The 130,129-nt window shown below is 48.0% G+C and overlaps 12 protein-coding genes and 2 long non-coding RNA genes across 21 annotated transcripts; 3 read left to right on the forward strand and 11 right to left on the reverse strand.

Moving 5' to 3' along the window:
• The first annotated feature begins 19,918 nt into the window (after positions 1-19,918).
• SPINK8 (serine peptidase inhibitor Kazal type 8 (putative)) lies at positions 19,919-39,161 on the forward strand. Of its 2 annotated transcripts, none has more exons than XM_070776757.1 (6): positions 19,919-20,033; positions 21,992-22,068; positions 24,746-24,792; positions 25,550-25,671; positions 30,721-30,763; positions 32,047-34,764. In XM_070776757.1, exons 2-6 carry the CDS (start codon positions 22,005-22,007, stop codon positions 32,494-32,496), a joined length of 726 nt encoding a protein of 241 aa, XP_070632858.1. In that variant the 5' UTR covers positions 19,919-20,033; positions 21,992-22,004; the 3' UTR covers positions 32,497-34,764. The 2 variants fall into 2 exon arrangements, with proteins under 2 accessions (XP_070632858.1, XP_070632859.1); XM_070776758.1 differs by lacking the exon at positions 32,047-34,764 and adding an exon at positions 34,771-39,161 and having other exon boundaries at positions 19,932-20,033.
• A 142-nt stretch (positions 39,162-39,303) lies between these two features.
• NME6 (NME/NM23 nucleoside diphosphate kinase 6) lies at positions 39,304-46,016 on the forward strand. Of its 3 annotated transcripts, none has more exons than XM_019985056.2 (6): positions 39,304-39,401; positions 41,873-41,969; positions 43,339-43,441; positions 44,610-44,649; positions 45,053-45,213; positions 45,478-46,016. In XM_019985056.2, the coding sequence occupies exons 2-6, from the start codon at positions 41,880-41,882 to the stop codon at positions 45,642-45,644; spliced, it is 561 nt and encodes a 186-aa protein (XP_019840615.2). In that variant the 5' UTR covers positions 39,304-39,401; positions 41,873-41,879; the 3' UTR covers positions 45,645-46,016. The 3 variants fall into 3 exon arrangements, with proteins under 3 accessions (XP_019840615.2, XP_019840617.2, XP_019840616.2); XM_019985058.2 differs by lacking the exon at positions 39,304-39,401 and adding an exon at positions 39,407-39,522; XM_019985057.2 differs by lacking the exon at positions 39,304-39,401 and adding an exon at positions 39,570-40,075.
• A 10,101-nt stretch (positions 46,017-56,117) lies between these two features.
• On the reverse strand, positions 56,118-58,057 carry LOC109575968 (cathelicidin-7). The gene is made up of 4 exons (XM_019984225.2): positions 57,856-58,057; positions 57,128-57,235; positions 56,904-56,975; positions 56,118-56,302 (listed from the first exon to the last, which is right to left on the reverse strand). The coding sequence occupies exons 1-4, from the start codon at positions 58,054-58,056 to the stop codon at positions 56,186-56,188; spliced, it is 498 nt and encodes a 165-aa protein (XP_019839784.1). The 5' UTR covers position 58,057; the 3' UTR covers positions 56,118-56,185.
• Positions 58,058-60,959: 2,902 nt separating this feature from the next.
• On the reverse strand, positions 60,960-62,811 carry LOC109575954 (cathelicidin-1). Its single transcript, XM_070776768.1, has 4 exons — positions 62,174-62,811; positions 61,953-62,060; positions 61,732-61,803; positions 60,960-61,147 (listed from the first exon to the last, which is right to left on the reverse strand). The coding sequence occupies exons 1-4, from the start codon at positions 62,369-62,371 to the stop codon at positions 61,058-61,060; spliced, it is 468 nt and encodes a 155-aa protein (XP_070632869.1). The 5' UTR covers positions 62,372-62,811; the 3' UTR covers positions 60,960-61,057.
• Positions 62,812-67,491: 4,680 nt separating this feature from the next.
• LOC139178644 (cathelicidin-4) lies at positions 67,492-68,921 on the reverse strand. The gene is made up of 4 exons (XM_070776767.1): positions 68,679-68,921; positions 68,468-68,575; positions 68,260-68,331; positions 67,492-67,653 (listed from the first exon to the last, which is right to left on the reverse strand). The coding sequence occupies exons 1-4, from the start codon at positions 68,874-68,876 to the stop codon at positions 67,597-67,599; spliced, it is 435 nt and encodes a 144-aa protein (XP_070632868.1). The 5' UTR covers positions 68,877-68,921; the 3' UTR covers positions 67,492-67,596.
• A 5,446-nt stretch (positions 68,922-74,367) lies between these two features.
• On the reverse strand, positions 74,368-76,217 carry LOC109575955 (cathelicidin-1). The gene is made up of 4 exons (XM_019984209.2): positions 75,582-76,217; positions 75,361-75,468; positions 75,140-75,211; positions 74,368-74,555 (listed from the first exon to the last, which is right to left on the reverse strand). Exons 1-4 carry the CDS (start codon positions 75,777-75,779, stop codon positions 74,466-74,468), a joined length of 468 nt encoding a protein of 155 aa, XP_019839768.2. The 5' UTR covers positions 75,780-76,217; the 3' UTR covers positions 74,368-74,465.
• A 4,711-nt stretch (positions 76,218-80,928) lies between these two features.
• LOC109575975 (cathelicidin-4) lies at positions 80,929-82,317 on the reverse strand. Its single transcript, XM_019984236.2, has 4 exons — positions 82,092-82,317; positions 81,881-81,988; positions 81,673-81,744; positions 80,929-81,064 (listed from the first exon to the last, which is right to left on the reverse strand). The coding sequence occupies exons 1-4, from the start codon at positions 82,296-82,298 to the stop codon at positions 81,008-81,010; spliced, it is 444 nt and encodes a 147-aa protein (XP_019839795.2). The 5' UTR covers positions 82,299-82,317; the 3' UTR covers positions 80,929-81,007.
• Positions 82,283-107,536, forward strand: LOC139178645 (uncharacterized). Its single transcript, XR_011563053.1, has 3 exons — positions 82,283-85,967; positions 99,284-103,588; positions 103,965-107,536. It is a non-coding gene; the product is annotated as an uncharacterized lncRNA (long non-coding RNA).
• Positions 87,247-88,671, reverse strand: LOC139178642 (cathelicidin-4). The gene is made up of 4 exons (XM_070776765.1): positions 88,435-88,671; positions 88,224-88,331; positions 88,015-88,086; positions 87,247-87,408 (listed from the first exon to the last, which is right to left on the reverse strand). Exons 1-4 carry the CDS (start codon positions 88,630-88,632, stop codon positions 87,352-87,354), a joined length of 435 nt encoding a protein of 144 aa, XP_070632866.1. The 5' UTR covers positions 88,633-88,671; the 3' UTR covers positions 87,247-87,351.
• Positions 94,126-98,547, reverse strand: LOC139176073 (cathelicidin-1-like). Of its 3 annotated transcripts, XM_070776760.1 has the most exons (4): positions 95,338-95,658; positions 95,117-95,224; positions 94,896-94,967; positions 94,126-94,311 (listed from the first exon to the last, which is right to left on the reverse strand). In XM_070776760.1, exons 1-4 carry the CDS (start codon positions 95,533-95,535, stop codon positions 94,222-94,224), a joined length of 468 nt encoding a protein of 155 aa, XP_070632861.1. In that variant the 5' UTR covers positions 95,536-95,658; the 3' UTR covers positions 94,126-94,221. The 3 variants fall into 3 exon arrangements, with proteins under 3 accessions (XP_070632861.1, XP_070632860.1, XP_070632862.1); XM_070776759.1 differs by lacking the exons at positions 94,126-94,311; positions 95,338-95,658 and adding an exon at positions 98,482-98,547 and having other exon boundaries at positions 94,638-94,967; XM_070776761.1 differs by lacking the exon at positions 94,126-94,311 and having other exon boundaries at positions 94,638-94,967; positions 95,338-95,934.
• Positions 100,679-102,074, reverse strand: LOC139178643 (cathelicidin-4). Its single transcript, XM_070776766.1, has 4 exons — positions 101,840-102,074; positions 101,629-101,736; positions 101,421-101,492; positions 100,679-100,813 (listed from the first exon to the last, which is right to left on the reverse strand). Exons 1-4 carry the CDS (start codon positions 102,035-102,037, stop codon positions 100,757-100,759), a joined length of 435 nt encoding a protein of 144 aa, XP_070632867.1. The 5' UTR covers positions 102,038-102,074; the 3' UTR covers positions 100,679-100,756.
• A 42-nt stretch (positions 107,537-107,578) lies between the features above and the next one.
• On the reverse strand, positions 107,579-112,227 carry LOC139178641 (cathelicidin-1). Of its 3 annotated transcripts, XM_070776763.1 has the most exons (4): positions 108,745-109,065; positions 108,524-108,631; positions 108,303-108,374; positions 107,579-107,718 (listed from the first exon to the last, which is right to left on the reverse strand). In XM_070776763.1, exons 1-4 carry the CDS (start codon positions 108,940-108,942, stop codon positions 107,629-107,631), a joined length of 468 nt encoding a protein of 155 aa, XP_070632864.1. In that variant the 5' UTR covers positions 108,943-109,065; the 3' UTR covers positions 107,579-107,628. The 3 variants fall into 3 exon arrangements, with proteins under 3 accessions (XP_070632864.1, XP_070632865.1, XP_070632863.1); XM_070776764.1 differs by lacking the exon at positions 107,579-107,718 and having other exon boundaries at positions 107,930-108,374; positions 108,745-109,384; XM_070776762.1 differs by lacking the exons at positions 107,579-107,718; positions 108,745-109,065 and adding an exon at positions 111,892-112,227 and having other exon boundaries at positions 108,023-108,374.
• Positions 112,228-114,254: 2,027 nt separating this feature from the next.
• On the reverse strand, positions 114,255-115,302 carry LOC109575986 (uncharacterized). Its single transcript, XR_011563054.1, has 2 exons — positions 115,218-115,302; positions 114,255-114,615 (listed from the first exon to the last, which is right to left on the reverse strand). It is a non-coding gene; the product is annotated as an uncharacterized lncRNA (long non-coding RNA).
• Positions 115,303-126,996: 11,694 nt separating this feature from the next.
• On the reverse strand, positions 126,997-128,925 carry LOC109575953 (cathelicidin-3). Its single transcript, XM_019984207.2, has 4 exons — positions 128,703-128,925; positions 127,973-128,080; positions 127,741-127,812; positions 126,997-127,149 (listed from the first exon to the last, which is right to left on the reverse strand). The coding sequence occupies exons 1-4, from the start codon at positions 128,898-128,900 to the stop codon at positions 126,997-126,999; spliced, it is 531 nt and encodes a 176-aa protein (XP_019839766.2). The 5' UTR covers positions 128,901-128,925.
• Between the last annotated feature and the right edge of the window lie 1,204 nt (positions 128,926-130,129).

Consider the following 130,129-nt stretch of genomic DNA (forward strand, 5'->3'; position numbering starts at 1 on the left):
ACCAAATGAAAATGAATATATTTGTGGTAGGCTGATACTCCCCCACCCCCCACAAAGACAGCTGTGTCCTAATCCCTAGAACCTCTAGTGCTGCCTTATTTGGAAAAAAGGATCTTTGTACATGTGATTAATTAAGAATTTTGAGATAAGTATAGTATCCTGGATCATGCACATGGGCCCTTGTATTAGTTTCTTGGGCTGCTGTAACAAATTACCACAAGTTGCATAGCTTACACAACAGAAATTTGCCTCACAGTTCTGGAGACTAGACATCTTAAATCGAGGTGTTGGTTATAAGACCAATAAACAAAAATCAGTTGTGTTTTTTGCACAAATAATGAACAATTTGAAAAGGAAATAAAACAATTCCATTTCATTTCATTTCAGTTCAGTTGCTCAGTTGTGTCCAACTCTTTGCGACCCCATGGACTGCAGCACGCCAGGCCTCCCTGTCCATCACCAACTCCCGGAGTCCACCCAAACCCATGTCCATCGAGTCAGTACTAAAGGCCTATTTATAGCAGTTCCTTCACACAGTATATCATGTCCAGCTATTAAGAACAAAATGACAAGGCATACCAAAATACAAACCCCCACAATTTGAAGAGAGAGAGCAGGCATCAGGACCACTGTCAGATATGGCAGGGGTGTTGGAATTATCAGACCAGGAATTCAATACAACTATGATTAATATGCTAATGTCACCAACAGACAAAGTAGATTACATGCAAGAACATATAGGCAATGTAAGCAAAGAGGTGGATATTCCAAGAAAGAAATGAAGATAAATGTTCGAGATCAAAAATACTGTAACATAAATGAAGACTACCTCAGTAGATTTGATCTGGCTGAGGAAAGACTCTCTGAGCTTGAAGATATCTCAATAGAAACCTCCCAAACTGAAAAGCAAGCAGAAAAGAGATGAGGGGAGGAAAAAAGAAAGAATAGAATATCCAAGAACTGCGGGACAACTACAAAGGGTGTGTTATATGTGCAATGTGAGTAACAAAAGGAGAAAAAAAAAAAAGAAACAGAAGAAATATTTGAAGCAATAATGACTGAGAATGTCTCCCAAGTTAATGTCAGACACCAAATCACAGATCCAGGAAACTCAGAGAACACCAACCAGGATGAATGACAAAAAAAAAAGCTAAATGTAAGCATATCATTTCAAGCTACAGAAAAATCAAAGATTAAAAAAATATCCTTGAAGAAGCAATGAAAAAAGGCTTACCTACTGCAGAGCAATGGTAAGAATTATATCCAGTTTCTCAGAAACCACACAAATAAAAAGAAAATGGAGTGAAATATTTTAAATGCTGAGAGAAAAAAAAAAAACCCACTAACCTGGAATTTTGCATCCTCCAAAATTGTTCTTCAAAAATAAAGGAGAAATACATATTTTTCCTAGACAAAAATGAGGGAATTTGTTGCCAGTAGACTTGTCTTGCCAGAAATGTAAAAATAAGTTCTTCAGAGAGAAGGAAAATGATACAAGTCAGAATCTACATAAAGAAAGGAAGAAATCAGAGAAGGAATAAGTGAAATTTGATTTTCCTTGTTCTTAACTCATGTAACACATAACAGCCTGTCCAAACTAATAATAGCAACAGTGCATCTAATTATTATAACATGTATAAGTGAAACAAATGACAGCAATGATACTAGGGAGGGGGAGGAATTAGGAACATTAGGTTACTACATGTACTTGTAGTACCCATGAAGTAGTATACTGTTATTTGAAAGTAGTTGTAAATGTATATTGCAAACAATAGGATGACCAATAAAAGAAAAAGAAATATAATTGATGGTGGAGAGCTCTGACAAAACGTGGCCCAGTGGAGAAGGGAATGGCAAACCACTTCAGTATTTTTGCCTTGAGAACCCCATGAACAGTATGAAAAGGCAAAAAGATAGGACACTGAAAGATAAACTCCCCAGGTTGGTAGGTGCCCAATATGCTACTGGAGATCAGTGGAGAAATAACTCCAGAAAGAATGAAGAGATGGAGCCAAAGCAAAAACAATACCCAGTTGTGGATGTGACTGGTGATGGAAGTAAAGTCTGATGCTATAAAGAGCAATATTGCATAGGAACCATGAATCAAGGAAAATTGGAAGCAGTCAAACAGGAGATGGCAAGAGTGAACACAGATATTTTAAAAATCAGTGAAATAAAATGGACGGGAATGCATGAATTTAACTCAGATGACCATTATATCTACTACTGTGGGCAAGAATCCCTTGGAATAAATGGAGTAGCCCTCATAGTCAACAAAAGAGTCCAAAATGCAGTACTTGGATGCAATTTCAAAAATGACAGAATGATCTCTGTTCATTTCCAAGGCAAACCATTCAATATCACAGTAATCCAAGTCTATGTCCCAACCAGTAATGTTGAAGAAGCTGAAGTTGAACGGTTCTATGAAGACCTACAAGAACTTCTCGAACTAACACCCCAAAAAGATGCCCTTTTCATTATAGGGACTGGAATGCAAAAGTAGGAAGTCAAGAGATACCTGGAGTAACAGGCCAGTTTGGTCTTGGAGTACAAAATGAAGCAGGGCAAAGGCCAACAGAATTTTGCTAAGAGAACGCACTGGTCATAGCAAACACCCTCTTCCAACAACACAAGAGAAGACTCTACACATGGACCCAGGTGGTCAACACCAAAATTAGATTGATTATATTCTTTGCAGCCAAAGATGGAGAAGCTCTATATAGTCAGCAAAAACAAGAGCTGACTGTGGAGCTGACTGTGGCTCAGATCATAAACTTCTTATTGCCAAAGTCAGACTTAAATTGAAGAAAGTAGGGAAAACTCTAGATCATACAGGTATGACCTAAAGCAAATCCCTTATGATTATACAGCGGAAGTGACAAATACATGCAAGGTATTGGATCTGACAGAGTGCCTGAAGAACTATGGACAGAGATTCGTGACACTGTACAGGAGGCAGTGATCAAGACCATTCCCAAGAAAAAGAAATGCAAAAAGGCAAAATGGTTGTCTGAGGAGGCCCTACAAATAGCTGAGAAAAGAAGAGAAGCTAAAGGCAAGGGAGAAAAGGAACGATATACCCATCTGAATGCAGAGTTCCAAAGAATAGCAAGGAGACCTAAGAAAGTCTTCCTCAGTGATCAATGCAAAGAAATAGGTGAAAATAATAGACTGGGAAAGACTAGGGATCTCTTCAAGAAAATTAGAGATACCAAGGGAACATTTCATGCAAAGATGGGTACAATAAAGGACAGAAATGGTATGGACCTAACAGAAGCAGAAGATATTCAGAAGAGGTGGCAAGAATACACAGAAGAACTATACAAAAAAGATCTTCAAGACCCAGATAACCACAGTGGTGTGATCACTCACTTAGAGCCAGACATCTTAGAATGTGAAGTCAAGAGGGCCTTAGGAAGCATCACTATGAACAAAGCTAGCGGAGGTGATGGAATTCCAGTTGAGCTATCTCAAATCCTAAAAGATGATGTTGTGAAAGTGCTGCACTCAATATACCAGCACATTTGGAAAACTCAGCAGTGGCCACAGGACTGGAAAAGGTCAGTTTTCATTCGAATCCCAAAGAAAGGCAATGCAAAGTATGTTCAAACTACCACACAATTGCATTCATCTCACACACTTCCAAAGTAATGCTCAAAATTCTCCAAGTGAGGTTTCAACAGTATGTGAATCGTGAACTTCCAGATGTTCAAGCTGGTTTTAGAAAAGGCAGAGGAACCAGAGATCAAATTGCCAACATCTGTTGGATCACTGAAAAAGCAGGAGAGTTCCAGAAAAACATCTACTTCTGCTTTATTGATTATGCCAAAGCCTTTGACTGTGTGGATCACAACAAACTGTGGAAAATTCTTAAAGAGATGGGAATACCAGGCCACATTACCTGCCTCCTGAGAAATCTGTATGCAGGTCAAGAACAAACAGTTAGAACTAGACATAGAAAAACAGGTTAATTCCAAATCGGGAAGGGAGTGCATCAAGGCTGTACACTGTTACCCTGCTTCCTTAACTTATATGCAGATTACATTATGCAAAATGCTGGGCTGGATGAAGCACAAGCTGGAATCAAGATTGCTGGGAGAAACATCAATAACTTCAGATATGCAGATGACACCACCCTTATGGCAGAAAGAGACGAAGAACTAAAGAGCTTCTTGATGAAAGTGAAAGAGGAGAGTGAAAAAGTTGGCTTAAAACTCAACACTCAGAAAATTAAGATCATGGCATCCGGTCCCATTCCTTCATTGCAAATAGATGGGGAAACAATGGAAACAGTGAGAGACTTAATTTCTGGGGGCTCCCAAATCACTGCAGATGGTGACTGCAGCCATGAAATTAAAAGATGCTTGCTCCTTGGAAGAAAAACTATGACCAACCTAGAGAGCATATTAAAAAGCAGAGACATTACTTTGCCCACAAAGGTCTGTCTAGTCAAAGCTATGGTTTTTCCAGTAGTCATGTACGGATGTGAGAGTTGGACCATAAAGAAAGCTGAGTGCTGAAGAATTGATGTTTTTGGACTGTGGTGTTGGAGAAGACTCTTGAGAGTCCCTTGGACTGCAACCTGTCCATCCTAAAGGAAATCAGTCCTGAATATTCATTGGAAGGACGGATGTTGAAGCTGAAACTCCAATACTTTGGCCACCAGATGTGAAGAAATGAATCATTTGCAAAGACCCTGATGCTGGGAAAGACTGAAGGCAGGAGGAGATGGGGACAACAGAGGATGAGATGGTTGGATGGCATTACCCATTCGATGGACATGAGTTTGAATAAACTCTGGGAGCTGGTGATGGAGAGGTAAGCCTGGTATGCTGCAGTCCATGGGGTTGCAAAGAGTCAGACACGACTGAGCCACTGAACTGAACTGAACTGAAGGTAAGAAAGAAAACAGAATTATATAAAGTGCCCACTTAAAACCACAAAAAGCCAAAAAATAGTGAAAGATAAAAGTAAGAATAAACAAGAGCAACAAATACTAAGTGGAAAATATGGGAGATATTAATCTAACTATTCCAACAATCACTTTAAACATCAACCATCTATTGTACTTCAGAAAAAAGTATAAGACATTGATAAAAGAAATCAAAGATGACACCAACAGGTGGAAAGCTATACAATGTTCTTGGATTGGAAGAATCAGTATCATCAAAATGACTATGCCATCCAAGGCAATCAACAGATTCAGTGCAATTCCTATAAAATTACCAATGGCATTTTTCACAGAACTAGAATGAAAAATCTTTAAATTTGTGTGGAGACGCAAAAGACCCCATATAGGCAAAACAATCTTGAGGGAAAAAAAAAAGGAGTTGGAGGAATCAGATTCCCTGACTTTAGACTATACTACAAAGGTATAATCATCAAAACAGTATGGTACTGGCACAAAAATAGAAATATAGATAAATGTAACAAGATAGAAAGCCCATAAATAAACCCATGAACCTATGGTCAATTAATCTATGATGAAGGAGGCAAGACTATACAATGGAAGAAAGACAACCTCTTCAGTAAAAAGTGTTGGCAAAAATGGACAGCTACATGTTAAGAAATGATATTAAAACATTTTTAACACCGTACACAAAATAAACTCAAGATAGATTAAAGAAGTAAAAGTAAAACTTGATATTATAAAATTCTTAAGTTTAGAGGAAAACATAAGCAGAACCTTCTCTGACATAAATCACAGCAAGATCTTTTTCAATTCATCTCTCAGAGTAATGGAAATAAAAACAAAGATAAACAAATTGGATCTAAATAAACTCAAAAGCTTTTGCACAAAAAAGGAAACCACAAACAAAACAAAAAGACAACCTGAAGAATCAGAGAAAATATTTGCAAATGATGAGACCAACAAATGGAGACCAAGTCTCCAAAATTTACAAACAGTTCATGTGGACTAATATCTTCATAACAAAAAAACCCAATCAAAAATTGGGCAGAAGACCTAAATAGACATTTCTCACACACACACACACAAAGACATACAAACGGCCAAAAGGCACATGAAAAGATGTCCAATATCACTAATTATTAGAGAAATACAAATCAAAACTACAGTGAGATACCACCTCACTCCAGTCAGACTGGCCATCATCAAAAAATCCACAGACAATAAATGGTGGAAAGGGTGTGGAGAGAAGGGAATCTTCCTACACTATTGGTGGGAATGTAAATTGGTACAGCCACTGTGGAGAACAGTATGGAGGTTCCTTAAACTAAAAATAGAGCTATCATATGATCCTACAATCCCACTCTTGGGCATATATCCAGAGAAAAACATGCTCCAGAAGGATATATGCACTCCAATGTATACAGCAGCTCTGTTTACAGTAGCCATGGCATAGAAGCAACCTAAGTGTCCACTGACAGAGGAATGAATAAAGAAGATGTGGTACATATATATCATGGAATTTTACTCAGTCATTAAAAAGAATGAAATACTTCCATTTGCAGCAACATGGATGGACCTAGAGATTGTCACACTGAGTGAAGTCAGTGAGACAAAGACAAGTATTGTGTGATATCACTTATATGTATAATCTAAAAATGGACACAAATGAACTTATTTACAAAGTAGAAACAGACTTACAGACTTAGAGAATGAATTTATGGTTACCAGGGCAAAGTGTGGGGGGAAGGATAGTTAGGGAGTTTGGGACTGACCTGCTATGTCAATTCCAAACACTGCTCTGTTTAAAATGGATAAACAACAAGGACCTATTGTATAGCACACGGAACTCTACTCAATGTTATGTGTCAGCCTGGATGGGAGAGGGGTTTGGGAGAGAATGGATACATGTGTGTGTATAGCTGAGTCCCTTTGCTGTTCACCTGAAACTACCACAACATTGTTAACCTGCTATACCCCAACACAAAATAAAAAGTTTAAAGTTTGAAAAATAAAATGGATAACCAACAAAGGACCTACTGTATAGCACAGGGAACTCTGTCAATATTATCTAACAATCTAAATAGGAAGAGAATTTTAAAAAGAATGGATACATGTATATGTATAACTGAGTCTCTTTGCTGTATACCTGAAACTAACAAAACATTGTCAATTAACTATAGTCCAATATAAAATAAAAGTTTTAAAAAATCAATCTAAATGTACTAATTAAAGACAGAGATTGTCAGAGTGGGTCAAAAACAAGATCCAACTAAATGTTGTCTATAAGAAATCACTTTAAATATAAAGACACATATAGGTTAAAAATAAATGGATAGAGAAAGATGTGCCATATTAACACTAATCGAAAGACAGCAAGAGGCACTATATTAATTTCAGACAGAGCAGACTTCAGAGCAAGGAAAGTTATCAGGGATAAAGAGGAACATGATGATAAAAAGGGTCAATTCACCAGGAAGACATAATGACCCCTAATGTGTTTGCACTTAACAGAGCCTCACTTTTGCTGAGTGTTCTACAGTGCTCAAATTGCTCTAAAATTAAAATTAAAAATAATAAAGAATCACAATGAGATATCACTATCCACCTACAAAGATGGCTAAAATGAATATGACTGAGAACATCAAATATTGAGGAGCAGTTCCCAGGTGGCGCTAGTGATAAAGAACCCACCTGCCAATGCAGGTGACATAAGAAATGTGGGTTCAATCCCTGGGTTGGGAAGATCCCTTGGAGGAAGGCATAATAACCTACTCCAGAATTCTTAGAACCCCATGGACAGAGGAGCCTGGCAGGTTATAGTCCATAGGGTCTCACAGAGTCAGATACGACTGAAGCAACTTAGCATGCATGAGAACATCAAATATTGAGGTGCAGTTTGAATATCCAGCTATGTAGTACACAGCGGCATTGACAGACAATGTCTTACTTCTAAGGGATCAACTTAGAGTTTTTCCTATGGATTATAACCATGGAGAAGGCAATGGCACCCCACTCCACTACTCTTGCCTGGAAAATCCCATGGATGGAGGAGCCTAGTAGGCTGCAGTCCATGGGGTTGCTAAGAGTCAGACACGACTGAGCGACTTCACTTTCACTTTTCACTTTCATGAATTGGAGAAGGAAATGGCAACCCACTCCAGTGTTCTTGCCTGGAGAATCCCAGGGATTGGGGAGCCTGGTGGGCTGCCGTCTATGGGGTCGCACAGAGTTGGACACGACTGAAGTGACTTAGCATAAGCATTAGCACACGGATGTACAAGAACAGATGTTTCTTAATCGCTTATGTATGTGAGACTCTGAAGTGTGGCCATCACGGCCCTGAGTCCTTACCTGGAAGACCACACCACAGGAAAACAAGTAAATAAGAATATTTACTATGGGGAGAACAAGATGGTGGAGAAGTAGGTGGACGTGGAATACCTCTCTCTACACGGATACATCAGGAATACACCTTCAGACACTGAAGTGCATCAGAACACCAGCTGAGAGCAGACAGGAGTACCTGACCAGTGGAAAAGAATATATAGAACCATGTAAAACTCAAGATCAAGCCCTGAGCCTTTGGAGTGGGAGCACTGACTCTAAGACCCTAGACTACCAGAGAACTAACCCTAGGGAATATCAAATAGTGAGAACTCACACAAACAAAACCATTTGAATACAAGACCCGGCATCACCCAACCACCAGTAGCACTCTGTGCAGGATGCCTCTTGTAAACAACAAACAAAACAAAAATACAAACCCAATCATCAGCAGACAGGATAACCACCTCACTCATCCTTGCCCATCAGAGGAAAAACAAACAGACAAACAAAAACTCAGCACAAATCTCCCCCTATACAAAGCTTACACAAACCACTGGACTAAACTTAGGAGGGCAGAAATTGAAAGGAAGAAAGAATTCAACTTTCTTCAAGGAAAGAATTCAACTTTCCTTGAAGCCTGGGAAAAGGAGATCTCAAACACAATAAGTTCAAAAAAATAATGAAAAGGCAGAGAAATACAACACAAATGAAGGAACAAACTAGAAACACAGAAGTCCAAATAAATGAAGAGGAAATAGGCAAACTATCTGAAAAAGAATTCAGAATAAAGATAGTAAAAATGATCAAAAACCTTGGGAACAAAATGGAGAAAATGCAAGAATCAATTAACAAAGACCTAGAAGAATTAAAAAATAAACATGCAGAGACAAACAACACAATTACTGAAATTAAAAAACTCTAGAAGGAATCAATAGCAGAATATCTGAAGCAGAAGAATGAATCAATGATCTGGAATATAAAATGGTGGAAATAACTTCTGAAGAGCAGAATAAAGTAAAAAGAATGAAAAGAACTGAGGACAGTCTCAGAGACCTCTGGGACAATATCAAATGCACCAACATTCGAATTATAGGGGTCCCAGAAGAAGAGAGAAAAAGAAAGGTATGAGTAAATTTTTGAAGAGATTATAGTTGAAAATTTCCCCAACATGGAAAAGGAAATAGTCAATCAAGTCCAAGAGGCACAAAGAGTCCTATACAGGATAAACCCAAGGAGAAACACACCAAGAAACATACTAATGAAACTAACAAAGACTAAACACAAAGAATATTAAAGGCAGCAAGGGAGAAATAACAACTAACAGACAAGGGAAACCGCATACACTTAACAGCCGATCTTTCAGCAGAAACTCTGCAGGCCAGAAGGGAATGGCAGGACATATTTAAAGTACGGAAAGGGAAGAATCTACAACCAATATTACTGTACCCGGCAAGGATCTCATTCAAAATTGTTGGAGAAATAAAAAGCTTTTCAGACAAGCAAAAGTTAACAGAATTCAGTACCACCAAACCAGCTTTACAACAAATGTTAAAGGGACTTATATAGTCAAGAAATACAAGAGAAGAAAAAAGATCTACAAAATCAACCCCCCAAAATTAAGAAAATGGCAATAGGAACATATATATCAATAATTACTTTAAATGTAAATGGACTGAATGCTCCAACCAAAAGACAGAGACTGGTTGAATGGATAAAAAAACAAGACCCATATATATGCTGTCTACAAGAAACCCACTTCAGACCTAAAGACACATAATAGACTGAAAGTGAGAGGATGGAAAAATATATTCCATGCAAATGGGAAGCAAAAGAAAGCTGGAGTAGCAATCCTCATATCAAACAAAATAGACCCGAAAATAAAGTTTACAAGAGATAAGGACACTATATAATGATCAAGGGATCAATCCAAAAGGAAGACATAACAACTGTAAATACCTATGCACTCAACAGAGGAGCACCTCAATACATAAGACAAGCACTAACAGACATAAAAGGAGAAACTGACAGTAACACAATAATATTAGGAGACTTTAACACCCTACTCACACCAATGGACAGATCATCAAAAGAGAAAATTAATAAAGAAACACAAGTTTTAAATTATACATTAGATGAGATGGATCTCATTGATATCTTCAAGACATTCCATCCAAATGCAGAAGAATACACCTTCTTCCTAAGTGCACATGGAACATTCTCCAGGATAGACCACATCTTGGGTCACAAATCAAGCCTCAGTAAATTTAAGAAGATTGAAATCATATCAAGCATCTTCTCTGACCACAATGCTATGAGACTAGATATCAATTACAAGAAAAAAAAAACTATAAGAAACACAAACTCATGGAGATTAAACAACACATTTCTAAATAATCAACAGGTTACTGAAGAAATCAAAAGGGAAATCAAAAAATTTTTAGAAACAAATGACAATGAAAACATGACAACTCAAAATCTATGGGATGCAGCAAAAGCAGTTCTAAGGGAAGTTTATAGCAATACAATCCTACCTCAAGAAACAAGAAAAACATCGAATAGACAACCTAACTTTACACCTAAAACAATGGGAAAAAGAACAACAACAACAACAACAAAAAACCAAAATTAGTAGAAGGAAAGAAATCATAAAGATCTGAGCAGAAATAAATGAAAAAGAAATGAAAGAAACAATAGTAAAGATTAGTAAAACTAAAAGCTGGTTCTTTGAGAAGATAAACAAAATTGACAAACGTTTAGCCAGACTCATCAAGAAAAAAAGAAGAATCAAATCAACAAAATTAGAAATGAAAAAGGAGAGGTTACAACAGACAATGCAAAAATACAAAGGATCATAAGAGACTATTATGAACAACTATATGGCAATAAAATAGATAACCTGGAAGAAATGGACAGATTCTTAGAAAAATTCAATCTTCCAAGACTGAACCAGGAAGAAATAGAAATTATGAACAACCCAACTATAAGCACTGAAATTGAAGCCGTGATCAAAAATCTCCCACAAAAAACAAAAGCCCAGGACCAAATGGCTTCACAGGAGAATTCTATCAAACATTTAGAGAAGAACTAATGCCTATCCTTCTAAAATTCTTTCCAAAAATTGCAGAGGAAGGAACACTTCCAAACTCATTCTACAAGGCCACCATCACCCTGATACCAAAAACCAGACAGAGTCAACATAAAAAAAGAAAACTACAGGCCAATGTCACTGATGAACATAGATGCAAAAATCCTCAACAAAATTTTAGCAAACAGAATTCAGTAACACATCAAAAAGCTCATACACCATGATCAAGTTGGATTTATTACAGGAATGCAAGGATTCTTCAATATATGCAAATCAATCAATGTGATACATCATATTAACAGATTGAAAGGTAAAAACCATATGATAATCTGAATAGATGCAGAAAAAGCTTTTGACAAAATTCAGCACCTATTTCTGATTCAAAATAATAAAAAAATGGGTATAGAAGGAACCTACTTCAACACAGTAAAGGCCATATATGATAAGCTTACAGCAAACATTATTCTCAATGGTGAAAAACTGAAAGCATTCCCCCTAAGATCAGGAACAAGACAAGGGTGTCCACTTTCACCAATATTATTCAACATAGTTCTGGAAGTCCAAGCTACAGCAATCAGAGAAGAAAAAGAAATATAAGGAATCCAGATCGGAAAAGAAGTAAAGCTCTCACTGTTTGCAGATGACATGATACTGTACATAGAAAAGCCTAAAGATGTATCAGAAAATTACTAGAGCTAATCAGTGAAATAAGCAAAGTTGCAGGATACAAAATAAATACACAGAAATCACTTGCATTTCTATATACTAACAATGAAAAATTAGAAAGAGAAATAAAGGAATCAATCCTATTCACCATTGCAACAAAAAAATTAAATATCTAGGAATAAATTTACCTAAGGAGACAGTTAGAACTGGACATGGAACAAAAGACTGGTTCCAAATAGGAAAAGGAATATGTCAAGGCTGTATATTGTCACCCTGCTTATTTAACTTATATGCAGAGTACATCATGAGAAACACTGGGCTGGAAGAAGCACAAGCTGGAATCAAGATTGCCGGGAGAAATATCAATAACCTCAGATATGCAGATGACACCACCCTTATGGCAGAAAGTGAAGAGGAGCTAAACAGCCTCTTGATGAAAGTGAAAGAGGAGAGTGAAAAGGTTGGCTTAAAGCTCAACATTCAGAAAACTAAGATCATGGCATCCGGTCCCATCATTTCATGGGAAGTAGATAGGGAAACAGTGGAAACAGTGTCAGACTTTATTTTTGGGGGCTCCAAAATCACTGCAGATGGTGAATGCAGCCATGAATTAAAAGATACTCCTTGGAAGAAAAGTTATGACCAACCTAGATAACATACTAAAAAGCAGAGACATTAATTTGCCAACAAAAGTCCATCTAGTCAAGGCTATGGTTTTTCCAGTGGTCATTTATGGATGTGAGAGTTGGACTGTGAAGAAAGCTGAGCGCTGAAGAATTGACGCTTTTGAACTGTGGTGTTGGAGAAGACTCTTGAGAGTCCCTTGGACTGCAAGGAGATCCAACCAGTCCGTTCTAAAGGAGATCAGTCTTGGGTGTTCATTGGAAGGACTGATGCTGAAGCTGAAACTCCAATACTTTGGCCATCTCATGCGAAGAGTTGACTCATTGGAAAAGACTCTGATGCTGGGAGGGATTGGGGGCAGGAGGAGAAGGGGACGACAGAGGATGAGATGGCTGGATGGCATCACTGACTCGAAGGACGTGAGTCTGGGTGAACTCCAGGAGTTGGTGATGGACAGGGAGGCCTGGTGTGCTGTGATTCATGGGGTTGCAAAGAGTTGGACACGACTAAGCGACTGAACTGAACTGAAGGAGAAAAAGAACTGTACACAGAAAATTATAAGACACAAATGAAAGAAATCAAAGATGACATAAACAGATGGAGAGATATTCCATGTTCCAGGGTAGGAAGAATGAATATTGTGAAAACGACTATACTACCAAATGCAAGCTACAGATTCAATGCGATCCCTATCAAATTACCAATGGCATTTTTCACAGAACTAGAATAAAAAATTTCACAATTCATATGGACACACAAAAGACCCCAAATAGCTAGAGAGTCTTGAAAAAGAAGAATGGAGCTGGAGGAATCAACTTTCCTAACTTCAGATTATACTACAAAGCTACAGTCATCAAGACAGTATGGTACTGGCACAAAAACAGAAATATAGACCAATGGAACAAGACAGAAAGCCCAGAAATAAACCCATGAACCTATGGGTACCTTATTTTTGACAAAGGAGGCAAGCATATACAATGAGGCAAAGACAGCCTCTTCAATAAATGGTGCTGGGAAAACTGGACAGCTACATGTAAATGAATGAAGTTAGAACACTTCCTAACACCATACACAAAGATAAACTCAAAGTGGATTAAAGACTTAAATGTAAAACCAGAAACTGTAAAACTCTTAGAGGAAAACATAGGCAGAACACTTGATGACATAAATCAAAGCAAGATCATGTATGACCCATCTCCAAGAGTAACAGGAATAAAAACAAAAATGAACAAGTGGGACATGATTAAACTTAAAAGCTTTTGCACAGCAAAGAAAACTATAAGCAAGCTGAAAAGGCATCCTTCAGAATGGGAGAAAGTAATAGCAAATGAAACAACTGACAAAGGATTAATTTCCAATTTCCAAAATATACAAGCAGCTCATACAACTCAATGCCAGAAAAACAAACAATCCAGTCAAAAAGTGGGAAAAAGACCTAAACAGACATTTCTCCAAAGAAGACATACATATGGCTGACAAACACATGAAAAGATCCTCAGCATCACTCATTCTTAGAGAAGTGCAAATCAAAATCCACAATGAGATATCACCTCACACCATTCAGAATGGTCGTCATCAAAAAGTCTACAAACAATAAATGCTGGAGAGGGTGTGGAGAAAAGGGAATGCTCTTGAATTGTTGGTGGGAATGTAAATTGACACAGCCACTATGGAAGATGGTATGGAGATACATTTAAAAAATAGGAATAAGACCACCATATGACCCAGCAATCCCACTCGTAGGCATATACCCTGAGGAAACCAAAACTGAAAAAGACACATGTATCCCATTGTTCATTGCAGCACTATTTACAATAGCTAGAACATGGAAGCAACCTAGATGTCCATCGACAGATGATTGGATAAAGAAGTTGTGGTACATATACACAATGGAATATTACTCAGCCATACAAAGTAACACATTTGAGTCAGTTCTGATGACGTGGATGAACCTGGAACCTATTATACAGAGTGAAGTGAGTCAGAAAGAGAAAGATAAATATCATATTCTAACACACAGAATCTAGAAAAATGGTACTGAAGAATTTATTTACAGGGCAGCAATGGAGAAACAGACATAAAGAATAGACTTATGGACATGGGGAGAGGGGAGGAGAGGGTGAGATGTACAGAAAGAGTGACATGGAAACCTATATTACCATATGTAAAATAGATAGCCAACGGGAATTTGTCGTATGGCTCAGGAAACTCAAACAGGGGCTCTGTATCTACCTAGAGGGGTGGGATGGGAGGGAGATGGGAGGAAGCTTCAAAAGAGAGGGGATACATGTATACCTATGGCTGGGTCATATTGAGGTTTGACAGAAAACAACAAAATTCTGTAAAGCAATTATCTTTCAATGGGTGATGTTGAGCATCTTTTCATGTGTTTGTTAGCCATTTGTATGTCTTCTTTGGAGAAATGTCTGTTTAGTTCTTTGGCCCATTTTTCGATTGGGTTGCTTATTTTTCTGGAATTGGGCTGCAGGAGCTGCTTGTGTATTTTTGAGATTAATTCTTTGTCAGTTGCTTCATTTGCTATTATTTTTTCCCATTCTGAAGGCTGTCTTTTCACCTTGCTTGTAGTTTCCTTCATTGTGCAAAAGCTTTTAAGTTTAATTAGGTCCCATTTGTTTATTTTTGCTTTTATTTCCATTACTCTGGGAGGTGGGTCATAGAGGATCCTGCTGTGATTGACTTATGTCAGAAAGTGTTTTGCCTATGTTTTCCTCTAGGAGTTTTATAGTTTCTGGTCTTACATTCAGATCTTTAATCCATTTTGAGTTAATTTTTGTGTATGGTATTAGAAAGTGTTCTAGTTTCATTCTTTTGCAAGTGGTTGACCAGTTTTCCCAGCACCACTTGTTAAAAAGATTGTCTTTTCTCCATTGCATATTCTTGTCTCCTTTGTCAAAGATAAGGTGTCCATATGTGTGTGGATTTATCTCTGGGCTTTCTATTTTGTTCCATTGATCTATATTTCTGTCTTTGTGCCAGTACCATACTGTCTTGATAACTGTAGCTTTGTAGAATAGCCTGTAGTCAGGCAGGTTGATTCCTCCAGTTCCATTCTTCTTTCTCAAGATTGCTTTGGTTATTAGAGGTTTTTTGTATTTCCATACAAATTGTGAAATTATTTGTTCCAGTTCTGTGAAAAATACCATTGGTAGCTTGATAGGGATTGCATTGAATCTATAGATTGCTTTGGGTAATATACTCATTTTCACTATATTGATTCTTCTGACCCATGAACATGGTATATTTCTCCATCTATTTGTGTCATCTTTGATTTCTTTCTCCAGTGTTTTATAGTTTTCTATATATAGGTCTTTTGTTCCTTTAGGTAGATTTATTCCTAAGTATTTTATTCTTTTTGTTGCAATGTTGAACGGAATTGTTTCCTTAATTTCTGTTTTCTCATTGTTAGTGTATAGGAATGCAAGGGATTTCTGTGTGTTAATTTTATATCCTGCAACTTTACTATATTCATTGATTAGAAACAACAACAACAAAAGGAATATTTACTATGATTCACTGAAACCTGGACACCTGGGAGGGAAAATGAGTTTTCATATCTCATGACCTGTGTTTTTCTCATTGGAGTCTCAGTTTTTTCGTGTGTCAAATGACTGGCTTGGATTAGGTAACACTTCAGCAGTTCTTAAGGGTCTGACATTCTTGATTCACAGTGATCAATACTATGGAATTTCATATGGCTGTTTAAATAAAACATTAAATTTTGGTAATAATTTCATGCGTCATGTGAAATTTTATTTAAAACAATATTTTGTATTTATATACATACCAGCATTTTTAATAACATGCTCATACTACAGTAAGCATTCAAGAATAAAATGTGTGGGAGGTGGGAGGGAGGCTCAAGAGGGAGAGGATATATATATATCTATGGCCAATACACGGAGAAGGCAATGGCACCCTACTCCAGTACTCTTGCCTGGAAAATCCCATGGATGGAGGAGCCTGGTAGGCTGTAGTCCATGGGGTTGCTAGGAGTCGGACATGACTGAGCGACTTCACTTTCACTTTTCACTGTCACACATTGGAGAAGAAAATGGCAACCCACTCCAGTGTTCTTGCCTGGAGAATCCCAGGGACGGGGGAGCCTGGTGGGCTGCCATCTATGGGGTCACACAGAGTCGGACACGACTGAAGCGACTTAGCAGCAGCAGCAGCAGCATGGCCAATACATGTTGATGTATGGCAGAAACCAACACAATATTGTAAAGCAATTATCCCTCAGTTAAAAATAAATAAAATTTTTAAAAAGTTTCCTTCAGCTCTCTTTACTCTGTCCTTTTTACTGGTTTTTTTTTTTTTTTTTTTTTTTGCAATTTAATAAGCTAAGCAGTTCTTGACTCATCATTCATATGAAAAACCAGCCATGCAACACTGACTAAACTGTCTGAAAACTGAGCCCCAGGCAAGTACTGTCCATCCTTATTGGCTTCTACCTACTTGCTCGCTTAATTGGGTGGGAAATACAGGGAATCTGTGATTAGAACCCATCTTAGAAGCTTGGTTTTGAAGAATGCACAAGTATTCAATTAGCATAAGTAAAATATATGGGCATTAGAGTAAGTCTGGAGGAAAATTTAAACATGTTTCAGAAGGATAAGAACTAGAATATATCTCATCCACTATTATCATGATTTGCCTATAGGTCACTAAAATTCTTGTGTTCCAATTTCAAACCTCAGAAAAGATGCCTAGAATGGTAGTAACAAAATAGTATCAACTCCTTTAAGGAGCTTACCATCTGATCCAGTGGTGGGAATAAACACTAAACAAATCAATGAATGCATTCCCAATCAAATTATCAGGATGTCATTGAAATAAAGATAAATAAAGCAAGACAAGGGATTGAAATAATGGAAGATATCATGTTATGAGGCAGGAAGGGTTGCACCAAAGAGGTTATCTCAGTAGAAGGGACTTCTTATTTCCTAAGGTGATAGTGCTAGATATAGGAGCAAAGAGCTATTGTGAGGACCCTTCTGGCTTTCAAGTCTGACTTTCTCACTGTGCACCTCCTAGACATGAAGAAGCAATCTTTTCTCTTCCCTCCACTTCTTATAGCCTATTGGGAAGTGGACTTTGAATCCAGATTTCTAGCAAGATCTGACTGCCATGCTTCATCCACTTATCTTAGACTCAGAGGGTACTGTAAAATGAAACAAAACAAAACAAAAAATGCTGCCCACTATTGTAGTTTTACAAGGATTAAGTCATTAGCCAGTGCAGTTGCTAACCTATAGTATATCCTGAAAGGAATTCAGAATGAAGCATTCTGTGTTTTAGATATATGAGCCCCTAAATAATTAAGCATATTAAAAAGCAGACATTACTTTTCCAACAAAGGTCCATCTAGTCAAAGCTATGGTTTTTCCAGTAGTCATGTATGGATGTGAGAGTAGGACCATAAAGAAAGGTGAGCACCGAAGAACTGATGCTTTTGAACTGTGATGTTGGAGAAGACTTTTGAGAGTCCCTTGGACAGTAAGGAGATCAAACCAGTCAATCCTAAAGGAAATCAGTCCTGAATACTCATTGGAAGGACTGATGCTGAAGCTGAAACTCCAACACTTTGGCCACCTGATGTGAAGAAATGACTCATTGGAAAAAATCCTGATGCTGGGAAAGACTGAAGGCGGGAGGAAAAGGGGACGACAGAGGATGAGATGGTTGGATGGCATCACTGACTCGATGGACATAGGTTTGAGCAAGCTCCAGAAGTTGGTGATGGAGAGGGAAGCCTGATGTGCTGCAGTCCATGGGGTCGCAAAGAGTCAGACATGACTGAGTGGCTGAGCTGAACTGAAATAGTTAAGATGCATATCTAAGGAAGAATTTCAATGACCCTACATTCCAGAAAAGTGATGAAATCATTAACTTGAGATACATTATGTGATTAGCAGTAAACTTTTTATGACTGACTGCATGCATTTCTGAGCCCCAAAATTCATACATACAACTGGCCCCTCTTCTATCACTTTAGGGGAGTTCTTTTGAGCTATCTGAAAGACTGTCTCCCAGGCTTAGTCCTCAGTAAGCTACCAGCATAAAACTAAAACATTCTAAATGTTTTGATAAAGTGAATACATAGATTTGACTGTTGATAAAATAATTAACAGCACATGCAAATGTAGCAATTTATAGTATTGTGCAAATATCTGAAGCTGTCCTGAATATAACTGCAATACAGATAAAAATGTAAGAATTTAAAAATTGGATTTGACATACCTCTAAAATAGTTTGGCAAGAACAGCTATATTTTAGAGTGAAGTGGATAGTACACATCACCCTCAGGAAACTGAGACAGCAACTCAAGAGATTTAGGTATATAGAATTTGGAGCTGGAAGAAATAGATTTGAATTGTGCCTACACTTCCCAACTTTAAAGTTTTGTCAACCTAAAGAAAAATGCACAACATAAGAGCTGTGAGTTTATATTTTATTCATGGACCTTACTGAGGACTAGAGCCTGGGAGACAGCCTCTCATCAGCTCTGAGGGGACTGCTCTGAAGAAACAGACAAAGAAGTTAACTTTTATATGATTTTTAAGCAATCATTTATTATGTATTTTTTTGTAGTTTTGCTGGGTCTTTATTGTTGCATGGGCTTTCTCTACTCGTGGAGAGCTGCTGTTACTTTCTAGTTGTGGTGCTCAGGCTTCTCATTGTGAAGACTTCTCTTGTTGCAGAGCATGGGCTCTAGGGCATGTGGGCTTCAGTAATTGAGGCAGGTGGGCTCAGTAGTTGTGGCTCCCAGACTCTAGGGCACAGGCTCAATAACTGGTGCACAGAATTAGTTGCTCCACAGCATGTGGGACCTTCCTGGAACAGGGATCAAACCCATGTCCCCTGCATAGGCAGGTGGATTCTTTACCACTGAGCCATGAGGGAAGTCCCTACATATGAAGTTTGGCTAGAAAATATATGCAGTCCAGCATACATCTTGGTTATAGATTACTTCTATTCACAAAGAATAAATAACTCAAGCTAATCATTTTTTTAGTGCTTTTCTATGTATGGAAAGATGCAAGACTGTGGGTTCATTAAAATTCTTCTTAAGATCTATATCTAACTATCTAAGGGTTCTGCTTGTCCAAAGCACAGAGTTCCTCATCCTTTTTCATCCTGAATTCCTCCAAGTGCAACGTTGGTCAGCAACTACAGTGGCTAACTTTATACTTGTAGAACTGGATAGGGAGCAACGTTCTTTGTTTCACAGTTCACTCTGTTCTGCTGCTAGGCACTGCAACCTTAAAAAGACAGTTATACCCCTCCAGCCAACACACACACATGTGTGCACACGCCCCCTTATTTCATTATCAACAGGAGGAAATAAAGAACATTTTGTCCAGCAAGTTTCTATGAGCAACAGTGGAAGTACAGTAGGTAAGGTGGACTTAATAATTTGCAAACTTTTGAGTAGGAAGAGAGTTACATTATTTATTATTTGGTTTTATTCAGGGAAGGTCTTGGGCAGAAGCTACCTAGATATATAATTTCCCTGGAAAATGTATAAAAACCTATAGATGAAGTCAATTGGCTTGTACTGTAGTATTTTCAATAATGCCAGTAAGCTGCTGATAAATATGCTATGGTTTTCACTTCAGTAATGTTATAGGTTAAAGTATTAACACAAAAGTCATCATATAATGGAAGATTAAGGATATGCAAGTGAGTATTCAGTGTTTTGAATGTTACCATTTCTTATTGTCTGTTGACTCACATATGTCACTGCACTTTCTAGTGACTGCTGTTCTTACCTCAGAAATAAATCTCAACTTTAAAACAGGTCATTGAAAAAGTCTTGGTGCTGATGCTTTACCAAAGGATCCCCTGCAGATATTCTTTACTACCTATTTTTCTGGCATCATCTTCTTTTTTTTTTAAGATTTTTTCCCAGGTGTTTTATTTATTTATTTATTTTTTTGGTTGCACTGGATCTTTGTTGCTATGCATGGGCTTTCTCTAGTTGAGACAGCGGGGGCTGCTCTTCATTGCGGTGCACAGGCTTCTCATTGTGGTGGCTTCTCTTGCTGTGAAGCACAGGCTCTATCTAGATGCACAGGCTTCAGTAGTCGCAGCTCACAGGCTCTAGATCTCGGGCTCGGTAGTTGTGGTACATGGGCTTAGTTGCTCTGTGACATGTGCAATCTTCCCAGTTCAGTTCAGTTCAGTTCAGTCGCTCAGTCATGTCCGACTCTTTGCAACCCCATGAATCGCAGCACGCCAGGCCTCCCTGTCCATCACCAACTCCCGGAGTTCACTCAGACTCACGTCCATCGAGTCGGTGATGCCACCCAGCCATCTCATCCTCTGTCCAGACCAGGGATCAAACTAGTGTCGCTAGCATTGAAGGTGGACTCTCATGCACTGTGCCACCAGGGAAATCCTGACATATTCTAAAATTCTATTTTTTTAAGGTAGCCAGGTGACACATTTATTCTGAATCTTTGAATCCAAACCCCTATACAGATAAATCTCATACATTTTGTTTTAGGTAAAACGGTAAAAATAAAGAAGTACAAAGCTGGAGGATTTATATACAAAAGAGTGTTGCCTGCCATCTGCTTGATCTACAAGGATTGACTCATTAGCCACTGCAGTCACTGATCTTCACACACCCCGAAAGAAGTTCAGGGTGAAGATCAGAAATGAGGCACTCTGTGTTCTGGGGAAACTGGCAGAACAGGCTTTCAGATAGGTAGATATTTTCAGGAGAAAATTTTATGAACTCAATGTCTGGCACCTTCCCATACTTAGAGAAGCACTAAAATCATTAACTGAGACATCTCCTCATGGGTAGCGCCAACTTCCACCAAGATGTGTGCTGGATGGCACATACTCCTTTGCCAAAATCACATATATGCTGACTTACCCCTTTACCAGTTCAGAGCAGTTCTTCAGAGCTATCAGAGAGGCTCTCTCCCAGATTATAGTCCTCAGTAAGCCTGCAAATAAAACTGAAACTCACAGCTTTTATGTTGTGTGTTTTTATTTCAGTTGACATTATCATGGAGCCATAATAATTAAAATAGTATGGTTTGAGCTCTTGTATAGAGCTGTTCTATAGATAGAACAGAAAAGAGTCCAGGAATAGACCCACATATACATATATTACCTTCTAAAATTCTATTTTTGAGATTTTTTTTTTCTCATGACCAATTACTCCAGGGAAATGAACTAGGCAATGTAATTGCATCAGACACAATTCATTCCAAATAACCCAAGGAAAGAAAAAACATTAAATATTTAGACTTCATTTCCTGGTTAATGATGGATCTCTATGAGAATTTGTATGTTGTGTGTGTTTCTGTCTTACTGTCAAAATTTCCGTAATTCCACAGTTCTTCTGCCACCATGAAGGGGGTCTTCCCTAGCGCCATTCTTCTGGTCCTCTCCATGTGGGCTGCCTTCGCAGTTGGTGAGTTCCGTGTCCTTACTTTGCCCACATTTTCTGCTGTATATTCAAGATCGTGGAAAAGATAGAAGTACAGTAGAAATGCTTTCCTGTTTTATTTAAGTCTAATTCTTCAGAGTCACGCAGACACTGAACCCCCAGAAAGGAAGGATTCACACAGTGCTACTGGTATCAAAATTGGTGGTTGAAAACAAAGCTGTATTGGTATAAGGAAATGACACTAGACGGTAAATCCACAGGAACAAAGGACGAGAACCAGAAATGGTGAATAAAGCATTAATATTACAAATTCACTAAATATATACTCACTCTCCTTTCTTCTCTAAGCTTCCTTAAAAGACATGGAATTGTATAATAATTATAGCAATTTATTGTTGGGTTTGTGACTAATATAAATGTAATGTGTATAACAACAATGTAATAAAAGGAAGGACAGAGCTATATAGGAGTAACATTTCTATATCTCACTTGAATTAAAATAGTACAAATCTGAAGTATATTCTGATAAGCTAAGATAAAAACAGTAAGCCACAGTGCAACTACTAAAAAAAAAAAAAAGAAAATTCAGGGATTTCCTTGGTGGTCCAGTGGCTAAGACTCCACAGTCCCAATGTAGGGAAACCAGTTTCAATCTTTGGTCAGGGAACTAGATCCCACATATTGCTACACAACTAAAGATTGTACATGCGGCAATAAAGATTGAGAATCCTCCATGCCACAAGTAAGACCCGGTACAGCCAAAAATAAATAAAAATTTGTTAATTAAAAAAAGCCTGCATTATAAATAAAAAGGAACAAAACAATAGATCAGGGGTTTCCGGGGTGGTCCAGTAGTTAAGACTCCACATTCCCAATGCAGGGGGCACAGGTTTAATCCCTGATCAGGGAACTAAGATCCTGCATGCTGCACAGGGTGGCAAAAAATAAAATCAGTTGCATTTCATCAAATTAAACATTTTAGTGATGTAAAGGATACCAACAAAGATGTCAATAAAGTGGAAGACTGCCTAGAGAATGGGAGAAAATATTTGTAAAGCATCTATCAAAAAGAGAGATAATAACAAACATTAACAAAGATGTGAAGAAAATGGAATTCTCATATAATGCTGGTGGGGATGTAAAATGGTGTGGCTACCTTAGAATATAATCCAGAAGTTCCTCCAAAGTTCACCATATAACCCAGAAACTCCACTCTTAGGTATGTATCTAAGGGAAATAAAAACACAAGACCACAATAAAAAGGCACATAGGAATTCCTTGGCAGTCCAGTTGGGTGAGGACTCTGAGCTTCCACTGCCAGGGGCCTGGGTTTGATTCCTAGTCAGGGAACTAAGATCTCATGTGGTGCAGGGGGGGAAAAAAGTATATTCACAGCAGTGTATCAAGTTTCCATACTGTTGTGGTTATCACATTCGCCTCACTGCAGCCTTATTCATAATAGCCAAAGAGTGAAAACAATTAAAATGTCCATTAATTGATTAATGGATAAGCAAAATACAGTATATACATACAACAGAATATTATTTAATTATAAAAAGGAATGAAGTATTGATGCATGCGATAACACGGATACACCTTTACCACACTAAGTGAAAGAGATAGAAAGGAAAGACTACATATTGTGTGATTCCATTTGTCTGAAGTGTCCAGAACAGACAGAAAGTAGATTAGAGTTGTCTGGGTTGGGGGAAGGGAGGAATGAGAAGAGCCTGCTGTTGGGTACAGGGTTTCTTTTGAGGGTGATGAACATGTTCTAAAAGTGACTGATGGTTGCACACCTCTGTGAATATACTAAGGACCACTGAATTGTATACTTTAAATTTTTATTTATTTTTGATTGTGCTGGGTCTTTGTTGCTGCATGCAAGCTTTCTCTAGCTGCAGAGAGCCAGTGTGCAGGCTCCTCAACGTGGTGGCTTCTCTTGTCACTGAGCACAGGCTCTAGGTACGCCGCCTTCAGTAGTCGTGACTCACGGGCTCTGGAGCGTGGGCTCAGTAGTTGTGGCACACAGGCTTTGCTCCTCCGTGGCATGTGGAATCTTCGCAGACCACGGATGGAACCCATGTCCCCTTCTTTGGCATGCAGATTGTTAACCACTGCACCACCAGGGAAGTCCTCAACTATACACTTTAAATAGGTGAATTCTATGGTATATGAATGATATCTGATAAAGATACATATATTATAGAGAGAGTTGACAATATATTATATTTTATATTATCAGATCATTATAATTATATAACTACACAAAATTAATATAATTATATAAAACTATATAAGTATTGTGTGTGTGTGTGTGTGTGTAATTGCAAAGACTGTTTTGGATCAAGAATATGTAACCCAGCATCTTTTAAGGTATCTCAATATAACTACTTCATATAATTTACAGTGTGTTTTCTAAAAAGAACAGAGAATGATTGTAGAAGTTGTTATTTACCTGTGAAGGGGAAGGGTCAGAATTAAGATCTCTTCTTTACAAAGAGGAGGGGACAGAAGTTTCCTGATTCTTTGCTCCTCTGAGTCCCCCTTTGGAGGGCAGCATGCATCAAGAGGAACCTCTGCCTCTCCTGATGGGATCTGATGCTTCCTGGGTGCCAACCAGGTCTCCTTCATCCTCACTTTTACCCTTAAGGGCAGAAGACAGAGAGGCAACTCTTTTGAATATGCTTTTGTTTTCCAGACTTTCCTCTTCCTATGGACAGAGGGACTGACCTAGAAAAGACAAAGGTAAGCTCTGCTTCCTTGCTTCCCAAGCTCAGGAATGGAGAGGAGAAACAGTTTCCCTGATGGTCTCGGCTCATTTTTCTGGGAGGCAAGGGTCAGAGAAAACGTGTGTGGGGATCACCCCACAACAACAGCTGAGTCACTAACTCTATGTAGTGCCTTCTATATGTTCCTGGGTATAAATCCCAATCAGTTCATACAACTCTCTTGTGGGATAGAAGGCAAGTATTTTGTACCATTAAATGAATGAGGAAGTTGTGGCTCAAATTCAGGTCTGTCCTATGCTGAGGTGGACATTCTTTCAACTTAGATATGCTGAGACATACATCTTGCCTCCCACAGATCAAGTGAGGCTCTCATTCTCTCTGTCCCCTACCTTCTAAATTGTAACTCTCCTGTAATAAGTCTGAGCCTACTGTTATCTGAAGCACCATATACAAGTCAACCAGAAATGTTCATAAGCATATTCTAATCTCTGAAACCTAACAATCACATTTTGTAATTAGTGAGGCAGGGAATTTCATCCTAAAAAGGAATTTATAGCCCAGACTGGGGAGTCTACAGATTACATGTGTTATGTTATGTTATATACATACTGTTGGTGGTGAGCACCAGGGGTCAAGTACTGAGATTTCTGAAGCCTGCTCTCCAAGCTCCTGGTCTATTGCTCTGTATTCCATGCTTCTCCCCTGCTCCCAGCAATCAAGGCTAAAGGAGCCAGATAAAGGGCTCTGATGCAGTGTCTGTGTCTCACCTTCAGGCTGAATGCACTAAGAATATGAATAAGTGCTGGATTTTAGCCTACCTCAGGCCAACAGACTCCATATGTGGCAGTGACCACATTACCTACAGTGGGGAATGCCACCTCTGCTACAGAATTCTGTAAGTCTTAATTTTTTTTTTTTACTCTCCTTTCTCTCAAGTCAAGAGGCTAAAAGTGGCCAGGATAGGAATGGCCTCCTTGGAACACTTCCAACTGATTAGATCTTCCTTCCAGAGACTGCTCCACTATTGCTCCTCCATTTCTTCTATCCCTCTCTATGCTCCCCAATGTGATCCCATTCAGACAGAACCAAAAACCCACTGAAGTGACTGTGCTATGTCTGGCCTGGACAAAGATCAAGTGGAACAAACTCAGTAGTGCAAGTAGCCACAGCATTCAGGTCTTGTGACCACAGATGAAGGTTATCCTTAAGCTCCCTCAGGCCAAAGAACAAAAGCCTGATGAAGAAGAGGAGGTAGCTGGGCAAAGTATCTGTCTTCTAAGTCCAACATATGACCTTCCTGAGTCCTTGGCTGCTTTTTAATCCTGTATATGTGCCGTACTTCCTCGGTTCTTTGTGTCATAATTTTGTTGTTGAAAACTGGAGGAGTATAATAATCACAACCCTGGAAATCAGATTCTCTCCGCTCTCCAAGGTTTGTTACTGTTGCTGTTAGTTTAATGACTTCTGGAATAATTCTGTGAAGCTTGCATGTTTTGGTCATGTATAGTCACTACACAGGTCCCATTTAATTGTTTTAGGGGTCTCCTAAAGATTGAACAGAAATTGTCTTAAATGGCTAAAACCGATCAATCTACCAGTCTTCTTTTTAAAAAGTATTTGTTTATTTATTTTTGGCCGTGCTGGGTCTTCGTTGCTGTGCAGGCTTGTCTCCAGTTGGGGCGAGTCGGGGCTACTCTTTAGTTGTGGTGCAGGCTTTTCGTTTTGGTGGCTTCTCTCATTGTAGATCACAGGCTCTCGGGTGCACAGGCTTCAGCACTTGCAGTTCCTGGGCTCTAGGGCACAGGATTTTTAGTTGTGGCACACAGGCTTAGTTGCCCCGTGACATATGAGATCTTCCCCGACCAGGGATCAAAGCTGTGTCTCCTACATTGGCAGGCGGATTCTTTGCCACTGAGCCACCTGGGAAGCCTTCTTCCAGTCTCTGCCAACAAAAACTTTATGTGTGAGATAGGGGTCCACCTCATTCTTTTGTATACAATTATCTAGTTGCCCCAGTGCCACTTTTTGAAGAGACTATTCTTTTCCCATTGAATAGTCTTGGCACTCTCGCTAAAAATCAGTTGGCCTTAGATGTTGGGTTTATTTCTGGATTCTCGTTTCTATTCCATTATTCTCTGTCTAACCTGATGTTGGTACTACAACACTGATTATCTTTGCAGTCAGTTTTGAGATCAGGAATGTGGGGTCCTCCCAACGTTTTTTCCCCCCTCAAAATGGTTCTGCTTACTCAGGTCTTTTGCAACTCCATATAAATTTGAAGGTAGTCTTTTCCACTTCTGAAAAAAAAAAGGCCACTGGGATTTTGATAAGGATTACATTGAATTTGTCAACTGCTTTGAGTAGTATAAGCATTTTAACAATATGAAGTTTTCTAACCCATGAGGATGGAAGAGCTTTCCATTTATTTAGGCCTTCTTTCATTTCTTTTCGGCAATGTTTTGTAGCATCCAGTGCACAGTCTTTAACCTCCTGGGTTAAATTTATTTTCAGGTATCTTAGTTTTTGAATGATATTGTAAATGCAATGTTTAAATTAATTTTGTTTTCAGATTGTTCTTTGTTGGTTTATAGAAACACAGTTGATTTTCCTGTGTTCTTATATTCTGAAATACTGCTGTTTATTACCTTTAATAATTTTTATAGGAATTCTTTGAGATTTTCTATACATAGAACCATGTCATCTTCAAATATAAAGTTTTACTTCTTCCTTACCAGTTTGGATGGCTTTTCCCCCCAGCTTTATTGAAGTATAATTGAAAATAATATAAAATTTTGGACTTCTCTTTTTTTTTTTCTTTCGAATGCTCTGGTTCAAGCTTTCACTATTGAGTGGAATGTTAGATGTGGGATTTTCATAAATGTTCTTTGTTATATTGAGGAGTTTCTCTTCAATTCCTAGTTTTCTGAGTAATTTTATTATGAAAGGGTATTGGATTTTGGGTTGTGGGTTTTTTCAGATTTTTGTTTTTTCAATTAAATATAATTGTCATTGAATGAGTCTTTAAATTCTATACTGCGTAACAGGTTTTAAGTTTCACACACATGGTTTCACATCCTCCCATAATAGTTCTTTCCCCCTTACCCCTACTTTGTCTGTCACCCCTTCCCTCTCCCCACTGATGACCACTAGTCTGTTCTCTGTATCTGTGACAGTTTTTTTTGTTTGTTTGTTTCATTCACTAGTTTGTTGTAATTTTTTAGATTCTACATATAAGTCATATCATACAATATTTGTCTTTCTCTCTCTGACTTATTCCACTTGGCATAATGCTCTCCAAGTCCATCCATGTTGTTGCAAATGGCAAAATTTCATTCTTTTTTTTGTGTGTGGCTGAGTATCATTTCATTGCATATGTATACCACAGCTTCTTTATCCATTCATCTGTTGATAAAATTCTTAGGTGGCTTCCATGTCTTAGCAATTGTATATACTGCTGCTATGAACACTGGGGTACATGTATCCTTTCAAATTATTGTTTTGTTTTTTTTTTTTAATCACACTGAGGAGTGGAAATGCTGGGTCATATGGTCAGATGCTGGGTCATATTTTAAATTTTTTTAAAGAGACTCCCATACTATTTTAAATAGTGGCTGCACCAATTTACATTCCCACCAACAGTGCCCAAATGTTCCCTTTTTACCCCATCTTTGTCAATATCTGTTATTTGGATTCTTTTTGATGACAGCCATTCTGACAGATGTCAGGTAATATCTGACCGTGGTTTTGAACTGCATATCCATGTTAATTACTGATGCTGAAATGATGTTTTTTTTTTTTTAATATGAATGTGATAAGCATGTGACTCTTTTGCTTCATTCTTTTAATATGATGTTAGTACACTGGCTTGGGAGAAGGCAATGGCACCCCACTCCAGGACTTTTGCCTGGAAAATCCCATGGACGGAGGAGCCTGGTGGGCTGCAGTCCATGGGGTCTCTAAGAGTCGGTCACGACTGAGCGACTTCACTTTTACTTTTCACTTTCCTGCATTGGAGAAGGAAATGGCAACCCACTCCAGTGTTCTTGCCTGGAGAATCCCAGGGACAGGGAAGCCTGGTGGGCTGCCGTCTATGGGGTCACACAGAGTCGGACACGACTGAAGCGACTTAGCAGCAGTAGCAGCAGCAGTACACTGGCTTATATTTTTAGGTTGAGCCACCCTGCATTCATGGGATAAACCCACTTGGTGATGATGTATAGACCTTTTAATATGCTATTATATTCAGTTTGTCAGTATTTCAGTTCAGTTCAGTTGCTCGATCATGTCCGACTCTTTGTGACCCCAAGGACTGCAGCACGCCAGACTTCCCTCTCCATCACCAACTTCTGGAGTTTACTCAAACTCATGTCCATCGAATGGGTAATGCCATCCAACCATCTCATCCTCTGACCCCTTCTCCTCTTGCCTTCAGTATTTCCCAGCATCAGGGTCTTTTCTAATGAGTCAGTTCCTCATGTCAGGTGGCCAAAATTTTGGAGTTTCAGCTTCAGTTCTTCCAGTGAATATTCAGGACTGATTTCCTTTAGGATGGACTGGTTGGATCTCCTTGCAATCCAAGGGACTCTCAAGTCTTCTCCAACACCATAGTTCAAATGCATAAATTCTTCGGTGCTCAGCTTTCTTTATAGTCCAACTCTCACATCCATACATAACTACTGGAAAAACCATAGCTTTGACTAGATGGACCTTTGTGGGCAAAGTAATGCCTCTGCTTTTTAGTATGCTGTCTAGGTTGGTCATAGCTTTTCTTCCAAGGAGCAAGCGTTTTTTAATTTCATAGCTGCAGTCACCATCTGCAGAGATTTTGGAGCCCCCCCAAATAAAGTCTGTCACTGTTTTCATTGTTTCCCCATCTATTTGCCATGAAGGGATGGGACCGGATGCCATGATCTTAGTTTTCTGAAAGTTGAGTTTTAAGCCAGCTAAATAATGTTGCCAGTGTTTAGCTGACATTTTCTGCATCTATATTCAGATGGGATATTAGTCTGTAGTTTTCTTTTTTTGTGATGTCTGTCTTTGCTATTAAGGTAATTCTAGCTTCACAAAATCAATCAGTAATCTTCTTCTTCTACTATTTGGAAGAGTTTGAAAAGAAATGGTATCAAATCTTTAAGTATTTGATAGAATTCTCTAAAGAAGCCATTTGGTCCTGAGTTTCTCTTTTTTAGGAGGTTTTCAATAACTGATTCAATCTCTTTACTTGATATATGTCCTGTTGATATTTTCTATTTCTTCTTGAGTCAGTTTAGGTAATGTGTGTTTATAGAAATTTGTTCATTTCATCTAGGTTATCTAACCAGCTGATGTACAACTGTTCATAGCCTTCCCTTGTAACCATTTTTATTCCTGTAAGGTCAGTAGTAATGTCTTTGCTGCTGCTGCTGCTAAGTAGCTTCAGTCATGTCTGACTCTGTGTGACACCATAGGTGGCAGCCCACCAGGCTCCCCCGTCCCTGGGATTCTCCAGGCAAAAACACTGGAGTGGGTTGCCATTTCCTTCTCCAATGCATGAAAGTGAAAAGTCAAAGTGAAGTCGCTCAGTCGTGTCCTACTCTTAGCGACCCCATGGACTGCAGCCTACCAGGCTCCTCCACCCCTGGGATTTTCCAGGCAAGAATGGGTTGCCATTACCTTTCATCAAATGGATAATTTAACTGTATTGCACATTTGCTTCCTGCATTTCTACTTAAATACTCAAGATTACTTTCAATTTTCTATATTTGATTTCAGACTGAATATGTTTTATACACTCACCCTCTTTGACAAATAAACATATAGTAGATATTTTAAAATCACTTATTAAATAAGAAATCACTATTAGCTAAATGTCTCCTCAAACTTAGCTAAAGATTATCATGTCAAATTTAGATATAATTTGTGATATATCATAAAAGTAATCATTTTGAAATATAATTTCTTACAGATATGAAAAACTTAACATAATTAAACTGCATGATGGACCATGTGTAAGTAAAATCACTTTTATTTTTCATTTTGGGGAGTAAACCAGATAGAGTTAGGAGTTCCTTGTTCTAGAGGACTTTAAAGATTTGTTATGAAAAATTTCAAACATACATAAAGTTAGAAATAATGATACCATGAACCTTTCATGCCTATCTTATAGTGCAGTGTTTGTCACATTTCCTTCCTCTATTTTTTTCTGAGAGTAAACAGATCACACTTTGATACTGTGTCTTTGACTCTAGGGTCATAGAGTACAAGCAAGAACTCAGCTAATGCCAAAGAGATTTTTGTAGCTTTATGAGGCATGGAAACGGGACTGGGACCAATTATCTTAGAATAGAACATGAAGACTTCTCTGGTGGTCCAGTAGTTAAGGATCCGCCTACCAATGCAGTGGACACAGGTTTGATCTCTGGTTTGGGAGATTCCACATGCCGTAAGAAAGCCCTTGTGCTACAACTATTGAGCCCATGCACCACAACTACTGAAGCCCGGGAACCCTAGAGCCAATGCTCTGCAGCAAGAGAAGCCATGGCAATGAGAAGACCATACACTGCAACTACAGAGTAGCCCCGACGCGCTACAACTAGAGAAAGACTGTGTGTAGCCGTGAAGACCCAGTGCAGTCAAAATAATAATAATTAATTAATCAATTAATAGAAGAGAAAATGACATGTGTGGAAGGGAACACAGGTTAAAAAGACATAATTTTGTAATACTTTTATGACAGCCTCTTCTGACAATCTCAATTCACAAGGCTCATCTGATTTACAGATCAGCATACATATTATTTGGCAAGGACCTAGCAGAAGAGATTAAGAAGAGATGGCAATAGAATATACAGAACTGTACAAAAAAGGTCTTCATGACCCGGATAACCAGAATGGTGTAGTCACTTACCTAGAGCCAGACATCGTGGAATGTGAAGTCAAGTGGGCCTTAGAAAGCATTACTATGAACAAAGCTAGCAGAGGGATGGAATTCCAGCTGAGCTATTTCAAATCCTAAAAGATGATGCTGTGAAAGGGCTGCACTCAATATGCCAGCAAATTTAGAAAGCTCAGCAATGGCCACAGGACTGGAAAAGATCTGTTTTCATTCCAATCCCAAAGAAAGGCAATGCCAAAGAATGTTCAGACTACCATACAATTGTGCTCATTTCACATGATAGTAAGGTAATACTCAAAACTGAACTGGTTCAAAAAAAAATTGGACTGGTTCAAAATTGGGAAAGGAGTATGTCAAGGCTCTACACTGTCATACTGCTTATTTAACTTATATGCAGAGTACGTCATGCGAAATGCCGGGCTGGAATCAAGACTTCTGGGAGAAATATGCAGAAGATACCACCCTAATAGCAGAAAGCAAAGAGGAACAAAAACGTCTCTTAATGAAGGTGAAAGAGCAGTGTGAAAAAGCTGTCTTAAAACTCAACATTCAAAAAACTAAGATCATGGCATCTGGTCCCATCACTTCATGGCAAATAGAGGAGGAAAAACTGAAAACAGTGACAGACTTCATTTTCTTGGGCTCCAAAATCACTGCGGATGGTGACTGCAGCCATGAAATTAAAAGACGCTTGTTCCTTGGAAGAACAGCTATGACAAACCTAGACAGTGTATTAAAAAGCAGAGACATCACTTTGCCAACAACGGTCTGTATAGTCAAAGCTATGGTTTTTCCAGTAGTCATGTACAGATGTGAGAGTAGGACCACAGCGAAGGCTGAGCACTGAAGAACTAATGCTTTCAAAGAGTGGTGCTGGAGAAGACTCTTGGGAGTCCCTTGGACAGCAAGGAGATCAAACCAGTCAATTAAAGGAAATCAACCCTGAATATTAACTGGAATGACTGATGCTGAAGCAGAAGCTCCAATCCTTCAGTCACCTGATGTGAAGAGCCAACTCACTGAAAAAGACCCTGATGCTGGGAAACACAGGGGGGAGAAGGGGGTGACAGAGGATGGCAGAGGTTGGATGGCATCACTGACTCAATGGACATGAGTTTGAGCTAACTCCAGGAGATAGGGAAGGACAGGGAAGCCTGGCATGCTGCAGTTCAGTTCAGTTCATCACTCAGTCATGTCCAACTCTTTGCAACCCAATGAATCACAGCACGCCAGGCCTCCCTGTCCATCACCAACTCCCGGAGTTCACTCAAACTCACGTCCATCAAGTCGGTGATGCCATCCAGCCATCTCGGGTCACAAAGAGTCAGACACAAGTTAATGATTGAACAATAATAATAATACATATTAAGCACCAGAAAAGGTCTATGGACCTAAATATTCTCTAGTTCCACTAAAGAAAAATCCTAAAGATTCTCAGGCACTTCCATTATTTGGGGTAACTACAAAGAAACGTCACATGATCTCTACTCTGTCAGATTGGTTTTGACCTAGGCCAATTCATAGATCATCCTGCTGAATCCCCTCCTCTTGTATCTGGACCACAGCCCTTGTCAGGGACTTCCCAGGCAGTGCAGTGGTAAGGAATCCACCTGCCAATGCAGGAGCCCCAGTTTTGATCCCTGGGTCAGGAAAATCCCTTGGAGAAGGAAATCACAGCCCACCCTAGGGTTCTTGCCCAGAAAATCCCAGGGACAGAGGAGCCTGGCAGGCTACAGTCCATGGGGTCACACAAGCTGGACATGAGATAGTGACTAAACAACAATACTTGGCAATATGATGGATCTCAAAACACTACAGCAAGAGAAAAAGCAAGGGACAGAAAAATAAAATTAACACATTATGTAAGTTAAAAATAAACAAACACAATTATATATTTTGCACAAAGACATGTAAACAAAATGATACACACTGCACACATTAAAATGGCTTGCTAGGCTATAAGGAGAAAGGGAATGAATGAATGAATAGCGGCCCCTACCCACAGTCTTTCAACAAAGCAGAACAGAAACTGTTTTCTTTTTCCCAGTTTGTCTTTATTTTTAAATCTTTATTGGAGTATAGTTGATTTACAATGCTGTGTTAGTTCCTGTTGTACAGCAAGGTGAATCAATTAAATATAGATATATATCCACTCTTTTTTTTTATTATTCTCCCATATAGGCCATTACAGAGTATTGAGCAGAGTTCCCTGTGCTATAGAGTAGGTCTTTATTAGTTATCAGTTTTATGTACAGTAGTGTTGTATTTCAATCCCAAACTCCCAATTTATCCCTGCTCCCTGCCAAACTCTGTTCTTGACAAGATCATAAAGAATATGGTAGCTGCCAAAGCAAGACTAACAGTTACCACTGTCAACCACGTGTCTTACACTGTCACATGCTTTGCCTATACCCCCTCTCCTGTGCTCCCCACCGCGCCCACCATGAGGAAGATGTTGCTATTGGCTGCATTTCATATTCAAAGATGCATAAGTAGACAGAGGGATGTAACTTACCCAAGGAAACAGAGCTAGGAACTAGCAGGGCTAAGTCTTGAATCCAGAGGGTCAGTTCTAGACTCTATTCTTTCTATGCCTCAAATAACAGTCTATATGTCTCTGACCAGACTCTGATTCACATCAACTCCACTGTATCTACCCTCCACCTTTTCTGCCCCATGGAATTTCCTATAGGCTCTTCTGGGGTCCAAAGACTTAACGTAAGAATTCATAGTCATAGCTCTCCTCTTCTTGGTCCACTTCCACTCTGTACTTTTGTTCTTCCTCAAGGAAATTAGAATGTCTCTGCTGCTGCTGCTGCTTAGTCACTCAGTCGTGTTCAGCTTGACTCCATGGACTGTAGCCCACTAGGCTCCTCTGTCCATGGGGATTCTCCAGGCAAAAATGCTGGATTGTGTTGCCATGCACTCCTCCAGATCTTCCCATCCCAGGTCTCCCGCATTGCGGTCGGATTCTTTACCATCTGAGCCACTTTGGTCTGCCTTAATTCATAGGATAATTGCTCTACATTCCTCTTGCTAGACTATTTATAGTAACCGGTATGGTAGTTTTTCTCTTCATTTTCCCAAATTTGATTTCTCTAAGCATATATTTCTCTTGCAGGAAAACTCCTGAACTTACCATTACAGAACTTACTGAATTCTGTAATTGACTGAGGATCAAGTCAATCACAATGACTGCTTTTATATCTCCTTTAGAGGAATATGCTGGTGCTTGAGGAAACCAATAGCTACAATCAAACTCATTGATCTTCAGTAAATGATTCTTTTTTTCTATGCATTTATTGTGTTTGTTTTTTAGATCTCACATGTGAAATCATACAGTATTTGCCTTTCTCTGACTTATTTCATTTAGTGTAATGTCCTCAAGATCCATCCATGTTGTTGCAAATTGTAGGATTCCCTTCTATTTTTATGGCTGATTTATTCACGTGTGTGTGTATACTCTCAGAACATTTTTATCCATCCATTCATCAATGGACACTCAGGCTGTTTCCATGTCTTGGCTATTGTACATAATGCTCTATGAACATGGGCATGCAGGTATCTCTTCAACATAGTGTTTTTATTTCCTCTGCATATATTCCCAGCAGCAGAATTGCTAGATCATATGATAGTTCTAGTAATTCTGAGGAATCTTCACATTGTTTTCTACAGTGGCTATAACCAATTCACAATCCCACGAACAGTGCACAAGGGTTCCTTTTTCTCTACAACCTTGCCAGTGTTTATCATCTCTTACCTTTTCAATAACAGCTATTCTTAACAGGTATAACACAATATCTTATTGTTTTGGTTTACATTTCCCTATGATTAGTGATGTACCTGTTGACCATTCATACTTTTTCTTTGGGAAAATGTTCGGGTCCTCTGTCCATTTTACAATTGGATTATTTCATTTTCACTAATGAGTTGGGGGAGGAGCTGACGTCATACAGGGTTTTTGTCTTCTGTTCAGCTGGGTTGTTAGCTGGTCTGCTAGGGCTTCTCTCGGAGTCCAGATAATTGTGAAAGGGAGACTATGGTAGCAGTGATGGCTAACTTATTTCCTGGTCATGATGGTTATTGTGTTGCTAAGGTTTCTCTTGCTGTGTCCTTGGGCAAAGGCCACCCATCTCGTGTCTGAGAGTTTTGCAACTAAGGACTATTGTCCTTCACCTTGGGAAGGCTGGGATGATGTGCTGAGTGAGGCTGCTGTGTTGGGACATAGAGGTGTGGTCACAGTGACTGGGACTTTCATTGCCCGTCTTCTGAGACTTGGAGGTTTGTTCAGGTTTGCTGTTATCCATCGTATCCAGTATTTAGGGAAGCTTTCCTGGATTGCTAGGGTTCCTATTGTCTCATGTTCAGTGTCTGGTGGATTAATTTACTGGCATTCACTCACGGTGCCCTCTGACTTGTGCACAGTTTGAGCTGCTCCCACTCTGTCTGTGGCTCATAACTGGGTGAAGTACTGGCTTGTCATTTATGGAGTCAGGGTTGGGAGTTGAGGGTTCCAGAATCAGTGGTTAGAATTTACGGGGTGGTATTTAAGGATTAGAGGTTGGAATTAGGAGATTAGAAGATAAATGTCAGTGGCTCAGAATCTAGAAACGAAGTCTAGGATGAAAGGGTTACGAGTTTATTAGTGACCAGCTTGGGCTGGTGTTGGAAATTAGTATCAGAAATATAAAGGTTAGAGTGGTGGTCAGAGATCAAAACTCAAAATGGATCAAAGACCTAAATGTAAGACCAGAAACTATAAAACTCTTAGAGGAAAACACAGGCAGAACACTTGATGACATAAAGCAAGATTTTCTATGACCCACCTCCTAGACTAATGAAAATAAAAATAAACAAGTGGGACCTAGTTAAACTTAAAAGCTTTTGCATAGCAAAGGAAACTATAAAAAGGTGAAAGGACAACCCTCAGAATGGGAGAAAATAAGAGCAAATAACTGACAATGATTAATTTCCAAAATATACAAGCAGCTCATACAACTGAATACCAGGAAAACAAATGACCCAGTCACAAAGTGAGGAAAAGACCTCAACAGGCAGTTCTCTAAAGGAGACATACAGATGACTAAAAACACATGAAAAGATGCTCAACATCCCTCATTAAAAAAAAAAAAAAAGTGTTCAAGTCAAGGGTAAGGTATTTGCGTGGTGGTTAGGGACTGGGGTGGGGTTAGATGTTAGGGTTGCACCACAGGCCTAAGGTTTAGGACCTGAGTGTAAGGATGAAGGGTGAGAGTTACAAGGTCAGCTTCAGAAGAGGAGTCAGGGTCAGGAGAGCTAGGGTTAGGTCACAAGTCCAAAAGGTTAGATCACTGTCAGTGATAGGGTTAGGGGTTTAGCAAGTAGGATTGAGTTAGGGACTAGGGTTGGGATTTGTTACAGTCAGGGAGGCAGGGTGAGGGTAACTCCCTCTTTTTCCTTGCTGTGGGAAGATTCTCCAAGCAGAGAGACAACATCAGGTTCTCAGTCACATAAGCTCCAAATTCCAGGAGAGAACATGTCAAGGTTTCATGCCAACTCTCTCACTGCACACCCCTTTTGACCAGGGCAACGCCGGGCCCTGAGATTCAATAAACCAGCAAGGGAGGAATATGCCAGTCTCCGTCTCCTGCAGGCACTACCCTGTATCTGCAAGTCCTGCTCTTAGGGTTCCCTTCACTTGGCTTAGAGAAATCACCTTTCCACCTCAGAAGCATTCTGCACTCTTACTAATTTTGTTCAGTAGATTTCTAGTCATACACACACACACACACACACACACACACAAACACACATCCACACATACAGAGAGGAAGGAACTGATATGGCTGCTAGCTAAATTCTGATCTCTTCTTTAGTAAGGCCAGAAGAAAGGGTGGGTTAAAGCAACAAAGATAGGGGCAAATACTCAGAAGAAAAATAGAGAAGGGTAATGGACGAGAATGATGAGAAAGGGTGTTGCTTTAGATAGTAAGTCTGGCCAGGCCTCTCTGAGGAGGTGACACAAGGCCAAGGAATGAGTCAAGTAAATATTGGGGAGAGAAGTTTTCAGGCAGTGAGCGGTAGGAACAGGCAGTGGATGATAGGAGTGAGGGGAGAGTAGTTTGGAAAGGCACGCAGGTCGGCAAAAGCCAAGTCATGCAGTTCTTTAAGGTCCATGGTGAAGAGTTTGGATTTTTTTTCTTAGTAGAGCAGGAAAACACAGCAGTGATTTAGGCAAAGGAGTGATGTGAATATCTTGTGCATTAAAAAGATGATTCCACGTGTCACGGAGCAGCCACAACTACTGAGCCTGTACTCAGCGGCTCAGTGTACTCAGTGGCTCAGGAGACACGGGTTTGATCCCTGGGTCAGGAACACCCACTGAAGAATGAAATGGCAATCCACTCCAGTATTTTTGCCTGGGAAATCCCACAGACATAGAAGCCTGCAGGCTACAGTCCATGCAGTCGCAAGGACTTCGATATGACTTAGTGACTAAACAACAACAACAATTTAAATATGCTGGATGAAAATGAAAAACACCTCAAAAAAGACTTGGCAGGGGCTGTCACTATTACTGTACATTAACACTGCGAGAAGGCAGTATGTTCTTAAATACCTCTATCTAAAGACAAGACTAGACAAAGGTAGATACCTTCTGGATAGAATGAGCATAAGTCATAATTAACCTCTTGGGACTTCCCTGGTGGCGCAGTGGATGGGAGTCTGTCTGCCAATGAAGGAGACATGGGTTCAATCCCTGGCCCAGGAGGATTCCACATGCCAGGAGCAGCCATAACTGAGTTGATGAGCCACAACTACTGAGCCCGCTTGCCTAGAGCCTGTGCTCTGCAACAATAGATGCCAATGCAATGAGAAGTCCGCACACCGAACTTTGCTTGCTACAACTAGAGAAAGCCTGCACAAAGCAAAAATAATAAAGAAGATAAATAAAAAATTAGCCTCATAATGGGTGATTCACCCAACTGAGTTCAGACTCATAACTGGTGTAGAATTACTTCAGTTCCACCAAAACCGAATCAAGACCCAAGTTCTTTGTCCCCTGCGTCCCTCCGAAAGACAAATACTGGGCACCAACGAAGTGCCAGGCCCTAAAGTGAAGTCGCTCAGTCGTGTCCGACTCTTTGAGACCCCATAGACTGTAGCCTTCCAGGCTTCTCCGTCCATGGGATTCTCCAGGCAAGAATACTGGAGTGGGTTACCATTTCCTTCTCCAGGGAATCTTCCCGACCCAGGGATGAAACCCGGGTCTCTAGCATTCCAGGCAGACGCTTTAACCTCTGAGCCACCAAGGAAAGGCACTATCCTAGATCAAATATAAAAGAAAGCTAGTCGGGCAAAGCCCACTCCGGCTGCCCCACTGGAGGCCCCGCTCACTGCCTGGCTGCCACCCTGAAACGCCCATTCTGTCCTCTCCGAGGTCCTCTCTGAGCCACATCCCGTCGCGGTGCCACCGGCCTGGTCCGCTCTCCCACCTGAGGGCGCCCGAGCCCAGCCCATCTCCCGTCCAAGACAGCTACGTCACCTCTTCCCTCCGGAGCAAGCGCTGGAAAGACATCAGGGCCACCGGGAGGCGGGCCCTCCTGCTGCAGGACATTCCGGATTGGCTGGCACAGCACCTCGTCCCCGCCCGGGCCGCACAGCAAGGACCCCGAAGAGGGCTGCCCGGGCGAATGCCTAAAGGACCCCGCTTGGACCTAAGGGCTAGCTATTGCAGTGCCTGGTGGCCGGGTCCCGCGGCGGGAGGACCAGGTGACTCGTATCCGAACTCCACCCGGGGCTCCCAAATAGCCCAGAATCTGGAGTGGGTTTAGGCCTCTGTACAAGGGGCCAAAACCGCAGGGCTGCAGGCCTGGAGAAATGGAAGAGCAGGGTGGGGAAGAGGGTGGTGTCTAGAACTGAGGCTGTGAGCTTGGGGGATTGGAGGGTGGGGCTTCAGGTTTTGGAGGCAGAAAGCCGAGGTGATGATGAGCTTGGGAGGACGGAAAGCGTGGCTGGCACCCTCCAGGAAGCGGAGAAATAGGAGCCTCTGTTGTGAAGGCAAATGCCCAAGGAACTTCTAAAACTTACAAGTCTCTTAAAGGAGCGACTTTTACGTTGAGCAAGTTTGCCGACCTGTTCCTCTTTGTTGTAAACCAGTATCCAAGACAAGCGTGACTTGGCTGGCATTAGAAAAGGAACCATGCCCTCCCCTGGATAGCCTCTAGCATTCTGGCCTTGGAATAGCTGAATCACTCATTCACTGATTGATTCAACAAATACTGTTGAGAGCCATGTGTGTGCTAGGCACTCTGCAGTACAGAGGATACAGAGGCGAGCAAAACAGATCGGTGCTTTCATGGAGCTGACCATCTAGTGGGGAAGAGATAAGTGAAGAAGACGTGTAAGGAGCCATGAGAGTGGGCAGGCGAACTAAGATCTAGTGGGTGAGTAGGAGATAACCAGCGGGAACACATTCTGGACTGTGAAAACTCTGGCTGTCAGGCCAGAAAGTCTTGGAGCTGCAAGGCCCATGAGGCTAGAGCAAAAGCAAGTTAAGGTGTATGGAGTTCTAGATGAGGGATCAGATCACTCAAAGCCTAGTAGGACATGACAAGGCTTTCAGGTTTTATTATAAAAGTACACTTTGTACACTTTGAAGGGTTAAGGAGGGAAATGATCAGATTTGCATTTTTAGTTCAATGGCTATTGTGTGGAGAACAGATTGTAGAGGGAACAGGAGTAGAAACTGGAAGATCATTAAAGAGGCTGTTGCATAAGTCCAGGGAGGGTTGATGATGTTTTGGACTGGGGTGGTGGCAGCTGAGAAGGAGAGAACTGTATGGATTGGAAGCACACTGGTGAGGCAAAATTGCTAGAACTTAGTGATATGGTGGATATGGAGGATGAGGAAGGTGAGGTGGCAAGGATATCTCTCCCTAAAAATATGACAAGATTCTGCTCACTTTTGGGTTACTCACCGCCTGGGATGTTAGGGAAACTAAGTTGGCTGGTCTTGTACCGGTTAGGCTGCGGTTAGCTTTGTGGATCGACTGGAGCATCAGCCTGAATGCTGTAGAAAGGGCATGAGTAGGAAAGACCTTGGTAGTGTTTCTCTGTTTGGGCCAGACCCTAGCACTGCCTTTAATGTGCCACTTTCGGGCTAAGAGAAATAACATGGTTGTCCAGACTGTGTGTGTTCATGGAAGCCTTCTCTATTTACTGGCAAATTTAGAGGTTCCACCCAGATAATCTTTGAGAACTACTCCTCAGACCTGCAGAGATGATCAGTTTCTTACATGTAAATAGAATTTCAAAGTTGGAAGAGATCTCAAGTTTTCTTAGTCCAGTTTAAAATACTTTTATGTTTTTTATAGCATTTCCACAATTATTTATTGAGCTCATACACCATGATTAGACTGTAGATATACAAAGATAAATAGAATAAGACTATATAGGTTCATTTGGTCAATAGAATTGATTAAGCGTCTTTGTGCCAGGCATTTCAGCTACAAAATGAGTACAACTTGTCTTTGACCTTCGAGTTGCATGTCTGCAAGCCTTGCCATGGTGAAGGACAGGGAAGCCTGGCTTGCTGCAGTCCATGGGGTCACAAAGAGTCAGACACAACTTAACAACTGAACAACAAGCCTTGTCATTGAGGACAGCAAGTGTATTAAAGGGTTTGATTTGGCCAGGGTAGATCCTGACTTATCTGTAACATTAGAATAGAAATTGTATGTATCCAGCAGACATAGGCAGTGGCGGGGGCGGGGGAGGTGAGAGGGGGTGGTATCCTGGCAACATCCCAATTCTTGTCCATCCAGTCTTGCAATTCTAGAATTGATGGGAGAGCACTGTGTGACCCTACCCTTGTGGCTAGAGTCTATAGGAATGTAAATTGTAAATCCTCTGTAAAACACAAAAGATAGGAAGTGAAGGGAGTACTGGCAGAGACAGGTAATGTTTAAACTTGAACTTCTCATGAATGGGTCACTCCTTTGCAGGGTTACAGTTGCATTAGCAAGATTATGTCCCCCAGTGGGTAAATTGAAGGCCCCTGTACTATTCCTTTCCCTCAATCCCATGATCCCAATGGGCAGTTAAATACTAAGTAACTGTCATGTGCTTTATTAATGTCAGAAGTGAGAGCCCTAGTTGACTTGTAAGACTGCATGGCTCCAGAGTAAGAAGGGTGGGGACTGCAACACTGATGAGTCTCTAATCTGGCTCTCTGATGGCAGGAGGGAGATGACCTCGATCTTGCGGAGCCCGCAGGCTCTCCAGCTCACTCTGGCCCTAATCAAGCCTGATGCAGTTGCTCACCCCCTGATTCTGGAGGTAAGAACACGTCCTAAGCCTCTACTGTATGCCCTGGGCATTGCTTCTGTTTCAGGTGCCATAGGGCCATTTGTGAAGACTGACAGCACAGTCCTGTGCTAGATGGTGTGGAGGCAAAGCTAGACGTCGTGGACACTGACCCCAAGGAGACGAAAGATCTGTTGGAGAACTGAGGCAGATATAAAATATAAGAGGGACTTCCCTGGTAGTCCAGTGGTTAAGAATCCACCTTGAAATGCAGGGGACATAGGTTTGATTCCTGATCAAAGAACTAAGATCCCACTAAGGTTGGGGAACTAAGATGGGGCAACTCAGCCCATGTGCCACAACTACTGAAGGCCATGGGCCACAACGAATGATTCTGCATGAAGCAGTGAAGATCCTGTGCTTAGTCACTCAGTCATGTCCGCCTCTTTGCAACCCCATGGACTGTAGCCCCCCAGGCTCCTCTGTCCATGGGAATTCTTCAGACAAGAATACTGGAATGGGTTTCTATGCCCTCATCCAGGGGATCTTTCCAACCGAGGAATGGAATCCAGGTCTCCCGCCTTGCAGGCAGATTCTTTAAACCAAATGCAGCCAAAGAAACAAATAAATAAAATATTTTTTGAAATAATTAAAGGCTCTAATACAGTAAGAAGAACCAAACCTCAAGACAGGGTATATATACTAGTTGTCTATTGCATGTGCGCTCAGTCGTGTCTGGCTCTTTGCAACTCCATGGATTATGGTGTGTCAGGCTCCTCTGTCCATGGAATTTTCGAGGCAAGAATACTGGAGTGGGTTGCCATTTTGTCCTCCAGGGGATCTTCCTGACCCAGGGATCAAACCCTAGTCTCCTGTGTCTCCTGCATTGCAGGCAAATTCTGCACCACTGTACCACCTGGGAAGCCCTAGTTCTTTATTGCTGCCTAATAAATTACCACACACTTAGCAGCTTAAAACAGCATTCATTACCTCACAGTTCTAGAATGTAGAGGTCCAGTAGGTTTGGCTAAGGGCTAGGTTCTCTCCTTCGGGTTTCACAAAGCTGAAGTCCAGGTATCAACTGACTGGGCCCTTATCTCCAGGGTGTGGGGAAGAATCCAGTTTGAAGCTCATTCAGAATGGCAGAATTTGATTTCTGTGTCTATAGGACTGAGGTCCCCATGTCCTTGTTGGCCTTCAGGTGGGGACTACCGTTTTTAGCGACTACTCACATTCCTCGTTACATGACTTACTCCCATCTTCAAGATAGCAACAGGGTGTCTCTTTTCTTCAAGTTTTAGGCTCTAAAGGGTCCCCAGGGTTTTTCTGGTTAGCCTGGGTCTCCTGTTCACTCAGATGCTCCCTTTCACTGACTTTTATCTTTGGGGTGGCATTTATCCAGGCTGTTCATCAGCAGATTCTGAGCAACAAGTTCCTTATTGTGCGAATGAGAGAACTTCTGTGGAGAAAGGAAGACTGCCAGAAATTTTACCAAGAGCATGAAGGTAGGAGCCAACAGTCCTCTGAGCAGGAGGCTTCTCTATCCCTAGAAAGATTTCACATGGACACCCAAGTCAGGTTCTCACTGACGTCAGTTTGGTCGCTCAGTGTGTCTGACTCTTTGTGACCCCATGGACTGCAGCACGCCAGGCCTCCCTGTCCATCAGCAACTCCTGGAGTCCACCCAAACTCATGTCCATTGTGTTGGTGATGCCATCCAACCATCTCCTCTGTCGTCCCCTTCTCTTCCTGCCTTCAGTCCTGGCATCAGGGTCTTTTCCAATGAGTCAGTTCTTCGCATCACGTGGCCAAAGTGTTGGAGTTTCAGCATCAGTCCTTCCAATGAATATTCAGGACTGATTTCCTTTAGGATGGATTGGTCTGATCTCCTTGCAGTCCAAGGGACTCTCAGGAGTCTTCTCCCAACACCACAGTTCAAAAGCATCAATTCTTCGGCGTTCAGCTTTCTTTATAGTCCAACTCTCACATCCATACATGACTACTGTACTTACCAACTGTAAAATTCAGCCAGTCTTCTAGAGAGTGGATTGATAACACAAACTTTTCATGATTATCAATGTTTTTAAAATATTTTCTAGGAGGGTCCTACCTCATGGTACCAACAAGAAATTTAGTTTTATATCCTGATAATATCACTGATTGTGAAGTTGCTCAGTCATGTCCGACGCTTTGCGATCCCATGGACTGTAGCCTATCAGGCTCCTCTGTCCATGGGATTTTCCAGGCAAGAGTGCTGGAGTGGATTGCCATTTCCTTCTCCAGGGGATCTTCCCAACCCAGGAATTGAACCCGGGTCTCCCACATTGCAGGCAGACTCTTTACCATCTGAGCCACTAGGGAAAGTAATATCACTAGTTAACAAAAAACTCTGTCAAGTACTGTCCAAAGGCTCATGATTTCATTTAATTTCCCAGAAACCCCATGAGGTAGGTATTATGTCCCCAGCACACAGATTAGGAAACTAAGTTAGGGAAGTTATTGATTTACCTGAAACTACACAGGTGGTAAGTTGGAGAGCCTGGGTTCAGACCCAGGTAAGTCAGACTCCCTGTTCCTTTCTCTAAAACAGTGATTATTCCCTCCTCTAGGGAGGCAGGAGTATAAAAAGTTGTCTTGGCACCGTGTCTTAATGGAGGTCTTCTCTCCTTGCAGGGCGTTTTTTCTATCAGCGGCTGGTGGAGTTCATGGCCAGGTATTTCTCATTTTGGTTCCCACATCTTCATCCACTGAGACTTATTTTCCCTGCCCCCCTAAGTAGATTTGTTAATTTTATTTGCCACTCTTTAAAGTTGTAAGCAGTGTCTAGGGTCTGAAGAAATGTGGGCTCGGGCTGACACTGACCCTGTGGCCACCTGTTCTGAGGTGCTTACTGATCCAGGGGCTGTAGAAGAGTGTTGTTGAATGCTTCCTAACAACTCTGCTGTCTTGGCGGCCTTTCTTCTTCATCAGCAGCCTTCTATCAGCTCTTGGAAGCAGTACTCAGCTAGAAAGGCAAGGAGACTCTCAGGATGTCCAGTGTGCCTTTGGGCCCTGCTCACAGTGTGCCCTCCTGAAGGCAGAGCCAGATTCCTGACATGTGCTCCCTTGGTTCACAGTGGGCCGATCCGAGCCTACATCCTCGCCCACAAGGACGCCATCCAGCTCTGGAGGACCGTGATGGGCCCCACCAGAGTGTTTCGAGCACGCCACGTGGCCCCAGATTCAATTCGTGGGAGTTTCGGCCTCACCGACACCCGTAACACAACCCACGGCTCAGGTGAGGCTGCCTCCTGTGTCCACAGTTTTAATAAGGGAATTTGGTTCAAGGATGGTGGGCAGGCTGGATGGTGGGGTTGAAAGGCAGGTCCCCCAGGGAGCTTTCCTCCCGGTTGGCCCTTTGTGGTGACCTCGCCAGATGTGGCCCAGGACTTAGGAATGGGAGAAGGACAGGCTCTGGTTTCTGAACCCGATTATGACCGCTTCTTGCCTCTGCCCTGCACTCCCTATGAGAATCCCTTCTCTTTTTTTCCTCCCCTTACAGACTCTGTGGTTTCAGCCAGTAGAGAGATTGCAGCCTTCTTCCCGGATTTCAGTGAACAGCGATGGTACGAGGAAGAGGAGCCCCAGTTGCGCTGTGGCCCTGTGCACTACAGTCCCGAGGGTGGCATCCACTTTGCTGCTCCCTCAGGAGGCCTGGGGCCAGCCTGACACAGGCCTGTCAGTTTGTGAAGACTGGTGGCATTGCCCAACCTTCTCTCACAGACCTCTGGTCCCAGAGCATTCTTCTAGGACCAGGGAGGCCTGGGGCTCCTTGTGCCATCTCTGCTGGGCACCACCACCTGCGAGAGGCTCCTCACTGCCACCTCTTCTAGAATCTCACTATCTACCTCTTCTCTGGAATGCTCGTGGGTGGTTCAGAGGAATGATGGCTCCTCTTTTTTCTGAGAACTGTTTATCATTTTCAAGGAGAAGCTTGCCGAGCTGACTTGCCTGAAAAATGCAGTGACTCTGTATTAGCCATGTTTGGTCTGTTTTCCTTAATAAAAGTCAGTATGCTACTGAAAAAGGCTGGGAACACTACTCGAGGTGCTCTCTCTCTCCCCTTAACTGGAGTAATTAAACCTGTCCTAAGTCAAGTTTCTGGTCTATGCTAAGTGAAGAGAGAATTGTGTCAAAATCTCCCAGGAGGGTCACGCAGCGTGCAGCTTACATAGAGCACAAAGGCCCCTGGCATAGGCCTGCATCCTGGAAAAAGGGGCACCTTTGGTTTGAGCAAAAGTATGTCTGCCCAGTAACGGCATATTGTTATGACTCTTCTTTTTTTTTTCTGATTTGCACAGAGCCACTAAAGGTAGCCATGTCTCTGCTGTAGCTGAGGATGACAGTTACCTACTACTATGACAAACCACCTCAAGATTTCATGGCTTAAAACAATAATGACTGAACTTGTATGTCTGTGGATCTGCTGGGTGATTCTGCTGCGCTCACCTGGACGCACATGGCTGCGTTCAGCAGTTGGGTCCAGCGTGGTGTTTCCTTCTGAGCTGCTTCTTTGCATGGTTATTTCAAAGTTGCAGGAAAGCAGGCCTCCATTCATGAACTTATCAAGCTTCCTCTTGAGTCATGTTTGCTGATACCCCACTGACAAAGGCAAGTCACATGGCCAAGCCCAGAGTCCATGTGGGAAGCAACCGCACAGGCACAGATGCAGGGAGGTGTGAATCACGAGGGAGCATTAGCATGACAATCTACAAACTGAAAGTGAGATGGCTTCAATTTATATAGAGAACTTATGAAAACAAATATTCGCACAAGCCAAGAAAAGAGAGAAATAGCCAGAGAAGGAAGGCTGAAGCCTTGTCCACATACTTGTACTCATCAGGCTCCTCTCCCGAGTGTGTCCTCTGGTGTGTGTTGAGGATTGTCTTCACACTAGGACCCCACCCACACTCCCTGTGAACAAAAGGCTTCTCACCTGAATGTGTCCTGAGGTGTGATTTCACCCTAAAGTCTTGGCCACAGTTCCTCCACACGTAAGGTTTATGTCCTCTGTGAATCCTCTGGTGCTTAATGAGGTCTGACTTTTCACTAATACCTCACCCACACAAAAGGCTTCTCCCTTGTGTGTGTCCTCTCATGCAGTGTGACTTGAGGCTAAAAGCACACATAAACTTTATCCCCTGAGTGTGTACTCTGGTGGTTTTAAGGGGAAACATCTAAAAAGCCTGGCCTATGCTCCCTACGGCTTCCCTGGTGGTTCAGATGGTAAAGCATCTGCCGATTCCTGGGTTGGGAAGATCCCCTGAAGAAGGAAATGGCAATCCACTCCAGCACTCTTGCCTGGAAAATCCCATGGACGGAGGAGCCTGATAGGCTACAGTCCATGGGGTCGCAAAGAGTCGGACACAACTGAGCGACTTCACTTTCACGCTCCCTAGTATTTAAGGCTTTTCCCCGTGTGTCTTCCGATGGCTGATGAATATGACTTCCGACTAAAGCTTCACCCACACTCTGCACACGGAAGATGTTCCCTCCCCATGACAGCCTGCATCTGAAGAGGTTTGACTTCTGGCTAAAATCCAGTTCACACTCTACAAACCGGATTGCTCCAGATCCTGAGATTTCTACCCTCTCGGGAACGTTGTCTGTTTCCCCAGAGATTACCCTCTGGGTTAGACTGAGCTGCACCTTCAACACTTAGTTGGCTCCCTGAGAGTTTACTGGTGGTCCCTGGGGTGGGCTGGAGAAAACCACTGAAGTCCTAGTGCCATTGGAACTTGAAAACGAAGGGGTAGAGACCCTCACTCTTTGATGTTCTGCTTTGCCCACCACCACCCCTCCCCCCAGTAGTTTTTATCAGACTGTTGTTGCTGCTACTGCTGCTACTCAACTGGGCAAGGATCTCCTGGTTGGTGTTGATTTCCTGCACATGAATCTGGAAATAGGATGACTGCTGAGAGCATGCTGGCTGAGAATCTGCTGACTGCCAGAGGACAGAGAGGCCAGGGATGGATTTGTGGCTTTGAATCTGAAGAAAGAGTTTTCAGTCAGGGTAATCACAGGAAGGGTTAGCTAGGCTTTTCCTCCTTGTCATAATGTCTTATAGTCCATTCATCATTCACAACCATTAATGTCTGTCTCTCCAAGGCAAGTTTCACCAGACCTGTATTTCCTTCAACCCCTTTTGACTCTTTATTTGGAAATAATTTCAAACATACAGAAAAGTTGCAAGAATAAGGACAGTACACAGAACAGCTCTGTACCCTTTTCCCAAACTACTTATTGCTAAAATTTGTGTTATATATGTGTGTGTACACGTATATGCAGAGAAGGCGATGGCACCCCACTCCAGTACTCTTGCCTGGAAACTCCCATGGATGGAGGAGCCTGGTAGGCTGCAGTCCATGGGGTCGATAAGAGTCGGACACGACTGAGTGACTTCACTTTCACTTTTCGCTTTCATGCATTGGAGAGGGAAATGGCAACCCACTCCAGTGTTCTTGCCTGGAGAATCCCAGGGATTGGGGAGCCTGGTGGGCTGCCGTCTATGGGGTCACACAGAGTCGGACACGACTGAAGCGACTTAGCACACGTGTATGTACATACATTTTTTTCTTTGAATCAGTGCATACAATCATGCTCTTTACCTATAAATACTTCATTGTGTGTCTGACAAAAGTAGGGATATTCTTTTTCATAACCACAATACAGTTATCAACTCTGGTAAATTTAACATTTATATAATATTTTAACAACTATCAGATCCTCCTGCAATGCAGGAGACCCTGGTTCAATTCCTGGTTCAGGAAGATCCCCTGGAGAAGGGATAGGCTACCCACTCCAGTATTCCCTTGTGATTCAGCTGGTAAAGAATCCACCTGCAATGTGGGAGACTTGGGTTCCATCCCTGGTTTGGGAAGATCCCCTGGAGAAGGGAAAGGAAAGGCTACCCACTCCAGGCCACCCATTCTGGCCTAGAGAATTCCATGGACTATATAGTCCATGGGGTTGCAAAGAGTCGGACACGACTGAGCAACTTTCATTTTAACTTAATGACTATCGTATGTATTCCAGTTGTCAGTTGATCCAATAATGACTGAGCGACTTCACTTTCACTTTTTCACTTTCGTGCATTGGAGAAGGAAATGGCAACCCACTCCAGTGTTCTTGCCTGGAGAATTCCAGGGACGGGGGAGCCTGGTGGGCTGCCGTCTATGGGGTTACACAGAGTTGGACACGACTGAAGCGACTTAGCAACAGCAGCAGCAGCAGCAGCATTTTCCCTATAGTACAGGATTGTCTACAATCATATTATAATTAGTTATGTTTCCTTAGTTTCCATTAGTGTCTCTTTCATGAGATTGGCATTTCTGAAGAACAGAGTTCTTTTTTTAGAAAATCTTTCTCATGTTTAGAATATGTATAGAACATTCCTGACATTTTCTTATGATTAGGTTCAGATTATGTACCACAGTCAAATTTTTTTTAAGATTTATTTATTTTATTTTTAGGCTGTGGTGGGTCTTTGTTGCTGCTTTTGTTGCTGCACACGGGCTTTCTCTAGTGGCCGCAAGCAGGGGCTACTCTTCATCGCAGCATGGCGGGCTTCTCATTGTGGCAGCTTCTCTTGTTGCAGAGCATGGCCTCTAGGCATGCGGGCTTCAGCAGTTGCAGTGCATGGGCTCAGCAGCTGCAGCTTGTGGGCTCTAGAACACAGGCTCAGTAGTTGTGACACACAGGCTTAGCTGCTCTGCGACATGTGGGATCTTCCTGGACCCGGGATTGAACCAGTGTCCCTTGCATCACAAGGTGGATTCTTAATCACTGGACCACCCGTTAGTCAATTTTTACTTATTACATATTTTATTTGAATCAAGCAAAGAAAACAAAAAACAAAAACCTCACAGTAGAACCTATTATTCTATATATTATCCCAAAAAGGAATCTTCCAAGTAAACATCAGAGGCATCGTCAGCTCTGTAAGCATCTGCACTTATACTAAAATTATCTTCTAGGCCATAACCAGTTACACGGACACATAAGCTACAATAGTTTGTTTCCAACAAGAGAACAATCTTCGTGACAAATATGGGGACATTCTTTCTGACTTTTTCTATGAAAAGAAAGAGTAGATTGATAGAGGAGTCCCTCAGTCTGGATGTCTCTAATACAGAAGATAGTGGAGAATAATGGCTAACCAGAGCACATGTGAAGCCTCATTTGAATTTCCCCATTCATTATCTGTCCAACTTCACTGACTCTCTTAGGACAGAATGAAGGATGCTAAGACATGTTGCTCTAGAGGGTCTACTGAGCCCAATCAAGTCAGGACCCGCACTGATCCAAAGGAAGTACTCTCTGGAGCCATGAGAGTTCTGTCTGGGATCACAAATAGAAGAATGGGTTGGGAACAGGTGACTAAAGCTAATTCCAATCTCTTCCTTCTTTATTGCACATTTCTAAGCAATAGAACTGTTCACTTTATGAAAGAATGTATATGTATCCAGGACTTCCCTGGTGGTCCAGTGGTAAAGAATCCACTTGACAATGCAGGCGGCACAGGTCTGATCCTTGGTGGGAAGATTCCACATGCTGTGAGGCAATTAAGCCCATGTGCCACAACCACTGAGCCCGTGCTCTAGAGCCTGGGAGCTACAACTACTGAAGCCCTAACCCTAAGCCGTGTGCCTATGCTCCACAATAAGAGAAACCACCTCGATGAGAAGTCCGTGCACCACAACTAGGGAGTAGCCCCAACTCACTGCAACTAGAGAAAGCCCACGCAGCAGTGAAGACCTAGTGCACCCAAAAATAAATGAATATATATATATCCATAATGTTCAGAGTAAAAGCCAAGCCCTGAGAGGGGCCCACTAGGTTCTACATTCTTTCATAACCTATCGGCTTTCTGACTCCATCCATACTCTACCTTTGTTCACTCCAGTCTGAGCTGCACTGACCTCTGTCCTGCTGCTGTGCACTGACAGGTTCCTATGTCTGGAACACCCTTCTCCCAGATATACTACTGGTACATCCCAAGAACACAGAGCTGGACTTAACATTTAATAGTTAATGAATACTTTTGAGTGAACGGGTGACAGGAGCAGAGTTAATTAAGAAAGACCTTGAAAGCTTAGACAGAAGACAGACACATGTTCTGTTCTCAACACTGTTGGGATCAAAGGCTCCTTCTCATAGTCTGTGTTTTGTAACATCTCATTTACTGTCTCGAAATGAGATTCATATTGAATAAAATGTCCCCACACACAGAATTTTTTAAAAATAGTGCCCTAACCCAAAATATAAAAGAGAAATAAAGGAAAGTAATTCACAATAAAATACTATGCTTTTTAATATGAATTTATTGGAAGGACTACATTAGGAGACACAGTGAAATAATCAGACGCTTATCGCTATAGGCACTTCACAGTTACAAATGGAGACAGACATGGATGTGCCTTATTGATGATGCGTACCTTCGTCTGATGACAGACACAGGTGTGCTGTATGGGTAGGAATTCAAATACTACAGCCAGCAATGCCACTGATGATGTAATGTTTTCTTTTTTTTTTTTTTTTTCCAGCTATGCCAAGCAGTGTGCGAGATCTTAGTTCCAAACCAGAGACCGAGTAAAGGCCATGGCAGTAAAAGTGCTGAGCCCTAAGCACTGAACCACCATGGAACTGCCATGCCTTTCATATTGATGAATACTTTGTGATAAAGTTCAAAACAATTTTCCCCTTGATTTACAATCTACTATGTGAAAACTACTTTACAATATTATCTAAAGGAGATTTATATTCTAGATTCAGAGCATTATAAATAGATCCATGGCCTGGAGAGAAAAAAACAAAAGAGGGATGAAGAATTGATACAGGGTTAAGAAACATTTTTTTTTAAAAAGGAATGTGTGGATCTTGTCAAGATCCTGATTCAAATTCACAAAAGACTTTGAGATGATCAGGTAAATTTGAACACAGGCCAACTATTAGAAAATACTAAGACACTACTGATAATGTGGTTATATATATTTTTTAAAAATCCTTATTTGTTATAGCTACATTGTGATATATTTAGGAGTGATATATCACATTATTTGGGATTTGTTTTAAATAATTTAGCAATAAAAGAACAAAGATATACAGAGAAAAGGAAGAATAAATCAAATGTAGCAGAACAGTATAAAGCCTGAAATGGATCCAATATGATCCAAAGTTTCCATGTAAAAGATTAATTTATTAATAACTTGAGGTAATATACTTCTCAGAATCAATGAAATGCATGAGCATAGTGATAAAAACAAGTCCAAACTACACTGGCTAGCTGAATGCAAATTTAAATGGGTGAGTCTTCACTGAGACAGATGGAGAAACTAGGTGAGAAGCTAAATGGAGTGAAGTGGAGCCAATTTAAACTGATGAAAGCAGTTCCAAACAGATACAAGCAGAAAAGAATAGAACAAATCAGAACTATTTAATTCATAGCTATGCCAAATAGAGAAAAACCTTAAAAAAGCTTCTGACAGAAACTGATGTTTAACTCTGAAACTACCAGTCTTAAGAGCTCAGGAATATCCAGAATAACTTTGTATCTACCAATGGAGGCAGTTTCAAGTTTTCAATAAATGAACAAAAATGTGATTTATGATATCAAATAACTTTGCAGTTGTTTAGTCACTAAGCCCGACCCTTTTGTGACCCTGTAGACCGTAGCACTTATAAACCACAAAACTGGTGACTTCCCTGGTGGTCCAGTGGTTAAGAATCCGCCTTGCAATGCAGGTTCAATCCCTGGTCAGGGAACTAAGATCTCACCTGCCCTGGAGCAACTAAGCCTGTGTGCTGCAACAAAAACTCAGCCCAGCTAAAGTAAGATAATAATAGTAAAAAGAATCAGTTAAATACACAGAACTGAAAGATCTAGTTACACTTTTAAGATTTTTTAACTTGCAGGACTCAGAGGGGCCTCTTTTAATATTTTCTTCTCCTCCTTGCTCTCTGTACTCTGATCACGCTGGCCTCCTTACTTTCCTATCTCTGCACTGATTGTTTCCATGCCCAGAAGAGTCTCCCACCACACCCACATATATACCTTCCTTACCTCTTTCAAGCTTCTGCTCACACATAGTTCCTCACAGAAGCCAACCCTGATCGCCCAACTCTGCCTCTACACCCTGGCACTCTGGATCCCCCTTATTCTGCTCTACTTATATATTTGTACATATTATACTTAATATAACGTCCTCCCTCCCTCATGATCCAGGTCAATCATAGGTTGGTCATATCTACACTTTTTATTGCAGAGGAAGAAGGATGAATGGCTGGCTGGATGGGTGGGTGGAATGAAGGACAACCTAATCGTAGTATGTGGAATATATGGCATTTCAAGTCAATGAGAAAACAATGTCTCTTTAATAATTGGTGGGCACAAACTACAAACTACATGGCAGTTCAGCATATATTAAAATTGCAAACGTGGCTTCTAAAACCATTAGAATCTTCTTTACTTTGGTAGAAAAGAAAACGTGAGTACCAGCAGGCATTTGGTCGTGACAGATGCATCCTCCTCCCATCTCACATTCTCAGGTCACCATCGGGTCCTTCGTTTTCTCTCTACAGCACAACCCAACCCAGGAAGGTGCCTGGTGGCTAGGGAAGAGGGGCTGAAAAAGCCATTCTGCAGGAACCTCCAAAAGTAACATTAAATGTGGTAGACCAGACCCCCTTCAGACAAGACAGGGTAAGAACGCCCTCCAGACACAACAGCTCCTCTAGGAAGCATCCCCAAGAGCCCAGGAAGGCTCTGTCAGATGCAGAAATATCCCTTCTCCCAGAGCAGCGCTATCCAAGAGCAATATAGGATTTACGGTGCCAACCACATACGTAATTTTAAATTTCCTGGACTTCCCTGGCGGTCCCAGAGGTAAGACTCTGTGCTTCCACCGCAGGAGACACGGGTTCCATCCCTGGTCTGGGAACTAAGATTCCCGATTCCCGCATACCACACGGCACCACTGGGGAAAAATAATTCCATAGCAGCCATCTCAAATAGTTTTTTAAAAGGTGAAATTAATTTTATGGGCTTCCCTGGTAGCTCAGAGGGTAAAGAATCTGCCTGCAATGTGGGAGACCTGGGTTCTATCCTTGGGTTGGGAAGATCCTGTGAAGAATGTAATGGCAACCCACTCCAGTATTTTTGCCTGGAGAAATCACGTGGACAGAGAAGCCTGGGGGACTAAATAGTCCATGGGGTCCCAAAGAGTCGGACAACACTGAGTGACTAACTTCACTTCTTCAACCCTACATATCTAAGATATTATCATTTCAACACATATGCAATGTTAAATGGTTATCAATAGGTTAGGTTCTCCTCCCCCGACCCCCGTTATCTCTTTGACATTAGATGTGTTTTGCACACCTACAGCACATTTCAAAAGACGTTAAAAAAACGGTTAAAGCGAAATGTAGTCTCAGCAAAATAATAACTGTGTCGGGAGCTTTCCCGGTGGCTCAGCTGTAAAGAACCTGCCTCCAATGCAGGAGTCACAGGTTTGACCCCTGAGTAGGGAAGATTCCCTGGAGAAGGAAATGGTAACCCACTCCAGTACTCTTGCTGGGAGATCTCATGGAGAAAGGAGCGTGATGGGGTATAGTCCATGGGGTCGAAAGAGTCGGACGCGACTTAGCGACTGAACAACCACCTTGTGTCTGATGAAAAACAAGTTCTAGACTTCTTCATTATTCAGTTAGATATTAATTAACAGGACGTAAGACTGTAGTTCTTCAGTAGCACTCGCCACAATTCAAGCGCTCAATTTTCGCCGCCAGCGGATTTGCCGCTGGAGTGGACGGCGCAGACAGGACCCCCGCGGCGGAAGGCGAGGCCAGGGACTCTGGGGAGGTAGCTATAAACCACAAGAACAGGGTACTGGACAACGAGGGAGGGAACGCCGCCCCACCCACAAGGAAGGCAAGCAGTTGGGAGAGGTGGTCGCATCCTCAGCGCGCCTCTCCACAACTCCTTAGGAAATCAGCCCCGCGACACCCAGGCCCACGCCAGGCCTGCGCCTGAGGTCCGAACACCCGGGGAGGTGGTGCGGTGGGGCGGTCGCTCTCTTCCTGCCCTAGTACTTGGCCAGCTGGTCCACCTCACAGTTCACGGGCAAGCCCAGGAACTGCTCCCGCGAGGTCCGCATCTGCTCCCGGCTGGGCTACGCGGCAGCATCAAAGTTACCAGCAACCGCATCCAGCTGCTAAAAGATAGCGGGGGCCCTGCCCTACCAACGAACAACGCAAAGGCAAGGAAGTGAGTCTGCAGAAAGTGCGTCACGGCGCGGCGCGCAGCCTGCCGGGAAGCGTAGTTTGGGGCCAGAATGCGACTCTAGTGGAACGGATGAGGACTGTCCTTGCGCGTTGACCTGCTCAGTTGTGTTCCAGCACGTTTTTTTGTTTTTACCACCAGTACCCACAAGCAAAACATAGTATTGTTTCCACGCTTTTGGACATTATATAGGTAGCCTTATTACATATTTACTAGCTCATTTTGCACAATTTTTTTGTTTTGTTTTGTTTTTCAATGATACACGGTAATCCGTTTATTTGTGTTCACTGCTGTTTGGTATCTATTGAAGAAACAGACCAACACTCCAATTGGATTATCATATATGTCTCCCTGCACACCCATGGAGAGTTTCTCTAAGTAGCGGTTCACAAACTTTTTGCTGTAATAATCCTTTCACACTCTTTAAATGTTTTTTCCAGTTTCATTTGAGATATAATTGACATACAGCACTACAAATTTCAAGTGTACGCATAACGAATTTACTTACCTATATTGTGAAATGAGTACCACAGTAAGTTTCCTTAACATCCGTCATCTCATAGAGATACAAAAAACAAATGAGGTCTTCTCCTTGTGATGAGAACACTTAGGCTCTACTCTCTTAACAACTTTCAAATATACCATACATCCGTGTTAGCTATGGTTGTCATTACATCCCTGTAACCGCATACCCTCCTGAAAGGAGACCTGCCTCACCCATCTGGGAGTTAATAGGAGTGATCTCTGTCTGTCTCTCTCTCTCTCACACACACACATACACTCAAGAGGACTCTCAGAGTTAAGGACCTGGTCCTGGTAAGACTTAGAGGGAAGAGAAGTGAATTTGAATGTTGATGAAGTTGTTTTTAGAAGAATTTATTTTTCAGAGTTCAGAAATCTGAGCCAGGATAACCTGATCCTAAGGACTTTATCCCCTGAAGATATCTTTGATTCTCTCACCAATTCTCCTTGCTTTTTCGAGGATTTTCTGCTGACCTCTCCGGATTGAGTCCCTCAGCCGGCGGAATAGCCCCGCACTCTGAATCTGTGAACCAGGAGGAAATAGTTGCTTTGGGGTATTGGCTCAGCATTAAAACCAGACCCCTTGCCACTTGAACACTCCGATTCCTGGGCCACATCAGGAAGCTTGGAGCCCCAGTTTACCTCCTATATGATGTTTGGAGCCTGTGGTTAAATCAACACACCACAGATAGATAAGCAAACCAAAGTCCCTTAGGTGACAGGGGGCTTCCCAGGGTCACAAGCCCATCCCAACAAAGCTGGAAGGGAACCAGGAGTTGAGAGCTCATGATTTGAGTCAATGAGTTTCAAACTTCAGCATCGAAAGAAGCCCCTGGAGGCTTTGTGAAAATACAAAGGCTGCCCCCCATCCAGGAGTCTGATTCAGGAGATCTGAGTGGGGCTGAGAATCTGCCTCTATGTCAGTTCCCAGTTGGGGACCCCAGTAGGGAACCACTGCTCTAAGGAACACAGAGCCAGGACTGGAGACCTGGGGCTCGGGGGAGGGAGAGGCCAGGGTAGGAGAACCTTTCTCTGCCCTGGATGGGGCAGTGGGTCATTGGGCCAAAGGAAATTCCACAACCCACCCCTCTAGCAGTCCTCACAGTACAAAAGGGGCCACTTACATTATTACAAGTGATGTCGAAATCACCCCTGATCCAGTACCGGGTGACTGTCCCCACACACTGTTTCACCAGCTGGAAAAGAAGGCTTGAAGTCAAACTAGAAACTCCAGGCAATATCTCCCAGCCACACCCCACCTCACTCCAGGGACTGCAATTCTTTCCCAGAAGCCCCCTGTTCAGCTCCCTGAGAAGCATTTTCCTGCTCCTTCAGCCCCCAGGCTCACCCCATTCTCCTTGAAGTCACACTGCTCTGGGGGCTGCGGGGTTGTCCTGGGGCACACGGTCTCCTTCACTGTGAAGCTCACAGGCTTTCGAGCTCCCGGGTGCTCCACCTGGTCAAGGATCAAAGTGGGGGGACTGGGCTCGGCTTATGTTTCCTTCTCTGATCTGTCTCCCTGCCCCCAACCCGGACGGCAGCCTCTCCAGCCCCCTGTGTGTCCGGCCCTGGGTTTGGTGCTGGGAGCACAGGGGAGGGGACAGAGCCCGTGCCCGGCCTCATGGACACACAGAGAGCAGGAGCGGCCCTCACAGCAGCGCTGATGGCAGCGCCTCCCCTCAGAGGGGCTGAGGGAGGTCAGGGCCGCCTGAAGGGAGAGCCCTTGTCACTGGAACTTCCAGGCTGACGGAGCTCCCCCTGGCAGAGAGACACCGAGGTTCAGGGGGGACTTTAGCAGAGAAGTCACCTCAGTGACCCCCTCCATCCCTGGAGCTCCCAGAAGTCCAGGGAGCCTGAGCCAGGTGTGCAGGGTGCCTGTTCCCACAGCAGAGATGCTAAGACAGGAAGCCTGGTGCTGGGAGATGACCCAGGTCTGGGAGGGTTTCCTAGAAGAGGTGGGAACCCACGTAGTGGGAAAAGTGCCTTCCTGACAAGAGAACCAGCCTTAATGAAGAGGGCAACAGTGCCGAGGATGTCAGGAGACAGATCCCCTTCCCAGCCCCCTCCCCAACTCACATCCTGCTCGGGAGGCGGGTCTAGCTCCAGGAGGCGGTAGAGATTAGCTTCTGAGGACCTCTCATTGAACTGATCCACAGCACGAAGCACGGCTTCCCTGTAGCTGAGGTCCTGGGCGCTGGCCGAGGGCACCACTAGTCCCAGCAGCAGTAGCCACAGTGACGACCGTCCCAGGGAGAAGCTGGCCCTCTGGGTCTCCATGGTCCCTAAACTGCCTCCTCTCAGACTGAAGGGCCCTCCTTTTATGCTCAGCCTGGGCCCTGATGCAAAGGCTCAACCAGGACTCTTCCTGACCCGCCCCATCCCTGCCTTCCTCCCAGGGTGTGAAGTGGACTTGCCTCAGCCCCTGCTGTTGCTTCATGGGATTGCTGGGTAGTAGGCAGGGAGGCCCCTGTGCAAGGTGAAGAAATGGTTTCTCCATCTCCCTGACAATGTCTTGGGCCCTGCTGTGGTCCATGGGAAGTGTCACAGGCAGGCTTGCCCAAGAGGATTGAGTATTCCAGGAGACGGAAGGGCCAGGCACTGTCTACATCTCCTCGGCTTCCCCTCTATGGTCTCTCAGGATTCAGGATAAAGAAGTGTATTGTGCACTCAACCTTCAGCTCTCAGTACTGCCTAGAACCCAATAGGGAGTCATTTAATGATGCTTGACAGTACTACTCACAACTTAAGACTTACACACACAGCTAGTCCCTAGGCAGACACAAAGCCCATACTATCTATTACTCTGTGCCCAGGCCTCAGAGAGTGAGTCCCATTTCTCCCCTCTCCTGGACTCCTCTTCATTCATTTTCTCAGTTTAATACCGTCTTGTCCTCAGACCCCACAAAACATGGTGTGTTGTCCTGGCCCCTCCCCAACAGAGCCTGAGGAAGTGTTACCTACACCATTTCCAGCAATTCTTTGCTGGCTTACATTCAAGCCCATCACAGGCTGAGCAGCCCTCCCTAGATCCAGAGGCCACACTCAAGCCTTGTCTTATCTCCACAGGTTCTGGGGACCCTCTGTCTTCCTGAACTTGCCCCTGACCAATTCTCCCTTGCTGTGCCCTCCTGGGTCCCCTCCTCCCTGGGGGCTTCTGCTGACTCTTCTCCAAGGACTCTCCTCTTAAGTCCTCCTCTTAGGAGGCAGGGCTGGCTGAGGATCATCCGGGCTGCTTCTCCTCCCACTCCTCACACATTCCTGGGGACAGCCCTTCTCAAGACACCAGTGCCCATCACACACATACGGTCTTTGCCTCTGGTTTCAAGACTCCCATAAAGAGCCTGGTTGTCCGCACTGGGCTGTTGGCTGGGTACTGCCACAGGAGCCCTGAGCTGGAAGCATGGGAGCCCCACCTGCTCCTTCTTCCTCCTGAGGACACTCCCCTGACCTCCCAGCACACCTGCCCTGGGCCTACCCTGTCTTCTCTCCTCTCAGGGAAGCCGCAACCTCCAGACTCCACCTTCCTCGAATACCAGCTTCTCCCTGACCACTGTCCACCCTCCATGCTATTTTTCTAAGGCTCCAACACACTGCCCATTTGACCATTTCACCTCCTGCCTCCCCAGCCTACAACCCCCCGCCCTGGCATCAGGGCCTAGACAGTTGCTATTCTTAGTTTTTCTTACCCCAGACTTGCGGGCCTTGGGTGTCAGGCTGTCCCATCACCCAAATCCCTCAGGCCACTCAGAGCCTCCTGCTCCTCCCCACATCTCTGCCCCTGATATCTCTCTGCTTGCACTGCTTTACCTCCTTGGGAAGCCTGCAGGGATCTGCAGGCAAAGAAGGCACCTCCTCCTCTTTTCTGACATAGGACATCAATGTTCCGGACATCCCTTCTAATTTGACCCCCAAGTGACTCCATGTCCAGTCATCTGGACAAGTCACCAAGCAGAGTGGCCAGCGCTGCGGTGTGGAGGGAGTGCAACTGGGACAGATAATAAGCCAAAATATTAAAGGGGCCCAGAGGCCGTGAAGCAAATTCTAATCCAGTTTCCCTTGGGATGGCCACGTGACTGCCGTCCAGGGGTAGTTCATGGCCTCTGTGGGCCTCTGGGACTCGGGACAATTGTCTCGGACACCACGGAAGATGGCAGCTTGGATGGATGGTGGTGGTTACACACTCAGCCTTGGAGAGGAACGAGAGGTGGGCTTCTGGGCACCCTGGTTTCCTTGTCCAGGTTTGACCCTGCACTGTGGTCAAGTTGTATCCTTTTCCCAAATCAAAGGCTGAAAGCGACTTGATTACAATAGAGCATAATCAGCAATACACGTAGTGACAGGTTCTGGTAACCCTGAAATCCTCTCTTTGCTTTCCTGCCTCTGGGCCTTTCACTCTTACACACTTCAGACTGAAGCCCTCTTCCCCCGTCCTTCCCTGATCCTTAGGAGGGTCCACTTCCGGGTCCTCAGGATGTACTTCCTGTGATGCGAAAGGTGAAAGCTTCCGGCTTTCCTGGTTTAGTCCTCACTGCCTGTCGGAACTGAGGTCTGCTCAGAAAAGACATCACAGTCCTCATCTTAGAGTGGTTGCCCCCGCCTCCACACCTGGTCTTTCAGAAATCCGCATGCACCTTTTCCCCAGCAAACTCAGGTATGAGCCCCCATCCTGCATCGCCCCCTCCTCTGCTCCTCCCAGCCAGCGTCATGTCCATGAGACTCATGGGCATTGCACCTGCAGGCTGAGCCCTGAGACTCAACTGCGTCTCTCTGAGTGCTTCACAAGGTGACAAGCATGGGCCCTCGTGGACTGTCAGCTCCATGCAAGCAGGAGCAGCATTCCCACCAGCACTGCACACACAGCAGGTCTCCTTAGGTCCTACTGGGTGTTGGAGGAGGAGGGCAGAGTGGGGCGGGTGAAGTGTTCGGGAGGCGCCCAAGGATGGAGACGCTGTCCTGGAGCTCCTGAGGCTACTGCCTCCCGCGTGGAAGGAACAGGGCCCTCACCCTTCTCTGTGTTCACAGGAGTGATCTCACACACACATACACTCATGGACACACACACAGACACATAGACACACACACACACGGGTACACACACACGAGACATGAAATAGTTCAAGATTCTTTCTTGATAACTGTGAGGAGAGGAGACAATGAAATTGAGACCTGGAGGATATCATGTCACAAGAATTTATTTTTCAGATCCAGTAGCTTGAGGCAGAGTAAGAAAACCCTTAGGACTCTTTGCTGGCTTATGACAGAAATCTACAAGAGCTGATTATCTGCAAACCCTTATCACTACAATGCGACATAATCGGGCTGCCTGTGGTGGTGCCCATGGCTGCTTTGTAATCCTGATGCTCCGGTGCTGTGAAACAAGAAAAACACAGGTTGCTTGTTGGTACGGCATCACCATCAACCCAAGATCCCTCCCCACCTGGCCCTTCCTGTTTCAGGGTCACACCAGGATCCTCAGGCACAAGTTCACCTCTGGCTGTGATATTTGGAGCATGAGGTGGAATCCCCACACTCAGAAATAGATGAAGAGACTAAAGGAAGACAAGGGCTTCCCAGAGTCACAAGCCCATCCCAGCAAAGCTGGAAGAGAGCAGAGGTTGAGGGCTCGTGACTCTCAAAACTTTAGCACAGTCAGAATCCCTGGAAGTCCTGGGAAAAGACAAATGGTCAGACCCCACCCCAGAGTCCAACTCAGGTGGCCTGAGTGGGGCTGAGAATCTGCCTTTCTGACAAGTTCTCTGGGTGGGGACCCCAGGAGAGAACCACTGCTCTAAGGGACACACAGCCAGGACGGGAGATCTGGGGCTCGGGGAGGGAGGGGGCAGGGTAGGAGAGTCTTTCTCTGCCCTGGATGGGGCAGTGGGTCATTGGTCCAAAGGGAGTTCCACAACCCACCGGCACAGCAGTTCCCACAGTACAGAAGGGGCCACTTACATTATTACAGGTGATGTCGAAGTTACCCCTGACCTGGTCCAGGGTGACTGTCCCCTCACAGCGTTTCAGCAGCTGGAAGGGGAGGCTCAAGGTCAAAGTGGAACCACCCACCCCCAGGCCATAAGCTCCCAGCCTCACACCAGGGGCTGGGAACCTTGCTCGAAGCCCCCTGTTCAGCAATCTGGGAAGCAGCCTCCTGTGCCCCCAGCCCCCAGGCTCACCCCATTCTCCTTGAAGTCACACTGCTCGGGGGGCTGCTGGGTGGTCCTGGAGCACACGGTCTCCTTCACCCTGAAGCTCACCCGCTTCGGGCTGTCTGGGTCTTCATCCTGCTCGAGGATCAGAGTGGGGAGACTGGGCTTGGGCTCAGGCTTCCTTCTCTGCTCTGTGTCTCTGCTCCTCCACCCAGAGGGTCCCTTCCCCAGCCCCCTCCCTGACTTACATCCTGAGGAGGCTGGTCCAGCTCGAGAAGACGGTAAATGTTAGGTTCTGAGGATTGCTCATTGAGCTGATCCACAGCACGAAGCACGGCCTCCCTGTAGCTGAGGGCCTGGGCGCTGGCCGAGGGCAGCGCTAGTCCCAGCAGCAGCAGCCACAGTGACCACCGTCCCAGGGAGAGGCTGGCCCTCGGGGTCTCCATGGTGCCCAGTCTGCCTCCTCCCACCTGAGGGACCCTCCTTTTATGCTCAGCCTGGGCCTGATGCAAAGACTCAACCTGACCCGCCCCATCCCTGGCCTCCTCCCAGGTGCGAGGTGGACTTGACTCAGGCTTTGCTGTTGCTTCATTGGATTTCTGGGCAGTGGTCAGGGAGGCCCCTGTGCAAGGTGACGAAAGGGTTTCTCCATCTCCCTGACAATATCTCGGCCTCTCCTGGGGTCCGTGGGAAGTGTCACAGGCACGGTTGCTCAAAGGGGTTGAGTCCTTGAGGAGAGGGAGGGACCAGGCACTGTCTACATCCCCTCTGAGTCCACACCATGGGCTCCTGAGGATCCGGGGTAAAGGAGTGTATTCAGCAGTCAGCCTCCACCTCTTGGCACTGCCTGGAACCCAGTAGAGGGTCACTTGACATTTGGTGAGTGGATGACAGTACTACATCTCAAGATGTACACACCAGCCAGTCCCTAGGTAGACACAGGGCCACACCATCGTCTCTGTGTCCAGCCCTCATACAGTGAGCTCCATTTGTCTCCTCTCCTGGATTCCTCTGCATTGCTCTTCTCAGTCTAAAAATGTCCTGGCCCCAGAACCTACCAAACCTGGCCTATTGCTTTGGCTGCCTCTCATCTGCCCTGAGAAATGGTCATCTGCACGCTTCTTTGCTCTATTTCACCCTCAGGCCATCGCAGGCTGGACAGCCCTCCCTAAGTACAGGGGCCGCACTAAAGCCTTATCTTTATCTTCACAGGCTGCAGAGTCCATCTGTCCTCCAAACACTGATTCTCCCCTGTCGCTTCTCTCCTGGGTCCCCTCCTCTGTGGGTTCTGCTGAGTCTCCTCCAGGGAGTCTCCTCTTAGGAGGCAGGGCTGGCTCGGGTGCATCCGGGCTGCTTCTCCTCTCAGTTCTCACATGTTCCAGGGGCTGTCCCTTCCCTTTTCAAGACACGAGTTCTCGTGCACACATGGCTCTGGGTTCAAGACTCCCATGAACACCCTGGTTGTCCGCACTGAGCTGTTGGCTGGGTGCTGCCGCAGGACCCTGAGCTGGAAGCCTGGGAGCCCTACCTGCTCCTTCTGCCTGAGGACACTCCTAGACCTCGTACCACTCCTTCCCTGGTCCTACCCCGTCTTCTCTCCTCCAACGGGGAGCCAGAATGCCCAAAGTCCTCCTCTGTGTTCCTGGCTCTTCCCTGACCACTGTCCACCCTCCATACCATTGTCTAGGGGGCTTCTGCAAATCACTGATTTGGGTATTTCACCCACCTCCTTGAGCCAGGGGCATTAGGGTCTGGATGCTTGGGTCTCTTTACTGTCCTCACTCCCCACCCTACAGGCCTCAGGTATTGGGTCCCAGGCCACCCCGATCACTCGGGCCCGTCGGAGCCTCCAGCTCACCTCCCAACTGTGCCTCTGGTCCCTCTGCTTGCCCTGGCCTTCCTCCTTGGAAAGGCATCCCTGATCTCTAAGAACACTCAGAATCTCCTCCTCTTGGCTCTCACAGCCCTGAGAAAGTTTCTTCTCATTTGACTCCATGTCCAGTCGTGTGGGTGAGACACCAGGCTTGAGGGCTGGTGCTGGGTGGTAGAGAGAGCACAGATGGGAGCTATAAGCAGCCAAAGTGTTAGAGGGGCTCAGGGACCATGAAGCTAATTCTAATAAGGCTTGCCTTGGGATAGCCATGTGACTGGAGGCCAGGGGTAGCTCTTGGCATGTGTTGACCTTTGGGACTCTGGGCAGTTGGCTGGGGCCCCTCGGAAGTGGCAGCTGGATGGAAGGTGCTGGTTACACATCAGCCTTGGAGAGAGAAGGACAGGTGGGCCTTGGTGCAACCTGGTTACACAGCCCAGGTCTTACCCCAGTGGCCTCTTGGTCAAGCTGTATCCTTTTCCCAAGTCAAAGAAGGAAAGCGAGGTGATTACAATAGAAAATTACTAGCAATACACATGGTTACTGGCTATTAGGTAAGCCTGAAACCCTCCCTGTGCTATCTTGCCTCTGGGCCTTTGCATTGGCTCACACTTCAGACTGAAGTCCCCTCCCCATCCTCCCTAATTCTGTGTAGGGTCCTCAGTGTGGTCCTTGATGGCACCTCTCATGGTGAGGAGCATGTCTTCCATGCCCTGAGCAACCAGCTTTTCTGGCTTAGTCCTCACAGCCTGTTAGGGCTGAGGTCTTCTCAGGAAAGACAGCACAGCCCTTGTCTCCAGCCGGCATGTCCCCACTCCGCATCTGAACCTTGAGACAGGCGTGCACGTTTCACCCCAACAAACTCTAGTAGGAGCCCTGATCCTGCATTGCCCCCTCCTTTGCTCCTCCCAGCCATCTTTCCTGTCCATGAGACTCTGGGGCAAGGAGAACCAGAATCCAGTCCCAAACAGTGTCCCCAGACCTCTGGGAACACCCACCAGCTCTCTGTGTAGGTCAGTTGATGAGGAAAATGAGACCCACAGGTAAACCATTCAATCAAGGACCCCCCTCACTAGGAAATGGCAGACTCAGCAGGGTGACCCGAACCCTCCCTCAGAGAGGCGCTCTACCCTGGGACGAGGTTAAACCTCACCCCAAAAGCCCTGGAACTGGCATTGCATCCCTGCTTTAGGACTCACTGAGGAGGGAGCTGGGCTCTCATGTCCCCTTCACAGGCAGTCACTTACACAGGCCAAGTGCAGAGGAGACAGAGTATCCCAGGATCTCCTGGGGAGGGGGAAGCTGTGAAGGCAGCTGTGAAGGGACCTGAGAGCCATTACCATCTACCTCCCACAGTCCCAACAGCTGAGGGTCCTCAGGGCAGCCGCCCACTGACAGGATTGAGCAGGACACTAACAATGCCTACTGCCCAGAGCCCCACCCAGAGACCAGCATCCCTCTGGCCCACCTCAACCAAAAGGGTCAAAACTGAACTGTCATCTCCCCACACACACATCTCGTACCTACCCCCAGGCACCGAGCAGCCCGGGACTGTGCTGTCACAACCCACGCCCGCATGGTCTAGCCTGTCAGGGCACCAACCTGCCTTATTTTGTCTTCAGTACCTCATCCCAGGCAGCCCGACACTCTCTCAGCCTCTAGAGAGGCTCCTCCCCCCTCTCGGGGCCACTGCCCTGGCCTGATGCTCAAAGCCATTAATGGAAGGACCTGATATTTGTTCTCTCAGGGAGTAAGAGGTCCAGGGATCGAAGAGCAGACACTCAGAAGCCAATCCCATTAGAAGGCGCTAAGTAGGCCTGCAGACCTCCCTGCCAGGGACCACTTCAGCTCCCAGCTCTAGGATTCAGATGGAACCAATGTAAGCATCCACCCCTTTCTGCTATCAGTGGTTACCTGTACATGCTGGGAGCCTCCTCCGCAGCAAGGAACGTCAGGTAAATGCCAATGTAGAATATGAAAGGACGAGACTGGCCCGAGGCTACAGGTGGGAGGCCATGGGAGCAAGATGGGCAATCATGGGGAACGACTGAAAACAGAGGTGACCTGCACAGATGTCATGTCATCCTGATGAGTGGTCCCTCTCTCCGGTGGGGCTGGGATGTGCCAGCGGTGACGGGCCTAATGTGGACCATCTGCCAGTTTCCATGGTGTAAACATTTTTTCCATGGCTGATTTCAAGCTACCAAGAATGTAACAGCCAGCTCAAAAAACAAAACTGACCATTTCACACTTGGCTCTACCAAGCCTGGATCCTCGGGCACAGACACAACACAGCTCTGAGTTCCCTCAGTACGGCTTCCCCCACAGCATATGACGATGTAGAGAAGACGCACAGGGATCGACTAACCTGTCTGCAATCAACACACCTGCTCACCAAGAGGAGACAAGCCTGACAGGTAACAAAGTAAATGCTCTGTGAGATCCTACCCTATGTCCCTCTCAGACAAGGGAATATGTCTTGGTTCACAGTGGCCCAGAAGGGGACTGAAGGCAAGCCTTTAATCGAAGGAGTTTGTTTGCGAGGTAATTCCAGAAAAAGCCAGCAAAAGTGTAGACAGAGGAGTCAGGGCAGGATGAGTGAGAAGAAGACATGTCAGTAAACAGGCAGTAAAGTGGATAACAGGAGCTCAACCCAGCTGGGGACCTCAGGCAGAGGTGTGATACGTCTGGAGGTGGGCCCCCGAGGGAGTGAGGAAGAGGAGATGTTTTTACCCCAAGTTCTCACTTTTCACTTTCATGCATTGGAGAAGGAAATGGCAACCCACTCCAGTGTTCTTGCCTGGAAAATCCCAGGGAGGGGAGCCTGGTGGGCTTCCGTCTATGGGGTCACACAGAGTCGGGCACGACTGCCGTGACTTAGCAGCAGCAGCCCCCAATTGTTAATTGAAGGTGTTCCCTGATACAAACTCCATAGTGCTTCCTGTCTGCCTCAGAGCAAAGGTCAGCTAGAGAATGGGGAGTGGGCAGGACACGGACAGTGTCTGAAACACACAGGCAAATAGACATGGAATCTCTGTGTCACTCTGTCTCTCACGCCCTCGTGGAGAAATCTTCACCCCGATGAGCAGGATACTTCTTTTTAGTGGTACACATTTTTATACTACGTGATCACTAAACACAAACCCACCCCTGACATCTGAGACCCAGCTGAAGAAACAGTATTGAGTCTAAATGCCACAGAAAAGCCAGGAGGGATGGGCTATTTCAGAATTCAGATTGTCGAGGGCAAGAGGTACGTCCTGGGCGTTGCACCTGCAGGCTTATCCCTGAGACTGAACTTCATCTCTGTGAGTGTTTAACAAGGTGAGCAGCCTGGCCCCTCGTGGACTGTCAGCTCCACGTGAGCAGGAACAGCAGCCCCACCAGCTCTGCACCCACGGCAGGTCTCCTTACGTCCTACTGGGTGTTGGAGGAGGAGGGCAGGGGTGGGTGAAGGGCTCGGGAGGGACCCGAGGGTGGGGAGGCAGTTCCTGAGCTCCTGGGGCTGCTGCCTGCCCCGTGCCCTCCTGGAAGGAACAGGGGCCTCAGGCTTCTCTGTGTTCACAGGAGTGATCTCACACACACACATGGACACATACACATAGATGCACACCATATGTGGGGGACCTCCCAGAGTTAGGGATATGGTCCTGATGAGTGGGAGAAGGGGAGACAAGTGAAATTAAAGCCTGGAGGAACCGTTTTCACAAGAATTTATTTTCACTGTCCAGAAGCCCGAATCTGAACAAATCAGACACTTAAGACTCTTCCCCAGGCTCAGGATCTGACAGCTCTTCTCCATCAACCTCTGCGCCAAGGCCACCATCGCCATTTCCAGGGTAGGATGACACTCTGGAGCTATGAAAAAGGAGGCCGCAAGCTTCTTTTGGGACTGACTCATGATTAACACTTGACACCCCCCCACACACACACCACACCTCTACCTTCCTGGGCTGCCCAAGGAGCCTTGCAACCCCAGGTCACGCTCTGGCTGTGACCCTTGGAGCATGTGGTTGAATCTCCATACCACAGACAGAGAGGAAACTGAGGCCCACAGATGGCATGGGGCTTCCCAGGGTCACAAGCACATTCCAGCAAAGCTGGATGAGAGCAGAGGCTGAAAACCCATGACTGCAGTCAGTGTGTCATAAGCTGAGCTCAGTCACAATTCCCTGGAGGGCTTGTGAAAATCCAAATGGCTGGGCCCCACTCCAGTGTCAGATTCAGGAAGTCTGAGTGGGTCCTGAGAATCCATCTCATGTCAGTTCCCAGATGGGAACCCCAGTAGAGAACCACTGCTCGAAGGGAGGCAGCCCCAGGGCTGGAGACCTGGGGCTTAGGGAAGGAGGGGCCAGGGTAGGAGGGCCTCTGTCTGCCCTGGATGGGACAGCAGGTCATTGGTACAGAGGATGTTCCACACACTATCTTCCCTAGAACCCCCCCAGTCCAGAAGGGACCACTCACCTCATTACAGTTTAGGTCAAACTGGTCATTGGATGGGTCCAGGGTGACTGTCCCCACACACTGTTTCACCCGCTGGAAGGAGAGGCTCAAGGTCAAGCTGGAATCCCCTGGCCATAACCTCCCAGCCTCACCCCAGAGACAGAAAACCTTCCCAGAAGCTCCCTGTTCAGCTCCCTGGGAAACATTGACCCCAAGCCCCCAGCCTCACCCCTTTCTCCTTGAAGTCACACTGCTCCGCGGGCTGCTGAATCGTCCTGGGGCACACAGTCTCCTTCACCGTGAAGCTCACAGGCTTTCGAGTGCCCAGATCTTCATTCTGGTGACGGATTAAAGCGCGGGGGAAACTGGGTTCAGGCTCATTTTTCCTTCTCTGATCTGTCTCCCTGCCCCTCACCTAGACAGTCCCCTCCCCAACTCACATCCTTGGGAGGTGGGTCTAGCTCCAGGAGGCGGTAGAGATTAGCTTCTGAGGACAGCTCATTGAGCTGATCCACAGCACGAAGCACGGCCTCCCTGTAGCTGAGGGCTTGGGCACTGGCCGAGGGCACCACTAGTCCCAGCAGCAGTAGCCACAGTGACCACCGCCCCAGTGAGAGGCTGGCCCTCTGGGTCTGCATGGTCCCCAGTCTGCCTCCTCCCAGGTGAAGGACCCTCCTTTTATGCTCAGCCTGGGCCCTGATGCAAAGGCTCAACCAGGAGTCTTCCTGACTAGCCCCATCCCTGCCCTCCTCCCACGGCCTGAGGTGGACTTGCCTCAGCCCCTGCTGTTGCTTCATGGGTTTTTGGGCAGTTTGAAGAGAGGCCCCTGTGCAAGGTGAAGAAATGGTTTCTCCATCTCCCTGACAACTTCTTGGTCTCTTCTGGACACCCTGGGGAGTGTCACCGGCAGGTTTGCTCAAAATGGTTGAGTCCTTAGGAGAGGGAGGGAGTCAGAAATCTGTCTTACACCTGCACACCTGACAACAGTTTGAAGGACTTTGCATGCGTGCGTGCTAAGTCACTTCAGCGTGTCCAACTCTTTGTGACCCCATGGATTGGAGTCCACCAGGCTCCTCTGTCCATGGGATTCTCCAGGCAAGAATACTGGAGTGTGTGGCCATGCCCTTCTCCAGGGGATCTTCCCCATCCAGGGATCAAACCCATACGTCTTACATCTCCTAAACCGGCAGGCGAGTTCTTTACCACTAGCTTCACATGGGAAGCCCTTAAAGGAGTATATTCAACAATAAATCTCCTGCTCAAGGCTCTTGGCCAGTAGGCACTCAGCAACTTTCATGAATGATTGACAGTATCATCATGTCTAGAGCCTAGCTCCCCGCCGCCCCCCCACCAAGCCAGTACCGAGGCAGGCATCAAGGCCACACCATCCTGTCCTATGGGCTCAGTTCTCAGCCAGTCAGGAGCTCGGCTTCATCTGTCCCCTCTTCTGGACTCTTCTGATTACTTTCTCAGTCATATATTTCCTATGGCCAGATGCCTGGGCTGTTACCCTGGCACCTCCCCAGCTAAGTATGAGGAAGTGTCATCTGTATCACGACCACAGTTCTTTGTTCTCTCTCACAGTGAAGGCAACCACAGGATGGACAGTCCTCACCAAATAACTAGGTTAGGTTAATGCCTTCTCTTTACGCAGTTTCTAGAGAGTATGTTCCTAGCTCTCCCTGACCACTGTCCGCCCTCCACACCATTGTCTAGGGATCCTGCAAACCACTGATTTGACCGTTTCACCTGCTGCCTTGAGTCAAGGGCAACAAGGTTTGCAGCTTGATGCTCGGTGTTGTCCTCTCCCACTGCCTGCAGGCCTCAGGTGTCAGGCTCCCCTGTCCATCCCAAACACTCAGGCACCTCAGAGCCACATGCTCGTCTCCCATCTCCTCCCCTGACCCCTCTGCTTGCCCTGACCTTCTTCCTTAGGAAGCCTTCACTGATGTCCAAGGAGATTCGGCACCTCATTTATCCTGGGTCCCGCAGCCTTCAGGAAGTCTCCTCTGATTTCACCTCAAGTGAATTCCTGTCCCATGCCCTGTTGGGACACCACGCTGGGGTGGCCAGTGTGCAGGGTTTTGAGAACACAGCTGGCTGAGAGGATAATGGACCAAAGCAATAGACGGGCCACAAGCCAAGAAAGAAATTCTTGTACAAGTTTCAGGAGGAATTGTCATGTAATTGTGAGTTCTGGGTTTGCTATTGGTCTCAGTTTTCCTATGGGACCCTTGGGGACTTGGCCAGGGCCCCTCGTAAGATGGCAGCTGGATGGATAGTGCTGGTTACACACCAGCCTTGGAGAAGGAAGGAGAGGTGGGCCTCTGTGCAACCTGGTTTCACAGTCCAGGTATTTCCCAGTGGCCTCTTGGTCAAACTGTATCTTTTTCCCAACTCAAATGAGGGAAAGGAGATGTTCACAGTAGAAAAGATTTGGCAATACACATGATTACTGCCTACTAGGTAAGCCTGAAACCCTCCCTGTGCCTTCTTGCCTCTGAAACTTTATATTTGCTCATACTTCAGACTGAAGTCCTCTCTCCCATCTTTGCAAGCCCTCAGGATCTCACAGTGAGCCTCTGGGAGACCATGACATTTGAGCAGGAAGTGAGCTGAGCCCATCCAGACATCAACTTCCGGGAGGATGGAGGACTGGGCCCTTCGCACAAGGCCCACATACCTCCCTTTCCTGGGTGCCTCTGTGTTCCCTCCTCACGGACTGGCTTGTCCTAGCGGAGGTCTTCCGTCTTCCCACGGGTGCACTGGGAAGGTAGAAACAGCCCTTCCAGCAGGTCCTCCCAGGTTTTGACGAGTACGTGCTTTGGGAAGTAAAGAAATACGCTACTCAGTTTTATCACTCACAGTGGACTCCAGCTGTGTGTTCCGGTACCAACTCTCCTACCTGCAGTTCTCACTGCCTCAGCAGCACAGACAGGACAGGGCAGGACAAGCATGGGAGGCATCAATACTCTGGCAGGAACGTCTACTGGTTTGAAGCTACCAAGAGCTTAAAATGAAAGTGAAAGTCATTCAGTCGTGTCTGACTCTTTGCAACACTATGGACTGTATGGTCCATGGAATTCTCCAGGCAAGAATACTGGAGTGGGTAGCCTTTCCCTTCCTCAAGGGGTCTTCCCAACCCAGGGATTGAACCAGGATCTCCTGGACTGCAGGAAGATTCTCTACCAGTTGAGCTTCCAGGGAAGCCACCAAGAGCTTAACAAGCAGCTAAAAACAATCCTGACAATAGAACAATTGGCTCTGGCAAGCCTGTATCACTGACACAAACACAACAGAGCCCTCAGTTTCCCTATAGGGTTTCCTCCCACAGGAAGGAGTGATATAGAGTGAGACACATGAGGTTCCTTTCAGTTCAGTCAGTTCAGTTGCTCAGTCATGTTCAACTCTTTGCAACCCCATGGACTGCAGCATGCCAGGCTTTTCTGTCCATCAACAACTCCCGAAGCTTGCTCAAACTCATGTCCATTGAGCCGGTGATGCCATCCAACCATCTCATCCCCTGTCATCCCCTTCTCCTCCTGCCTTCCATCTCTCCCAGCATCAGGGTCTTTTCCAATGACTCAGTTCATTGTGTAGGGTGGCCAACGTATTTGAGCTTCAGCTTCAGCATCAGTCCTTCCAATGAATATGCACACTGATTTTCTTTAGGATTGACTGGTTGGACCTCCTTGCAGTCCAAGGGACTCTCAAGAGTCTTCTTCAACACCACAGTCCAAAAGCATCAATTCTTTGGCGCTCAGCTTTCTTTATGGTCCCATCTCAAATTCATACATAACTACTGGAAAAAGCATAGCTTTGCCTAGATGGACCTTTGTCGGCAAAGTAATGTCTTTGTTTTTTAATATGCTGTCTAGGTTTGTCATAGCATCTTTTCCAAAGAGCAAGCATCTTTTAATTTCATGGCTGCAGTCACCATCTGCAGCGATTTTGGAGCCCAAGAAAATAAAGTCTGACACTGTTTCCATTATTTCCCCAATTATTTGCCAGGAAGTGATAGGACTGGATGCCATGATCTCAGTTTTTTAAATGTTGAGTTTTAAGTCAGCTTTTTCATTCTCCTCTTTCACTTTCATCAAGAGGCTCTTTAGTTCTGCTTCGCTTTCTGCCATAAGGGCAGTGTCATCTGCATATCTGAGGTTATTGATATTTCTCCCAGCAATCTTGATTCCAGTTTGTGCTTCATCCAGCATTGAATCCAGCATTTCTCATGATGTACTCTGCATATAAGTTAAATAAACAGGGTGACAATATACATCCTTGACGCACTCCTTTCCCAACTTGGAACCAGTCCATCGTTCCATGTCCGGTTCTAACTGTTGCTTCTTGACCTGCATACAGATTTCTCAGGAGGCAGATAAAGTGGTCTGGTATTCCCATCTCTTTAAGAATTTTCCAGTCTGTTGTGGTGATCCACACAGTCAAAGGCTTTGGCGTAATCAATAAAGCAGAAGTAAATATTTTTCTGGAACTCTCCTGCTTTTCCAATGATCCAGAAAATGTTGACAATTTGATCTCTGCTTCTTCAGCCTTTTTTAAATCCAGCTTGAGCATCTGGAAGTTCTCAGTTCACATACTGTTGAAGCCTCACTTGGAGAATTTTGAGCATTACTTTACTAGTGTGTGAGATGAGTGCAATTGTGTGGTAGTTGGAACATTCTTTGGCATTGCCTTTCTTTGGGGTTGGAATGAAAATGGACCTTTTCCAGTCCTGAGGCCACTGCTGAGTTTTCCAAATTTGCTGGCATATTGAGTGCAGCATTTTAACAGCATCATCCTTTAGGATTTGAAGTAGCTCAACTGGAATTCCATCACCTCCACTAGCTTTGTTCTTAGTGATGTTCCCTAAGGCCCACTTGACTTCGCATTCCAAGATGTCTGGCTCTAGGTGAGTTATCACACCATCCTGATTATCTGGGTCATGAAGATCTTTTTTGTATAGTTCTTCTGTGTATTCTTGCCGCCTCTTCTTAATATTTTCTGCTTGTTAGGTCCATACCATTTCTGTCCTTTATAGTACCCATCTTTGCATGAAATGTTCCCTTGGTATCTCTAATTTTCTTGAAGGGATCTCCAGTCTTTCCCATTCTATTGTTTTCCTCTAACCTTCCTGATTCAGCCCCACCTGTTCACCAAGAGGAGCCAAGCCTGACAGGTAGCAGAGTACATGCTCTGTGAGATCCTGCCCTCTGTCCCTCTCAGAGAAAGGAATCTGTGTCTTGGTTCAGGCTGACCCAGAAGCAGACCTAAGACAAGCATTTAGCAGAAGTAGTTTGTTTGGGAGGCAATTCCAGAAACCTCGAGCAGGGATGTAGAGACATGAGACAGGGTAGGACCTGAGTCAGAAGAGTACGTTCAATGAAGAGGTCACTGAAGTGCATGGCTGAGACTAAAGCCAGTTGGGGACCTCAGACAGAGGTGTGACACATCTGGGAGTGGAACACCCAAGGAGGGAGAAAGAAGAGATGTTTTTCCATCAAGTTCCCCCAATGGTTAGTTGAAGCTACTCCCTGGATTCAAACTCCCCAGGGCTACCATCTGCCCCAGAGCAAAGGTCAGCTAGAAAATGGGGAGCGGGCAGGACATGGGCAGTGTCTGATCAGAGGCAAACAGTGATGTGATCTGTGTGTCACTCACAGAGACGCAGTTCAGTCTCAGGGCTGAGCCTGCAGGTGCAATGCCCAGAACAGTCTCTGTGAGTGTTTAACAAGGTGGGAAGCCTGGCCCCTCGTGGACTGTCAGCTCCATGTGAGCAGGAGCAGCATTCCCACCAGCACTGCACACACAGCAGGTCTCCTTAGGTCCTACTGGGTGTTGGAGGAGGAGGGCAGAGTGGGGCGGGTGAAGTGTTCGGGAGGCGCCCAAGGATGGAGACGCTGTCCTGGAGCTCCTGAGGCTACTGCCTCCCGCGTGGAAGGAACAGGGCCCTCACCCTTCTCTGTGTTCACAGGAGTGATCTCACACACACATACACTCATGGACACACACACAGACACATAGACACACACACACACGGGTACACACACACGAGACATGAAATAGTTCAAGATTCTTTCTTGATAACTGTGAGGAGAGGAGACAATGAAATTGAGACCTGGAGGATATCATGTCACAAGAATTTATTTTTCAGATCCAGTAGCTTGAGGCAGAGTAAGAAAACCCTTAGGACTCTTTGCTGGCTTATGACAGAAATCTACAAGAGCTGATTATCTGCAAACCCTTATCACTACAATGCGACATAATCGGGCTGCCTGTGGTGGTGCCCATGGCTGCTTTGTAATCCTGATGCTCCGGTGCTGTGAAACAAGAAAAACACAGGTTGCTTGTTGGTACGGCATCACCATCAACCCAAGATCCCTCCCCACCTGGCCCTTCCTGTTTCAGGGTCACACCAGGATCCTCAGGCACAAGTTCACCTCTGGCTGTGATATTTGGAGCATGAGGTGGAATCCCCACACTCAGAAATAGATGAAGAGACTAAAGGAAGACAAGGGCTTCCCAGAGTCACAAGCCCATCCCAGCAAAGCTGGAAGAGAGCAGAGGTTGAGGGCTCGTGACTCTCAAAACTTTAGCACAGTCAGAATCCCTGGAAGTCCTGGGAAAAGACAAATGGTCAGACCCCACCCCAGAGTCCAACTCAGGTGGCCTGAGTGGGGCTGAGAATCTGCCTTTCTGACAAGTTCTCTGGGTGGGGACCCCAGGAGAGAACCACTGCTCTAAGGGACACACAGCCAGGACGGGAGATCTGGGGCTCGGGGAGGGAGGGGGCAGGGTAGGAGAGTCTTTCTCTGCCCTGGATGGGGCAGTGGGTCATTGGTCCAAAGGGAGTTCCACAACCCACCGGCACAGCAGTTCCCACAGTACAGAAGGGGCCACTTACATTATTACAGGTGATGTCGAAGTTACCCCTGACCTGGTCCAGGGTGACTGTCCCCTCACAGCGTTTCAGCAGCTGGAAGGGGAGGCTCAAGGTCAAAGTGGAACCACCCACCCCCAGGCCATAAGCTCCCAGCCTCACACCAGGGGCTGGGAACCTTGCTCGAAGCCCCCTGTTCAGCAATCTGGGAAGCAGCCTCCTGTGCCCCCAGCCCCCAGGCTCACCCCATTCTCCTTGAAGTCACACTGCTCGGGGGGCTGCTGGGTGGTCCTGGAGCACACGGTCTCCTTCACCCTGAAGCTCACCCGCTTCGGGCTGTCTGGGTCTTCATCCTGCTCGAGGATCAGAGTGGGGAGACTGGGCTTGGGCTCAGGCTTCCTTCTCTGCTCTGTGTCTCTGCTCCTCCACCCAGAGGGTCCCTTCCCCAGCCCCCTCCCTGACTTACATCCTGAGGAGGCTGGTCCAGCTCGAGAAGACGGTAAATGTTAGGTTCTGAGGATTGCTCATTGAGCTGATCCACAGCACGAAGCACGGCCTCCCTGTAGCTGAGGGCCTGGGCGCTGGCCGAGGGCAGCGCTAGTCCCAGCAGCAGCAGCCACAGTGACCACCGTCCCAGGGAGAGGCTGGCCCTCGGGGTCTCCATGGTGCCCAGTCTGCCTCCTCCCACCTGAGGGACCCTCCTTTTATGCTCAGCCTGGGCCTGATGCAAAGACTCAACCTGACCCGCCCCATCCCTGGCCTCCTCCCAGGTGCGAGGTGGACTTGACTCAGGCTTTGCTGTTGCTTCATTGGATTTCTGGGCAGTGGTCAGGGAGGCCCCTGTGCAAGGTGACGAAAGGGTTTCTCCATCTCCCTGACAATATCTCGGCCTCTCCTGGGGTCCGTGGGAAGTGTCACAGGCACGGTTGCTCAAAGGGGTTGAGTCCTTGAGGAGAGGGAGGGACCAGGCACTGTCTACATCCCCTCTGAGTCCACACCATGGGCTCCTGAGGATCCGGGGTAAAGGAGTGTATTCAGCAGTCAGCCTCCACCTCTTGGCACTGCCTGGAACCCAGTAGAGGGTCACTTGACATTTGGTGAGTGGATGACAGTACTACATCTCAAGATGTACACACCAGCCAGTCCCTAGGTAGACACGGGGCCACACCATCGTCTCTGTGTCCAGCCCTCATACAGTGAGCTCCATTTGTCTCCTCTCCTGGATTCCTCTGCATTGCTCTTCTCAGTCTAAAAATGTCCTGGCCCCAGAACCTACCAAACCTGGCCTATTGCTTTGGCTGCCTCTCATCTGCCCTGAGAAATGGTCATCTGCACGCTTCTTTGCTCTATTTCACCCTCAGGCCATCGCAGGCTGGACAGCCCTCCCTAAGTTCAGGGGCCGCACTAAAGCCTTATCTTTATCTTCACAGGCTGCAGAGTCCATCTGTCCTCCAAACACTGATTCTCCCCTGTCGCTTCTCTCCTGGGTCCCCTCCTCTGTGGGTTCTGCTGAGTCTCCTCCAGGGAGTCTCCTCTTAGGAGGCAGGGCTGGCTCGGGTGCATCCGGGCTGCTTCTCCTCTCAGTTCTCACATGTTCCAGGGGCTATCCCTTCCCTTTTCAAGACACGAGTTCTCGTGCACACATGGCTCTGGGTTCAAGACTCCCATGAACACCCTGGTTGTCCGCACTGAGCTGTTGGCTGGGTGCTGCCGCAGGACCCTGAGCTGGAAGCCTGGGAGCCCTACCTGCTCCTTCTGCCTGAGGACACTCCTAGACCTCGTACCACTCCTTCCCTGGTCCTACCCCGTCTTCTCTCCTCCAACGGGGAGCCAGAATGCCCAAAGTCCTCCTCTGTGTTCCTGGCTCTCCCCTGACCACTGTCCACCCTCCATACCATTGTCTAGGGGGCTTCTGCAAATCACTGATTTGGGTATTTCACCCACCTCCTTGAGCCAGGGGCATTAGGGTCTGGATGCTTGGGTCTCTTTACTGTCCTCACTCCCCACCCTACAGGCCTCAGGTATTGGGTCCCAGGCCACCCCGATCACTCGGGCCCGTCGGAGCCTCCAGCTCACCTCCCAACTGTGCCTCTGGTCCCTCTGCTTGCCCTGGCCTTCCTCCTTGGAAAGGCATCCCTGATCTCTAAGAACACTCAGAATCTCCTCCTCTTGGCTCTCACAGCCCTGAGAAAGTTTCTTCTCATTTGACTCCATGTCCAGTCGTGTGGGTGAGACACCAGGCTTGAGGGCTGGTGCTGGGTGGTAGAGAGAGCACAGATGGGAGCCATAAGCAGCCAAGTGTTAGAGGGGCTCAGGGACCATGAAGCTCATTCTAATAAGGCTTGCCTTGGGATAGCCATGTGACTGGAGGCCAGGGGTAGCTCTTGGCATGTGTTGACCTGTGGGACTCTGAGCAGTTGGCTGGGGCCCCTCGGAAGTGGCAGCTGGATGGAAGGTGCTGGTTACACATCAGCCTTGGAGAGAGAAGGACAGGTGGGCCTTGGTGCAACCTGGTTACACAGCCCAGGTCTTGCCCCAGTGGCCTCTTGGTCAAGCTGTATCCTTTTCCCAAGTCAAAGAAGGAAAGCGAGGTGATTACAATAGAAAATTACTAGCAATACACATGGTTACTGGCTATTAGGTAAGCCTGAAACCCTCCCTGTGCTATCTTGCCTCTGGGCCTTTGCATTGGCTCACACTTCAGACTGAAGTCCCCTCCCCATCCTCCCTAATTCTGTGTAGGGTCCTCAGTGTGGTCCTTGATGGCACCTCTCATGGTGAGGAGCATGTCTTCCATGCCCTGAGCAACCAGCTTTTCTGGCTTAGTCCTCACAGCCTGTTAGGGCTGAGGTCTTCTCAGGAAAGACAGCACAGCCCTTGTCTCCAGCCAGCATGTCCCCGCTCCGCATCTGAACCTTGAGACACCCGCGTGCACGTTTCACCCCAACAAACTCTAGTAGGAGCCCTGATCCTGCATTGCCCCCTCCTTTGCTCCTCCCAGCCATCTTTCCTGTCCATGAGACTCTGGGGCAAGGAGAACCAGAATCCAGTCCCAAACAGTGCCCCCAGACCTCTGGGAACACCCACCAGCTCTCTGTGTAGGTCAGTTGATGAGGAAAATGAGACCCACAGGTAAACCATTCAATCAAGGACCCCCCTCACTAGGAAATGGCAGACTCAGCAGGGTGACCCGAACCCTCCCTCAGGGAGGCGCTCTACCCTGGGACGAGGTTAAACCTCACCCCAAAAGCCCTGGAACTGGCATTGCATCCCTGCTTTAGGACTCACTGAGGAGGGAGCTGGGCTCTCATGTCCCCTTCACAGGCAGTCACTTACACAGGCCAAGTGCAGAGGAGACAGAGTATCCCAGGATCTCCTGGGGAGGGGGAAGCTGTGAAGGCAGCTGTGAAGGGACCTGAGAGCCATTACCATCTACCTCCCACAGTCCCAACAGCTGAGGGTCCTCAGGGCAGCCGCCCACTGACAGGATTGAACAGGACACTAACAATGCCTACTGCCCAGAGCCCCACCCAGAGACCAGCATCCCTCTGGCCCACCTCAACCAAAAGGGTCAAAACTGAACTGTCATCTCCCCACACACACATCTCGTACCTACCCCCAGGCACCGAGCAGCCCGGGACTGTGCTGTCACAACCCACGCCCACATGGTCTAGCCTGTCAGGGCACCAACCTGCCTTATTTTGTCTTCAGTACCTCATCCCAGGCAGCCCGACACTCTCTCAGCCTCTAGAGAGGCTCCTCCCCCCTCTCGGGGCCACTGCCCTGGCCTGATGCTCAAAGCCATTAATGGAAGGACCTGATATTTGTTCTCTCAGGGAGTAAGAGGTCCAGGGATCGAAGAGCAGACACTCAGAAGCCAATCCCATTAGAAGGCGCTAAGTAGGCCTGCAGACCTCCCTGCCAGGGACCACTTCAGCTCCCAGCTCTAGGATTCAGATGGAACCAATGTAAGCATCCACCCCTTTCTGCTATCAGTGGTTACCTGTACATGCTGGGAGCCTCCTCCGCAGCAAGGAACGTCAGGTAAATGCCAATGTAGAATATGAAAGGACGAGACTGGCCCGAGGCTACAGGTGGGAGGCCATGGGAGCAAGATGGGCAATCATGGGGAACGACTGAAAACAGAGGTGACCTGCACAGATGTCATGTCATCCTGATGAGTGGTCCCTCTCTCCGGTGGGGCTGGGATGTGCCAGCGGTGACGGGCCTAATGTGGACCATCTGCCAGTTTCCATGGTGTAAACATTTTTTCCATGGCTGATTTCAAGCTACCAAGAATGTAACAGCCAGCTCAAAAAACAAAACTGACCATTTCACACTTGGCTCTACCAAGCCTGGATCCTCGGGCACAGACACAACACAGCTCTGAGTTCCCTCAGTACGGCTTCCCCCCACAGCATATGACAATGTAGAGAAGACGCACAGGGATCGACTAACCTGTCTGCAATCAACACACCTGCTCACCAAGAGGAGACAAGCCTGACAGGTAACAAAGTAAATGCTCTGTGAGATCCTACCCTATGTCCCTCTCAGACAAGGGAATATGTCTTGGTTCACAGTGGCCCAGAAGGGGACTGAAGGCAAGCCTTTAATCGAAGGAGTTTGTTTGCGAGGTAATTCCAGAAAAAGCCAGCAAAAGTGTAGACAGAGGAGTCAGGGCAGGATGAGTGAGAAGAAGACATGTCAGTAAACAGGCAGTAAAGTGGATGACAGGAGCTCAACCCAGCTGGGGACCTCAGGCAGAGGTGTGATACGTCTGGAGGTGGGCCCCCGAGGGAGTGAGGAAGAGGAGATGTTTTTACCCCAAGTTCTCACTTTTCACTTTCATGCATTGGAGAAGGAAATGGCAACCCACTCCAGTGTTCTTGCCTGGAAAATCCCAGGGAGGGGAGCCTGGTGGGCTTCCGTCTATGGGGTCACACAGAGTCGGGCACGACTGCCGTGACTTAGCAGCAGCAGCCCCCAATTGTTAATTGAAGGTGTTCCCTGATACAAACTCCATAGTGCTTCCTGTCTGCCTCAGAGCAAAGGTCAGCTAGAGAATGGGGAGTGGGCAGGACACGGACAGTGTCTGAAACACACAGGCAAATAGACATGGAATCTCTGTGTCATTCTGTCTCTCACGCCCTCGTGGAGAAATCTTCACCCCGATGAGCAGGATACTTCTTTTTAGTGGTACACATTTTTATACTACGTGATCACTAAACACAAACCCACCCCTGACATCTGAGACCCAGCTGAAGAAACAGTATTGAGTCTAAATGCCACAGAAAAGCCAGGAGGGATGGGCTATTTCAGAATTCAGATTGTCGAGGGCAAGAGGTACGTCCTGGGCGTTGCACCTGCAGGCTTATCCCTGAGACTGAACTTCATCTCTGTGAGTGTTTAACAAGGTGAGCAGCCTGGCCCCTCGTGGACTGTCAGCTCCACGTGAGCAGGAACAGCAGCCCCACCAGCTCTGCACCCACGGCAGGTCTCCTTACGTCCTACTGGGTGTTGGAGGAGGAGGGCAGGGGTGGGTGAAGGGCTCGGGAGGGACCCGAGGGTGGGGAGGCAGTTCCTGAGCTCCTGGGGCTGCTGCCTGCCCCGTGCCCTCCTGGAAGGAACAGGGGCCTCAGGCTTCTCTGTGTTCACAGGAGTGATCTCACACACACACATGGACACATACACATAGATGCACACCATATGTGGGGGACCTCCCAGAGTTAGGGATATGGTCCTGATGAGTGGGAGAAGGGGAGACAAGTGAAATTAAAGCCTGGAGGAACCTGTTTTCACAAGAATTTATTTTCACTGTCCAGAAGCCCGAATCTGAACAAATCAGACACTTAAGACTCTTCCCCAGGCTCAGGATCTGACAGCTCTTCTCCATCAACCTCTGCGCCAAGGCCACCATCGCCATTTCCAGGGTAGGATGACACTCTGGAGCTATGAAAAAGGAGGCCACAAGCTTCTTTTGGGACTGACTCATGATTAACACTTGACACCCCCCCCCCCCACACACACACACCTCTACCTTCCTGGGCTGCCCAAGGAGCCTTGCAACCCCAGGTCACGCTCTGGCTGTGACCCTTGGAGCATGTGGTTGAATCTCCATACCACAGACAGAGAGGAAACTGAGGCCCACAGATGGCATGGGGCTTCCCAGGGTCACAAGCACATTCCAGCAAAGCTGGATGAGAGCAGAGGCTGAAAACCCATGACTGCAGTCAGTGTGTCATAAGCTGAGCTCAGTCACAATTCCCTGGAGGGCTTGTGAAAATCCAAATGGCTGGGCCCCACTCCAGTGTCAGATTCAGGAAGTCTGAGTGGGTCCTGAGAATCCATCTCATGTCAGTTCCCAGATGGGAACCCCAGTAGAGAACCACTGCTCGAAGGGAGGCAGCCCCAGGGCTGGAGACCTGGGGCTTAGGGAAGGAGGGGCCAGGGTAGGAGGGCCTCTGTCTGCCCTGGATGGGACAGCGGGTCATTGGTACAGAGGATGTTCCACACACTATCTTCCCTAGAACCCCCCCAGTCCAGAAGGGACCACTCACCTCATTACACTTTAGGTCAAACTGGTCATTGGACGGGTCCAGGGTGACTGTCCCCACACACTGTTTCACCCGCTGGAAGGAGAGGCTCAAGGTCAAGCTGGAATCCCCTGGCCATAACCTCCCAGCCTCACCCCAGAGACAGGAAACCTTCCCAGAAGCTCCCTGTTCAGCTCCCTGGGAAACATTGACCCCAAGCCCCCAGCCTCACCCCTTTCTCCTTGAAGTCACACTGCTCCGCGGGCTGCTGAATCGTCCTGGGGCACACAGTCTCCTTCACCGTGAAGCTCACAGGCTTTCGAGTGCCCAGATCTTCATTCTGGTGACGGATTAAAGCGCGGGGGAAACTGGGTTCAGGCTCATTTTTCCTTCTCTGATCTGTCTCCCTGCCCCTCACCTAGACAGTCCCCTCCCCAACTCACATCCTTGGGAGGTGGGTCTAGCTCCAGGAGGCGGTAGAGATTAGCTTCTGAGGACAGCTCATTGAGCTGATCCACAGCACGAAGCACGGCCTCCCTGTAGCTGAGGGCTTGGGCGCTGGCCGAGGGCACCACTAGTCCCAGCAGCAGTAGCCACAGTGACCACCGCCCCAGTGAGAGGCTGGCCCTCTGGGTCTGCATGGTCCCCATTCTGCCTCCTCCCAGGTGAAGGACCCTCCTTTTATGCTCAGCCTGGGCCCTGATGCAAAGGCTCAACCAGGAGTCTTCCTGACTAGCCCCATCCCTGCCCTCCTCCCACGGCCTGAGGTGGACTTGCCTCAGCCCCTGCTGTTGCTTCATGTGTTTTCGGGCAGTTTGAAGAGAGGCCCCTGTGCAAGGTGAAGAAATGGTTTCTCCATCTCCCTGACAACTTCTTGGTCTCTTCTGGACACCCTGGGGAGTGTCACCGGCAGGTTTGCTCAAAATGGTTGAGTCCTTAGGAGAGGGAGGGAGTCAGAAATCTGTCTTACACCTGCACACCTGACAACAGTTTGAAGGACTTTGCATGCGTGCGTGCTAAGTCACTTCAGCGTGTCCAACTCTTTGTGACCCCATGGATTGGAGTCCACCAGGCTCCTCTGTCCATGGGATTCTCCAGGCAAGAATACTGGAGTGTGTGGCCATGCCCTTCTCCAGGGGATCTTCCCCATCCAGGGATCAAACCCATACGTCTTACATCTCCTAAACCGGCAGGCGAGTTCTTTACCACTAGCTTCACATGGGAAGCCCTTAAAGGAGTATATTCAACAATAAATCTCCTGCTCAAGGCTCTTGGCCAGTAGGCACTCAGCAACTTTCATGAATGATTGACAGTATCATCATGTCTAGAGCCTAGCTCCCCGCCGCCCCCCCACCAAGCCAGTACCGAGGCAGGCATCAAGGCCACACCATCCTGTCCTATGGGCTCAGTTCTCAGCCAGTCAGGAGCTCGGCTCCATCTGTCCCCTCTTCTGGACTCTTCTGATTACTTTCTCAGTCATATATTTCCTATGGCCAGATGCCTGGGCTGTTACCCTGGCACCTCCCCAGCTAAGTATGAGGAAGTGTCATCTGTATCACGACCACAGTTCTTTGTTCTCTCTCACAGTGAAGGCAACCACAGGATGGACAGTCCTCACCAAATAACTAGGTTAGGTTAATGCCTTCTCTTTACGCAGTTTCTAGAGAGTATGTTCCTAGCTCTCCCTGACCACTGTCCGCCCTCCACACCATTGTCTAGGGGGCTTCTGCAAATCACTGATTTGGGTATTTCACCCACCTCCTTGAGCCAGGGGCATTAGGGTCTGGATGCTTGGGTCTCTTTACTGTCCTCACTCCCCACCCTACAGGCCTCAGGTATTGGGTCCCAGGCCACCCCGATCACTCGGGCCCGTCGGAGCCTCCAGCTCATCTCCCAACTGTGCCTCTGGTCCCTCTGCTTGCCCTGGCCTTCCTCCTTGGAAAGGCATCCCTGATCTCTAAGAACACTCAGAATCTCCTCCTCTTGGCTCTCACAGCCCTGAGAAAGTTTCTTCTCATTTGACTCCATGTCCAGTCGTGTGGGTGAGACACCAGGCTTGAGGGCTGGTGCTGGGTGGTAGAGAGAGCACAGATGGGAGCCATAAGCAGCCAAGTGTTAGAGGGGCTCAGGGACCATGAAGCTCATTCTAATAAGGCTTGCCTTGGGATAGCCATGTGACTGGAGGCCAGGGGTAGCTCTTGGCATGTGTTGACCTGTGGGACTCTGAGCAGTTGGCTGGGGCCCCTCGGAAGTGGCAGCTGGATGGAAGGTGCTGGTTACACATCAGCCTTGGAGAGAGAAGGACAGGTGGGCCTTGGTGCAACCTGGTTACACAGCCCAGGTCTTGCCCCAGTGGCCTCTTGGTCAAGCTGTATCCTTTTCCCAAGTCAAAGAAGGAAAGCGAGGTGATTACAATAGAAAATTACTAGCAATACACATGGTTACTGGCTATTAGGTAAGCCTGAAACCCTCCCTGTGCTATCTTGCCTCTGGGCCTTTGCATTGGCTCACACTTCAGACTGAAGTCCCCTCCCCCATCCTCCCTAATTCTGTGTAGGGTCCTCAGTGTGGTCCTTGATGGCACCTCTCATGGTGAGGAGCATGTCTTCCATGCCCTGAGCAACCAGCTTTTCTGGCTTAGTCCTCACAGCCTGTTAGGGCTGAGGTCTTCTCAGGAAAGACAGCACAGCCCTTGTCTCCAGCCAGCATGTCCCCACTCCGCATCTGAACCTTGAGACAGGCGTGCACGTTTCACCCCAACAAACTCTAGTAGGAGCCCTGATCCTGCATTGCCCCCTCCTTTGCTCCTCCCAGCCATCTTTCCTGTCCATGAGACTCTGGGGCAAGGAGAACCAGAATCCAGTCCCAAACAGTGTCCCCAGACCTCTGGGAACACCCACCAGCTCTCTGTGTAGGTCAGTTGATGAGGAAAATGAGACCCACAGGTAAACCATTCAATCAAGGACCCCCCTCACTAGGAAATGGCAGACTCAGCAGGGTGACCCGAACCCTCCCTCAGGGAGGCGCTCTACCCTGGGACGAGGTTAAACCTCACCCCAAAAGCCCTGGAACTGGCATTGCATCCCTGCTTTAGGACTCACTGAGGAGGGAGCTGGGCTCTCATGTCCCCTTCACAGGCAGTCACTTACACAGGCCAAGTGCAGAGGAGACAGAGTATCCCAGGATCTCCTGGGGAGGGGGAAGCTGTGAAGGCAGCTGTGAAGGGACCTGAGAGCCATTACCATCTACCTCCCACAGTCCCAACAGCTGAGGGTCCTCAGGGCGGCCGCCCATTGACAGGATTGAGCAGGACACTAACAATGCCTACTGCCCAGCGCCCCACCCAGAGACCAGCATCCCTCTGGCCCACCTCAACCAAAAGGGTCAAAACTGAACTGTCATCTCCCCACACACACATCTCGTACCTACCCCCAGGCACCGAGCAGCCCGGGACTGTGCTGTCACAACCCACGCCCGCATGGTCCAGCCTGTCAGGGCACCAACCTGCCTTATTTTGTCTTCAGTACCTCATCCCAGGCAGCCCCACACTCTCTCAGCCTCTAGAGAGGCTCCTCCCCCCTCTCGGGGCCACTGCCCTGGCCTGATGCTCAAAGCCATTAATGGAAGGACCTGATATTTGTTCTCTCAGGGAGTAAGAGGTCCAGGGATCGAAGAGCAGACACTCAGAAGCCAATCCCATTAGAAGGCGCTAAGTAGGCCTGCAGACCTCCCTGCCAGGGACCACTTCAGCTCCCAGCTCTAGAATTCAGATGGAACCAATGTAAGCATCCACCCCTTTCTGCTATCAGTGGTTACCTGTACATGCTGGGAGCCTCCTCCGCAGCAAGGAACGTCAGGTAAATGCCAATGTAGAATATGAAAGGACGAGACTGGCCCGAGGCTACAGGTGGGAGGCCATGGGAGCAAGATGGGCAATCATGGGGAACGACTGAAAACAGAGGTGACCTGCACAGATGTCATGTCATCCTGATGAGTGGTCCCTCTCTCCGGTGGGGCTGGGATGTGCCAGCGGTGACGGGCCTAATGTGGACCATCTGCCAGTTTCCATGGTGTAAACATTTTTTCCATGGCTGATTTCAAGCTACCAAGAATGTAACAGCCAGCTCAAAAAACAAAACTGACCATTTCACACTTGGCTCTACCAAGCCTGGATCCTCGGGCACAGACACAACACAGCTCTGAGTTCCCTCAGTACGGCTTCCCCCACAGCATATGACGATGTAGAGAAGACGCACAGGGATCGACTAACCTGTCTGCAATCAACACACCTGCTCACCAAGAGGAGACAAGCCTGACAGGTAACAAAGTAAATGCTCTGTGAGATCCTACCCTATGTCCCTCTCAGACAAGGGAATATGTCTTGGTTCACAGTGGCCCAGAAGGGGACTGAAGGCAAGCCTTTAATCGAAGGAGTTTGTTTGCGAGGTAATTCCAGAAAAAGCCAGCAAAAGTGTAGACAGAGGAGTCAGGGCAGGATGAGTGAGAAGAAGACATGTCAGTAAACAGGCAGTAAAGTGGATGACAGGAGCTCAACCCAGCTGGGGACCTCAGGCAGAGGTGTGATACGTCTGGAGGTGGGCCCCCGAGGGAGTGAGGAAGAGGAGATGTTTTTACCCCAAGTTCTCACTTTTCACTTTCATGCATTGGAGAAGGAAATGGCAACCCACTCCAGTGTTCTTGCCTGGAAAATCCCAGGGAGGGGAGCCTGGTGGGCTTCCGTCTATGGGGTCACACAGAGTCAGGCACGACTGCCGTGACTTAGCAGCAGCAGCCCCCAATTGTTAATTGAAGGTGTTCCCTGATACAAACTCCATAGTGCTTCCTGTCTGCCTCAGAGCAAAGGTCAGCTAGAGAATGGGGAGTGGGCAGGACACGGACAGTGTCTGAAACACACAGGCAAATAGACATGGAATCTCTGTGTCACTCTGTCTCTCACGCCCTCGTGGAGAAATCTTCACCCCGATGAGCAGGATACTTCTTTTTAGTGGTACACATTTTTATACTACGTGATCACTAAACACAAACCCACCCCTGACATCTGAGACCCAGCTGAAGAAACAGTATTGAGTCTAAATGCCACAGAAAAGCCAGGAGGGATGGGCTATTTCAGAATTCAGATTGTCGAGGGCAAGAGGTACGTCCTGGGCGTTGCACCTGCAGGCTTATCCCTGAGACTGAACTTCATCTCTGTGAGTGTTTAACAAGGTGAGCAGCCTGGCCCCTCGTGGACTGTCAGCTCCACGTGAGCAGGAACAGCAGCCCCACCAGCTCTGCACCCACGGCAGGTCTCCTTACGTCCTACTGGGTGTTGGAGGAGGAGGGCAGGGGTGGGTGAAGGGCTCGGGAGGGACCCGAGGGTGGGGAGGCAGTTCCTGAGCTCCTGGGGCTGCTGCCTGCCCCGTGCCCTCCTGGAAGGAACAGGGGCCTCAGGCTTCTCTGTGTTCACAGGAGTGATCTCACACACACACATGGACACATACACATAGATGCACACCATATGTGGGGGACCTCCCAGAGTTAGGGATATGGTCCTGATGAGTGGGAGAAGGGGAGACAAGTGAAATTAAAGCCTGGAGGAACCGTTTTCACAAGAATTTATTTTCACTGTCCAGAAGCCCGAATCTGAACAAATCAGACACTTAAGACTCTTCCCCAGGCTCAGGATCTGACAGCTCTTCTCCATCAACCTCTGCGCCAAGGCCACCATCGCCATTTCCAGGGTAGGATGACACTCTGGAGCTATGAAAAAGGAGGCCGCAAGCTTCTTTTGGGACTGACTCATGATTAACACTTGACACCCCCCCACACACACACCACACCTCTACCTTCCTGGGCTGCCCAAGGAGCCTTGCAACCCCAGGTCACGCTCTGGCTGTGACCCTTGGAGCATGTGGTTGAATCTCCATACCACAGACAGAGAGGAAACTGAGGCCCACAGATGGCATGGGGCTTCCCAGGGTCACAAGCACATTCCAGCAAAGCTGGATGAGAGCAGAGGCTGAAAACCCATGACTGCAGTCAGTGTGTCATAAGCTGAGCTCAGTCACAATTCCCTGGAGGGCTTGTGAAAATCCAAATGGCTGGGCCCCACTCCAGTGTCAGATTCAGGAAGTCTGAGTGGGTCCTGAGAATCCATCTCATGTCAGTTCCCAGATGGGAACCCCAGTAGAGAACCACTGCTCGAAGGGAGGCAGTCCCAGGGCTGGAGACCTGGGGCTTAGGGAAGGAGGGGCCAGGGTAGGAGGGCCTCTGTCTGCCCTGGATGGGACAGCGGGTCATTGGTACAGAGGATGTTCCACACACTATCTTCCCTAGAACCCCCCCAGTCCAGAAGGGACCACTCACCTCATTACAGTTTAGGTCAAACTGGTCATTGGATGGGTCCAGGGTGACTGTCCCCACACACTGTTTCACCCGCTGGAAGGAGAGGCTCAAGGTCAAACTGGAATCCCCTTGGCCATAACCTCCCAGCCTCACCCCAGAGACAGGAAACCTTCCCAGAAGCTCCCTGTTCAGCTCCCTGGGAAACATTGACCCCAAGCCCCCAGCCTCACCCCTTTCTCCTTGAAGTCACACTGCTCCGCGGGCTGCTGAATCGTCCTGGGGCACACAGTCTCCTTCACCGTGAAGCTCACAGGCTTTCGAGTGCCCAGATCTTCATTCTGGTGACGGATTAAAGCGCGGGGGAAACTGGGTTCAGGCTCATTTTTCCTTCTCTGATCTGTCTCCCTGCCCCTCACCTAGACAGTCCCCTCCCCAACTCACATCCTTGGGAGGTGGGTCTAGCTCCAGGAGGCGGTAGAGATTAGCTTCTGAGGACAGCTCATTGAGCTGATCCACAGCACGAAGCACGGCCTCCCTGTAGCTGAGGGCTTGGGCGCTGGCCGAGGGCACCACTAGTCCCAGCAGCAGTAGCCACAGTGACCACCGCCCCAGTGAGAGGCTGGCCCTCTGGGTCTGCATGGTCCCCAGTCTGCCTCCTCCCAGGTGAAGGACCCTCCTTTTATGCTCAGCCTGGGCCCTGATGCAAAGGCTCAACCAGGAGTCTTCCTGACTAGCCCCATCCCTGCCCTCCTCCCACGGCCTGAGGTGGACTTGCCTCAGCCCCTGCTGTTGCTTCATGGGTTTTTGGGCAGTTTGAAGAGAGGCCCCTGTGCAAGGTGAAGAAATGGTTTCTCCATCTCCCTGACAACTTCTTGGTCTCTTCTGGACACCCTGGGGAGTGTCACCGGCAGGTTTGCTCAAAATGGTTGAGTCCTTAGGAGAGGGAGGGAGTCAGAAATCTGTCTTACACCTGCACACCTGACAACAGTTTGAAGGACTTTGCATGCGTGCGTGCTAAGTCACTTCAGCGTGTCCAACTCTTTGTGACCCCATGGATTGGAGTCCACCAGGCTCCTCTGTCCATGGGATTCTCCAGGCAAGAATACTGGAGTGTGTGGCCATGCCCTTCTCCAGGGGATCTTCCCCATCCAGGGATCAAACCCATACGTCTTACATCTCCTAAACCGGCAGGCGAGTTCTTTACCACTAGCTTCACATGGGAAGCCCTTAAAGGAGTATATTCAACAATAAATCTCCTGCTCAAGGCTCTTGGCCAGTAGGCACTCAGCAACTTTCATGAATGATTGACAGTATCATCATGTCTAGAGCCTAGCTCCCCGCCGCCCCCCCACCAAGCCAGTACCGAGGCAGGCATCAAGGCCACACCATCCTGTCCTATGGGCTCAGTTCTCAGCCAGTCAGGAGCTCGGCTCCATCTGTCCCTTCTTCTGGACTCTTCTGATTACTTTCTCAGTCATATATTTCCTATGGCCAGATGCCTGGGCTGTTACCCTGGCACCTCCCCAGCTAAGTATGAGGAAGTGTCATCTGTATCACGACCACAGTTCTTTGTTCTCTCTCACAGTGAAGGCAACCACAGGATGGACAGTCCTCACCAAATAACTAGGTTAGGTTAATGCCTTCTCTTTACGCAGTTTCTAGAGAGTATGTTCCTAGCTCTCCCTGACCACTGTCCGCCCTCCACACCATTGTCTAGGGATCCTGCAAACCACTGATTTGACCGTTTCACCTGCTGCCTTGAGTCAAGGGCAACAAGGTTTGCAGCTTGATGCTCGGTGTTGTCCTCTCCCACTGCCTGCAGGCCTCAGGTGTCAGGCTCCCCTGTCCATCCCAAACACTCAGGCACCTCAGAGCCACATGCTCGTCTCCCATCTCCTCCCCTGACCCCTCTGCTTGCCCTGACCTTCTTCCTTAGGAAGCCTTCACTGATGTCCAAGGAGATTCGGCACCTCATTTATCCTGGGTCCCGCAGCCTTCAGGAAGTCTCCTCTGATTTCACCTCAAGTGAATTCCTGTCCCATGCCCTGTTGGGACACCACGCTGGGGTGGCCAGTGTGCAGGGTTTTGAGAACACAGCTGGCTGAGAGGATAATGGACCAAAGCAATAGACGGGCCACAAGCCAAGAAAGAAATTCTTGTACAAGTTTCAGGAGGAATTGTCATGTAATTGTGAGTTCTGGGTTTGCTATTGGTCTCAGTTTTCCTATGGGACCCTTGGGGACTTGGCCAGGGCCCCTCGTAAGATGGCAGCTGGATGGATAGTGCTGGTTACACACCAGCCTTGGAGAAGGAAGGAGAGGTGGGCCTCTGTGCAACCTGGTTTCACAGTCCAGGTATTTCCCAGTGGCCTCTTGGTCAAACTGTATCTTTTTCCCAACTCAAATGAGGGAAAGGAGATGTTCACAGTAGAAAAGATTTGGCAATACACATGATTACTGCCTACTAGGTAAGCCTGAAACCCTCCCTGTGCCTTCTTGCCTCTGAAACTTTATATTTGCTCATACTTCAGACTGAAGTCCTCTCTCCCATCTTTGCAAGCCCTCAGGATCTCACAGTGAGCCTCTGGGAGACCATGACATTTGAGCAGGAAGTGAGCTGAGCCCATCCAGACATCAACTTCCGGGAGGATGGAGGACTGGGCCCTTCGCACAAGGCCCACATACCTCCCTTTCCTGGGTGCCTCTGTGTTCCCTCCTCACGGACTGGCTTGTCCTAGCGGAGGTCTTCCGTCTTCCCACGGGTGCACTGGGAAGGTAGAAACAGCCCTTCCAGCAGGTCCTCCCAGGTTTTGACGAGTACGTGCTTTGGGAAGTAAAGAAATACGCTACTCAGTTTTATCACTCACAGTGGACTCCAGCTGTGTGTTCCGGTACCAACTCTCCTACCTGCAGTTCTCACTGCCTCAGCAGCACAGACAGGACAGGGCAGGACAAGCATGGGAGGCATCAATACTCTGGCAGGAACGTCTACTGGTTTGAAGCTACCAAGAGCTTAAAATGAAAGTGAAAGTCATTCAGTCGTGTCTGACTCTTTGCAACACTATGGACTGTATGGTCCATGGAATTCTCCAGGCAAGAATACTGGAGTGGGTAGCCTTTCCCTTCCTCAAGGGGTCTTCCCAACCCAGGGATTGAACCAGGATCTCCTGGACTGCAGGAAGATTCTCTACCAGTTGAGCTTCCAGGGAAGCCACCAAGAGCTTAACAAGCAGCTAAAAACAATCCTGACAATAGAACAATTGGCTCTGGCAAGCCTGTATCACTGACACAAACACAACAGAGCCCTCAGTTTCCCTATTGGGTTTCCTCCCACAGGAAGGAGTGATGTAGAGTGAGACACATGAGGTTCCTTTCAGTTCAGTCAGTTCAGTTGCTCAGTCATGTTCAACTCTTTGCAACCCCATGGACTGCAGCATGCCAGGCTTTTCTGTCCATCAACAACTCCCGAAGCTTGCTCAAACTCATGTCCATTGAGCCGGTGATGCCATCCAACCATCTCATCCCCTGTCATCCCCTTCTCCTCCTGCCTTCCATCTCTCCCAGCATCAGGGTCTTTTCCAATGACTCAGTTCATTGTGTAGGGTGGCCAACGTATTTGAGCTTCAGCTTCAGCATCAGTCCTTCCAATGAATATGCACACTGATTTTCTTTAGGATTGACTGGTTGGACCTCCTTGCAGTCCAAGGGACTCTCAAGAGTCTTCTTCAACACCACAGTCCAAAAGCATCAATTCTTTGGCGCTCAGCTTTCTTTATGGTCCCATCTCAAATTCATACATAACTACTGGAAAAAGCATAGCTTTGCCTAGATGGACCTTTGTCGGCAAAGTAATGTCTTTGTTTTTTAATATGCTGTCTAGGTTTGTCATAGCATCTTTTCCAAAGAGCAAGCATCTTTTAATTTCATGGCTGCAGTCACCATCTGCAGCGATTTTGGAGCCCAAGAAAATAAAGTCTGACACTGTTTCCATTATTTCCCCAATTATTTGCCAGGAAGTGATAGGACTGGATGCCATGATCTCAGTTTTTTAAATGTTGAGTTTTAAGTCAGCTTTTTCATTCTCCTCTTTCACTTTCATCAAGAGGCTCTTTAGTTCTGCTTCGCTTTCTGCCATAAGGGCAGTGTCATCTGCATATCTGAGGTTATTGATATTTCTCCCAGCAATCTTGATTCCAGTTTGTGCTTCATCCAGCATTGAATCCAGCATTTCTCATGATGTACTCTGCATATAAGTTAAATAAACAGGGTGACAATATACATCCTTGACGCACTCCTTTCCCAACTTGGAACCAGTCCATCGTTCCATGTCCGGTTCTAACTGTTGCTTCTTGACCTGCATACAGATTTCTCAGGAGGCAGATAAAGTGGTCTGGTATTCCCATCTCTTTAAGAATTTTCCAGTCTGTTGTGGTGATCCACACAGTCAAAGGCTTTGGCGTAATCAATAAAGCAGAAGTAAATATTTTTCTGGAACTCTCCTGCTTTTCCAATGATCCAGAAAATGTTGACAATTTGATCTCTGCTTCTTCAGCCTTTTTTAAATCCAGCTTGAGCATCTGGAAGTTCTCAGTTCACATACTGTTGAAGCCTCACTTGGAGAATTTTGAGCATTACTTTACTAGTGTGTGAGATGAGTGCAATTGTGTGGTAGTTGGAACATTCTTTGGCATTGCCTTTCTTTGGGGTTGGAATGAAAATGGACCTTTTCCAGTCCTGAGGCCACTGCTGAGTTTTCCAAATTTGCTGGCATATTGAGTGCAGCATTTTAACAGCATCATCCTTTAGGATTTGAAATAGCTCAACTGGAATTCCATCACCTCCACTAGCTTTGTTCTTAGTGATGTTCCCTAAGGCCCACTTGACTTCGCATTCCAAGATGTCTGGCTCTAGGTGAGTTATCACACCATCCTGATTATCTGGGTCATGAAGATCTTTTTTGTATAGTTCTTCTGTGTATTCTTGCCGCCTCTTCTTAATATTTTCTGCTTGTTAGGTCCATACCATTTCTGTCCTTTATAGTACCCATCTTTGCATGAAATGTTCCCTTGGTATCTCTAATTTTCTTGAAGGGATCTCCAGTCTTTCCCATTCTATTGTTTTCCTCTAACCTTCCTGATTCAGCCCCACCTGTTCACCAAGAGGAGCCAAGCCTGACAGGTAGCAGAGTACATGCTCTGTGAGATCCTGCCCTCTGTCCCTCTCAGAGAAAGGAATCTGTGTCTTGGTTCAGGCTGACCCAGAAGCAGACCTAAGACAAGCATTTAGCAGAAGTAGTTTGTTTGGGAGGCAATTCCAGAAACCTCGAGCAGGGATGTAGAGACATGAGACAGGGTAGGACCTGAGTCAGAAGAGTACGTTCAATGAAGAGGTCACTGAAGTGCATGGCTGAGACTAAAGCCAGTTGGGGACCTCAGACAGAGGTGTGACACATCTGGGAGTGGAACACCCAAGGAGGGAGAAAGAAGAGATGTTTTTCCATCAAGTTCCCCCAATGGTTAGTTGAAGCTACTCCCTGGATTCAAACTCCCCAGGGCTACCATCTGCCCCAGAGCAAAGGTCAGCTAGAAAATGGGGAGCGGGCAGGACATGGGCAGTGTCTGATCAGAGGCAAACAGTGATGTGATCTGTGTGTCACTCACAGAGACGCAGTTCAGTCTCAGGGCTGAGCCTGCAGGTGCAATGCCCAGAACAGTCTCTGTGAGTGTTTAACAAGGTGGGAAGCCTGGCCCCTCGTGGACTGTCAGCTCCATGTGAGCAGGAGCAGCATTCCCACCAGCACTGCACACACAGCAGGTCTCCTTAGGTCCTACTGGGTGTTGGAGGAGGAGGGCAGAGTGGGGCGGGTGAAGTGTTCGGGAGGCGCCCAAGGATGGAGACGCTGTCCTGGAGCTCCTGAGGCTACTGCCTCCCGCGTGGAAGGAACAGGGCCCTCACCCTTCTCTGTGTTCACAGGAGTGATCTCACACACACATACACTCATGGACACACACACAGACACATAGACACACACACACACGGGTACACACACACGAGACATGAAATAGTTCAAGATTCTTTCTTGATAACTGTGAGGAGAGGAGACAATGAAATTGAGACCTGGAGGATATCATGTCACAAGAATTTATTTTTCAGATCCAGTAGCTTGAGGCAGAGTAAGAAAACCCTTAGGACTCTTTGCTGGCTTATGACAGAAATCTACAAGAGCTGATTATCTGCAAACCCTTAACACTACAATGCGACATAATCGGGCTGCCTGTGGTGGTGCCCATGGCTGCTTTGTAATCCTGATGCTCCGGTGCTGTGAAACAAGAAAAACACAGGTTGCTTGTTGGTACGGCATCACCATCAACCCAAGATCCCTCCCCACCTGGCCCTTCCTGTTTCAGGGTCACACCAGGATCCTCAGGCACAAGTTCACCTCTGGCTGTGATATTTGGAGCATGAGGTGGAATCCCCACACTCAGAAATAGATGAAGAGACTAAAGGAAGACAAGGGCTTCCCAGAGTCACAAGCCCATCCCAGCAAAGCTGGAAGAGAGCAGAGGTTGAGGGCTCGTGACTCTCAAAACTTTAGCACAGTCAGAATCCCTGGAAGTCCTGGGAAAAGACAAATGGTCAGACCCCACCCCAGAGTCCAACTCAGGTGGCCTGAGTGGGGCTGAGAATCTGCCTTTCTGACAAGTTCTCTGGGTGGGGACCCCAGGAGAGAACCACTGCTCTAAGGGACACACAGCCAGGACGGGAGATCTGGGGCTCGGGGAGGGAGGGGGCAGGGTAGGAGAGTCTTTCTCTGCCCTGGATGGGGCAGTGGGTCATTGGTCCAAAGGAAGTTCCACAACCCACCACCACAGCAGTTGCCACAGTACAGAAGGGGCCACTTACATTATTACAGGTGATGTCGAAGTTACCCCTGACCTGGTCCAGGGTGACTGTCCCCTCACAGCGTTTCAGCAGCTGGAAGGGGAGGCTCAAGGTCAAAGTGGAACCACCCACCCCCAGGCCATAAGCTCCCAGCCTCACACCAGGGGCTGGGAACCTTGCTCGAAGCCCCCTGTTCAGCAATCTGGGAAGCAGCCTCCTGTGCCCCCAGCCCCCAGGCTCACCCCATTCTCCTTGAAGTCACACTGCTCGGGGGGCTGCTGGGTGGTCCTGGAGCACACGGTCTCCTTCACCCTGAAGCTCACCCGCTTCGGGCTGTCTGGGTCTTCATCCTGCTCGAGGATCAGAGTGGGGAGACTGGGCTTGGGCTCAGGCTTCCTTCTCTGCTCTGTGTCTCTGCTCCTCCACCCAGAGGGTCCCTTCCCCAGCCCCCTCCCTGACTTACATCCTGAGGAGGCTGGTCCAGCTCGAGAAGACGGTAAATGTTAGGTTCTGAGGATTGCTCATTGAGCTGATCCACAGCACGAAGCACGGCCTCCCTGTAGCTGAGGGCCTGGGCGCTGGCCGAGGGCAGCGCTAGTCCCAGCAGCAGCAGCCACAGTGACCACCGTCCCAGGGAGAGGCTGGCCCTCGGGGTCTCCATGGTGCCCAGTCTGCCTCCTCCCACCTGAGGGACCCTCCTTTTATGCTCAGCCTGGGCCTGATGCAAAGACTCAACCTGACCCGCCCCATCCCTGGCCTCCTCCCAGGTGCGAGGTGGACTTGACTCAGGCTTTGCTGTTGCTTCATTGGATTTCTGGGCAGTGGTCAGGGAGGCCCCTGTGCAAGGTGACGAAAGGGTTTCTCCATCTCCCTGACAATATCTCGGCCTCTCCTGGGGTCCGTGGGAAGTGTCACAGGCACGGTTGCTCAAAGGGGTTGAGTCCTTGAGGAGAGGGAGGGACCAGGCACTGTCTACATCCCCTCTGAGTCCACACCATGGGCTCCTGAGGATCCGGGGTAAAGGAGTGTATTCAGCAGTCAGCCTCCACCTCTTGGCACTGCCTGGAACCCAGTAGAGGGTCACTTGACATTTGGTGAGTGGATGACAGTACTACATCTCAAGATGTACACACCAGCCAGTCCCTAGGTAGACACAGGGCCACACCATCGTCTCTGTGTCCAGCCCTCATACAGTGAGCTCCATTTGTCTCCTCTCCTGGATTCCTCTGCATTGCTCTTCTCAGTCTAAAAATGTCCTGGCCCCAGAACCTACCAAACCTGGCCTATTGCTTTGGCTGCCTCTCATCTGCCCTGAGAAATGGTCATCTGCACGCTTCTTTGCTCTATTTCACCCTCAGGCCATCGCAGGCTGGACAGCCCTCCCTAAGTACAGGGGCCGCACTAAAGCCTTATCTTTATCTTCACAGGCTGCAGAGTCCATCTGTCCTCCAAACACTGATTCTCCCCTGTCGCTTCTCTCCTGGGTCCCCTCCTCTGTGGGTTCTGCTGAGTCTCCTCCAGGGAGTCTCCTCTTAGGAGGCAGGGCTGGCTCGGGTGCATCCGGGCTGCTTCTCCTCTCAGTTCTCACATGTTCCAGGGGCTGTCCCTTCCCTTTTCAAGACACGAGTTCTCGTGCACACATGGCTCTGGGTTCAAGACTCCCATGAACACCCTGGTTGTCCGCACTGAGCTGTTGGCTGGGTGCTGCCGCAGGACCCTGAGCTGGAAGCCTGGGAGCCCTACCTGCTCCTTCTGCCTGAGGACACTCCTAGACCTCGTACCACTCCTTCCCTGGTCCTACCCCGTCTTCTCTCCTCCAACGGGGAGCCAGAATGCCCAAAGTCCTCCTCTGTGTTCCTGGCTCTCCCCTGACCACTGTCCACCCTCCATACCATTGTCTAGGGGGCTTCTGCAAATCACTGATTTGGGTATTTCACCCACCTCCTTGAGCCAGGGGCATTAGGGTCTGGATGCTTGGGTCTCTTTACTGTCCTCACTCCCCACCCTACAGGCCTCAGGTATTGGGTCCCAGGCCACCCCGATCACTCGGGCCCGTCGGAGCCTCCAGCTCACCTCCCAACTGTGCCTCTGGTCCCTCTGCTTGCCCTGGCCTTCCTCCTTGGAAAGGCATCCCTGATCTCTAAGAACACTCAGAATCTCCTCCTCTTGGCTCTCACAGCCCTGAAAAAGTTTCTTCTCATTTGACTCCATGTCCAGTCATGTGGGTGAGACACCAGGCTTGAGGGCTGGTGCTGGGTGGTAGAGAGAGCACAGATGGGAGCCATAAGCAGCCAAGTGTTAGAGGGGCTCAGGGACCATGAAGCTAATTCTAATAAGGCTTGCCTTGGGATAGCCATGTGACTGGAGGCCAGGGGTAGCTCTTGGCATGTGTTGACCTTTGGGACTCTGGGCTGGGGCCCCTCGGAAGTGGCAGCTGGATGGAAGGTGCTGGTTACACATCAGCCTTGGAGAGAGAAGGACAGGTGGGCCTTGGTGCAACCTGGTTACACAGCCCAGGTCTTGCCCCAGTGGCCTCTTGGTCAAGCTGTATCCTTTTCCCAAGTCAAAGAAGGAAAGCGAGGTGATTACAATAGAAAATTACTAGCAATACACATGGTTACTGGCTATTAGGTAAGCCTGAAACCCTCCCTGTGCTATCTTGCCTCTGGGCCTTTGCATTGGCTCACACTTCAGACTGAAGTCCCCTCCCCATCCTCCCTAATTCTGTGTAGGGTCCTCAGTGTGGTCCTTGATGGCACCTCTCATGGTGAGGAGCATGTCTTCCATGCCCTGAGCAACCAGCTTTTCTGGCTTAGTCCTCACAGCCTGTTAGGGCTGAGGTCTTCTCAGGAAAGACAGCACAGCCCTTGTCTCCAGCCAGCATGTCCCCGCTCCGCATCTGAACCTTGAGACACCCGCGTGCACGTTTCACCCCAACAAACTCTAGTAGGAGCCCTGATCCTGCATTGCCCCCTCCTTTGCTCCTCCCAGCCATCTTTCCTGTCCATGAGACTCTGGGGCAAGGAGAACCAGAATCCAGTCCCAAACAGTGCCCCCAGACCTCTGGGAACACCCACCAGCTCTCTGTGTAGGTCAGTTGATGAGGAAAATGAGACCCACAGGTAAACCATTCAATCAAGGACCCCCCCTCACTAGGAAATGGCAGACTCAGCAGGGTGACCCGAACCCTCCCTCAGGGAGGCGCTCTACCCTGGGACGAGGTTAAACCTCACCCCAAAAGCCCTGGAACTGGCATTGCATCCCTGCTTTAGGACTCACTGAGGAGGGAGCTGGGCTCTCATGTCCCCTTCACAGGCAGTCACTTACACAGGCCAAGTGCAGAGGAGACAGAGTATCCCAGGATCTCCTGGGGAGGGGGAAGCTGTGAAGGCAGCTGTGAAGGGACCTGAGAGCCATTACCATCTACCTCCCACAGTCCCAACAGCTGAGGGTCCTCAGGGCGGCCGCCCATTGACAGGATTGAGCAGGACACTAACAATGCCTACTGCCCAGCGCCCCACCCAGAGACCAGCATCCCTCTGGCCCACCTCAACCAAAAGGGTCAAAACTGAACTGTCATCTCCCCACACACACATCTCGTACCTACCCCCAGGCACCGAGCAGCCCGGGACTGTGCTGTCACAACCCACGCCCGCATGGTCCAGCCTGTCAGGGCACCAACCTGCCTTATTTTGTCTTCAGTACCTCATCCCAGGCAGCCCCACACTCTCTCAGCCTCTAGAGAGGCTCCTCCCCCCTCTCGGGGCCACTGCCCTGGCCTGATGCTCAAAGCCATTAATGGAAGGACCTGATATTTGTTCTCTCAGGGAGTAAGAGGTCCAGGGATCGAAGAGCAGACACTCAGAAGCCAATCCCATTAGAAGGCGCTAAGTAGGCCTGCAGACCTCCCTGCCAGGGACCACTTCAGCTCCCAGCTCTAGGATTCAGATGGAACCAATGTAAGCATCCACCCCTTTCTGCTATCAGTGGTTACCTGTACATGCTGGGAGCCTCCTCCGCAGCAAGGAACGTCAGGTAAATGCCAATGTAGAATATGAAAGGACGAGACTGGCCCGAGGCTACAGGTGGGAGGCCATGGGAGCAAGATGGGCAATCATGGGGAACGACTGAAAACAGAGGTGACCTGCACAGATGTCATGTCATCCTGATGAGTGGTCCCTCTCTCCGGTGGGGCTGGGATGTGCCAGCGGTGACGGGCCTAATGTGGACCATCTGCCAGTTTCCATGGTGTAAACATTTTTTCCATGGCTGATTTCAAGCTACCAAGAATGTAACAGCCAGCTCAAAAAACAAAACTGACCATTTCACACTTGGCTCTACCAAGCCTGGATCCTCGGGCACAGACACAACACAGCTCTGAGTTCCCTCAGTACGGCTTCCCCCCACAGCATATGACAATGTAGAGAAGACGCACAGGGATCGACTAACCTGTCTGCAATCAACACACCTGCTCACCAAGAGGAGACAAGCCTGACAGGTAACAAAGTAAATGCTCTGTGAGATCCTACCCTATGTCCCTCTCAGACAAGGGAATATGTCTTGGTTCACAGTGGCCCAGAAGGGGACTGAAGGCAAGCCTTTAATCGAAGGAGTTTGTTTGCGAGGTAATTCCAGAAAAAGCCAGCAAAAGTGTAGACAGAGGAGTCAGGGCAGGATGAGTGAGAAGAAGACATGTCAGTAAACAGGCAGTAAAGTGGATGACAGGAGCTCAACCCAGCTGGGGACCTCAGGCAGAGGTGTGATACGTCTGGAGGTGGGCCCCCGAGGGAGTGAGGAAGAGGAGATGTTTTTACCCCAAGTTCTCACTTTTCACTTTCATGCATTGGAGAAGGAAATGGCAACCCACTCCAGTGTTCTTGCCTGGAAAATCCCAGGGAGGGGAGCCTGGTGGGCTTCCGTCTATGGGGTCACACAGAGTCGGGCATGACTGCCGTGACTTAGCAGCAGCAGCCCCCAATTGTTAATTGAAAGTGTTCCCTGATACAAACTCCATAGTGCTTCCTGTCTGCCTCAGAGCAAAGGTCAGCTAGAGAATGGGGAGTGGGCAGGACACGGACAGTGTCTGAAACACACAGGCAAATAGACATGGAATCTCTGTGTCATTCTGTCTCTCACGCCCTCGTGGAGAAATCTTCACCCCGATGAGCAGGATACTTCTTTTTAGTGGTACACATTTTTATACTACGTGATCACTAAACACAAACCCACCCCTGACATCTGAGACCCAGCTGAAGAAACAGTATTGAGTCTAAATGCCACAGAAAAGCCAGGAGGGATGGGCTATTTCAGAATTCAGATTGTCGAGGGCAAGAGGTACGTCCTGGGCGTTGCACCTGCAGGCTTATCCCTGAGACTGAACTTCATCTCTGTGAGTGTTTAACAAGGTGAGCAGCCTGGCCCCTCGTGGACTGTCAGCTCCACGTGAGCAGGAACAGCAGCCCCACCAGCTCTGCACCCACGGCAGGTCTCCTTACGTCCTACTGGGTGTTGGAGGAGGAGGGCAGGGGTGGGTGAAGGGCTCGGGAGGGACCCGAGGGTGGGGAGGCAGTTCCTGAGCTCCTGGGGCTGCTGCCTGCCCCGTGCCCTCCTGGAAGGAACAGGGGCCTCAGGCTTCTCTGTGTTCACAGGAGTGATCTCACACACACACATGGACACATACACATAGATGCACACCATATGTGGGGGACCTCCCAGAGTTAGGGATATGGTCCTGATGAGTGGGAGAAGGGGAGACAAGTGAAATTAAAGCCTGGAGGAACCGTCTTCACAAGAATTTATTTTCACTGTCCAGAAGCCCGAATCTGAACAAATCAGACACTTAAGACTCTTCCCCAGGCTCAGGATCTGACAGCTCTTCTCCATCAACCTCTGCGCCAAGGCCACCATCGCCATTTCCAGGGTAGGATGACACTCTGGAGCTATGAAAAAGGAGGCCGCAAGCTTCTTTTGGGACTGACTCATGATTAACACTTGACACCCCCCCCACACACACACCACACCTCTACCTTCCTGGGCTGCCCAAGGAGCCTTGCAACCCCAGGTCACGCTCTGGCTGTGACCCTTGGAGCATGTGGTTGAATCTCCATACCACAGACAGAGAGGAAACTGAGGCCCACAGATGGCATGGGGCTTCCCAGGGTCACAAGCACATTCCAGCAAAGCTGGATGAGAGCAGAGGCTGAAAACCCATGACTGCAGTCAGTGTGTCATAAGCTGAGCTCAGTCACAATTCCCTGGAGGGCTTGTGAAAATCCAAATGGCTGGGCCCCACTCCAGTGTCAGATTCAGGAAGTCTGAGTGGGTCCTGAGAATCCATCTCATGTCAGTTCCCAGATGGGAACCCCAGTAGAGAACCACTGCTCGAAGGGAGGCAGCCCCAGGGCTGGAGACCTGGGGCTTAGGGAAGGAGGGGCCAGGGTAGGAGGGCCTCTGTCTGCCCTGGATGGGACAGCGGGTCATTGGTACAGAGGATGTTCCACACACTATCTTCCCTAGAACCCCCCCAGTCCAGAAGGGACCACTCACCTCATTACAGTTTAGGTCAAACTGGTCATTGGATGGGTCCAGGGTGACTGTCCCCACACACTGTTTCACCCGCTGGAAGGAGAGGCTCAAGGTCAAACTGGAATCCCCTGGCCATAACCTCCCAGCCTCACCCCAGAGACAGGAAACCTTCCCAGAAGCTCCCTGTTCAGCTCCCTGGGAAACATTGACCCCAAGCCCCCAGCCTCACCCCTTTCTCCTTGAAGTCACACTGCTCCGCGGGCTGCTGAATCGTCCTGGGGCACACAGTCTCCTTCACCGTGAAGCTCACAGGCTTTCGAGTGCCCAGATCTTCATTCTGGTGACGGATTAAAGCGCGGGGGAAACTGGGTTCAGGCTCATTTTTCCTTCTCTGATCTGTCTCCCTGCCCCTCACCTAGACAGTCCCCTCCCCAACTCACATCCTTGGGAGGTGGGTCTAGCTCCAGGAGGCGGTAGAGATTAGCTTCTGAGGACAGCTCATTGAGCTGATCCACAGCACGAAGCACGGCCTCCCTGTAGCTGAGGGCTTGGGCGCTGGCCGAGGGCACCACTAGTCCCAGCAGCAGTAGCCACAGTGACCACCGCCCCAGTGAGAGGCTGGCCCTCTGGGTCTGCATGGTCCCCAGTCTGCCTCCTCCCAGGTGAAGGACCCTCCTTTTATGCTCAGCCTGGGCCCTGATGCAAAGGCTCAACCAGGAGTCTTCCTGACTAGCCCCATCCCTGCCCTCCTCCCACGGCCTGAGGTGGACTTGCCTCAGCCCCTGCTGTTGCTTCATGGGTTTTTGGGCAGTTTGAAGAGAGGCCCCTGTGCAAGGTGAAGAAATGGTTTCTCCATCTCCCTGACAACTTCTTGGTCTCTTCTGGACACCCTGGGGAGTGTCACCAGCAGGTTTGCTCAAAATGGTTGAGTCCTTAGGAGAGGGAGGGAGTCAGAAATCTGTCTTACACCTGCACACCTGACAACAGTTTGAAGGACTTTGCATGCGTGCGTGCTAAGTCACTTCAGCGTGTCCAACTCTTTGTGACCCCATGGATTGGAGTCCACCAGGCTCCTCTGTCCATGGGATTCTCCAGGCAAGAATACTGGAGTGTGTGGCCATGCCCTTCTCCAGGGGATCTTCCCCATCCAGGGATCAAACCCATACGTCTTACATCTCCTAAACCGGCAGGCGAGTTCTTTACCACTAGCTTCACATGGGAAGCCCTTAAAGGAGTATATTCAACAATAAATCTCCTGCTCAAGGCTCTTGGCCAGTAGGCACTCAGCAACTTTCATGAATGATTGACAGTATCATCATGTCTAGAGCCTAACTCCCCGCCGCCCCCCCACCAAGCCAGTACCGAGGCAGGCATCAAGGCCACACCATCCTGTCCTATGGGCTCAGTTCTCAGCCAGTCAGGAGCTCGGCTCCATCTGTCCCCTCTTCTGGACTCTTCTGATTACTTTCTCAGTCATATATTTCCTATGGCCAGATGCCTGGGCTGTTACCCTGGCACCTCCCCAGCTAAGTATGAGGAAGTGTCATCTGTATCACGACCACAGTTCTTTGTTCTCTCTCACAGTGAAGGCAACCACAGGATGGACAGTCCTCACCAAATAACTAGGTTAGGTTAATGCCTTCTCTTTACGCAGTTTCTAGAGAGTATGTTCCTAGCTCTCCCTGACCACTGTCCGCCCTCCACACCATTGTCTAGGGATCCTGCAAACCACTGATTTGACCGTTTCACCTGCTGCCTTGAGTCAAGGGCAACAAGGTTTGCAGCTTGATGCTCGGTGTTGTCCTCTCCCACTGCCTGCAGGCCTCAGGTGTCAGGCTCCCCTGTCCATCCCAAACACTCAGGCACCTCAGAGCCACATGCTCGTCTCCCATCTCCTCCCCTGACCCCTCTGCTTGCCCTGACCTTCTTCCTTAGGAAGCCTTCACTGATGTCCAAGGAGATTCGGCACCTCATTTATCCTGGGTCCCGCAGCCTTCAGGAAGTCTCCTCTGATTTCACCTCAAGTGAATTCCTGTCCCATGCCCTGTTGGGACACCACGCTGGGGTGGCCAGTGTGCAGGGTTTTGAGAACACAGCTGGCTGAGAGGATAATGGACCAAAGCAATAGACGGGCCACAAGCCAAGAAAGAAATTCTTGTACAAGTTTCAGGAGGAATTGTCATGTAATTGTGAGTTCTGGGTTTGCTATTGGTCTCAGTTTTCCTATGGGACCCTTGGGGACTTGGCCAGGGCCCCTCGTAAGATGGCAGCTGGATGGATAGTGCTGGTTACACACCAGCCTTGGAGAAGGAAGGAGAGGTGGGCCTCTGTGCAACCTGGTTTCACAGTCCAGGTATTTCCCAGTGGCCTCTTGGTCAAACTGTATCTTTTTCCCAACTCAAATGAGGGAAAGGAGATGTTCACAGTAGAAAAGATTTGGCAATACACATGATTACTGCCTACTAGGTAAGCCTGAAACCCTCCCTGTGCCTTCTTGCCTCTGAAACTTTATATTTGCTCATACTTCAGACTGAAGTCCTCTCTCCCATCTTTGCAAGCCCTCAGGATCTCACAGTGAGCCTCTGGGAGACCATGACATTTGAGCAGGAAGTGAGCTGAGCCCATCCAGACATCAACTTCCGGGAGGATGGAGGACTGGGCCCTTCGCACAAGGCCCACATACCTCCCTTTCCTGGGTGCCTCTGTGTTCCCTCCTCACGGACTGGCTTGTCCTAGCGGAGGTCTTCCGTCTTCCCACGGGTGCACTGGGAAGGTAGAAACAGCCCTTCCAGCAGGTCCTCCCAGGTTTTGACGAGTACGTGCTTTGGGAAGTAAAGAAATACGCTACTCAGTTTTATCACTCACAGTGGACTCCAGCTGTGTGTTCCGGTACCAACTCTCCTACCTGCAGTTCTCACTGCCTCAGCAGCACAGACAGGACAGGGCAGGACAAGCATGGGAGGCATCAATACTCTGGCAGGAACGTCTACTGGTTTGAAGCTACCAAGAGCTTAAAATGAAAGTGAAAGTCATTCAGTCGTGTCTGACTCTTTGCAACACTATGGACTGTATGGTCCATGGAATTCTCCAGGCAAGAATACTGGAGTGGGTAGCCTTTCCCTTCCTCAAGGGGTCTTCCCAACCCAGGGATTGAACCAGGATCTCCTGGACTGCAGGAAGATTCTCTACCAGTTGAGCTTCCAGGGAAGCCACCAAGAGCTTAACAAGCAGCTAAAAACAATCCTGACAATAGAACAATTGGCTCTGGCAAGCCTGTATCACTGACACAAACACAACAGAGCCCTCAGTTTCCCTATTGGGTTTCCTCCCACAGGAAGGAGTGATGTAGAGTGAGACACATGAGGTTCCTTTCAGTTCAGTCAGTTCAGTTGCTCAGTCATGTTCAACTCTTTGCAACCCCATGGACTGCAGCATGCCAGGCTTTTCTGTCCATCAACAACTCCCGAAGCTTGCTCAAACTCATGTCCATTGAGCCGGTGATGCCATCCAACCATCTCATCCCCTGTCATCCCCTTCTCCTCCTGCCTTCCATCTCTCCCAGCATCAGGGTCTTTTCCAATGACTCAGTTCATTGTGTAGGGTGGCCAACGTATTTGAGCTTCAGCTTCAGCATCAGTCCTTCCAATGAATATGCACACTGATTTTCTTTAGGATTGACTGGTTGGACCTCCTTGCAGTCCAAGGGACTCTCAAGAGTCTTCTTCAACACCACAGTCCAAAAGCATCAATTCTTTGGCGCTCAGCTTTCTTTATGGTCCCATCTCAAATTCATACATAACTACTGGAAAAAGCATAGCTTTGCCTAGATGGACCTTTGTCGGCAAAGTAATGTCTTTGTTTTTTAATATGCTGTCTAGGTTTGTCATAGCATCTTTTCCAAAGAGCAAGCATCTTTTAATTTCATGGCTGCAGTCACCATCTGCAGCGATTTTGGAGCCCAAGAAAATAAAGTCTGACACTGTTTCCATTATTTCCCCAATTATTTGCCAGGAAGTGATAGGACTGGATGCCATGATCTCAGTTTTTTAAATGTTGAGTTTTAAGTCAGCTTTTTCATTCTCCTCTTTCACTTTCATCAAGAGGCTCTTTAGTTCTGCTTCGCTTTCTGCCATAAGGGCAGTGTCATCTGCATATCTGAGGTTATTGATATTTCTCCCAGCAATCTTGATTCCAGTTTGTGCTTCATCCAGCATTGAATCCAGCATTTCTCATGATGTACTCTGCATATAAGTTAAATAAACAGGGTGACAATATACATCCTTGACGCACTCCTTTCCCAACTTGGAACCAGTCCATCGTTCCATGTCCGGTTCTAACTGTTGCTTCTTGACCTGCATACAGATTTCTCAGGAGGCAGATAAAGTGGTCTGGTATTCCCATCTCTTTAAGAATTTTCCAGTCTGTTGTGGTGATCCACACAGTCAAAGGCTTTGGCGTAATCAATAAAGCAGAAGTAAATATTTTTCTGGAACTCTCCTGCTTTTCCAATGATCCAGAAAATGTTGACAATTTGATCTCTGCTTCTTCAGCCTTTTTTAAATCCAGCTTGAGCATCTGGAAGTTCTCAGTTCACATACTGTTGAAGCCTCACTTGGAGAATTTTGAGCATTACTTTACTAGTGTGTGAGATGAGTGCAATTGTGTGGTAGTTGGAACATTCTTTGGCATTGCCTTTCTTTGGGGTTGGAATGAAAATGGACCTTTTCCAGTCCTGAGGCCACTGCTGAGTTTTCCAAATTTGCTGGCATATTGAGTGCAGCATTTTAACAGCATCATCCTTTAGGATTTGAAATAGCTCAACTGGAATTCCATCACCTCCACTAGCTTTGTTCTTAGTGATGTTCCCTAAGGCCCACTTGACTTCGCATTCCAAGATGTCTGGCTCTAGGTGAGTTATCACACCATCCTGATTATCTGGGTCATGAAGATCTTTTTTGTATAGTTCTTCTGTGTATTCTTGCCGCCTCTTCTTAATATTTTCTGCTTGTTAGGTCCATACCATTTCTGTCCTTTATAGTACCCATCTTTGCATGAAATGTTCCCTTGGTATCTCTAATTTTCTTGAAGGGATCTCCAGTCTTTCCCATTCTATTGTTTTCCTCTAACCTTCCTGATTCAGCCCCACCTGTTCACCAAGAGGAGCCAAGCCTGACAGGTAGCAGAGTACATGCTCTGTGAGATCCTGCCCTCTGTCCCTCTCAGAGAAAGGAATCTGTGTCTTGGTTCAGGCTGACCCAGAAGCAGACCTAAGACAAGCATTTAGCAGAAGTAGTTTGTTTGGGAGGCAATTCCAGAAACCTCGAGCAGGGATGTAGAGACATGAGACAGGGTAGGACCTGAGTCAGAAGAGTACGTTCAATGAAGAGGTCACTGAAGTGCATGGCTGAGACTAAAGCCAGTTGGGGACCTCAGACAGAGGTGTGACACATCTGGGAGTGGAACACCCAAGGAGGGAGAAAGAAGAGATGTTTTTCCATCAAGTTCCCCCAATGGTTAGTTGAAGCTACTCCCTGGATTCAAACTCCCCAGGGCTACCATCTGCCCCAGAGCAAAGGTCAGCTAGAAAACGGGGAGCGGGCAGGACATGGGCAATGTCTGATCAGAGGCAAACAGTGATGTGATCTGTGTGTCACTCACAGAGACGCAGTTCAGTCTCAGGGCTGAGCCTGCAGGTGCAATGCCCAGAACAGTCTCTGTGAGTGTTTAACAAGGTGGGAAGCCTGGCCCCTCGTGGACTGTCAGCTCCATGCGAGCAGGAGCAGCATTCCCACCAGCACTGCACACACAGCAGGTCTCCTTAGGTCCTACTGGGTGTTGGAGGAGGAGGGCAGAGTGGGGCGGGTGAAGTGTTCGGGAGGCGCCCAAGGATGGAGACGCTGTCCTGGAGCTCCTGAGGCTACTGCCTCCCGCGTGGAAGGAACAGGGCCCTCACCCTTCTCTGTGTTCACAGGAGTGATCTCACACACACATACACTCATGGACACACACACAGACACATAGACACACACACACACGGGTACACACACACACGAGACATGAAATAGTTCAAGATTCTTTCTTGATAACTGTGAGGAGAGGAGACAATGAAATTGAGACCTGGAGGATATCATGTCACAAGAATTTATTTTTCAGATCCAGTAGCTTGAGGCAGAGTAAGAAAACCCTTAGGACTCTTTGCTGGCTTATGACAGAAATCTACAAGAGCTGATTATCTGCAAACCCTTATCACTACAATGCGACATAATCGGGCTGCCTGTGGTGGTGCCCATGGCTGCTTTGTAATCCTGATGCTCCGGTGCTGTGAAACAAGAAAAACACAGGTTGCTTGTTGGTACGGCATCACCATCAACCCAAGATCCCTCCCCACCTGGCCCTTCCTGTTTCAGGGTCACACCAGGATCCTCAGGCACAAGTTCACCTCTGGCTGTGATATTTGGAGCATGAGGTGGAATCCCCACACTCAGAAATAGATGAAGAGACTAAAGGAAGACAAGGGCTTCCCAGAGTCACAAGCCCATCCCAGCAAAGCTGGAAGAGAGCAGAGGTTGAGGGCTCGTGACTCTCAAAACTTTAGCACAGTCAGAATCCCTGGAAGTCCTGGGAAAAGACAAATGGTCAGACCCCACCCCAGAGTCCAACTCAGGTGGCCTGAGTGGGGCTGAGAATCTGCCTTTCTGACAAGTTCTCTGGGTGGGGACCCCAGGAGAGAACCACTGCTCTAAGGGACACACAGCCAGGACGGGAGATCTGGGGCTCGGGGAGGGAGGGGGCAGGGTAGGAGAGTCTTTCTCTGCCCTGGATGGGGCAGTGGGTCATTGGTCCAAAGGAAGTTCCACAACCCACCACCACAGCAGTTGCCACAGTACAGAAGGGGCCACTTACATTATTACAGGTGATGTCGAAGTTACCCCTGACCTGGTCCAGGGTGACTGTCCCCTCACAGCGTTTCAGCAGCTGGAAGGGGAGGCTCAAGGTCAAAGTGGAACCACCCACCCCCAGGCCATAAGCTCCCAGCCTCACACCAGGGGCTGGGAACCTTGCTCGAAGCCCCCTGTTCAGCAATCTGGGAAGCAGCCTCCTGTGCCCCCAGCCCCCAGGCTCACCCCATTCTCCTTGAAGTCACACTGCTCGGGGGGCTGCTGGGTGGTCCTGGAGCACACGGTCTCCTTCACCCTGAAGCTCACCCGCTTCGGGCTGTCTGGGTCTTCATCCTGCTCGAGGATCAGAGTGGGGAGACTGGGCTTGGGCTCAGGCTTCCTTCTCTGCTCTGTGTCTCTGCTCCTCCACCCAGAGGGTCCCTTCCCCAGCCCCCTCCCTGACTTACATCCTGAGGAGGCTGGTCCAGCTCGAGAAGACGGTAAATGTTAGGTTCTGAGGATTGCTCATTGAGCTGATCCACAGCACGAAGCACGGCCTCCCTGTAGCTGAGGGCCTGGGCGCTGGCCGAGGGCAGCGCTAGTCCCAGCAGCAGCAGCCACAGTGACCACCGTCCCAGGGAGAGGCTGGCCCTCGGGGTCTCCATGGTGCCCAGTCTGCCTCCTCCCACCTGAGGGACCCTCCTTTTATGCTCAGCCTGGGCCTGATGCAAAGACTCAACCTGACCCGCCCCATCCCTGGCCTCCTCCCAGGTGCGAGGTGGACTTGACTCAGGCTTTGCTGTTGCTTCATTGGATTTCTGGGCAGTGGTCAGGGAGGCCCCTGTGCAAGGTGACGAAAGGGTTTCTCCATCTCCCTGACAATATCTCGGCCTCTCCTGGGGTCCGTGGGAAGTGTCACAGGCACGGTTGCTCAAAGGGGTTGAGTCCTTGAGGAGAGGGAGGGACCAGGCACTGTCTACATCCCCTCTGAGTCCACACCATGGGCTCCTGAGGATCCGGGGTAAAGGAGTGTATTCAGCAGTCAGCCTCCACCTCTTGGCACTGCCTGGAACCCAGTAGAGGGTCACTTGACATTTGGTGAGTGGATGACAGTACTACATCTCAAGATGTACACACCAGCCAGTCCCTAGGTAGACACGGGGCCACACCATCGTCTCTGTGTCCAGCCCTCATACAGTGAGCTCCATTTGTCTCCTCTCCTGGATTCCTCTGCATTGCTCTTCTCAGTCTAAAAATGTCCTGGCCCCAGAACCTACCAAACCTGGCCTATTGCTTTGGCTGCCTCTCATCTGCCCTGAGAAATGGTCATCTGCACGCTTCTTTGCTCTATTTCACCCTCAGGCCATCGCAGGCTGGACAGCCCTCCCTAAGTACAGGGGCCGCACTAAAGCCTTATCTTTATCTTCACAGGCTGCAGAGTCCATCTGTCCTCCAAACACTGATTCTCCCCTGTCGCTTCTCTCCTGGGTCCCCTCCTCTGTGGGTTCTGCTGAGTCTCCTCCAGGGAGTCTCCTCTTAGGAGGCAGGGCTGGCTCGGGTGCATCCGGGCTGCTTCTCCTCTCAGTTCTCACATGTTCCAGGGGCTGTCCCTTCCCTTTTCAAGACACGAGTTCTCGTGCACACATGGCTCTGGGTTCAAGGCTCCCATGAACACCCTGGTTGTCCGCACTGAGCTGTTGGCTGGGTGCTGCCGCAGGACCCTGAGCTGGAAGCCTGGGAGCCCTACCTGCTCCTTCTTCCTGAGGACACTCCTAGACCTCGTACCACTCCTTCCCTGGTCCTACCCCGTCTTCTCTCCTCCAACGGGGAGCCAGAATGCCCAAAGTCCTCCTCTGTGTTCCTGGCTCTTCCCTGACCACTGTCCACCCTCCATACCATTGTCTAGGGGGCTTCTGCAAATCACTGATTTGGGTATTTCACCCACCTCCTTGAGCCAGGGGCATTAGGGTCTGGATGCTTGGGTCTCTTTACTGTCCTCACTCCCCACCCTACAGGCCTCAGGTATTGGGTCCCAGGCCACCCCGATCACTCGGGCCCGTCGGAGCCTCCAGCTCACCTCCCAACTGTGCCTCTGGTCCCTCTGCTTGCCCTGGCCTTCCTCCTTGGAAAGGCATCCCTGATCTCTAAGAACACTCAGAATCTCCTCCTCTTGGCTCTCACAGCCCTGAGAAAGTTTCTTCTCATTTGACTCCATGTCCAGTCATGTGGGTGAGACACCAGGCTTGAGGGCTGGTGCTGGGTGGTAGAGAGAGCACAGATGGGAGCTATAAGCAGCCAAAGTGTTAGAGGGGCTCAGGGACCATGAAGCTAATTCTAATAAGGCTTGCCTTGGGATAGCCATGTGACTGGAGGCCAGGGGTAGCTCTTGGCATGTGTTGACCTTTGGGACTCTGGGCAGTTGGCTGGGGCCCCTCGGAAGTGGCAGCTGGATGGAAGGTGCTGGTTACACATCAGCCTTGGAGAGAGAAGGACAGGTGGGCCTTGGTGCAACCTGGTTACACAGCCCAGGTCTTGCCCCAGTGGCCTCTTGGTCAAGCTGTATCCTTTTCCCAAGTCAAAGAAGGAAAGCGAGGTGATTACAATAGAAAATTACTAGCAATACACATGGTTACTGGCTATTAGGTAAGCCTGAAACCCTCCCTGTGCTATCTTGCCTCTGGGCCTTTGCATTGGCTCACACTTCAGACTGAAGTCCCCTCCCCCATCCTCCCTAATTCTGTGTAGGGTCCTCAGTGTGGTCCTTGATGGCACCTCTCATGGTGAGGAGCATGTCTTCCATGCCCTGAGCAACCAGCTTTTCTGGCTTAGTCCTCACAGCCTGTTAGGGCTGAGGTCTTCTCAGGAAAGACAGCACAGCCCTTGTCTCCAGCCGGCATGTCCCCACTCCGCATCTGAACCTTGAGACAGGCGTGCACGTTTCACCCCAACAAACTCTAGTAGGAGCCCTGATCCTGCATTGCCCCCTCCTTTGCTCCTCCCAGCCATCTTTCCTGTCCATGAGACTCTGGGGCAAGAACCAGAATCCAGTCCCAAACAGTGCCCCCAGACCTCTGGGAACACCCACCAGCTCTCTGTGTAGGTCAGTTGATGAGGAAAATGAGACCCACAGGTAAACCATTCAATCAAGGACCCCCCTCACTAGGAAATGGCAGACTCAGCAGGGTGACCCGAACCCTCCCTCAGGGAGGCGCTCTACCCTGGGACGAGCTTAAATCTCACCCCAAAAGCCCTGAAACTGGCGTTGCACTCCTGCTTTATGACTCACTGAGGAGGGAGCTGGGCTCTCATGTCCCCTTCACAGGCAGTCACTTACACAGGCCAAGTGCAGAGGAGACAGAGTATCCCAGGATCTCCTGGGGAGGGGGAAGCTGTGAAGGCAGCTGTGAAGGGACCTGAGAGCCATTACCATCTACCTCCCACAGTCCCAACAGCTGAGGGTCCTCAGGGCAGCCGCCCACTGACAGGATTGAGCAGGACACTAACAATGCCTACTGCCCAGAGCCCCACCCAGAGACCAGCATCCCTCTGCCCCACTCCAACCAAAGGGGTCAAAACTGAACTGTCATCTCCCCACACACACATCTCGTACCTACCCCCAGGCACCGAGCAGCCCGGGACTGTGCTGTCACAACCCACGCCCACATGGTCTAGCCTGTCAGGGCACCAACCTGCCTTATTTTGTCTTCAGTACCTCATCCCAGGCAGCCCCACACTCTCTCAGCCTCTAGAGAGGCTCCTCCCCCCTCTCGGGGCCACTGCCCTGGCCTGATGCTCAAAGCCATTAATGGAAGGACCTGATATTTGTTCTCTCAGGGAGTAAGAGGTCCAGGGATCGAAGAGCAGACACTCAGAAGCCAATCCCCTTAGAAGGCGCTAAGTAGGCCTGCAGACCTCCCTGCCAGGGGCCACTTCAGCTCCCAGCTCTAGGATTCAGATGGAACCAATGTAAGCATCCACCCCTTTCTGCTATCAGTGGTTACCTGTACATGCTGGGAGCCTCCTCCGCAGCAAGGAACGTCAGGTAAATGCCAATGTAGAATATGAAAGGACGAGACTGGCCCGAGGCTACAGGTGGGAGGCCATGGGAGCAATATGGGCAATCATGAGGAACGACTGAAAACAGAGGTGACCTGCACAGATGTCATGTCATCCTGATGAGTGGTCCCTCTCTCCGGTGGGGCTGGGATGTGCCAGCGGTGATGGGCCTAATGTGGACCATCTGCCAGTTTCCATGGTGTAAATATTTGCACCGTGGCTGATTTCAAGCTACCAAGAGTGTAACAGCCAGCTCAAAAAACAAAACAAAACTGACCATTTCACACTTGACTCTACCAAGCCTGGATCCTCGGGCACAGACACAACACAGCTCTGAGTTCCCTCAGTACGGCTTCCCCCCAGAGCATATGACGATGTAGAGAAGACGCACTGCTGCTGCTGCTGCTGCTAAGTCGCTTCAGTCGTGTCCAACTCTATTCGACCCCATAGATGGCAGCCCACCAGGCCCTGCCGTCCCTGGGATTCTCCAGGTAAGAGCACTGGAGTGGGTTGCCATTTCCTTCTCCAATGCATTAAAGTGAAAAGTGAAAGTGAAGTCGCTCAGTAGTGTCCGACTCTTAGCAACCCCATGGACTGCAGCCCACCAGGCTTCTCCGTCCATGGGATTTTCCAGGCAAGAGTACTTGAATGGGGTGCCGTTGCCTTCCCCCAAGAGGACACACAGGCTTCCTCTAACCTGTCTGCAATCAACCCACCTGCTCACCAAGAGGAGACAAGCCTGACAGGTAACAGTAAATGCTCTGTGAGATCCTACCCTCTGTCCCTCTCAGACAGGGGACTATGTCTTGGTTCACAGTGGCCCAGAAGGGGACTTAAGGCAAGCCTTTAGAGGAAGGAGTTTGTTTGCGAGGTAATTCCAGAAAAAGCCAGCAAAGTGTAGACAGAGGAGTCAGGGCAGGATGAGTGAGAAGAAGACATGTCAATAAACAGGCAGTAAATTGGATGACAGGAGCTCAACCCAGCTGGGGACTTCAGGCAGATGTGTGATACATCTGGAGGTGGGACCCCGAGGGAGTGAGGAAGAGGAGATGTTTTTACAGCAAGTTCCCCCAGTGTTTAGTTGAAGCTGCTCCCTGATACAAACTCCCTAGTGCTTCCTGTCTGCCTCAGAGCAAAGGTCAGCTAGAGAATGGGGAGTGGGCAGGACACGGACAGTGTCTGAAGCACACAGGCAAATAGACATGGAATCTCTGTGTCACTCTGTCTCTCACGCCCTCATGGAGAAATCTTCACCCTGATGAGCAGGATACTTCTTTTTAATGGTACACATTTTTATACTATGTGATCGCTAAGCACAAACCCACCCCTGACATCTGAGACCCAGCTGAAGAAACAGTATTGAGTCTAAATGCCACAGAAAAGCCAGGAGGGATGGGCTATTTCAGAATTCAGATTGTCGAGGGCAAGAGGTACGTCCTGGGCATTGCACCTGCAGGCTTATCCCTGAGACTGAACTTCATCTCTGTGAGTGTTTAACAAGGTGATGCTCCTGGCCCCTCGTGGACTGTCAGCTCCACGTGAGCAGGAGCAGCAGCCCCACCAGCTCTGCACCCACGGCAGGTCTCCTTCCGTCCTACTGGGTGTTAGAGGAGGAGGGCAGGGGTGGGTGAAGGGCTTGGGAGGGACCCGAGGGTGAGGACGCTGTCCTGGAGCTCCTGGGGCTGCTGCCTGCCTCGTGCCCTCCTGGAAAGAACAGGAGCCTCACGCTTCTCTGTGTTCACACATACATACACACACACACACATAGACAACCACACAGACACACACAGAAACATAGACACACACATACATAGACACACACACACAGAGGCACACACACAGAGTAGCCCTCTGAGAGTTAAGGACTCAGTCTCAATAAGTGGGAAGAGGTGAGAAAGTAGAAATTGAAGCCTGGAGGAAGTTGTTTTCACAAGAATTTATTTTTCACCATCCAGCAGTCTAAGCCAAAACAAATCAGAACATTAGGACTCTTCTGTGGACTCAGGATTCACCAAAATTCTTTAATGGGTGTGATGGCAGCCAATCCTTCACCATTTTCAAGGACACCTTGGAATGAGAGACGTCAACAGGAATGGACGTGGACTTGGCATTGGTCTTGGCCACAGCGCTAAACTTGACCTTGGCCTTCACAATGATTATCACAGGGGTTTTGGCCATGGCCTTGGCCCTGGCCTTGGCAGTGGTAATGACAATGGCTTTGGCCATGGCCTTTCCCTTGGGAAACGTTGATGCTGGGGATGAAGTCTCCTGACACTCTGAAGCTGTAAACCATGACAAAACAGATTTGTTGTGGGACTGGGCAAGGGTCAAGACAAGATCCCTCACTTCACACCTGAACAGCCCTCTAACTGGGACACCACGAGTGTTGGGCCCTGTTCACCCTATGGCTGTTATCTTTGAAGCATATGATTGAATCCCTATATACAGAGACTTGTGGAGAAACTGAGGTCCACAGACAACATGGGGCTTCGCAGGGCCACAAGCCCATCCTAGCAAAGCTGGATTAGAGCAGGGGATGAAAGATCATTACTTACTTGAGTCAATGCCTCTCAACTTCAGCCCAGTCAGAATTCCCTAGAGGCCTTTTGAAAATATAGTGGCTAGACGCCACCCCAGAGTCTGATTCAGAAGCTCAGTGGGACCTGAGAACCTGTCTCATGTCAGTTCCGGGGTGGGGACTGCATTACAGAAACACTGCTCTAAGGGATGCAGAGCCAGGGCTGGAGACCTGGGGCTCGGGGGAGGGAGGGGCCCGGGTAGGAGGGCCTTTCTCTGCCCTGGATGGGGCAGCGGGTCATCGGTCCTAAGCATGTTCCACAACCCACCTTGTTAGCATCTGCATAACACAGAAAGGGCCACTCACCTCATTACAGTTTAGACCGAACGGGTCATCAGACCGGTACAGGCTGAGTGTCCCCACACACTGTTTCACCAGCTGGAAGGGTAGCTCAAGGTCAAACTGGAACCCCCGGGCCATAATCTCCCAGCTCACCTCACCCTCTAGATGCTGGAAACCTTCCCGATTTCCCTGTTCAGCTCGCACTGAGAAGCATTGATCCCAGCCCTCAGTCTCAGTCCCCAGGCTCACCCCATTTTCCTTGAAGTCACACTGCTCTGGGGGCTGCAGGTTCGACCTGGGGCACACGGTCTCCTTCACCCTGAAGTTCACAGGCTTTCGAGCTCCCCGGTCCTCCACCTGGTCAACAATCAAAGTGGGGAAACTAGGTTCACTCATGTTTCCTTCTCTGATCTGTCTCCCTGTCCTCAACCCGGACGGCAGCCTCTCCAGCCCCCTGTGTGTCCAGCCCTGGGCTTGGTGCCGGCAGCGCAGGGGAGGGGACAGAGCCCGTGCCCGGCCTCACGGGCACACAGAGAGCAGGAGCGGCCCTCACAGCAGCGCTGATGGCAGCGCCTCCCCTCACAGGGGCTGAGGGAGGTCAGGGCCGCCTGCAGGGAGAGCCCTTGTCACTGGAGCCTCCAGGCTGACAGAGCTCCTCCTGGCAGAGAGACACCGAGGTGCAGAGGGGATATTAGGAGGGAAGTCACCTCACAGAGCCTGTGACCCCCCCCATCCCTGGAGCTCCCAGAAGTCCAGGGAGCCTGAGCCAGGTGTGCAGGGCGCCTGTTCCCACAGCAGAGATGCTAAGACAGGAAGCCTGGTGCTGGGAGATGATCCAGGTCTGGGAAGGTTTCCTGGAAGAGGTGGGAACCCACCTAGAGGGAAAAGTGCCTTCCTGACAGGAGGTACAGCCAGAGTGAAGGGGCAACAGTGTGGCCAAAGCAGGCAGGAGAAAGGCTCGTCCCCGGTCCCCTCCCCAACTCATGTCCTAGGGAGGCGGGTCTAGCTCCAGGAGGCGGTAGAGATGAGCTTCTGAGGACCGCTCATTGAGCTGATCCACAGCACGAAGCATGGCCTCCCTGTAGCTGAGGGCCTGGGCGCTGGCCGAGGGCAGCACTAGTCCCAGCAGCAGCAGCCACAGCGACCAGCGCCCCAGGGAGAGGCTGGCCCTCTGGGTCTCCATGGTCCCCAGTCAGCCTCCTCCCAACCCACAGAACATGCTCAGTCTGGACCTGATACAAAGGATAAACCAAGAGTCTTTCTGAATGCCCCATCCTTGCCCTCTTCCCAGGGTGTGAGCTGGTCTTGCCACAGTCCTTGCTGTTGCCTCATTGGTTTTCTGGGCAGTGGGCAGGGAGGCCCCTGTGCAAGGTGAAGAAATGGTTTCTCCAGCTCTCTTAATACCTCGGCCTCTCTGGGGCACATGGAAAGTGTCACAGTAAGGCTTGCTCAGGTGGGTTGTGCCCTCCAAGAGGGAAGGAGTACACAGTGTCTACAAGCCCTCTGACCTCCCTCCACTCCTGCCCAGCTCCTCCCCCCATCTCCTTTCGTCTCAGTGAAGCCACAAGCCCCAGAGGTCAACTTCTTTGTGTTCCAGGCTCTTCCCTAACTACTGTCCACCCTCACACCATCATCTAGGGCTCCTGCCAGCCACTGATGTGGCCACTGACCAGCTGCCTTGAGGCAGGGGCACCACGGTCTGGATATTGATCTTCATCATTGTCCACACCCCAGCCCTGTGGTTCTCAGGTGTCAGAGTGCCCCATCCACCCCAACCACAAGCCACTCAGAGCCTCCAGCTCTCCTCCCATCTCTGCACCTGATGCCTCTGTTTGACCTGTCTTCCAACTTGAGAAGCCTTCCCTGACCTCAACCACACAAGGAAACTTCTCTTGGCTCGCAGAGACTTGAGGACATCCCTTCTGATTTGACCTCAGTGACTCCCTGCTCACTGCTCTGATTGGACACCGAGGGGGAAGCAGGGCCCACTGGGAGGACAAGAGAGCACAGCTGGGAGAAAGAATGTGCCCAAGGGACAGAGGAGTCCTGAGACCATGAAGCCCATTCAAATCCATCACCAGCAGGGAAGCGCCATGTGCCCATGAGGCCCGTGGTGGCTCGTGGACTCAGTTGCCCTGTGGGACCCTTGGGGGCTTGGCCAGCCCACCTTGGAAGGTGGCTGCCTGGATGGACGGTGCTGGTTGCCCACTCAGTCTTGGAGAAGGAAAGAGAGTTGGGCTTTGTGAAACCTGGTTACACAGCCCAGATATTGCCCCAGAGGCACCTTGGTCAAGCTGTATCCTTTTCCCAAGTAAAAGGAGGAAAGGGAGATGATTGCAATAGAAAATAGCGAGCAATACACATGCTTACAGGGTGACTGGTAATCCTGACACCCACCCTGTGCTTTCCTGCCTCTTCGCCTTTGCCTTTGCTCAGACTTCAGACAAGTACTCTTGTCCATCCTCTCTAGATGCAGTGTCGTGTCCTCTGCTAGGTTCAGGCTGTGCCTCCTGTGATGCCAAGTGTGAGCCTTCCATGCCTCCAGGATTCTGCTTTAGTCTTCACAGCCTATCAGAACAGAGCTCTTCTCAGGAAAGACACCACACCCTTGTCCCCAGCCAGTTCAGTTCAGTTCAGTCACTCAGTCGTGTCCGACTCTTTGCGACCCCATGAATCGCAGCATGCCAGGCCTCCCTGTCCATCACCAACTCCTGGAGTTCACCCAGACTCACGTCCATCGAGTCAGTGATGCCATCCAGCCATCTCATCCTCTGTCGTCCCCTTCTCCTCCTGCCCCCAATCCCTCCCAGCATCAGAGTCTTTTCCAATGAGTCAACTCTTTCCATGAGGTGGCCAAAGTACTGGAGTTTCAGCTTCAGCATCATTCCTTCCAAAGAAATCCCAGGGCTGATCTCCTTGCAGTCCAAGGGACTCTCAAGAGTCCTCTCCAACACCACAGTTCAAAAGCATCAATTCCCCACCCCCCCAACTCCACATCCGGTCTTTGGGAAATCCACATACACTTTTCACCCCCAACAAACTCAGGTAGGAGCCCTGACCCTGCATCACCCCCTCCTTTTCTCCTCTCAGCCACCCTCTGGTCCCTGAGAGTCTGGGGCAATCAGAACGGAAACCCAGTTCTAAACAGGGCCCCAGATCTCTGGGAACACCCACCAGCTCTCTGTGTAGATCAGTTGTTAAGGAAAATGAGACCCCACAGGCAAATCTTTCAATCAAGGACAACGCCCCTCACTAGGAAATGGCAGACCCAGTGGGGGATCCAATCCCTCCACTGACCCAGCATGCTGTGCACCTCTCGGGGACCAGTGGAGGGCAATTTGGCCCTCCTTCCTGCCCTCTGCAGGAAACAGGGAAGGTTCCAATGACTGTGAGGGTGGACTTGGGTGAGGGCTGAGCATCAGGACCCTCTCTGTGCTCAGGGCCTACTTCCTCCTTCCCACTGACCACTTCAGGTGAAGCAAAGAGATGGGGAGGCTAAGTCCTCCTGGAAACTCCTCAGCTAGGCTGGGGTTTCCCAGGCATGGGGTTTGATGAAGCAGATCAGCTGGCAGGAGGGCAGCACCATCCCACCCCCAGGTACTGGGGGGAGGCGGGGGACATAAAACCAACAGAGGCTGCACCAGCCACACCATAGCCAGAGTACTTGGAGGGCATCGAGGTGACTGCTCAGAGTCAGCCTTGAGCCCAGTGATTCCAAGGGCCTCAGCTGAGCCAAGCTCGGGCTCCAAATCTCACCACCACCAAGCACAGCAAACATCCTATCAGCTCCTCTCCGCTGGATCTGGGACCGTGTGACAAGGTGACCTGGGCCCAGGTCGGGGCTGAGCCGGAAGGTGCCTGAGTTTTGCAGAAGAGAACCAGGCTCAGACTGTGGGGCATGGGTACCATGAGTGGGTTTTTACTGGGGACATGGGTGTAGAGAGGGCAGCTGGGGGCCCAGGCCAGACCTGTCAGCAGAGAGACTGAGGGGATGTTCTCTTCCCAGACAGGACCCTGGATGCCTTGGGTACATCAGGAAAGCAAATCCTCTTTCATTCTTCTACCAGGACAAAGACTTGCAAACCCTCAGGATCTCAGAGTCAGCCTCCTGGAGTTCACGACCTTCCAGCAGGAAGTGAGCTGAGCCCATCCAGACATCAACTTCTGGGAGGATGGAGGAAGACAGGGCCCTTTACACGAAGCCCACACATTCCTCCTTCTTTCCTGGGTGCCTCTGTGTTCCCTCCCAACTGACTGGCATGCCCTAGTGGAGGTCTTCCATCTGTCCATGGGTGCCCTGGGAAGGTAGAAACAGCCCTTCCAGGAACAAAAGACCTATGTATAGAAAACTATAAAACACTGGTAAAAGAAATCAAAGATGACACTAATAGGTAGAGAAATACACCATGTTCATGGATCAGAAGAATCAATATAGTGAAAATTAGTATATTACCCAAAGCAATCTATAGGTTCAATACAATCCCTATCAAGATACCAGCGGTACTTTTCAGAAAACTAGAACAAATAATTTCAAAATTTGTATGGAAATACAAAAAACCTCGAATAGCCAAAGCTATCTTGAGAAAGAAGAATGGAACTGAAGGAATCAAACTGCCTGACTTCAGGCTATACTCAAAGCTACAGTCATCAAGACAGTATAGTACTGGCACAAAGACAGAAACATAGATCAATGGAACCAAATAGAAAGCCCAAAGATAAATCTACGCACCTACAGATACCTCATCTTTGACAAAAGAGGCAAGAATATACAGTGGGGAAAAGACAATCTCTTTAACAAGTGGTGCTGGGAAAACTGGTCAACTACGTGTAAAAGAATGAAACTAGAACACTTTCTAACACCATACACAAAAATAAAAAAATGGATTCAAGATCTAAATGTAAGACCAGAAACTATAAAACTCCTAGAGGAAAACATAGGCAAAACACTCTCTGACATAAATCATAGCAGGATCCTCTATGACTCACCTCCCAGCATAATGGAAATAAAAGCAAAAATAAACAAATGGGACCTAATTAAACTTAAAAGCGTTTGCACAACGAAGAAAACTATAAGTAAGGTGAAAAGACAGCCTTCAGAATGGGATAAAAAAATAGCAAATGAAGCCACTGACAAAGAATTAATCTCAAAAATATACACGCAACTCCTGCAGCTCAATTCCAGAAAAATAAGCGACCCAATCAAAAAATGGGCCAAAGAACTAAACAGACATTTATCCAAAGAAGACATACAGATGGCTAACAAACACATGAAAAAATGCTCAATATCACTCATTATCAGAGAACTGCAAATCAAAACCACAATGAGGTACCATCTCACACCAGTCAGAATGGCTGCTATCAAAAAGTCTACAAACAGTGAATGCTGGAGAGGGTGCAGAGAAAAAGAAACCCTCTTACACTGTTGGTGGGAATGCAAACTAGGACAGCCACTATGGAGAATGGTGTGGAGATTCCGTAAAAAAACTGGAAGTAGAACTGCCATACGACCCAGCAATCCCACTTCTGGGCATATACACCAAGGAAGCCAGAATTGAAAGAGACACGTGTACCCCAATGTTCATTGCAGCACTGTTTACAATAGCCAGAACACGGAAGCAACCTAGCAGTCCATCGGCAGATGGATGGATAAGAAAGCTGTGGTACATATACAAAGGAATATTACTCAGCTATTAAAAAGAATGCATTTGAATCGGGTCTAATGAGGTGGATGAAACTGGAGCCTATTATACAGAGTGAAGTAAGTCATAAAGAAAAACACCAATACAGTATATTAACGCATATGTATGGAATTTAGCCCACTAAGCGCGGGCGGCTGCGACCGGCGCACTAAGTGCGGCCGAGAGGAGCTACCCCACGTCCGAGGTCAGGAGCAGAAGCCAGGAGGACCCCATGCCTGAAGGGCGGCGGCCAAGAGGAGTTACCCCACGTCCGAGGTCAGGGGCAGCGGCCGAGAGTGCCAGGCTGCGACGGTGCAGGAACGGCGGAGAAGACTACTCACGTCCGAGGTCAGGGGCGGCAGCCGAGAGGAGCTACCCCGCGTCCGAGGTCAGGGGTGGCGGCCGGGAGGAGCTACCCCATGCTCGGATGCCCGAGGCCAGGGGCAGCGGCCGGGAGGAGCAACCCCACACCCGAGGCCAGGGGCGGCGGCGGGGAGGACCAACCCCACCTCCAAGGAGCGGTGGCTGCGCGGGCTCAGGAGGGCCGAGAGGAGCTGTCCCACGCTGAAGGTCAGGAAAGGCGGTGGTGAGGAGATACCCCTCGTCTAAGGTAAGGAGCAGTGGCTGTGCTTTGCTGGAGCAGTCGTGAAGAGATACCCCATGCCCAAGGTAAGAGAAACCCAAGTAAGATGGTAGGTGTTGCAAGAGGGCATCAGAGGGCAGACACACTGAAACCATACTTACAGAAAACTAGTCAATCTAATCACACTAGGACCACAGCCTTGTCTAACTCAATGAAACTAAGCCATGCCCGTGGGTCAACCCAAGACGGATGGGTCATGGTGGAGAGATCTGACAGAATGTGGTCCACTGAAGAAGGGAGTGGCAAACCACTTCAGTATTCTTGCCTTGAGAACCCCATGAACAGTATGAAAAGGAAAAATGATAGGATACTGAAAGAGGAACTCCCCAGGTCAGTAGGTGCCCAATATGCTACTGGAGATCAGTGGAAATAACTCCAGAAAGAATGAAGGGATGGAGCCAAAGCAAAAACAATACCCAGTTGTGGATGTGACTGGTGATAGAAACAAGGTCTGATGCTGTAAAGAGCAATATTGCATAGGAACCTGGAATGTTAGGTCCATGAATCAAGGCAAATTGAAGTGGTCAAACAAGAGATGGCAAGAGTGAATGTCGACATTCTAGGAATCAGTGAACTAAAATGGACTGGAATGGGTGAATTTAACACAGATGACCATTATATCTACTACTACAGGCAGGAATCCCTCAGAAGAAATGGAGTAGCCATCATGGTCAACAAAAGAGTCCAAAATGCAGTATTTGGATGCAATCTCAAAAACGACAGAATGATCTCTGTTCGTTTCCAAGGCAAACCATTCAATATCACAGTAATCCAAGTCTATGCCCCAACCAGTAACGCTGAAGAAGCTGAAGTTGAATGGTTCTATGAAGACCTACAAGACCTTTTAGAACTAACACCCAAAAAAGATGTCCTTTTCATTATAGGGGACTGGAATGCAAAAGTAGGAAGTCAAGAAACACCTGGAGTAACAGACAAATTTGGCCTTGGAATATGGAATGAAGCAGGGCAAAGACTGATAGAGTTTTGCCAAGAAAATGCACTGGTCATAACAAACACCCTCTTCCAACAACACAAGAGAAGACTCTACACATGGACATCATCAGATGGTCAACACCGAAATCAGACTGATTATATTCTTTGCAGCCAAAGATGGAGAAACTCTATACAGTCAGCAAAAACAAGACCAGGAGCTGACTGTAGCTCAGACCATGAACTCCTTATTGCCAAATTCAGACTTAAATTGAAGAAAGTGGGGAAAACCACTAGACCATTCAGGTATGACCTTAATCAAATCTGTTATGATTACACAGTGGAAGTGAGAAATAGATTTAAGGGCCTAGATCTGATAGATAGAGTGCCTGATGAACTATGGACTGAGGTTCGTGACATTGTACAGGAGACAGGGATCAAGACCATGCCATGGGAAAGAAATGCAAAAAAGCAAAATGGCTGTCTGGGGAGGCCTTACAAATAGCTGTGAAAAGAGGAGAAGTGAAGGGCAAAGGAGAAAAGGAAAGATATAAACATCTGAATGCAGAGTTCCAAAGAATAGCAAGAAGAGATAAGAAAGCCTTCTTCAGTGATCAATGCAAAGAAATAGAGGAAAACAACAGAATGGGAAAGACTAGAGATCTCTTAAAGAAAATCAGAGATACCAAGGGAACATTTCATGCAAAGATGGGCTCGATAAAGGACAGAAATGATATGGACCTAACAGAAGCAGAAGATATTAAGAAGAGGCAGCAAGAATACACAGAAGAACTGTACAAAAAATATCTTCAAGACCAAGATAATCACGATGATGTGATCACTGACCTAGAGCCAGACATCCTGGAATGTGAAGTCAAGTGGGCCTTAGAAAGCATCACTACGAACAAAGCTAGTGGAGGTGATGGAATTCCAGTTGAGCTATTCCAAATCCTGAAAGATGATTCTGTGAAAGTACTGCACTCAATATGCCAGCAAATTTGGAAAACTCAACAGTGGCCACAAGACTGGAAAAGGTCAGTTTTCATTCCAATCCCAAAGAAAGGCAATGCCAAAGAATGCTCAAACTACTGCACAATTGCACTCATCTCACATACTAGTAAAGTCATGCTCAAAATTCTCCAAGCCAGGCTTCAGCAATATGTGAACCGTGAACTTCCTGATGTTCAAGCTGGTTTTAGAAAAGGCAGAGGAACCAGAGATCAAATTGCCAACATCCGCTGGATCATGGAAAAAGCAAGAGAGTTCCAGAAAAACATCTATTTCTGCTTTATTGACTATGCCAAAGCCTGTGACTGTGTGGATCACAATAAACTGTGGAAAATTCTTCAAGAGATGGGAATACCAGACCACCTGACCTGCCTCTTGAGAAATCTGTATGCAGGTCAGGAAGCAACAGTGAGAACTGGACATGGAACAACAGACTGGTTCCAAATAGGAAAAGGAGTTTGTCAAGGCTGTATATCGTCACCCTGTTTATTTAACTTATATGCAGAGTACATCATGAGAAACGCTGGACTGGAAGAAGCACAAGCTGGAATCAAGATTGCCGGGAGAAATATCAATAACCTCAGATATGCAGATGACACCACCCTTATGGCAGAAAGTGAAGAGGAACTCAAAAGCCTCTTGATGAAAGTGAAAGTGGAGAGTGAAAAAGTTGGCTTAAAGCTCAACATTCAGAAAACGAAGATCATGGCATCCAGTCCCATCACTTCATGGGAAATAGATGGGGAAACAGTGGAAACAGTTTCAGACTTTATTTTTCTGGGCTCCAAAATCACTGCAGATGGTGACTGCAGCCATGAAATTAAAAGACGCTTACTTCTTGGAAGGAAAGTTATGACCAACCTAGATAGCATATTCAAAAGCAGAGACATTACTTTGCCAACAAAGGTCCGTCTAGTCAAAGCTATGGTTTTTCCCGTGGTCATGTATGGATGTGAGAGGTGGACTGTGAAGAAGGCTGAGCGCTGAAGAATTGATGCTTTTGAACTGTGGTGTTGGAGAGGACTCTTGAGAGTCCCTTGGACTGCAAGGAGATCCAACCAGTCCATTCTGAAGGAGATCAGCCTTGGGATTTCTTTGGAAGGAATGATGCTAAAGCTGAAACTCCAGTACTTTGGCCACCTCATGCGAAGAGTTGACTCATTGGAAAAGACCCTGATGCTGGGAGGGATTGGGGGCAGGAGGAGAAGGGGACGACAGAGGATGAGATGGCTGGATGGCATCACTGACTCGATGGACGTGAGTCTGGGTGAACTCCGGGAGTTGGTGATGGACAGGGAGGCCTGGCATGCTGCGATTCATGGGGTCACAAAGAGTCGGACACGACTGAGTGACTGAACTAACTGACTGATGGAATTTAGAAAGATGGTAACAATGACCCTATATGCGAGACAGTGAAAGAGACACAGATGTAAAGAACAGACTTTTGGACTCTGTGGGAGAAGGCAAGGGTGGGTTGATTTGAGAGAATAGCATTGAAACATGTGTATTATCATATGTGAAATAGATCGCCAGTCCAGGTTCGATGCGTGAGAAGGGTGCTCAGGGCTGGTGCACTGGGATGACCCTGAGGGATGGGATGGGAAGCGAGGTGGGAGGGAGGTTCAGGATGGGGAACACCTGTATACCCATGGCTGATTCATGTCAATGTATGGCAAAAACCACCACAATATCGTAAAGTAATTGGCCTCCAATAAAAATAAATAAATAAAAGAAAAACAAACAAACAGCCTTTCCAGTGGCTCTTCCCAAGTTTTGACATCTAGTGTGTGCTTTGGAAAATAAAGACATTGCTACTCAGTTTCATCAACAACGGCGGACTCCAGTTACGTGTTCTGGTACCAAATCTCTTCCCTGCAGCTCTCATTGTCTCAGCAGCACAGACAGGACCAGGCGCCACGGAGCTTGGGAGGCATCAACACACTGGCAGGAACGTCCACCGTTTTGAGGCTACCAGGAGTTTGACGAGCAGCTAAAAAAAATTCCTGACCATTTTACAGTTGGCTCTGGCAAGCCTGTATCACTGACACAGACACAACAGAGCCCTGAGTTGCCCTGTAGGGTTTCCTCTCACAGTGAGAAGCGATGTAGAGTGACGCATGAACTTTCCTGAAATCAGCCCCGCCTACTCACCAAGAGGAAGCAAACCTGACAGATAACAAAGCACACCCTCTGTGAGATCCTGCCCTCTGTACCTCTGAGAGAAAGGAATCTGTGTCTTGACCCAGAAACAGACCTAAGACAAGTGTTAGCGGAAGTAGTTTGTTTGGGAGGCAATTCCAGAAAGGTCCAGCAGGGATGTAGAGACGGGAGACAGGGCAGGACCTGAGTCCGAAGAGTACGTTCAATGAAGAGGTCACTGAAGTGCACAGAACCTCAGACAGAGGTGTGATATGTCTGGGAGTGGGCTACCGCAAGGACTAAGGAAGAGGAGGTGTTTTTCCATCAAGTCCGCTCAATGGTTAGTTGAAGCTGCTCCCTGGATTCAAACTCCCCAGTGCTTCCAGTCTGCCCCAGGGCAAAGGTCAGCTCGAGAGTGGGGAGTGAGCAGGACACAAAGAGTGTCTGAAACACACAGGCAAGTAGACATGTGACCTGTTTATCATTCTGTGCCTCTCACCCTCATGCAGAGCTCTTCACCCCAGTGAGCAGGATGTGTCTATTTAATGGTGCAAATTTTTATACCGTGTGATCCTTAAGCACAAACCCACCACTGAAATCTGGGACCAGGTAAGGAAACACAGATGTGTCTCAATGCCATAGGAAAAGGCAAAAGGAGTGGGCTTTTCCAGAATTAAATTTGTCAAGAGCAGGTGGGACATTCTGGACATTGAACTTTCCAGCTCAGCCCTGAGACTGAACTGTGACTCTGTGAGTGTTTAACAAGGTGAGAAGCCTGGCCCCTCATGGACTGTCAGCTCCATGAGAGCTGGAGCAGCATTCCCACCAGCACTCCACACACAGCTGGTCTCCGTACATCCTACTGGGTGTTAGAGGAGGTGTTAGAGGGTGGGTGAAGGGCTCGCGAGGGACCCGAGGGTGGAGACGCCGTCCTGGAGCTCCTGGGGCTGCTGCCCCTCTTGTGCCCTCCTGGAAGGAACAGGGGCCTCATGCTTCTCTGTGTTCACAGGAGTGATCTCACACACACACAGATACACACATGTGCATAGACACACACGCATACACAGACACACACACACACACACACAAAGGAGGCCTCTCAGGCTTAAGGACTCGGTCTCAGTAAGTGTTAAGAGGTGAGAAAATTGAAATTGAAGGTGGGGGAAAGTTGTCTTCACCAGAATTTATTTTTCACCGTCCAAAAGTCTAAGCCAAACAAATCAGACCCTTAGGACCCTTCTGTGGACTCAGGATTCATCAAAATTCTTTAATGGGTGTGATGTCAACCAATTCTTCACTGTTTTCCGGGAAACCTTGGAATGGGAGATGTCAGCAGGAATGGATATGGGCTCGGCGCTGGTCTTGGCCGTAGTGCTAACCTTGATGTTGGCGTTCCCAATGATTTTCACAATGGCCTTGGAATTGGCCTTGGCCCAGGCCGTGGGAATGGCAATGGCCTTGGAATTGGCCTTGGCCCAGGCCGTGGGAATGGCAATGGCCTTGGCCTTGGCCTTGGCAAACGTGGTGGCCGGGGACGAATTCTCCTGACACTCTGAAGCTGTAAACCATGACAAAACAGATTTGTTGTGGGACTGGGCAAGGGTCAAGACAAGATCCCTCACTTCACACCTGAACAGCCCTCTAACTGGGACACCACGAGTGTTGGGCCCTGTTCACCCTCTGGCTGTTATCGTTGAAGCATATGATTGAACCCCTATATACAGAGACCTAGGGAGAAACAGGTCCACAGACAACATAGGGCTTCCAAGGTTCACAAGCCCATCCTAGTGAAGCTGGATTAGAGCAGCAGATTAGAGATCATTACTGAGTCGATTCCTCTCAACTTCAGCCCAGTCAGAATCCCCTGTAGGACTTGTGAAAATAGAAATGGCTGGACTCCACCCCAGAGTCGGATTCAGGAGCTCTCAGATCTGAGAATCTGTCTCATGTCAGTTCCCGGGTGGGGACCGCATTACAGAAACACTGCTCTAAGTGATGCAGAGCCAGGGCTGGAGACCTGGGACTGGGGAAGGAGGGGTCCAGGTAGAAGGGCCTTTCTCTACCCTGGATGGGGCAGCGGGTCATCAGTCCAAAGCATGCTCCACACTCTACCCCCTAGAACCCTCCAAAACCAGAAGGGGCCACTCACCTCATTACAGTTTAAGTCAAATAGGTCATCGGACTGGTCCAGGGTGATTGTCCCCACACACTGTTTCACCAGCTGGAAGGAAAGTTCAAGGTCAAACTGGAACCACCAGGCCATAACTTTCCAGGCTAACCCTACTTCACACCCCAGGGGCTGGAAATCTTCCCTGAAGGCCCCTGCTCAGCTCCCTGAGAAGCATTGATCCCAGCCCTCAGCTTCCAGACCCCAGGCTCACCCCATTCTCCTTGAAGTCACACTGCTCCGGGGGCTGCGGGCTCGTCCTGGGGCACACAGTCTCCTTCACCGTGAAGCTTGTAGGCTTTCGAGCTCCCCGGTCCTCTACCTAGTCAACGATCAAAGTGGGGAGACTGAGCTCAGGCTCATGTTTCCTTCTCTGATCTGTCTCCTTGCCCCCCACCTAGATGGCAGCCTCTCCAGCCCCCTGTGTGTCCTGCCCTGGGCTTGGTGCTGGGAGCACAGGGGAGGGGACAGAGCCCATGCCCAGCCTCACGGGCACACAGAGAGCAGGAGCGGCCCTCACAGCAGCGCTGATGGCAGCGCCTCCCCTCACAGGGGCTGAGGGAGGTCAGGGCCGCCTGCAGGGAGAGCCCTTGTCACTGGAGCCTCCAGGCTGACAGAGCTCCCCCTGGCAGAGAGACATCAAGGTTCAGGTGGGACATTAGCAGGGAAGTCACTCACAGAGCCTGTGACCCCTCCATCCCTGGAGTTCCCAGAAGTTCAGGGAGCCAGGTGTGCAGGGCCCCTGTTCCCACAGCAGAGATGCTAAGGCAGGAAGCCTGATGCTGGGAGAGCCCCAGATCTGGGAAGGTCTCCTGGAAGAGGTGGGAGCCCACCTAGAGGGAAAAGTGCCTTCCTGACAGGAGGTACAGCCTGAGTGAAAGGAGTGACAGTGTGGCCAAAGCAGGCAGGAGAAGGGCCTGTCCCCGGCCCCCTCCACAACTCACGTCCTTGGGAGGCGGGTCTAGCTCCAGGAGGCGGTAGAGATTAGCTTCTGAGGACCGCTCATTGATGCGATCCACAGCACGAAGCACGGCCTCCCTGTAGCTGAGGGCCTGGGCGCTGGCCGAGGGCAGCACTAGTCCCAGCAGCAGCAGCCACAGCGACCAGCGCCCCAGGGAGAGGCTGGCCCTCTGGGTCTCCATGGTCCCCAGTCTGCCTCCTTCCACCTGAGAAATGCTTCTTTTATGCTCAACCTGGGCCTGATGCAAAGGTTCAACAAGGAACCTTCCCCATCCCTGCCCTCTTCCTAGGGTGTGAGCTGGTCTTGCCACAGTCCTTGCTGTTGCCTCATTGGTTTTCTGGGCAGTGGGCAGGGAGGCCCCTGTGCAAGGTGAAGAAATGGTTTCTCCAGCTCTCTTAATACCTCGGCCTCTCTGGGGCACATGGAAAGTGTCACAGTAAGGCTTGCTCAGGTGGGTTGTGCCCTCCAAGAGGGAAGGAGTACATAGTGTCTACATCCCCTCTGACCTCCCTCCACTCCTGCCCAGCTCCTCCCCCCATCTCCTTTCGTCTCAGTGAAGCCACAAGCCCCAGAGGTCAACTTCTTTGTGTTCCAGGCTCTTCCCTAACTACTGTCCACCCTCACACCATCATCTAGGGCTCCTGCCAGCCACTGATGTGGCCACTGACCAGCTGCCTTGAGGCAGGGGCACCACGGTCTGGATATTGATCCTCATCATTGTCCACACCCCAGCCCTGTGGTTCTCAGGTGTCAGGGTGCCCCATCCACCCCAACCACAAGCCACTCAGAGCCTCCTGCTCTCCTCCCATCTCTGCACCTGATGCCTCTGTTTGACCTGTCTTCCAACTTGAGAAGCCTTCCCTGACCTCAACCACACAAGGAAACTTCTCTTGGCTCGCAGAGACTTGAGGACATCCCTTCTGATTTGACCTCAGTGACTCCCTGCTCACTGCTCTGATTGGACACCGAGGGGGAAGCGGGGCCCACTGGGAAGACAAGAGAGCACAGCTGGGAGAAAGAATGTGCCCAAGGGACAGAGGAGTCCTGAGACCATGAAGCCCATTCAAATCCATCACCAGCAGGGAAGCGCCATGTGCCCATGAGGCCCGTGGTGGCTCGTGGACTCAGTTGCCCTGTGGGACCCTTGGGGGCTTGGCCAGCCCACCTTGGAAGGTGGCAGCCTGGATGGATGGTGCTGGTTGCCCACTCAGTCTTGGAGAAGGAAAGAGAGTTGGGCTTTGTGAAACCTGGTTACACAGCCCAGATATTGCTCCAGAGCCACCTTGGTCAAGCTGTATCCTTTTCCCAAGTAAAAGGAGGAAAGGGAGATGATTGCAATAGAAAATAGCGAGCAATACACATGCTTACAGGGTGACTGGTAATCCTGACACCCACCCTGTGCTTTCCTGC

This window comes from Bos indicus, chromosome 22 (assembly GCF_029378745.1).
Source record: "Bos indicus isolate NIAB-ARS_2022 breed Sahiwal x Tharparkar chromosome 22, NIAB-ARS_B.indTharparkar_mat_pri_1.0, whole genome shotgun sequence".
NCBI classification, from domain to species: Eukaryota; Metazoa; Chordata; class Mammalia; order Artiodactyla; family Bovidae; genus Bos; species Bos indicus.

Excerpts from the sequence above, each read along its gene's own strand:
- SPINK8 (XM_070776757.1), top strand. The coding sequence starts at position 22,005 with ATGAAGGGGGTCTTCCCTAGCGCCATTCTTCTGGTCCTCTCCATGTGG. Across the intron at positions 22,069-24,745 it reads GTGGGCTGCCTTCGCAGTTG|ACTTTCCTCTTCCTATGGAC; the intron begins GTGAGTTCCGTG and ends TTTGTTTTCCAG. Across the intron at positions 25,672-30,720 it reads CACCTCTGCTACAGAATTCT|ATATGAAAAACTTAACATAA; the intron begins GTAAGTCTTAAT and ends AATTTCTTACAG.
- NME6 (XM_019985056.2), top strand. The coding sequence starts at position 41,880 with ATGACCTCGATCTTGCGGAGCCCGCAGGCTCTCCAGCTCACTCTGGCC. Across the intron at positions 43,442-44,609 it reads ATTTTACCAAGAGCATGAAG|GGCGTTTTTTCTATCAGCGG; the intron begins GTAGGAGCCAAC and ends CTCTCCTTGCAG. Across the intron at positions 44,650-45,052 it reads CTGGTGGAGTTCATGGCCAG|TGGGCCGATCCGAGCCTACA; the intron begins GTATTTCTCATT and ends CTTGGTTCACAG.
- LOC109575968 (XM_019984225.2), bottom strand. The coding sequence starts at position 58,056 with ATGGAGACCCAGAGGGCCAGCTTCTCCCTGGGACGGTCGTCACTGTGG. Across the intron at positions 56,976-57,127 it reads GTGACTTCAAGGAGAATGGG|CTGGTGAAACAGTGTGTGGG; the intron begins GTGAGCCTGGGG and ends CTTCTTTTCCAG. Across the intron at positions 56,303-56,903 it reads TCGACATCACTTGTAATAAT|ATTCAGAGTGCGGGGCTATT; the intron begins GTAAGTGGCCCC and ends CCTGGTTCACAG.
- LOC109575954 (XM_070776768.1), bottom strand. The coding sequence starts at position 62,371 with ATGGAGACCCCGAGGGCCAGCCTCTCCCTGGGACGGTGGTCACTGTGG. Across the intron at positions 62,061-62,173 it reads TGGACCAGCCTCCTCAGGAT|GATGAAGACCCAGACAGCCC; the intron begins GTAAGTCAGGGA and ends ATCCTCGAGCAG. Across the intron at positions 61,804-61,952 it reads GTGACTTCAAGGAGAATGGG|CTGCTGAAACGCTGTGAGGG; the intron begins GTGAGCCTGGGG and ends CTCCCCTTCCAG.
- LOC139178644 (XM_070776767.1), bottom strand. The coding sequence starts at position 68,876 with ATGCAGACCCAGAGGGCCAGCCTCTCACTGGGGCGGTGGTCACTGTGG. Across the intron at positions 68,576-68,678 it reads TAGACCCACCTCCCAAGGAT|AATGAAGATCTGGGCACTCG; the intron begins GTGAGTTGGGGA and ends ATCCGTCACCAG. Across the intron at positions 68,332-68,467 it reads GTGACTTCAAGGAGAAAGGG|CGGGTGAAACAGTGTGTGGG; the intron begins GTGAGGCTGGGG and ends CTCTCCTTCCAG.
- LOC109575955 (XM_019984209.2), bottom strand. The coding sequence starts at position 75,779 with ATGGAGACCCCGAGGGCCAGCCTCTCCCTGGGACGGTGGTCACTGTGG. Across the intron at positions 75,469-75,581 it reads TGGACCAGCCTCCTCAGGAT|GATGAAGACCCAGACAGCCC; the intron begins GTAAGTCAGGGA and ends ATCCTCGAGCAG. Across the intron at positions 75,212-75,360 it reads GTGACTTCAAGGAGAATGGG|CTGCTGAAACGCTGTGAGGG; the intron begins GTGAGCCTGGGG and ends CTCCCCTTCCAG.
- LOC109575975 (XM_019984236.2), bottom strand. The coding sequence starts at position 82,298 with ATGGGGACCATGCAGACCCAGAGGGCCAGCCTCTCACTGGGGCGGTGG. Across the intron at positions 81,989-82,091 it reads TAGACCCACCTCCCAAGGAT|AATGAAGATCTGGGCACTCG; the intron begins GTGAGTTGGGGA and ends ATCCGTCACCAG. Across the intron at positions 81,065-81,672 it reads TTGACCTAAAGTGTAATGAG|CTCCAGAGTGTCATCCTACC; the intron begins GTGAGTGGTCCC and ends CCTTTTTCATAG.
- LOC139178642 (XM_070776765.1), bottom strand. The coding sequence starts at position 88,632 with ATGCAGACCCAGAGGGCCAGCCTCTCACTGGGGCGGTGGTCACTGTGG. Across the intron at positions 88,332-88,434 it reads TAGACCCACCTCCCAAGGAT|AATGAAGATCTGGGCACTCG; the intron begins GTGAGTTGGGGA and ends ATCCGTCACCAG. Across the intron at positions 87,409-88,014 it reads TTGACCTAAACTGTAATGAG|CTCCAGAGTGTCATCCTACC; the intron begins GTGAGTGGTCCC and ends CCTTTTTCATAG.
- LOC139176073 (XM_070776761.1), bottom strand. The coding sequence starts at position 95,535 with ATGGAGACCCCGAGGGCCAGCCTCTCCCTGGGACGGTGGTCACTGTGG. Across the intron at positions 95,225-95,337 it reads TGGACCAGCCTCCTCAGGAT|GATGAAGACCCAGACAGCCC; the intron begins GTAAGTCAGGGA and ends ATCCTCGAGCAG. Across the intron at positions 94,968-95,116 it reads GTGACTTCAAGGAGAATGGG|CTGCTGAAACGCTGTGAGGG; the intron begins GTGAGCCTGGGG and ends CTCCCCTTCCAG.
- LOC139178643 (XM_070776766.1), bottom strand. The coding sequence starts at position 102,037 with ATGCAGACCCAGAGGGCCAGCCTCTCACTGGGGCGGTGGTCACTGTGG. Across the intron at positions 101,493-101,628 it reads GTGACTTCAAGGAGAAAGGG|CGGGTGAAACAGTGTGTGGG; the intron begins GTGAGGCTGGGG and ends CTCTCCTTCCAG. Across the intron at positions 100,814-101,420 it reads TTGACCTAAACTGTAATGAG|CTCCAGAGTGTCATCCTACC; the intron begins GTGAGTGGTCCC and ends CCTTTTTCATAG.
- LOC139178641 (XM_070776764.1), bottom strand. The coding sequence starts at position 108,942 with ATGGAGACCCCGAGGGCCAGCCTCTCCCTGGGACGGTGGTCACTGTGG. Across the intron at positions 108,632-108,744 it reads TGGACCAGCCTCCTCAGGAT|GATGAAGACCCAGACAGCCC; the intron begins GTAAGTCAGGGA and ends ATCCTCGAGCAG. Across the intron at positions 108,375-108,523 it reads GTGACTTCAAGGAGAATGGG|CTGCTGAAACGCTGTGAGGG; the intron begins GTGAGCCTGGGG and ends CTCCCCTTCCAG.
- LOC109575953 (XM_019984207.2), bottom strand. The coding sequence starts at position 128,900 with ATGGAGACCCAGAGGGCCAGCCTCTCCCTGGGGCGCTGGTCGCTGTGG. Across the intron at positions 127,813-127,972 it reads GTGACTTCAAGGAGAATGGG|CTGGTGAAACAGTGTGTGGG; the intron begins GTGAGCCTGGGG and ends CTTTCCTTCCAG. Across the intron at positions 127,150-127,740 it reads TTGACTTAAACTGTAATGAG|CTTCAGAGTGTCAGGAGAAT; the intron begins GTGAGTGGCCCC and ends CATGGTTTACAG.